The 144179-nt window shown below is 47.8% G+C and overlaps 2 protein-coding genes across 3 annotated transcripts; both read left to right on the plus strand.

Annotated features, from left to right (window-relative positions):
• Positions 1–27395: 27395 nt before the first annotated feature.
• On the plus strand, positions 27396–62579 carry LOC140384453 (phosphatidylinositol N-acetylglucosaminyltransferase subunit Y). Of its 2 annotated transcripts, none has more exons than XM_072466168.1 (2): positions 27396–27509; positions 60904–62579. In XM_072466168.1, exon 2 carries the CDS (start codon positions 61168–61170, stop codon positions 61381–61383), a length of 216 nt encoding a protein of 71 aa, XP_072322269.1. In that variant the 5' UTR covers positions 27396–27509; positions 60904–61167; the 3' UTR covers positions 61384–62579. The 2 variants fall into 2 exon arrangements, with proteins under 2 accessions (XP_072322269.1, XP_072322270.1); XM_072466169.1 differs by lacking the exon at positions 27396–27509 and adding an exon at positions 57430–57449.
• pyurf (PIGY upstream open reading frame) lies at positions 57426–61211 on the plus strand. The gene is made up of 2 exons (XM_072466167.1): positions 57426–57643; positions 60904–61211. The coding sequence occupies exons 1-2, from the start codon at positions 57426–57428 to the stop codon at positions 61052–61054; spliced, it is 369 nt and encodes a 122-aa protein (XP_072322268.1). The 3' UTR covers positions 61055–61211.
• Positions 62580–144179: the final 81600 nt, after the last annotated feature.

Below are 144179 nucleotides of genomic sequence, written 5' to 3' on the forward strand. Positions count from 1 at the left end.
TGGGAGTGAGGGGATTAGAGTGATAAGAGTGATGGTCTGAGAGTAATGGGAGTGAGGGTCTGAGGGTGTTGGGAGTGAGGGTCTGAGAGTAATGGGAGTGAGTGTCTGAGAGTGATGGGAATGAGGGTCTGAGTGTGATGGGAGTGAGGGTCTGAGGGTGTTGGGAGTGAGGGTCTGAGAGTGATGGGAGTGAGAGGCTGACTGTGAAGGGAGGGAGGGTCTGAGTGTGATGGGAGTGATGGTCTGAGAGTGATGGGAGTGAGGGTCTGAGAGTGATGGGAGTGAGCGTCTGAGGGTGTTGAGAGTGAGGGTCTGAGAGTGATGGGAGTGAGAGTCTGAGAGTGATGGGAGTGAGGTTCTGAGTGTGATGGGAGTGATGGTCTGAGAGTGATGGGAGTGAGGGTCTGAGATGATGGGAGTGAGGGGATTAGAGTGATGGGAGTGAGAGTCTGAGGGTGATGGGAGTGAGGGTCTGAGGGTGATTGGAGTGAGGGTCTGAGAGTGATGGGAGTGAGGCTCTGAGAGTAATGGGGGTGAGGGGATTAGAGTAATGGGAGTGAGGGGATGCGAGTGATGGGAGTGAGGGGATTAGAGTGATGGGTGTGAGGGACTGAGAGTGATGGGAGTGAGGGATTAGAGTGATGTGAGTGAGGGTCTGAGAGAGATGGGAGTGAGGGGATTAGAGTGATGGGAGTGAGGGGAATAGACTAGTGGGAGTGAGGGGATTAGAGTGATGGGAGTGAGAGTCTGAGAGAGATGGGAGTGAGGGTCTGAGAGTGATGGGAGTGAAGGTCTGAGAGTGATGGGAGTGAGGGTCTGAGAGTGATGGGAGTGAGTGTCTGAGAGTGATGGGAGTGAGAGTCTGTGAGTGCTGGGAGTGAGGGTCTGAGAGTGATGGGAGTGAGGTCTGCGAGTGATGGGAGTGAGGGTCTGAGAGTGATGGGATTGAGAGCCTGAGGATGATGGGAGTAATGGTCTGAGGGTGATGCAAGTGAGACGATTAGAGTTATGGGAGTGAGCGTCTGAGAGTGATGGGAGTGAGGGTCTGAGAGTGATGGGAGTGAGGGGATTAGAGTGATGGGAGTGAGCGTCTGAGAGTGATGGGAGTGAGGGTCTGAGTGTGATGTGAGTGAGGTCTGAGAGTAATGGGAGTGAGGGTGTGAGAGTGATGGGAGTGAGGGGATTAGAGTGATGGGAGTGAGGGGATTAAAGTGATGTTAGTGAGAGAATTAGAGTGATGGGAGTGAGGGGTTTAACTGATGGGAGTGAGGGTCTGAGAGTGATGGGAGTGAGGAGATTAGAGTGATGGGCTGAGGGTCTGAGAATGATGGGAGTGAGGGGATTAGAGTGATGGCAGTGAGGGTCTGAGAGTGATGGGAGTGAGGGTCTGAGTGTGATGGGAGTGATGGTCTGACAGTGATGGGAGTGAGGGTCTGAGAGTGATGGGAGTGAGGGGTTTACCTGATGGGAGTGAGGGTCTGAGAGTGATGGGAGTGAGGGGATTAGAGTGCTGGGAGTGAGGGTCTGAGAGTGATGGGACTGAGGGGATTAGAGTGATGGGAGTGATGGTCTGACAGTGATGCGAGTGAGGGTCTGAGAGTGATGGGAGTGAGGGGATTAGAGTGATGGGAGTGAGGGGATTAGAGTGATGGGAGTGAGGGGTTTAGCTGATTGGAGTGAGGGTCTGAGAGTGATGGGAGTGAGGAGATTAGAGTGCTGGGAGTGAGGGTCTGGGAGTGATGGGAATGAGGGGCTTAGAGTGATGGGAGTGATGGTCTGACATTGATGGGAGTGAGGGGATTAGAGTGATGGGAGTGAGGGTCTGAGGGTGTTGGGAGTGAGTGTCTGAGAGTGATGGGAGTGAGGTCTGCGAGTGATGGGAGTGAGGGTCTGAGAGTGATGGGAGTGAGAGCCTGAGGGTGATGGGAGTAAGGGTCTGAGGGTGATGGGAGTGAGGGGATTAGAGTGATGGGAGTGAGTGTCTGAGAGTGATGGGAGTGAGGGTCTGAGAGTGATGGGAGTGAGGGGATTAGAGTAATGGGAGTGAGCGTCTGAGAGTGATGGGAGTGAGGGTCTGAGTGTGATGGGAGTGAGGGTCTGAGAGTGATGGGAGTGAGGGGATTAGAGTGATGAGAGTGATGGTCTGAGAGTGATGGGAGTGAGGGGATTTGAGTGATGAGAGTGATGGTCTGAGAGTAATGGAGGGAGGGTCTGAGTGTGATGGGAGTGATGGTCTGAGAGTGATGGGAGTGAGGGTCTGAGAGTGATGGGAGTAAGGGTCTGATTGTGATGGGAGTGTGGGTCTGAGAGTAATGGGAGTGAGGGTCTGAGGGTGTTGGGAGTGAGTGTCTGAGAGTGATGGGAGTGAGAGTCTGAGAGTGATGGTAGTGTGGGTCTGAGAGTGATTGGAGTGAGGTCTGCAAGTGATGGGAGTGAGGGTCTGAGAGTGATGGGAGTGAGAGCCTGAGGGTGATGGGAGTAAGGGTCTGAGGGTGATGGGAGTGAGGGGATTAGAGTTATGGGAGTGAGCGTCTGAGAGTGATGGGAGTGAGGGTCTGAGAGTGATGGGAGTGAGGGGATTAGAGTGATGGGAGTGAGCGTCTGAGAGTGATGGGAGTGAGGGTCTGAGTGTGATGGGAGTGAGGTCTGAGAGTGACGGGAGTGAGGGTCTGAGAGTGATGGGAGTGAGGGGATTAGAGTGATGGGAGTGAGGGGATTAAAGTGATGTGAGTGAGAGGATTAGAGTGATGGGAGTGAGGGGTTTAACTGATGGGAGTGAGGGTCTGAGAGTGATGGGAGTGAGGAGATTAGAGTGATGGGCTGAGGGTCTGAGAATGATGGGAGTGAGGGGATTAGAGTGATGGCAGTGAGGGTCTGAGAGTGATGGGAGTGAGGGTCTGAGTGTGATGGGAGTGATGGTCTGACAGTGATGGGAGTGAGGGTCTGAAAGTGATGGGAATGAGGGGTTTACCTGATGGGAGTGAGGGTCTGAGAGTGATGGGAGTGAGGGGATTAGAGTGCTGGGAGTGAGGGGATTAGAGTGCTGGGAGTGAGGGTCTGAGAGTGATGGGAGTGAGGGGATTAGAGTGATGGGAGTTATGGTCTGACAGTGATGCGAATGAGGGTCTGAGAGTGATGGGAGTGAGGGGATTAGAGTGATGGGAGTGAGGGGATTAGAGTGATGGGAGTGAGGGGTTTAGCTGATGGGAGTGAGGGTCTGAGAGTGATGGGAGTGAGGGGGTTAGAGTGATGGGAGTGAGGGGATTAGAGTGATGGGAGTGAGGGGTTTAGCTGATGGGAGTGAGGGGTTTAGCTGATTGGAGTGAGGGTCTGAGAGTGATGGGAGTGAGGAGATTAGAGTGCTGGGAGTGAGGGTCTGGGAGTGATGGGAATGAGGGGATTAGAGTGATGGGAGTGATGATCTGACATTGATGGGAGAGAGGGGATTAGAGTGATGGGAGTGAGGGTCTGAGGGTGTTGGGAGTGAGTGTCTGAGAGTGATGTGGGTGAGGTCTGCGAGTGATGGGAGTGAGGGTCTGAGAGTGATGGGAGTGAGAGCCTGAGGGTGATGGGAGTAAGGGTCTGAAGGTGATGGGAGTGAGGGGATTAGAGTGATGGGAGTGAGCGTCTGAGAGTGATGGGAGTGAGGGTCTGAGAGTGATGGGAGTGAGGGGTTAAGAGTAATGGGAGTGAGCGTCTGAGAGTGATGGGAGTGAGGGTCTGAGTGTGATGGGAGTGAGGGTCTGAGAGTGATGGGAGTGAGGGGATTAGAGTGATGAGAGTGATGGTCTGAGAGTGATGGGAGTGAGGGGATTTGAGTGATGAGAGTGATGGTCTGAGAGTGATGGGAGTGATGGTCTGAGCGTGATGGGAGTGAGGGTCTGAGTGTGATGGGAGTGAGGGTCTGAGAGTGATGGGAGTGAGAGTCTGAGAGTGATGGGAGTGAGGGTCTGAGTGTGATGGGAGTGAGGGTCTGAGAGTGATGGGAGTGAGAGTCTGAGAGTGATGTGAGTGAGGGGATTAGAGTGATGGGAGCGAGGGTCTGAGAGTGATGGGAGTGAGGGTCTGAGAGTGATGGGAGTGCGGGGATTAGAGTGGTGGGAGTGATGATCTGAGAGTAATGGAGGGAGGGTCTGAGTGTGATGGGAGTGATGGTCTGAGAGTGATGGGAGTGAGGGTCTGAGAGTGATGGGAGTAAGGGTCTGATTGTGATGGGAGTGTGGGTCTGAGAGTAATGGGAGTGAGAGTCTGAGGGTGTTGGGAGTGAGTGTGTGAGAGTGATGGGAGTGAGAGTCTGAGAGTGATGGTAGTGTGGGTCTGAGAGTGATGGGAGTGAGGTCTGCAAGTGATGGGAGTGAGGGTCTGAGAGTGATGGGAGTGAGAGCCTGAGGGTGATCGGAGTAAGGGTCTGAGGGTGATGGGAGTGAGGGGATTAGAGTTATGGGAGTGAGCGTCTGAGAGTGATGGGAGTGAGGGTCTGAGAGTGATGGGAGTGAGGGGATTAGAGTGATGGGAGTGAGCGTCTGAGAGTGATGGGAGTGAGGGTCTGAGTGTGATGGGAGTGAGGTCTGAGAGTGACGGGAGTGAGGGTCTGAGAGTGATGGGAGTGAGGGGATTAGAGTGATGGGAGTGAGGGGATTAAAGTGATGTGAGTGAGAGGATTAGAGTGATGGGAGTGAGGGGTTTAACTGATGGGAGTGAGGGTCTGAGAGTGATGGGAGTGAGGAGATTAGAGTGATGGGCTGAGGGTCTGAGAATGATGGGAGTGAGGGGATTAGAGTGATGGCAGTGAGGGTCTGAGAGTGATGGGAGTGAGGGTCTGAGTGTGATGGGAGTGATGGTCTGACAGTGATGGGAGTGAGTGTCTGAGAGTGATGGGAATGAGGGGTTTACCTGATGGGAGTGAGGGTCTGAGAGTGATGGGAGTGAGGGGATTAGAGTGCTGGGAGTGAGGGTCTGAGAGTGATGGGAGTGAGGGGATTAGAGTGATGGGATTGATGGTCTGACAGTGATGCGAGTGAGGGTCTGAGAGTGATGGGAGTGAGGGGATTAGAGTGATGGGAGTGAGGGGATTAGAGTGATGGGAGTGAGGGGTTTAGCTGATGGGAGTGAGGGTCTGAGAGTGATGGGAGTGAGGGGATTAGAGTGAGGGGATTAGAGTGATGGGAGTGAGGGGTTTAGCTGATGGGAGTGAGGGTCTGAGAGTGATGGGAGTGAGGGGATTAGAGTGATGGGAGTGAGGGGATTAGAGTGATGTGAGTGAGGGAATTAGAGTGATGGGAGTGAGTGGGTTAGAGTGATGGGAGTGAGGGGATTAGAGTGATGGGAGTGAGGGTCTGAGAGTGATGGGAGTGAGGGGATTAGAGTGATGGGAGCGAGGGGATTAGAGTGATGGGAGTGAAGGAATTAGAATGATGGGAGTGAGGGGATCAGAATGATGGGAGTGAGGGGATTAGAGTGATGGGAGTGAGGGGGTTAGAGTGATGCGAGTGAGGGTCTGAGAGTGATGGGAGTGTGGGTCTGAGAGTGATGGGAGTGAGGGGATTAGAGTGATGGGCTGAGGGTCTGAGAGTGATGGGAGTGAGGGGATTAGAGTGATGGGCTGAGGTTCTGAGAGTGATGGGAGTGAGGGGATTAGAGTGATGAGAGTGATGGTCTGAGAGTAATGGGAGTGAGGGTCTGAGGGTGTTGGTAGTGAGGGTCTTAGAGTAATGGGAGTGAGTGTCTGAGAGTGATGGGAGTGATGGTCTGAGTGTGATGGGAGTGAGGGTCTGAGTGTGATGGGAGTCAGGGTCTGAGAGTGATGGGAGTGAGAGTCTGAGGGTGATGGGAGTGAGGGTCTGAGGGTGATGGGAGTGAGGGGATTAGAGTGATGGGAGTGAGGGTCTGAGAGTGATGGGAGTGAGGGTCTGAGAGTGATGGGAGTGAGGGGATTAGAGTGATGGGAGTGAGGGTCTCAGAGTGATGGGAGTGATGGCCTGAGAGTGATGGGTGTGAGGGGATTAGAGTGATGGGAGTGAGGGTCTCAGAGTGATGGGAGTGTGGGTCTGAGACTGATGGGCGTGAGGGTCTGAGAGGGATGGGAGTGAGGGGATTAGAGTGATGGGAGTGAGGGTCTCAGAGTGATGGCAGTGAGGGTCTGAGAGTGATGGGCGTGAGGGTCTGAGAGTGATGGGAGTGAGGGGATTAGTGTGGTGGGAGTGAGGGTCTGGGAGTGATGGGAGTTAGGGGATTAGAGTGATGGGAGTGAGGGTCTGAGAGTGATGGGAGTGAGGGTCTGAGAGTGATGGGAGTGAGGGGATTAAAGTGATGGGAGTGAGGGTCTGAGAGTGATGGGAGTGAGGGTCTGGGAGTGACGGTCTGAGAGTGATGGGAGTGAGGGGAATAGGGTGATGGGAGTGAGGGTCGAAGAGTGATGGGAGTGAGGGGATTAGAGTGATGGGAGTGAGGGTCTGAGAGTGATGGGAGTGAGGGTATGAGAGTGATGGGAGTGAGGGTCTGAGAGTGATGGGAGTGACGGTCTGAGAGTGATGGGAGTGAGGGTCTGAGAGTGATGGGAGTGAGGTCTGAGAGTGATGGGAGTGAGGGGATTAGAGTGATGGGAGTGAGGGTCTGAGAGTGATGGGAGTGAGGGTCTGAGTGTGATGGGAGTGAGGGTCTGAGACTGATGGGCGTGGGGGTCTGAGAGTGATGGCAGTGAGGGCCTGAGAGTGATGGGAGTGAGAGTCTGAGAGTGATGGGAGTGAGGGGATGAGAGTGATGGCAGTGAGGGTCTGAGAGTGCTGGGAGTAAGGGTCTGAGAGTGATGGGAGTGAGGGGATTAGATTGATGGGAGTGAGTGGATTAGAGTGCTGGGAGTGAGGGTCTGAGAGTGATGGGAGTGAGGGTCCAAGAATGATGGGAGTGCGGGGATTAGAGTGATGGGAGTGAGGGGATAGGAGTGATGGGATTGAGGGGGTTAGAGTGATGGGAGTGAGGAGATTAGAGTGATGGGCTGAGGGTCTGAGAATGATGAGAGTGAGGGTCTGAGAGTGATGGGAGTGAGGGTCTGAGTCTGATGGGAGTGATGGTCTGACAGTGATGGGAGTGAGGATCTGAGAGTGATGGGAGTGAGGGGTTTACCTGATGGGAGTGAGGGTCTGAGAGTGATGGGAGTGAGGGGTTTACCTGATGGGAGTGAGGGTCTGAGAATGATGGGAGTGAGGGTCTGAGAGTGATGGGAGTGAGGGTCTGAGAGTGATGGGAGTGAGGGTCTGAGTGTGATGGGAGTGATGGTCTGACAGTGATGAGAGTGAGGGTCTGAGAGTGATGGGAGTGAGGGGTTTACCTGATGGGAGTGAGGGTCTGAGAGTGATGGGAGTGAGGGTCTGAGAGTGATGGGAGTGAGGGGATTAGAGTGCTGGGAGTGAGGGTCTGAGAGTGATGGGAGTGAGGGTCTGGAAGTGATGGGAGTGAGGGGATTAGAGTGATGGGAGTGATGGTCTGACAGTGATGCGAGTGAGGGTCTGAGAGTGATGGAGTGAGGGGATTAGAGTGATGGGAGTGAGGGGTTTAGCTGATGGGAGTGAGGGTCTGAGAGTGATGGGAGTGAGGAGATTAGAGTGCTGGGAGTGAGGGTCTGAGAGTGACGGGAGTGAAGGGATTAGAGTGATGGGAGTGATGGTCTGACAGTGATGGGAGTGAGGGTCTGAGAGTGATGGGAGTGAGGGGATTAGAATGATGGGAGTGAGGGGATTAGAGTGATGGGGGTGAGGGGATTAGAGTGATGGGAGTGAGGGTCTGAGAGTGATGGGAGTGAGGGGATTAGAGTGATGGGAGCGAGGGAATTAGAGTGATGGGAGTGAGGGAATTAGAATGATGGGAGTGAGGGGATCAGAATGATGGGAGTGAGGGGATTAGAGTGATGGGAGTGAGCGGGTTAGAGTGATGCGAGTGAGGGTCTGAGAGTGATGGGAGTGTGGGTCTGAGAGTGATGGGAGTGAGGGGATTAGAGTGATGGGCTGAGGGTCTGAGAGTGATGGGAGTGAGGGGATTAGAGTGATGGGCTGAGGGTCTGAGAGTGATGGGAGTGAGGGGATTAGAGTGATGAGAGTGATGGTCTGAGAGTAATGGGAGTGAGGGTCTGAGGGTGTTGGGAGTGAGGGTCAGAGAGTAATGGGAGTGAGTGTCTTAGAGTGATGGGAGTGAGGGTCTGAGTGTGATGGGAGTGAGGGTCTGAGTGTGATGGGAGTGAGGGTCTGAGAGTGATGGGAGTGAGAGTCTGAGGGTGATGGGAGTGAGGGTCTGAGGGTGTTGGGAGTGAGGGTCTGAGAGTGATGGGAGTGAGAGTCTGACTGTGATGGGAGGGAGGGTCTGAGTGTGATGGGAGTGATGGTCTGAGTGTGATGGGAGTCAGGGTCTGAGAGTGATGGGAGTGAGCGTCTGAGGGTGTTGAGAGTGAGGGTCTGAGAGTGATGGGAGTGAGAGTCTGAGAGTGATGGGAGTGATGGTCTGAGAGTGATGGGAGTGAGGGTCTGAGATGATGGGAGTGAGGGGATTAGAGTGATGGGAGTGAGAGTCTGAGGGTGATGGGAGTGAGGGTCTGAGGGTGATTGGAGTGAGGTTCTGATGGTGATGGGAGTGAGGCTCTGAGAGTAATGGGGGTGAGGGGATTAGAGTAATGGGAGTGAGGGGATGCGAGTGATGGGAGTGAGGGGATTAGAGTGATGGGTGTGAGGGTCTGAGAGTGATGGGAGTGAGGGATTAGAGTGATGTGAGTGAGGGTCTGAGAGAGATGGGAGTGAGGGGATTAGAGTGATGGGAGTGTGGGGAATAGACTAGTGGGAGTGAGGGGATTAGAGTGATGGGAGTGAGAGTCTGAGAGAGATGGGAGTGAGGGTAAGAGAGTGATGGGAGTGAAGGTCTGAGAGTGATGGGAGTGAGGGTCTGAGAGTGATGGGAGTGAGGGTCTGAGAGTGATGGGAGTGAAGGTCTGAGGGTGATGGGAGTGAGAGGATTAGAGTTATGGGAGTGAGCGTCTGAGAGTGATGGGAGTGAGGGTCTGCGAGTGATGGGAGTGAGGGGATTAGAGTGATGGGAGTGAGTGTCTGAGAGTGATGGGAGTGGGGGTCTGACAGTGATGCGAGTGAGGGTCTGAGAGTGATGGGAGTGAGGGGATTAGAGTGATGGGAGTGAGGGGATTAGAGTGATGGGAGTGAGGGGTTTAGCTGATTGGAGTGAGGGTCTGTGAGTGATGGGAGTGAGGAGATTAGAGTGCTGGGAGTGAGGGTCTGGGAGTGATGGGAGTGAGGGGATTAGAGTGATGGGAGTGATGTTCTGACATTGATGGGAGTGAGGGGATTAGAGTGATGGGAGTGAGGGTCTGAGGGTGTTGGGAGTGAGTGTCTGAGAGTGATGGGAGTGAGGTCTGCGAGTGCTGGGAGTGAGGGTCTGAGAGTGATGTGAGTGAGAGCCTGAGGGTGATGGGAGTAAGGGTCTGAGGGTGATGGGAGTGATGGGATTAGAGTGATGGGAGTGAGAGTCTGAGAGTGATGGGAGTGAGGGTCTGAGAGTGATGGGAGTGAGGGGATTAGAGTGATGGGAGTGAGCGTCTGAGAGTGATGGGAGTGAGGGTCTGAGTGTGATGGGAGTGAGGGTCTGAGAGTGATGGGAGTGAGGGGATTAGAGTGATGAGAGTGATGGTCTCAGAGTGATGGGAGTGAGGGGATTTGAGTGATGAGAGTGATGGTCTGAGAGTGATGGGAGTGAGGGTCTGAGAGTGATGGGAGTGAGGGTCTGAGTGTGATGGGAGTGATGGTCTGACAGTGATGGGAGTGAGGGTCTGAGAGTGATGGGAGTGAGGGGTTTACCTGATGGGAGTGAGGGTCTGAGAGTGATGGGAGTGAGGGGATTAGAGTGCTTGGAGTGAGGGTCTGAGAGTGATGGGAGTGAGGGTCTGGGAGTGATGGGAGTGAGGGGATTAGAGTGATGGGAGTGATGGTCTGACAGTGATGCGAGTGAGGGTCTGAGAGTGATGGGAGTGAGGGGGTTAGAGTCATGGGAGTGAGGGATTTAGCTGATGGGAGTGAGGGTCTGAGAGTGATGGGAGTGAGGAGATTAGAGTGCTGGGAGTGAGGGTCTGAGAGTGATGGGTGTGAAGGGATTAGAGTGATGGGAGTGATGGTCTGACAGTGATGGGAGTGAGGGTGTGAGAGTGATGGGAGTGAGGGGATTAGAGTGATGGGAGTGATGGTCTGAGAGTGATGGGAGTGAGGGGATTAGAGTGATGGGAGTGAGGGTCTGAGGGTGTTGGGAGTGAGTGTCTGAGAGTGATGGGAGTGAGGTCTGCGAGTGATGGGAGTGAGGGTCTGAGAGTGATGTGAGTGAGAGCCTGAGGGTGATGGGAGTAAGGGTCTGAGGGTGATGGGAGTGATGGGATTAGAGTGATGGGAGTGAGCGTCTGAGAGTGATGGGAGTGAGGGTCTGAGAGTGATGGGAGTGAGGGGATTAGAGTGATGGGAGTGAGCGTCTGAGAGTGATGGGAGTGAGGGTCTGAGTGTGATGGGAGTGAGGGTCTAAGAGTGATGGGAGTGAGGGGATTAGAGTGATGAGAGTGATGGTCTGAGAGTGATGGGAGTGAGGGTCTGAGAGTGATGGGAGTGAGGGTCTGAGTGTGATGGGAGTGATGGTCTGACAGTGATGGGAGTGAGGGTCTGAGAGTGATGGGAGTGAGGGGTTTACCTGATGGGAGTGAGGGTCTGAGAGTGATGGGAGTGAGGGGATTAGAGTGCTGGGAGTGAGGGTCTGAGAGTGATGGGAGTGAGGGTCTGGGAGTGATGGGAGTGAGGGGATTAGAGTGATGGGAGTGATGGTCTGACAGTGATGCGAGTGAGGGTCTGAGAGTGATGGGAGTGAGGGGGTTAGAGTCATGGGAGTGAGGGATTTAGCTGATGGGAGAGAGGGTCTGAGAGTGATGGGAGTGAGGAGATTAGAGTGCGGGGAGTGAGGGTCTGAGAGTGATGGGTGTGAAGGGATTAGAGTGATGGGAGTGATGGTCTGACAGTGATGGGAGTGAGGGTGTGAGAGTGATGGGAGTGAGGGGATTAGAGTGATGGGAGTGAGGGGATTAGAGTGATGGGGGTGAGGGGATTAGAGTGATGGGAGTGAGGGTCTGAGAGTGATGGGAGTGAGGGGATTAGAGTGATGGGAGCGAGGGAATTAGAGTGATGGGAGTGAGGGATTTAGAATGATGGGAGTGAGGGGATCAGAATGATGGGAGTGAGGGGATTAGAGTGATGGGAGTGAGGGGGTTAGAGTGATGCGAGTGAGGGTCTGAGAGTGATGGGAGTGTGGGTCTGAGAGTGATGGGAGTGAGGGGATTAGAGTGATGGGCTGAGGGTCTGAGAGTGATGGGAGTGAGGGGATTAGAGTGATGGGCTGAGGGTCTGAGAGTGATGGGAGTGAGGGGATTAGAGTGATGAGAGTGATGGTCTGAGAGTAATGGGAGTGAGGGTCTGAGGGTGTTGGGAGTGAGAGTCAGAGAGTAATGGGAGTGAGTGTCTGAGAGTGATGGGAGTGAGGGTCTGAGTGTGATGGGAGTGAGGGTCTGAGTGTGATGGGAGTGAGGGTCTGAGAGTGATGGGAGTGAGAGTCTGAGGGTGATGGCAGTGAGGGTGTGAGGGTGTTGGGAGTGAGGGTCTGAGAGTGATGGGAGTGAGAGTCTGACTGTGATGGGAGGGAGGGTCTGAGTGTAATGGGAGTGATGGTCTGAGAGTGATGGGAGTGAAGGTCTGAGAGTGATGGGTGTGAGGGTCTGAGAGTGATGGGAGTGAGGGTCTGAGAGTGATGGGAGTGAAGGTCTGAGGGTGATGGGAGTGAGAGGATTAGAGTTATGGGAGTGAGCGTCTGAGAGTGATGGGAGTGAGGGTGTGCGAGTGATGGGAGTGAGGGGATCAGAGTGATGGGAGTGAGTGTCTGAGAGTGATGGGAGTGGGGGTCTGACAGTGATGCGAGTGAGGGTCTGAGAGTGATGGGAGTGAGGGGATTAGAGTGATGGGAGTGAGGGGATTAGAGTGATGGGAGTGAGGGGTTTAGCTGATTGGAGTGAGGGTCTGAGAGTGATGGGAGTGAGGAGATTAGAGTGCTGGGAGTGAGGGTCTGGGAGTGATGGGAGTGAGGGGATTAGAGTGATGGGAGTGATGGTCTGACATTGATGGGCGTGAGGGGATTAGAGTGATGGGAGTGAGGGTCTGAGGGTGTTGGCAGTGAGTGTCTGAGAGTGATGGAAGTGAGGTCTGCGAGTGATGGGAGTGAGGGTCTGAGAGTGATGTGAGTGAGAGCCTGAGGGTGATGGGAGTAAGGGTCTGAGGGTGATGGGAGTGAGGGGATTAGAGTGATGGGAGTGAGCGTCTGAGAGTGATGGGAGTGAGGGTCTGAGAGTGATGGGAGTGAGGGGATTGGAGTGATGGGAGTCAGCGTCTGAGAGTGATGGGAGTGAGGGTCTGAGTGTGATGGGAGTGAGGGTCTGAGAGTGATGGGAGTGAGGGGATTAGAGTGATGAGAGTGATGGTCTGAGAGTGATGGGAGTGAGGGGATTTGAGTGATGAGAGTGATGGTCTGAGAGTGATGGGAGTGAGGGTCTGAGAGTGATGGGAGTGAGGGTCTGAGTGTGATGGGAGTGATGGTCTGACAGTGATGGGAGTGAGGGTCTGAGAGTGATGGGAGTGAGGGGTTTACCTGATGGGAGTGAGGGTCTGAGAGTGATGGGAGTGAGGGGATTAGAGTGCTGGGAGTGAGGGTCTGAGAGTGATGGGAGTGAGGGTCTGGGAGTGATGGGAGTGAGGGGATCAGAGTGATGGGAGTGATGGTCTGACAGTGATGCGAGTGAGGGTCTGAGAGTGATGGGAGTGAGGGGATTAGAGTGATGGGAGTGAGGGATTTAGCTGATGGGAGTGAGGGTCTGAGAGTGATGGGAGTGAGGAGATTAGAGTGCTGGGAGTGAGGGTCTGAGAGTGATGGGAGTGAAGGGATTAGAGTGATGGGAGTGATGGTCTGACAGTGATGGGAGTGAGGGTGTGAGAGTGATGGGAGTGAGGGGATTAGAGTGATGGGAGTGAGGGGATTAGAGTGATGGGGGTGAGGGGATTAGAGTGATGGGAGTGAGGGTCTGAGAGTGATGGGAGTGAGGGGATTAGAGTGATGGGAGCGAGGGAATTAGAGTGATGGGAGTGAGGGATTTAGAATGATGGGAGTGAGGGGATCAGAATGATGGGAGTGAGGGGATTAGAGTGATGGGAGTGAGGGGGTTAGAGTGATGCGAGTGAGGGTCTGAGAGTGATGGGAGTGTGGGTCTGAGAGTGATGGGAGTGAGGGGATTAGAGTGATGGGCTGAGGGTCTGAGAGTGATGGGAGTGAGGGGATTAGAGTGATGGGCTGAGGGTCTGAGAGTGATGGGAGTGAGGGGATTAGAGTGATGAGAGTGATGGTCTGAGAGTAATGGGAGTGAGGGTCTGAGGGTGTTGGGAGTGAGGGTCAGAGAGTAATGGGAGTGAGTGTCTGAGAGTGATGGGAGTGAGGGTCTGAGTGTGATGGGAGTGAGGGTCTGAGTGTGATGGGAGTGAGGGTCTGAGAGTGATGGGAGTGAGAGTCTGAGGGTGATGGCAGTGAGGGTCTGAGGGTGTTGGGAGTGAGGGTCTGAGAGTGATGGGAGTGAGAGTCTGACTGTGATGGGAGGGAGGGTCTGAGTGTAATGGGAGTGATGGTCTGAGAGTGATGGGAGTGAGGGTCTGAGAGTGATGGGAGTGAGCGTCTGAGGGTGTTGAGAGTGAGGGTCTGAGAGTGAGAGTCTGAGAGTGATGGGAGTGAAGGTCTGAGTGTGATGGGAGTGATGGTCTGAGAGTGATGGGAGTGAGGGTCTGAGATGATGGGAGTGAGGGGATTAGAGTGATGGGAGTGAGAGTCTGAGGGTGATGGGAGTGAGGGTCTGAGGGTGATTGGAGTGAGGGTCAGAGAGTGATGGGAGTGAGGGGATTAGAGTGATGGGAGTGATCGTCTGACAGTGATGCGAGTGAGGGTCTGAGAGTGATGGGAGTGAGGGGATTAGAGTGATGGGAGTGAGGGGATTAGAGTGATGGGAGTGAGGGGTTTAGCTGATTGGAGTGAGGGTCTGAGAGTGATGGGAGTGAGGAGATTAGAGTGCTGGGAGTGAGGGTCTGGGAGTGATGGGAGTGAGGGGATTAGAGTGATGGGAGTGAGGGTCTGAGGGTGTTGGGAGTGAGTGTCTGAGAGTGATGGGAGTGAGGTCTGCGAGTGATGGGAGTGAGGGTCTGAGAGTGATGGGAGTGAGAGCCTGAGGATGATGGGAGTAAGGGTCTGAGTGTGATGGGAGTGAGAGGATTAGAGTTATGGGAGTGAGCGTCTGAGAGTGATGGGAGTGAGGGTCTGAGAGTGATGGGAGTGAGGGGATTAGAGTGATGGGAGTGAGCGTCTGAGAGTGATGGGAGTGAGGGTCTGAGTGTGATGTGAGTGAGGTCTGAGAGTGATGGGAGTGAGTGTCTGAGAGTGATGGGAGTGAGGGGATTAAAGTGATGTGAGTGAGAGGATTAGAGTGATGGGAGTGAGGGGTTTAACTGATGGGAGTGAGGGTCTGAGAGTGATGGGAGTGAGGAGATTAGAGTGATGGGCTGAGGGTCTGAGAATGATGGGAGTGAGGGGATTAGAGTGATGGCAGTGAGGGTCTGAGAGTGATGGGAGTGAGGGTCTGAGTGTGATGGGAGTGATGGTCTGACAGTGATGGGAGTGAGGGTCTGAGAGTGATGGGAGTGAGGGGTTTACCTGATGGGAGTGAGGGTCTGAGAGTGATGGGAGTGAGGGGATTAGAGTGCTGGGAGTGAGGGTCTGAGAGTGATGGGAGTGAGGGGATTAGAGTGATGGGAGTGATGGTCTGACAGTGATGCGAGTGAGGGTCTGAGAGTGATGGGAGTGAGGGGATTAGAGTGATGGGAGTGAGGGGATTAGAGTGATGGGAGTGAGGGGTTTAGCTGATTGGAGTGAGGGTCTGAGAGTGATGGGAGTGAGGAGATTAGAGTGCTGGGAGTGAGGGTCTGGGAGTGATGGGAGTGAGGGGATTAGAGTGATGGGAGTGATGGTCTGACATTGATGGGAGTGAGGGGATTAGAGTGATGGGAGTGAGGGACTGAGGGTGTTGGGAGTGAGTGTCTGAGAGTGATGGGAGTGAGGTCTGCGAGTGATGGGAGTGAGGGTCTGAGAGTGATGGGAGTGAGAGCCTGAGGGTGATGGGAGTAAGGGTCTGAGGGTGATGGGAGTGAGGGGATTAGAATGATGGGAGTGAGCGTCTGAGAGTGATGGGAGTGAGGGTCTGAGAGTGATGGGAGTGAGGGGATTAGAGTGATGGGAGTGAGCGTCTGAGAGTGATGGGAGTGAGGGTCTGAGTGTGATGGGAGTGAGGGTCTGAGAGTGATGGGAGTGAGGGGATTAGAGTGATGAGAGTGATGGTCTGAGAGTGATGGGAGTGAGGGGATTTGAGTGATGAGAGTGATGGTCTGAGAGTGATGGGAGCGAGGGGATTAGAGTGATGGGAGTGAAGGAATTAGAATGATGGGAGTGAGGGGATCAGAATGATGGGAGTGAGGGGATTAGAGCGATGGGAGTGTGGGGGTTAGAGTGATGGGAGTGAGGGTCTGAGAGTGATGGGAGTGTGGGTCTGAGAGTGATGGGAGTGAGGGGATTAGAGTGATGGGCTGAGGGTCTGAGAGTGATGGGAGTGAGGGGATTAGCGTGATGGGCTAAGGGTCTGAGAGTGATGGGAGTGAGGGGATTAGAATGATGAGAGTGATGGTCTGAGAGTAATGGGAGTGAGGGTCTGAGGGTGTTGGGAGTGAGGGTCTGAGAGTAATGGGAGTGAGTGTCTGAGAGTGATGGGAGTGAGGGTCTGAGTGTGATGGGAGTGAGGGTCTGAGTGTGATGGGAGTGAGGGTCTGAGAGTGATGGGAGTGAGAGTCTGAGGGTGATGGGAGTGAGGGTCTGAGGGTGTTGAGAGTGAGGGTCTGAGAGTGATGGGAGTGAGGGTCTGAGTGTGATGGGAGTGATAGTCTGAGAGTGATGGGAGTGAGGGTCTGAGATGATGGGAGTGAGGGGATTAGAGTGATGGGAGTGAGAGTCTGAGGGTGATGGGAGTGAGGGTCTGAGGGTGATTGGAGTGAGGGTCTGAGAGTGATGGGAGTGAGGCTCTGAGAGTAATGGGGGTGAGGGGATTAGAGTAATGGGAGTGAGGGGATGCGAGTGATGGGAGTGAGGTGATTAGAGTGATGGGTGTGAGGGTCTGAGAGTGATGGGAGTGAGGGGATTAGAGTGATGGAAGTGAGAGATTAGAGTGATGTGAGTGAGGGTCTGAGAGAGATGGGAGTGAGGGGATTAGAGTGATGGGTGTGAGGGGAATAGACTAGTGAGAGTGAGGGGATTAGAGTGATGGGAGTGAGAGTCTGAGAGAGATGGGAGTGAGGGTCTGAGAGTGATCGGAGTGAGGGTATTTGACTGATGGGAGTGCGGGTTTGAGTGTGATGGGAGTGAGGGTCTCAGTGTGATGGGAGTGAGGGTGTGAGAGGGTTGGGAGTGAGGGTTTCAGAGTCATGGGAGTGAGGGTCTGAGAGTGATGGGAGTGAGGGTCTGAGAGAGATGGGAGTAAGGATATGAGTGTGATGGGAGTGTGGGTCTGAGAGTAATGGGAGTGAGGGTCTGAGGGTGTTGGGAGTGAGTGTCTGAGAGTGATGGGAGTGAGAGTCTGTGAGTGATGGGAGTGAGGGTCTGAGAGTGATGGGAGTGAGGTCTGCGAGTGATGGGAGTGAGGGTCTGAGAGTGATGGGAGTGAGAGCCTGAGGATGATGGGAGTAAGGGTCTGAGGGTGATGGGGGTGAGGGGATTAGAGTTATGGGAGTGAGCGTCTGAGAGTGATGGGAGTGAGGGTCTGAGAGTGATGGGAGTGAGGGGATTAGAGTGATGGGAGTGAGCGTCTGAGAGTGTTGGGAGTGAGGGTCTGAGTGTGATGGCAGTGAGGTCTGAGAGTGATGCGAGTGACAGTCTGAGAGTGATGGGAATGAGGGGATTAGAGTGATGGGAGTGAGGGGATTAAAGTGATGTGAGTGAGAGGATTAGAGTGATGGGAGTGAGGGGTTTAACTGATGGGAGTGAGGGTCTGAGAGTGATGGGAGTGAGGAGATTACAGTGATGGGCTGAGGGTCTGAGAATGATGGGAGTGAGGGGATTAGAGTGATGGCAGTGAGGGTCTGAGAGTGATGGGAGTGAGGGTCTGAGTATGATGGGAGCGATGGTCTGACAGTGATGGGAGTGAGGGTCTGAGAGTGATGGGAGTGAGGGGTTTACCTGATGGGAGTGAGGGTCTGAGAGTGATGGGAGTGAGGGGATTAGAGTGCTGGGACTGAGGGTCTGAGAGTGATGGGAGTGAGGGGATTAGAGTGATGGGTGTGATGGTCTGACAGTGATGCGAGTGAGGGTCTGAGAGTGATGGGAGTGAGGGGATTAGAGTGATGGGAGTGAGGGGATTAGAGTGATGGGAGTGAGGGGTTTAGCTGATGGGAGTGAGGGGATTAGAGTAATGGGAGTGAGGGTCTGAGAGTGATGGGAGTGAGGGGATTAGAGTGATGGGAGAGAGGGGATTAGAGTGATGGGATTGAGGAATTAGAATGATGGGAGTGAGGGGATCAGAATTATGGGAGTGAGGGGATTAGAGTGATGGGAGTGAGGGGGTTAGAGTGATGCGAGGGTGTTGGGAGTGAGGGTCTGAGAGTGATGGGAGTGAGAGTCTGACTGTGATGGGAGGGAGGGTCTGAGTGTGATGGGAGTGATGGTCTGAGAGTGATGGGAGTGAGGGTCTGAGATGATGGGAGTGAGGGTCTGAGGGTGATTGGAGTGAGGGTCTGAGAGTGATGGGAGTGAGGGTCTGAGAGAGATGGGAGTGAGGGTCTGAGAGTGATGGGAGTAAGGATATGAGTGTGATGGGAGTGTGGGTCTGAGAGTAATGGGAGTGAGGGTCTGAGGGTGTTGGGAGTGAGTGTCTGAGAGTGATGGGAGTGAGAGTCTGTGAGTGATGGGAGTGAGGGTCTGAGAGTGATGGGAGTGAGGTCTGCGAGTGATGGGAGTGAGGGTCTGAGAGTGATGGGAGTGAGAGCCTGAGGATGATGGGAGTAAGGGCCTGAGGGTGATGGGAGTGAGGGGATTAGAGTTATGGGAGTGAGCGTCTGAGAGTGATGGGAGTGAGGGTCTGAGAGTGATGGGAGTGAGGGGATTAGAGTGATGGGAGTGAGCGTCTGAGAGTGATGGGAGTGAGGGTCTGAGTGTGATGGCAGTGAGGTCTGAGAGTGATGCGAGTGAGAGTCTGAGAGTGATGGGAATGAGGGGATTAGAGTGATGGGAGTGAGGGGATTATAGTGATGTGAGTGAGAGGATTAGAGTGATGGGAGTGAGGGGTTTAACTGATGGGAGTGAGGGTCTGAGAGTGATGGGAGTGAGGAGATTAGAGTGATGGGCTGAGGGTCTGAGAATGATGGGAGTGAGGGGATTAGAGTGATGGCAGTGAGGGTCTGAGAGTGATGGGAGTGAGGGTCTGAGTGTGATGGGAGCGATGGTCTGACAGTGATGGGAGTGAGGGTCTGAGAGTGATGGGAGTGAGGGGTTTACCTGATGGGAGTGAGGGTCTGAGAGTGATGGGAGTGAGGGGATTAGAGTGCTGGGAGTGAGGGTCTGAGAGTGATGGGAGTGAGGGGATTAGAGTGATGGGTGTGATGGTCTGACAGTGATGCGAGTGAGGGTCTGAGAGTGATGGGAGTGAGGGGATTAGAGTGATGGGAGTGAGGGGATTAGAGTGATGGGAGTGAGGGGTTTAGCTGATGGGAGTGAGGGGATTAGAGTAATGGGAGTGAGGGTCTGAGAGTGATGGTAGTGAGGGGATTAGAGTGATGGGAGTGAGGGGATTAGAGTGATGGGAGTGAGGAATTAGAATGATGGGAGTGAGGGGATCAGAATTATGGGAGTGAGGGGATTAGAGTGATGGGAGTGAGGGGGTTAGAGTGATGCGAGTGAGGGTCTGAGAGTGATGGGAGTGTGGGTCTGAGAGTGATGGGAGTGAGGGGATTAGAGTGATGGGCTGAGGGTCTGAGAGTGATGGGAGTGAGGGGATTAGTGTGATGGGAGTGAGGGGATTAGAGTGATGGGCTGAGGGTCTGAGAGTGATGGGCGTGAGGGGATTAGAGTGATGAGAGTGATGGTCTGAGAGTAATGGGAGTGAGGGTCTGAGGGTGTTGGGAGTGAGGGTCTGAGAGTAATGGGAGTGAGTGTCTGAGAGTGATGGGAGTGAGGGTCTGAGTGTGATGGGAGTGAGGGTCTGAGTGTGATGGGAGTGAGGGTCTGAGAGTGATAGGAGTGAGAGTCTGAGGGTGATGGGATTGAGGGTCTGAGGGTGATGGGAGTGATGGTCTGAGAGTGATGGGAGTGAGGGTCTGAGAGTGATGGGAGTGAGCGTCTGAGGGTGTTGAGAGTGAGGGTCTGAGAGTGATGGGAGTGAGAGTCTGAGAGTGATGGGAGTGAGGGTCTGAGTGTGATGGGAGTGAGGGTCTGAGATGATGGGAGTGAGGGGATTAGATTGATGGGAGTGAGAGTCTGAGGGTGATGGGGGTGAGGGTCTGAGGGTGATTGGAGTGAGGGTCTGAGAGTGATGGGAGTGAGGCTCTGAGAGTAATGGGAGTGGGGGGATTAGAGTAATGGGAGTTAGGGGATGCGAGTGATGGGAGTGAGGGGATTAGAGTGATGGGTGTGAGGGTCTGAGAGTGATGGGAGTGAGGGATTAGAGTGATGTGAGTGAGGGTCTGGGAGAGATGGGAGTGAGGGGATTAGAGTGATGGGAGTGAGGGGAATAGACTGGTGGGAGTGAGGGGATTAGAGTGATGGGGGTGAGGGTCTGAGAGTGATCGGAGTGAGGGTATTTGACTGATGGGAGTGAGGGTTTGAGTGTGATGGGAGTGAGGGTCTCAGTGTGATGGGAGTGAGGGTGTGAGAGGGTTGGGAGTGAGGGTGTCAGAGTCATGGGAGTGAGGGTCTGAGAGTGATGGGAGTGATGGTCTGAGAGTGTTGAGAGTGAGGGTCTGAGAGTGATGGGAGTGAGGGGATTAGAGTGATGGGAGTGAGGGGATTGGAGTGATGGGAGTGAGGGTCTGAGAGTGATGGGAGTGAGGGGATTAGAGTGATGGGAGTGAGGGGATTGGAGTGATGGGAGTAAGGATCTGAGAGTGATGGGAGTGAGTGTCTGAGAGTGTTGAGAGTGAGGGTCTGAGAGTGATGGGAGTGAGGGGATTAGAGTGATGGGAGTGAGGGGATTGGAGTGATGGGAGTAAGGATCTGAGAGTGATGGGAGTGAGTGTCTGAGAGTGATGTGAGTGAGGGTCTCAGATTGATGGGAGCGAGGGGATTAGAGTGGTGGGAGTGAGGGGATTAGAGTGGTGGGAGTGAGGGTCTGAGAGTGATGGGAGTGAGGGGATTATAGTGGTGGGAGTGAGGGGATTTTAATGGTGGGAGTGAGGGGATTAGCGTGGTGGGAGTGAGGGGATTAGAGTGATGTGAGTGAGAGGATTAGAGTGATGGGAGTGAGGGGTTTAACTGATGGGAGTGAGGGTCTGAGAGTGATGGGAGTGAGGAGATTAGAGTGATGGGCTGAGGGTCTGAGAATGATGGGAGTGAGGGGATTAGAGTGATGGCAGTGAGGGTCTGAGAGTGATGGGAGTGAGGGTCTGAGTGTGATGGGAGCGATGGTCTGACAGTGATGGGAGTGAGGGTCTGAGAGTGATGGGAGTGAGGGGTTTACCTGATGGGAGTGAGGGTCTGAGAGTGATGGGAGTGAGGGGATTAGAGTGCTGGGAGTGAGGGTCTGAGAGTGATGGGAGTGAGGGGATTAGAGTGATGGGTGTGATGGTCTGACAGTGATGCGAGTGAGGGTCTGAGAGTGATGGGAGTGAGGGGATTAGAGTGATGGGAGTGAGGGGATTAGAGTGATGGGAGTGAGGGGTTTAGCTGATGGGAGTGAGGGGATTAGAGTAATGGGAGTGAGGGTCTGAGAGTGATGGTAGTGAGGGGATTAGAGTGATGGGAGTGAGGGGATTAGAGTGATGGGAGTGAGGAATTAGAATGATGGGAGTGAGGGGATCAGAATTATGGGAGTGAGGGGATTAGAGTGATGGGAGTGAGGGGGTTAGAGTGATGCGAGTGAGGGTCTGAGAGTGATGGGAGTGTGGGTCTGAGAGTGATGGGAGTGAGGGGATTAGAGTGATGGGCTGAGGGTCTGAGAGTGATGGGAGTGAGGGGATTAGTGTGATGGGAGTGAGGGGATTAGAGTGATGGGCTGAGGGTCTGAGAGTGATGGGCGTGAGGGGATTAGAGTGATGAGAGTGATGGTCTGAGAGTAATGGGAGTGAGGGTCTGAGGGTGTTGGGAGTGAGGGTCTGAGAGTAATGGGAGTGAGTGTCTGAGAGTGATGGGAGTGAGGGTCTGAGTGTGATGGGAGTGAGGGTCTGAGTGTGATGGGAGTGAGGGTCTGAGAGTGATAGGAGTGAGAGTCTGAGGGTGATGGGATTGAGGGTCTGAGGGTGATGGGAGTGATGGTCTGAGAGTGATGGGAGTGAGGGTCTGAGAGTGATGGGAGTGAGCGTCTGAGGGTGTTGAGAGTGAGGGTCTGAGAGTGATGGGAGTGAGAGTCTGAGAGTGATGGGAGTGAGGGTCTGAGTGTGATGGGAGTGAGGGTCTGAGATGATGGGAGTGAGGGGATTAGATTGATGGGAGTGAGAGTCTGAGGGTGATGGGGGTGAGGGTCTGAGGGTGATTGGAGTGAGGGTCTGAGAGTGATGGGAGTGAGGCTCTGAGAGTAATGGGAGTGGGGGGATTAGAGTAATGGGAGTTAGGGGATGCGAGTGATGGGAGTGAGGGGATTAGAGTGATGGGTGTGAGGGTCTGAGAGTGATGGGAGTGAGGGATTAGAGTGATGTGAGTGAGGGTCTGGGAGAGATGGGAGTGAGGGGATTAGAGTGATGGGAGTGAGGGGAATAGACTGGTGGGAGTGAGGGGATTAGAGTGATGGGGGTGAGGGTCTGAGAGTGATCGGAGTGAGGGTATTTGACTGATGGGAGTGAGGGTTTGAGTGTGATGGGAGTGAGGGTCTCAGTGTGATGGGAGTGAGGGTGTGAGAGGGTTGGGAGTGAGGGTGTCAGAGTCATGGGAGTGAGGGTCTGAGAGTGATGGGAGTGATGGTCTGAGAGTGTTGAGAGTGAGGGTCTGAGAGTGATGGGAGTGAGGGGATTAGAGTGATGGGAGTGAGGGGATTGGAGTGATGGGAGTGAGGGTCTGAGAGTGATGGGAGTGAGGGGATTAGAGTGATGGGAGTGAGGGGATTGGAGTGATGGGAGTAAGGATCTGAGAGTGATGGGAGTGAGTGTCTGAGAGTGTTGAGAGTGAGGGTCTGAGAGTGATGGGAGTGAGGGGATTAGAGTGATGGGAGTGAGGGGATTGGAGTGATGGGAGTAAGGATCTGAGAGTGATGGGAGTGAGTGTCTGAGAGTGATGTGAGTGAGGGTCTCAGATTGATGGGAGCGAGGGGATTAGAGTGGTGGGAGTGAGGGGATTAGAGTGGTGGGAGTGAGGGTCTGAGAGTGATGGGAGTGAGGGGATTATAGTGGTGGGAGTGAGGGGATTTTAATGGTGGGAGTGAGGGGATTAGCGTGGTGGGAGTGAGGGGATTAGAGTGATGGTAGTGAGGGTCTCAGATCGACGGCTCTGATGGGATTTGAGTGACGGACCCCACCATCCCCACCATACCCATCAACCAAAGCCTAGCCCAGGCACCCCCCCCACCCCACTTCAACTAAAACCTAGTCCAAGGCCCCCCCCCCGCCCCCCCCCCGCTTCAACCAAAACCTAGCCCCCCCCCCCATGAGCCATTGTAGTACAGCTCCATCACCACGAGGAGAAGGAGTTCACTCTACAGTGGGTCAAGGAACATCGCAATGTCACTTACCGAGGTCACCCAATCAGGTTTCACCCAATGAGTGCAGATCTGGCAAGGAGATGAGCTGCATTTAAAAGTGTCAAGTTCATGCTGTACAAGAAAGGAGTAAGCTTCGGGTTGATTCATCCTGCCCATCTTTTGGGGTACACTTCACCTAACAGCACGTCTTTCAGCACTTTGTGGGAGGAAACTGGAGCAACCGGAGGAAACCCACGTACCCGCACAGACAGTGACCCAAGCCAGGAATCGAACCTGGAACCCTAGAGCTGTGAATATTCATAGAATTTACAGTATAGAACATAGAACATTCAGTGCAGAAGGAGTCCATTCAGCCCATCGAGTCTGCACCGACCCACGTAAGCCCTCACCTCCACCCTATCCCCGTAACCCAATAACCCCTCCTAACCTTTTTGGTCACTAATGGCAATTTATCATAGCCAATGCACCTAAGCTGCATGTCTTTGGACTGTGGGAGGAAACCGGAGCACCCGGAGGAAACCCACGCAGACACGAGGAGGCCACTCGACCCATTGAGTCTGCACCGGTTCTTGGAAAGAGCATTCTACCCAAGCCCACATCTCCACCCTATTATCGTAACCCCCACCTAACCCTTTTTGGACGCTAAGGGCAATTTTGCATAGCCAATTCACCTTACCTGCACATCTTTGGACTGTGGGAGGAAACCGGAGCACCCGGAGGAAACCTATGGAGACCACCGTGAGAACGTGCAGACCCCACACAGACAGTGACCCAGCGGGGAATCGAACCTGGGACCCAGGAGCTATGAAACAACTGTGCTCAACACTGAGCTACCCTGCTGCCCACAAAGCAACAATACTACCCACTGCGATACCGTGCTGCCCCGGTGGATTCTATGGGAGCAATATCTGGAAATAATGCTTTTTTAATACCTGGACTTTGTTGTTTACACTCGGTCATTAAAGACGGACCTGTTGAATGTGGATTTGTGGATCAGTTTTTCATCTTGGACCGTTTTCCAGTTTTGGGAAGCAACAGCACCGGACTTTTAAGATTTATATTTTCATGGCAATTTAATGCTGTACACCCCCATTCCTTTGAGGTAATTTTGAACTGATACTGTCAGTGATGGACAGAATATTAGGCCAGTCTGTATTAAGCTGAAAGGCTAAACATAGCCAGGTTCATTTACTGAGCTAACCAAGAGGTTGTTCAGTTTTCTTGTCATTGTTCTACATTATCTTGCACTTGAATGCCTGTATTGATCATTTGCTATTGTCCAAAACTTAGGACGTGTTTGACAGCATTGAGTTCTTACTATGTGACTATAACAAGCAACTTTGAAATGATGTATTACAGTAATGTAGTTCATTTGGCGGGAGCATGGATGCTCTGTAAGATTGAATACCTGCTGCTCGTCTTGTCCATCATGGTGCGCTTAGGATTTAATTTACGATTTTATGTAGTTGAAGGTTTATCATCACTCCGCTTGGTTTAAGTTCTAGCGGTTTGGGACTGTGGTGCTTGTTCCAGGGATGGAGGGTAGAGGGAGGTTTTTTTAATGGTTGACAGTAACCATTTTGTATTTGGCCATTGTCATTTTGTAATGGATCCTCTCAAACTTTATTTTTTTCCTCTCATTTTACTGATCCCTTTGTCAAGTCTTTTTATACACAGGACTAGCTCAGGTGGTCAGGTTGGTACATGGCTCTTAATCAGACTAGTCACATGGAAAGTCGGGCATTTGAATGGCCCCAGTTAAACGTTCCAAAGTTTGACAGATCAAGAGCCTTAAAAGTGATATTGCATTCCTTCAGTAGGCTCACCTTAGTGTTAATGATCACACCAGATTACATAAAGCATGGGTTGGCCAGGTGATTCATTCCAAGTTTAACAGCAGGGCTAAGGGAGACAAAAGTTTTGATTAACAAAAGAATGCAGTTCTCCCCCTTAAACATATTCTCAGATCCTGGAGGTTGTTATCTAATAGTTAGTGGCACACATTTTAAACCCCCGTAGCGTTGGTGAATGTCTCTGCCACTAACTGGGATGATACAAGATTTATTACATCACTTCTATCCTCCCTTCCCAATCTTGGAAGGGATCTGAACTGTATTATGGATCCAGGGCTAGACCACTTAAGTCTAAAGTCTTTTCACCCCTTCCAACGTGTCCAGGATTCTTTCCACATTTGTGACTGAAATGGGTTGTATTGATCCATGACGTTTCCTCCAGATATCTACAAGGGACTTCTCTTACTTCTCTCATGTCCGCTATGCTTTCTCAAGTATTGACTAATTCATTTTAGATAGAGCTCTCCTTCGCACGGTTAAAACAGTTGAGTATTCGGCCATAGTTATATCAGACGATGAGCACCACTCCCTTGGCCTGGTTCTCACTCCCAAATCTAAAGGCCAGTCTTCATGGAGATTTAACACAATCTTACTATCTGACAAAGATTTTTGTAAATTTATATCCACCAATATAGATGTTTTTATCCACCACTCCATCAGTACTATAGGAGACCCTCAAAGCAGTTCTCCGGGGGAACATAATTTCTTACAATGCATATATTATCAAACAAAGAAAATTAATACAACAAGAATTGGTGGATTCAAATTTAGAAACTGACCATCAATATTCCATTACCACCACTCCTGAGCTGTGTGCAGACAGGCTAAAGCTTCAAATTCAATTTGACTTACTTTCCACAAGTCAAGCTGAGTACATGGTACAACGGTCAAGGGAGGCATTTTATGAATATGGGGGCAAAGCTGGTCACCTTCTGGCCCACCAACACAGGCACCAGTCTGCTTCTCGGTTTATCTCCCAGGTCTACAACTCCTCCCATATTACTGACCCCTCTGATATTAATTCAACCTTCTCTTCTTTTTACTGTACCCTTTATAAATTGGAACCCCCGGCAAATGCCATCGCAATGGCTGACTTTCTAAATAATTTGGACATTCCACCTGTGGATGCAGGCATGAGCAGAGACTTGGACGATCCTTTGCGTCTGGATGAGATAACAAACTGTATTAAGGTAATGCAAAGTGGCAAGGCCCTAGGCCCTGATGGATTTCCTATTGACTTTTATAAAAAGTTCTCCACGTTGCTTGCTCCCTTATCATTAGAAATGTTTAATGATTCATTGGCTCACGATTCTCTGCCCCCAACACTGACTCACACTTCCATTTCACTTATACTCAAAAAAGACAGGAACCCTGCAGAATGTGGCTCATAACACAGTGGTTAGCACTGTTGCTTCACAGCACCAGGGTCCCAGGTTCGATTCCCAGTTTGAGGCACTGTCTGTGCGGAGTCTGTCCATTGCCTTAAAGTCATCAGCACTGTTAAAAGGTATCCATCGAGCTGTTTGTGGAGCACCGTGTGTCCTTATATGCTGATGACCTCCTATTATATATTACTGATCCTGTTGCATGTGTTGACGACATAATGAATATTCTGAGCACATTTGGCTCATTTTCTGGCTTTAAGTTATACATCAACAAAAGTGGATGTTTTCTGGTCAGCTCTATTGCCAAGCAAATCCCACCAAGAGCTTTGCCGTTCCGTATATCTGTTGCCGGTTTTCGCTACTTAGGTGTGAATATAACACATTTTCTTGCTTCAGTTCATGAAACAAACCTGGACACCAAAATGAAAGTAGATTTAAACACTGGGATAGTTTGTCTCTTCCTTAGCTGGCAGAATTCAATCTATAAAAATGAACATCCTGCCCAGGTTCTTATATATTTTCAATGTCTCCCTATCTTTTTACCGAAATCATTTTTGGGTATAGTAAACAAGCTGATTTCAACATTTACCTGGGCAGGTAAGACACCTAGAACCCATAGAACGATACTTCAGCGATGGAGATGGGATGGTGGGCTAACACTACCTAACTTACTGTACTATTATTGGCCAGCCGATATTTAAAATATTTTAACATGGTGTCACGATCCAAGTATAAACTGGTGTCTTATGGAAGCACATTCCTGTGGCTTCTCCTCCTCTCTTCCTGCCTTGATTTGAGCCCTGCCATCTCCTTCAAAATACACGGCAAACACCATTGTAATTTCTATTTTAAAAATAGGTAAACGATTTCGACAACATTTAAAATTTGCCACTCCTTCTTTATTGGGCTCTATTTGTAAGAACCACTTATTCTTGTATTCCATGCTTGCCGTTTGTCTTGGGGAGGGAGAGGGGACTTGAACGCTTTACTGATCTGTTTGTAGTTGGGACCTTTGCCAGTTTCAACGAGCTTGTTGTCAAATTTAATTGGCCTCAATCTAGTCTTTACTGTTATTTTCCAACCTGTGAGTTTATTCACTCTCATTGCTTATCCTTTCCTCAGCTACCTCCAGACACACTATTGGAAGAGATTTTGTCACTTCCCCTCACTCGCGGAGGTCTTATCTCAAGATTGTATAATATCACGCTATCTTCTGGGCCCTCTTCTGTTCGCAAGGTAAGAGATGACTGGGAGCGGAACTTGGACTTGACCCTGCGGACGATTGGTTGGAGGAAGCCCTTCTTAGGGTCAACTCCACGTCCTCCTGTGCTCAATTATGCTTAATTCAGTTTAACGTTTTGCAAAGAATTCACTTCACTAAGGCCGGAATTAGCAAGTTTTTTTCAAACACAAACAAATGTGACAGGTGTTCACTTGCCCTTGCAGACCATACCCACATGTTCTAGTGTGACGAGTGGAAGACTTTAGGTATATTGGATTGTAAATATTGGGCAATTTAATGCTTAAAAGCTTTGGGTTAGAGTGTGTTTGACTGTCTTTTTAAAAAATAATCCTGTTTTGCAAGACCTGGGTGCTTTTAGCAGCCAGCAAGTGAAATTGACAAAGGAATGTGTTTTTCAGTCTGGACTAATGGGCTGTGATTTGACTAGGAAAGTCCCTGGGGAGTTAATGGTGCTTTGCAGCCTGCAGAGATCATTGTTTTTCAGCTTGGGGAGATGAGGTCATTGTTGGGTGGAGCCAAGGGATGCAGGGAGACATTTTGAAAAGCTTTAGAGAGGCAGTTTTTGGAGACGCTTTGGAGAGAGGAGTTGAAGTCTGATCTGCCTGACGCTGAGTCCACAGTAAGATAGATTGAGAGCTGTATGTTTCTTTTCTTGTTGCTTAATGGGAAATTAGGCAGTAGTGTTTTAGGGGTAATTGTAAGCTGTTCTTTTTGGGTGTGGAGTTATAAAGTTCAATATTGTATTCATAATGAAGTTTTGTTTTAAAAATACCCAAGCCTTATTTCTTCATGCAATCACTCCTGGAACAAATCATTCTTTCCGCACAGTCTTACAAATAAGCTCAAATATTGGGGTTTCAGTCCAGTATTCTAGCCACCGTTGAGGTCTGGTCTGGGATCGTAATACTGCTCGTGCACGAAGATGGCTGATTTTTGGTCATCCTTTTTTAACACTCTCTCCAAAGCCCTAGATATTGACTTGCAGACTTATTCTTTGAAATCCATATTTGGATCAGACCTGAACTGGCATGTCTTACTAAGATTAAGGCTGACATCATTGCATTTGCTTCACTTATAGCCCGCAGACAGAATCTATTAGCTTGCAAGTCCCCCAAGCCACCCACTGTTTTCTCCTGGTTAGAAGATTTGATGTCTTTTCTTTATTTGTAGAAAATTAAATATACTATAAGAGGATCTACTGAGAAATGTTATCATAGATGGCAGCCTTTTGTTTCTTTCTTTAAACTGTGAATAACCGTCAACCTTTAAACTATTCTTTTTTTTCATAGTTTCTGTGTGTGTGTGTTTACTGGCAGAGAGCTACTTCATTGTATTGTATTGTACTTTGTCTGTCTGCTCCTTATCGCCCTTTGAAAATCAATAAAATTAGATATTTTTTAAAAGTGTACGATGAATGATTTAAGGTAAGTAATTAGCCATAGTCCACAAAGAGCCATAGGTGGCTGGCTGCATTAGAGAAAGACAATTCGTTGTGTGATAGCGCTGCCCCTTTAAGGGCAGGCCTTTGTGGTCCACATGACTGGCTCAGCGCCTATCGCGCAGGAACACGTGAACCCCGACCAATGGGGGAAAAGCCCAGGGCCCTGGGAGCGGGGTCCTGGCCAGAATGGACCTTGGAGCCAGATTGTGAAGACCTGTTTAGTGACTCTGTACCTGTATATGGTTTACTGTTACTTGTAACCAATAAACCCTTGTTCCGTTATACTGGAAGTCTCCCTAGTGTGGCTCGAGCCACCACATTGGCGCCGAGTGTAAACTGATTGACTGCAAGTCCACAGTAGTTCAGAATTCGAGGGGGGAAGGGAAAATTCTCCAAAACAAACAGAGAAGTCGAAAAGCATCAATGGCATCATAAAACAGTGGGCACAATTCTCTGGAAAGATTTCTAAGTGTGGCGGCGAGCGGAAACTGCCGCGTGTTTCCCGACATTTGGCCCGGCGAGGCTGGCAATGCAATACAACGTTAATTAGTTCACTGAACGAGGTCCCATGGGCTTCACGCCACAAATGAAGGCTCGCCAGCCGATTTGTCGGGCCAGCCCTCTGCTAACAAAGTCAAGAAACACTTAAACAGCACTTCCACAGCCAACCCCACTCATCTCGCAGTCATGGCGCTGAGACGCCCAGCCCCAGGGTTTCGAGACACGAGCCTGGAGTGGCTCCTAGATGCTCTCAAGACCAGGAAGGATGACCTGCTCCCCCGAGGGTCCCAGAGGGTGAGCCACAGGGCAGCCACTGCTGCCTGGGACGAAGTGGCAGCGAACGTCAGCTCGGGAAGCGTGACCAGGAGGACCGGCCTCTTGTGCAGGAAGGAGGTCGCAGGGGTGAGTTAACACCCCCCCCCCCCCAGATCTTCCCACCCCCACATGAGCAGCCCCCCCCCCCAATCCTCCATGTGCTCCAACTCTCCCCAACATTTCCTTCACCCCCCAACCCCCATCCCCACACCATGTGGCAAACAATGCCTTCTCTGTGTCGCTGCAGGACAAGCTCTCCCACAATCATCGGGAGAAAGCCCAGACTAGCGGAGGGGTGCCGGACATAAGGATCCTCATGACCTTTGAGGAACGTGCCCTGGAGGTTACGGGGGTGGCCGAGGACAGAGCGGTCACCAATGTGAAGGTCGCCACTTTCCGTATAGGTGAGGAACCATTGAACCCCACCCGGAGGACGTGTCACACGCGAGTTGTTGATGACATACAGCCTGACCTACCCTCCCACTGACCACATGTCCATTCTCCCGCTGGTCCTCCAGCTGACGGCGCCGGCCCATCCGGGGTGGCCCCTTCCCTGCCCCCCTTGAGACCACCTCAAAGTTCTCCAAGGATGCCACAATCGATGCGTCACAGCTGTCAACCCCACTCTCCACCAGCGCAGAGACAAACACTTCGGTGGGCAACGTTAGTGGTCAGGCTTCTGGGTCACAATCTGATGAGCACCACACAGTCGTTGATGCACATCAGGTGGAGGCAGTCACGCCCAGGAGAGACAGCAGTCGGAGGTCTGCTGGATTCCAGATCCCAGCTGGGTGCCAGCCAGATGCTGAGCCTATGGACCAGGTTATCCTGAAGCTGATGGAGATATTAGGGAGTGGCCACAACATTCAGAGGTAGATGTCAGCGATAGTCGAGCAGGCCCATAACCAATCAAAGGAGTCCCAGTGGCAACGGGCGCTGGAGATGGCTCAATGCTTGGCACCAAGGCCAACACTGCCAGGGTGGCAACCGCAGTGGAGAGCCTGGTGCACAACGTCAGCAGCAGTCGGTGACGGCCATGTCTGAGGGCCTCAGCAGAATGTCCGACTCGCTGGGAGACGTGACCCAGTACCAGGCTGACCTTGATGAGGCGCTGTGGAACATGTCCCGGTCTCAGGTGGGAATGGCCTCGGCGTTGCGGAGCTTGTCCCAGTCACAGGTGGGCATTGCTGAAACACTGCAGAGCACGGCCCAAGCACTGAGGAGCATCACCAAGGGGCCGACACCATGGTGCAGACATTGGGAGCCACCAGGGCTGGCAGGGCCAGATGACACAGTGGCAGCCAGGGCTCGAACCAGCTGCCCCTCCATCACGAGATGAACCCTGGGGCCCTATGGCCACAGGAAGAGGGGGTGGGTGCCAACCTGGACCTGTCTCATGGAGTGGCGATGGTGGCCACCAGCACTCCTGAGTTCCAATCCTCTGGCAACACCACGTCTCACAGTCAACACACGGGACAGGGCAACACAGCTGTGCATGTGTCGCTGACAAGTGAGCCGGGGCCCTCCGGCCACAGAGCCCCCAGAGGACACCTGCCAGGCGCATCGAAGGCCATGGGACATGATAAGCAGCTGGCTGCCTCCACCTCTGATGGGCATCCCGGGGACACACCTAGATGGAGCTAGCGACAGAGCAAGGAAGGCTAAGCATGTCGAGAATCAGTGAGGGCACTGTGGGGCGGTGGCGAGGGTGGGGCGGGTGGTAGGTAGGGGGTAAGGGGGCGAGGGGGTGGTGAGGAGAGTGGGACTGCACCATCAGGAGAGTGGGGCATTGTTAGACACCAGTGACACAGTAAAAAGCCTTCAGCATAACCAGTATGATGCCTCTGTAACTTTCTTCTGCAATGCAGGCTGACCTCAGCCCTTGGCCCATATCTCCAGGCATGACACCCCCCCCCCCCCCCCCCCCCCGGGGCCTGGGCACACTGCATGCAGGTGATGGGTGTGAGTGAGCACTCAGCAGACAGGCTGGGTCGACTATGGCATGGATTGAGGAGAACCAGTGCTCAGTTTTCTGTGGGTTATCATCACCCCCTGCCCTGGAAGAGGCTAGGGATATCTGATGCCCCAAGGTGTAGCTGTCATGCACACTCTCTGGGAAGCGTACGCACACGTGCATGATCTGCGTGTGGTGGTCCACATGAGTTGGATATTCAAGGAGTGGAACTCCGTCCTGTTAATGTAGGGGACTCGCAGTTGGCCTGGTGTGCACAAGGCAACATATATGCAGTCTATCAGCCCCTGGACTGGGGCATCCTGGTGATGCTGGAGAATACTGCTGCCCGGGCATCTGGTTGGGCTTGGCCATGTTAAAGTTCATCTCGTTTTCTGCCAAGCCAAGCAAAGCATCCGTGACCTGTTGGATGCACCTGTGGGCTGTAGCCTGAGAGTTCCACATCGGTCCCCGCTCGAGCCCTGGAAGAATCCCGAGGTGTAAAAGTTCAGGGCTGCAGTGACCTTGACGGCCACTGAGAGCGGGTGTCCTCCTTCTTCACGTGGTGCCAAGTTCACGAGGACATGACAGGGGTGTTGCACTGTCTCCTTGTTGAAGCGGAGCCTCCTGCGGCATGTGCTATCTATCCTCTGCACGAACAACCAGCGACGTTTGTACACCCTGGGCCATCACCGGCCTCCTCATCTAGGTCTCTCCCTGGCCTGATGGTCAGCGGATCCTCAGGATGAGGGCTGGGGTCTGGCACATAGGCTACCACCTCGAGCCTCTGTAGACGCCGCTGCCGCCATCTCTATTGCCTGGCCACCCGGCCTACAGCAGCATCACTAGGGCTTGTTCTGTGTGGTCCAAAATACTGTCCATACCGTTCAAGGTCTGTAAGGAATTGGGAGAAGGTGTTAGACCCACCCGGGACCCTCCATTCCCCCATTGAGTTCCCCTTCCCCTGCCCCACATCTTGAACACCCTGCCCTAAGCACCCCCAGCCGCAGTGTCCCTCCCCCGCTCAGCGGACCCCAGACCCTGTACCTCTGACAGCCGCACATGACGTTATCTGGACTGGGCGCCAGTCTCCTCCCCGTTGCACTCGCCCACCCTCCAGCCATGGATAGTGTTCAGGCACAGTGTCCAGGCATCACAGTCTGATTGGGATGCTGGGCAATGGCTCCCACATGCCACATGCTACCCACGAGAATCCACTTGGGATGTGTAAAGTGCTCAGCTAACCATGATAGCCATCAGCAATGGTACTCAGCCACTCAGAAGCCATTCCACAGTTTCACATTTGTAACAGGGAGTACTAATTGGCGCCAACGTGACCAGGGGAGGCCAATGAATCATGGGAGGCCGTTGGATATGGGGTGGCTACCTTTAATTGTATGGAAATAGGACTTTTATGGTGATTATTGGTTTCTCGCCATGCTACGGAGGGATCCTGGTTTTGCCTACAGGAGCGGGCCGGTTGCATCGCAAACGGTTTGGCACCCGGCGCGGTTCTCGGTTTTGGCCTCTCCGCTATTCTCCAGCCTCGCTGTGCTCTCGCTCGAGCGGAACGGGGCCAGAGAATCGCACCCATCGAGTGAAAAATACCCATGATGAGGAAGTTAGGCCCATTCGACCAGGGGGCTGAAGACTGGAGCCAGTATATTGAACAGCTCCATTACTTCTTTACAGCAAACAAAATGACGGGTGTTGGATAAACTGGAGGTTATCCAATTCCCGGTTTGTGAGCCCCAACCTACAACAATATAAGAAATTTGATGTCCTCGGAGGCCTCATTCAACCAGTTGGTGATGTTGGCCGGGGAGCATTTCAACCCCAGACCCTCAATCATACTACCATGTTACAAGTTTAATTCAGCTGTCAGAGACCCAGGAGTGATGATCTCTGCTTTAGTTGCCAGAATCCGCCAAATGAACTAGCATTATGAGTTCGGCACAGCGCTCGCTGACATTCTGCGCAACTGTTTAGTTTGCAGAATTAGCACCATAAGTGCGCAAAAGAAGCTTCTGACTAGACCAAAGATTGCCCTAGACAGGATGATCAAAATTGCTCCAAGTGTCCCAGAGCGGCGTGTCAGATCTTCAAGGCTTACAAGAGGGCGAGGTGAACCAGCTGTGGGGCGGTGTGGCTGCAAGGCACAGAGGAAGTTCAGCCATGATTCTAGGAACAGGATCATAGACAGTGGTCAGGAAAGAAAATGGATCAAAGCCCAAACGTCAAGATGGTCGCTGCCGATGTGTGGGAGACCACCCCCAAGAAGCATGCCACTGCAGAGAGTTTGTTTGTTTTCAGTGCATTAGGGCCATATCCAGGCAGAATACACCAAATTAAAAAACAGTCATGACTCCAGTGAACAAAGGGAAGAGGACTTCAGATGAAGAACCTGAAACATACAAACAAAACTTTATGAAAGTGAGCAAAACAGCCCCAACTGAGATAGCCCTCACAACAAATGGAAGACCACTAAAGATGGAGGTCGACACCGTGGCACCGGCTACAGTGCTAGGCAAACAAACATTTAGATATCTTCAAGGAAGAGTTCAGTCTTTGAACCTAAGTAACACAACGGCCAAGTTAGGGACATGTACAGGGGAACCCTGAACATTTTGGGGACAACCACATTGCCAGTGTTATATCAGCAGCAGGATGCCCAGCTACCTATGGTCATTGTTGAGGGGCATCGGCCAAGTAACATGGGACGAGAATGGCTGAGCCAAATCAAATTTAATTAGTTGGACATCTTAAAAAATTCGGGATAGTGTCTTCCAGGAAGTCTTATGTAAATATAAAGATGTTTTCCAGAACGCGTTGGGTCGAATAAAGGGAGTAAAGACCAAGATTTACATCAACCCTAATTCCACACCAAAGTTTTTCAGGTCGAGACTGGTCCCTTACACCAAAAATTGGAAGCTGAACACAAACACCTCGAAGACCTGGCTGAATGGGTGACTTCCACCGTCCCTGTGTTAAAACTGGACCGCTCAGTTAGAATATGCGGGGATTACAAGTTAAACAATAAACCAGACAGTCCAAGCAAATAAATATCCAATTGCATGAATCGAAGACCATTATGCGAAGTTGGTGGGGAACCTGGCGTACACCAAACTCCACCTCAGCCATGCCTATTTGCAGTTAGACCCAGATGAAGATGCCTGGAAGGTTGCGACAATTAACATGCATAAAGGCCTGTTTCAATACACCATGTTACCCTTTGGCATCTCCTCAGCCTGTGCAATATTCCAGGGGACAATGGAGAATCTGCTCCAGGGCAGTCCGAAGGTGGTGGTCTACCTGGATGATGTTGTAGTAATATGAACATCACATGAAGAGTACTTAGCAAGCCTAGAAGATGTGCTGAGAAGATTTACAAATGCGGGAATCTGACTAAAGTGCATGAAGTGCACTTTTCAAGCTAGTGAGGTCACTTACCTCGGATTCAATCTGAACTCTAAAGGCCTGCACCCACTCGAAGACAAGGTGAGAGCCCCAAGAGAAGTCCTGGCACCTAAGAACATGGCAGAATTAAAGTCCTTCCTGGGGATGGGAATGACCTGGTCGTCCATGGACGAAGGTACATGGGGCCTTTGTAGGCCCTTTCTTATGCAAAATGTTCCTTATCATGGTTGACGCCCACTCAAAATGATATGGTCAACAATCTCAATGGTCACAATAGAGGTCCTGCGGTGGATTTTTGCAACCCACAGCCACCTCGAAGTAATAGTGTCTGACAACAGCACTCCGTTCAATGGATAAGAGTTTCAGCACTTTGTCTGGACAAATGGCATCCACCATATGAGAACAGCCCCCCTATCACTCTACCTCCAATGAATTAGCGATGAGAGCTGTGCAAACAGTCAAGGCAGCCATGAAGAAGCAGTCCAGCCGACCACTACACCTTAGGTTGGCCAAGGACTTGACGAACCTTGTCAGCTCATCCAGAGTTAGCGCTTTCTCCAGGCTCTCCCGCTCGCTGCTGTCTAAGACCTCTGTGATAGAGGGCAGGAAGGACTGGGAGGCGTGCTGTCTCTTGGCTTCAGGTCATACAATCTGGCATAAAAGGATTTGCTGATCCTCAGAATGTCAGACTGCTATGACTTTACTCAGCCATCTTCTTCCTTCAGGCTGTTGATTGCAGAGCTCTGCCTATGTACCTTTTGAAAGAAGAAACATGAGCACATCTCATCCTGCATCACGGGATGGACTCTAGGCTCAAGGTTACCTTGAAGGTCTCCAAGGCAAAAAATGAAGCTTGCTGGATCATCACCTCCTGGAGATCCTCCTTGACATCAACCTCCATTGACTGCAGCCAGAGCACATTCAGCATGTCTTTCTGGTTTTGGGACATCTCCCCCAGTTCTCTGTCGCCTTTTAACACCTTTAAGGAAGAAAACCCTTGTGCTGTTCACCCTAATTGCTTCCCTCCAGTGTGACAGTGACTCAAAGAGAGGTTTCACGGTTCTCCAGCTTTGTAATCCCTTTAGAGTTCCTCGAGGGCCTCTGCAATTAACAGTTTCACATTAAGTTTCCATGACCCCCTGCCACCCCTCCTGGTCTTCCTGCAAGTGACTGTCGGCCAATATGAGGCAGAGAAGAACATCGGCTTGAGGTTGGTGGATGTGACCGCGAAAGCCCGGGACACAAACAGGAAGTCTATCCTGAAGGGGACGGACCAACCGTGACCAGGTATATCTACGATGAGCTTTTGCCTATAGAGTTGCTGAAGATGTCGTGTAGCATCTTTTACCTTTCCCATCAGGACGGGGCGTCCAGTCTGCTATCAGTGCTGCCAGATCACCCAACGGCACCCATGATGCAGTTGGAGTCACCGCCCAGCATGACTGACCTGGAATTTATCAACCGATCTCTGTCAATCACAGTCTACAGAAACTAACAATGGGCTTTGAATGAAATCTCAGAATCCCTTTATACTAAGACTAGACAGGTCAGATACAGGTATTGGCCTCTGTCCTGCAGTGCCATCTACTGTTCCTTTTGGCTTTCCGACTCTTAACCAGGCAGAGTATAAAGAGGCATGTTTGAGGTAGGACTGCTTCCCAGTGAATTTTTTAAAATAAATTTAGAGTACCCAATGATTTTTTTCCCAATTAAGGGACAATTTAGCCTGGCCAATCTACCTGACCTGCACATCTTTGGGTTGTGGGGGTGAAACCCACGCAGACATGGGGAGAACGTGCAAACTCCACACGGACAGTGACCCAGGGCCGGGATTCGAACCCAGATCCTCAGCGCCGCAGTGCCAGTGCTATCCACTGCGTCACATGCCGCCCATGCTTCCCAGTGAATTGATTGGTAACACACACCCACCTACATGGGATTGGATGTTTTTCCTACTTCTCTGCCTGTTACAAAGCGTTTGATTTACCAAACACTGCAGTCTCTGCCAGCCCCAGCCCACGATTCTCCTAATATATTTCCAGTACAATAACAGTGAGCACAGTGTAAAAACACTTTGCTGCCTGTTAAGTGGTTTGGCTTGACTTGAGGTATTGAAATGAAAATGCTTTGTTTAAAAAATTAACTTCTGGGGCCCCCTCTTTCATTTCATTTCATCAACACATCCCTCCATGGCCTAGTCCTTCCCAACATAGAATCATAGAATTTTACAGCAAAGACGTGATTGGATGGAGAGTCAGTTCTGATGCCGAAATGGTGACCGACACCGGTTTCACGCCAAACCGTAATTCTCCGTCGCCTCGACCGCAGCGTCAATGTGTTCCAGAACGTAAATGCTGTTGGCCTATCTTAGCGGGCCTGCCCCGGTTTTCTCCAGGGCCTCCGCGATTCTCCATCTCCAATAGGCCAAATTCACGATGGCGCGGTTCACTTGTGCTTTTAAAAATCGTGAAACTGGCATTGTGGCTGCTGAGGGAGAGAGAGGGGGTACGGAAAGTGTCCAACATCGCCATAGTTTGCTGACAGTTGTGCCACTGGCCAGGGGACTTCTGCCAGGGCTGGGGGTAGTAGCGGGAGTTGCCAGGAGGTGGGCTGTGGTGTTGCAGTGGACGGGCACAGAACACCATTGCCGCAGTCTGCAAGGCAGCCATGCAGCTGCACACGCTGCTGACTGCCCACTGTGAACTTAGGGTCATGGGTCATATGGGTGTCTCTCCAGGCCACCCCACTTGCTGCCCTCTGGCCCCAGCCGACCCATCAGCTATATGGGTGTGCTCCAGCACAACCAGTGCCATCTTGTTGGCTGGGATGGTGTGTGTGGAGTACAGTGGGTATATGCACCTGCAGCTCGTCAGCCTCCTGAGTGTCAATCGCGATTTCTTGTTGGAATCAATTGCGTTCCACGTGGCGCCGGTGCTAGCACCTTAATAGTCGCTGAATCGATCCAGGTGCAGCGCCAATTTTGCTGTCGTGGAAGTCCACGAATCCTGCACTTATTGTCAGGAATGGAGAATTTAGCCCCATCTAATTGAATCCTTGGACTGTGTTCGCCAAACTAGAAGGGAAAATACAACGAAGAATTTGGACTTTGCCCATTCGAGTCAGAAATGTTGGAGAGTCCGATGCCACCTCGGAGCTGCTCAGTGACCATTTAAGGCCAAGTCACCTATCTGTAAATGCCAATTGGGTAGCGAGCCGTCTTGGGAAAAAATAGAAAAAATAGTGAAGAAGCAAATCCAGAGCAAGTAGAGATCCTTTCATAAGCAGCACAACTCTGGATTTGAACCCTTCACCATCCTGGAGTTGAACAGAGTTGGACAAACGATCAAGTTGGGCACTGCTGCTGGTTCCTAAAACATCTTGGCTCCTGGTTGGCCCAATTCTTGACAATGGTCATATGCGAGGGAAGAATCCCAAAATCCTGACCTGTGTCGAAAGTCATCGGCCTCCCAAAGACCCAAAATTGCCATTAACCTACTGGCCAATATCCTTGCCATCAGTTTGCTTCAACATAAAGCACAATGGATCAGGCCAGAAGTGGAGAACATACGGAGTACCGACTGAGCAGGCTTTCAACAAGGAAGGAGCAAATGTGATCAAGTCCTTGAATTTACCTTTTGCGTTGAAAACAGCTTAAAACAGGGGTGCGGTAATTGTCCCTTTAAGGGCAACACAGCAGAGACAGGATCACATGGCCTGTGTGGAATCAACCAGGGTGAGAGAGACTACTAGGCAGAGACATTTTGAGGAGCTGGCCACAGCCTTGAGGCTGTTGTACAATTCCTATTAATAAATGCCTTTTGTGTTCACTAATGAGGTCCGTGAAAATCCATCTTTACATCTGGCGATTAGGATAAATGACCCCGATACTGCCTCTGGCCCGATATCTGTGAGTATCCTCTTTTAATCGAAGTCTGAGGAAAAGAAGTACTCACCCCAATGCTTCTCTTTGAGTGAGTTGACACATTTGACTTCTCCACGGAGGACTGGACACAATATATCAAGCGCCTTGGGTATTTTTCCCAGCAAATTAAATAGGGTAGAAGCAATTTTTCTAAGTGTTTGTGGAACTCAGACCTATAACCTGATGCGCAGTCTTACAGCTCCAAGCATGCCCGACTCCAAATCATTTAGTGAGCTCATGGATTTAGTGAAGGCTCAATTGCAACTTTCGTATCAGTCATACAAAAGAAATTCAAATTTAATTCAAGGGTGAGAGCCCCAGGTATATCGATAGCGACTTGTCAGTGGCGAAACTGAAGCAATTATCAGAGTATTATGATTTTGGAGCAACCCTAAGACAACATGTTGTGGGATAGGTTAGTCAGTAGCATGAAGAACAGCACTATTCTTTTTTTAAAATATATTTAGAGTACCCAATTCACTTTTTCCAATTAAGGGGCAATTTAGCATGGCCAATCCACCTACCCTGCATAGCTTTGGGTTGTATGGGCAAAACCCACGCAAACACAGGGAGAATGTGCAAACTCCACACGGACAGTGACCCAGAGCCTGGATCGAGCCTGGGACCCTCGACGTCGTGAGGCAGCAATGCTAATCAATGCGCCACCGTACTGCCCTAGAACAACACTAATCAAAACAGATTGCTTGCAGAGGTTGACGTAAATTTTAAACGAGCAATGGAGATAGTGCTGGCCATGGAAAGCATTGAAGAAAGCGCACAAGAGCTGCAGAGCACACAAAATGGTACCATTCACCAGTTGAGCAGAAACCTGTAGTCAGCCACTGGGGCCAAAACAGCCAAAGTAGCCACACAGCTGGAAACAATTTTAGCCACTAACAAAACAAAAAGATACAGAATATGCAATCAGTCAGTACTTTTTAAAGTGCAATGTTACCGATGTGGAGGTATGCTCATGCTCATGAATCGTGTCAGTTTAAGGAGGCTGAGTGTTCTTATTGGCACAAAAGAGGACATTTGATAAAGCAGCACAGAGCTAAGTGAAGATTGCTGAGTAATCAATCAACCAAGATGGTATAAGTATCTACTGTGGAAGAACCTCGCACCAGTGATTCTGGTATTGACTCTCTGTTTAATCTAAAAACAGGCAAGATAGACCCTATTAGTGTAATGCTCTGGGTAAATGACAAGGCTTTTAAGTTGAAGTGGATACAAGAGCATCAACCACTGTAATGGGTGAGCATACGTTTCAGTAACTAAGAGAGGGAGTCCAACCATTGAACTTGAAGAGTATTTTTGCCAAGTTGAAGACTTATACGAGAGAAGTAATAAAAATAAAAGACATCACAATGGTACATGTAAGCTATGGACAATAGTCTATCCAGCTCCCATTGATAATAGTGACGCGTCAAGGACCAATCCTTCTCGGTTGTGTGGCTTAAAGAAATCAAGTTGAATTTAGCCAAAAATCTTTAAATGTGGGAAAGGAGACCACTCGAGCTGATCAGAAAATACGAGAGCGACTTCTGTGATGAATTAGGCAAAATGAAAGTGCTACAAGCTAATATTCATGTGGATCCAGAGGCGATTTCCTGATTCTTTAGGGCAAGACTGATACCACATGCCTTACGAGAGAAAGTGGATACTGAGTTAAGTGGGTTGGAAGAACTAGGCATTACCCAGCCAATTTAGTTATCGGAATGGGCAGCACCTATTGATGACATGTATGCAAAGCTGGCAGGAGATCAATCTTACACAAAGCTGGATATGAGTCACGTGTACCAGCAACTCAAATTAAATGACGATTCCTGGGGGTATGTCACGATCAATGTGCACAAAGGCCTATTCCATTACACGCGCCTGCCTTTTGCCGTGTCTTCGGCATGTGTAATATTCTAAAGGACAATGGAGAGTCTGCTACAGGGGCTTCCGCAGGTTGTAGTATACCTTGATGAAATCCTCTGAACTGGATCGACAGAGGCTGAGCATCTAGCAACTCAAAAGAGGTGTTAAAGAGATTTCAATAGGCCAGAGTTCATCTCAAGAAAGAGAAGTGCACATTCAAGCCACTGTGGTGACTTAACTGGGGCACGGTGTAGATGCACAAAGAATACATCCAATGGAAGACAAGGTCAAAGCAATAAAGGAGGTGCCTGCCCCCTCAAGCACAACTGAACTCAAAATCATTTTTGGGGATGGTAAACTACCATGGATTTTTTTTCACCAAATGTATCAACGGTGAATGTATTGGCCCCCTTACATATTCTGCTAGAGAAACACCATTGTTGATCCTGGACACCTCTCCATAGTGTTAGTGCAGTGTTGTCCCATGAGTAGGATGACAGCTCTGGAAGGCAGATAGGATTTGTGTCAAGAACCCTCTCAGAGACCGAAAAAGGCTGCTCACAAATCGACAAGGAAGGACTATCAATAGTTTCCGGCATCAAGAAATTATTTTTCTTTTTTTTAATAGATTTAGAGTACCCAATGCATTTTTTCCACTTAAGGGGCAATTTAGCGTGGCCAATCCACCTACCCTGCACAGCTTTGGGTTATGGGGGCAAAACCCACGCAAACACGGGGAGAACGTGCAAACTCCACACAGACAGTGGCCCAGAGCTGGGATCGAACCTGGGACCTCTGCGCTGTGAGACAGCAGTGCTAACCACTGCACCATCGTGCTGCCCTTACATCAAGAAATTCTATCAGTTCTTACACGGAAGACACTTTACCATGTAGGCCCCAAATTGGGATGATGTGGGTTTTATGAGGGGGTCGCTGGCAGCGACCCCGGATTGGCCACGCACCAATTGATCATGGGAGAAGATTTTAACTGTGTCCTGGAGCCGAGAGTGGATAGTTGGAGCCCCAGGTCGATGGGTAGGGTACGAATAGCGAGAGAGCTGGGGGGAGTTTATGGAGAGGTTGGGTATGGTGGACCATTGGCGTTTTCAGAACCCAGGGGGAAGGGCGTATGCCTTCTTTTCACACAGCTATAAGGTATATTCGAGGATTGACTACTTTGTAGTGAGTCGGGAGATTTTGGTTGGGATGGAGGGGGCAGAGTATGCGGGGATAGTTATCTCGGACCATGCATCCCACTGGCTGGAGATTCGATTTAGATCGGGACGAGAGCAGAGGCCAGGGTGGAGGTTTGACTCGGGATTGTTGGCGGATGGAGGTTTTTGTGATAAGGTGCGGTTGGTGATTAGGGATTATGTGGCGTTGAATCAGAATGGGGAGGTGTCGGCGGGCATTTTTTAGGAAGCACTGAAGGCAATGGCCCGGGAGAAATTATTTCATTTACGGTTTGTGCAGAAAAGGAAAGGAGGGCGGAACATAATCGTCTAGTGAGTGAGATATTGGAGGTGGACAGGGAATATTCGAGGGTGCCCACCGTGGAGGGATTGGCGAGGAGGAAAAAGTTCCACGGTGAAGATATGGGGCGTCATTCTCCGCCGGCGGGAGTCTCCGTTCTGCCGGCGCTCGGGGGTTTCCCGACGGCGTGGGGGTGCCCCACAATGGGAAACCCCATTGACCGGCCGGTGTTACGGAGACTCCCGCCGGCCGGTCGGCGCAGAAATGTGGCGGGGCGGGTAGGAGAATTTCGCCCATGGAATCAGCTGAGGAGATATTTTAGGGTGGAAGGGATGTCGGTGCTAACGCCGCTGTGCGAGAATCATGGGTTTGAGCCGGGGTGGGATGGATAGTGTATATAGGAGGTGGAGGGAAGTGAGGCTGGTCAAGGTGAGGGATTTGTATTTGGAGGAAGGGTTGGCAGTCTGGAGGAGCTTAGGGAGATGGTAGAGCTGCTGAGGGGTAGTGATTTCAGGTGTCAGCAGGTTAGGGACTTTGCACGAAAAGCCTGGAGGGAGTTCCCTAGATTGCCGGGATACGCCCTGCTGAAGCGACTGCTGCTTCCGGATGTGGAAGGGGAGGGAAAATTGGGGACATATATAAGTGGCTGGGGGAGCAGAGAGGTGAGCGGCTGGTGAAGATCAAGGAGAAATGGGAAGCGGAGTTGGGAGAGGAGATTAATTGGGGTGTATGGAGTGAGGCACTGCGTAGGGTAAACGGGACCTCCTCTTGTGCAAGGATGAGCCTGATACAGTTTAAGGTGGTGCACAGGATGATGACAGGGTGAAAAAGGGGAAGAATTTGTACAGACTGTATAGTTAATTGTTGGGAAGATGTTTCCTGGGGTGTTTATTTGCTGTAACCTGCTTTGATACATGTTTGTCATAAAATACGTTTTTTTTTAAAAAGGAAGACACTTTACCATCATTTCTGAGCACAAACCGCTCTTGGGTCTCTTCAAAGAGGACAAGGCTATCCCACCAATCGCCACGGCAAGAATTCAACGATGGGCATTAATTCTGTCTGCCTATGAATACTTTCAAGCACCGACTGTAATGATATGCATAAGGCAAGTTTGTACATAATGTTATGCATGACCTCCGACCACGAGGTGGCATTGTAAATCCATCATGTGGCCCTGTGATCTGGCGAGTTGGGAGTAAGTCGTGCATGGAGATAGACGTATTTGTAGTAGTTCCACAATAGTTGTTTAGTGTTAGTTGTTTTTTTATTTTATTTATGCTAATTATCTTACCACGCAGTTGTTCTACAATAAATTATTTTAAACTGCATGTTCTGCAGTTCATCATTCACTTCAGCCAGTCTACAGAACGTGGCACCGACGTGGAACACATATAATGAATGTGGATGCTCTTAGCCGCCTGCCCTTGCAAGAGACTATCACATTTACTCCAGTACCACAAGAAATTATCATGGCATTAAATTCTTTGGACACATTTCCAGTCTCAGCGAGGCAGATCAGGAACTGGACCAATCGAGATCCACTTCTGTCCAAAGTGAGAGACAAAATACTTATAGGATGGGCAAATGAGCTAGCTTCCAAGGAAATTAAACCATTCTTTATCTGCAAGAATGAATTGAGTTGTTAGGATGGCATCATACTCTGGGGAGCAAGAGTAGTCGTTCCTGTACCAGGCAGAAAGCTACTCCTAGCTGAATTACATCGCACTCACCCTGGCATCTCTAAGTTGAAGATGTGTGTTGTGTGTGTTGACCTGGTAATGATGCCGATATTGAAATTTGAGTCTGCAACAAAGGTTTCCTGCTACAGCCCCACCCCACCCTTGGGAATGGCCTGACCGGCCAAGGGTACGAATCCATATTGATTACGTTGGTCCATTCTTGGGCACAATGTTTTCGTGATGAATGCACACTCTAAATGGATGGGCATTTTTGAGGTGATGTCACCTACATCGCATGCTACCATCAAAAAATTATGCCAGTGCTTTTCAACTCATGGATTGCCTGAAGTCATGGTATCAGACAATTCACAAGTGCTGAGTTTCAAACCTTCACCACTCTCAATGATATTAAACACATTAAAATTGTGTCTTACCACCCAGCATCAAACAAACTAGCTAAGCGAGCTGTCCAAACTTTCAAGTCTGGCCCAAACTAACCATCAGGACGAACCCTGGAGTCTAAAGTCTCACGTTTCCTCCTTAGCTCTCATACCACTCCACATACGACAACAGGCATTCCACCAGCACTGCTAATGAAGCAGCTTCTCAGACGAGACTGAGACTCACGTTTCCAAATTTGCCAGGGAGGGTAGAAGCCAGCCAAAGTAATCAGAAAGCAAGCCATGATTCATATAGTTCAGCGGGATTATTTATGGTAAATGAAGCCATATCCGTGAGAAACTTCAGTAGTGGATCAAGTTGGATCCCCGGAATTATTGTCTCTAAGACCAGGCCCCTTTCATACCAAGTGGATGTGGAATGACAGATCATTCGTAAACACATGGACCACTTGAGGAGTAGAGAGATGCTCCAGCAGTCAGTGTTTTCGAATCCGTAAGCATCAAACTACATGATCGACATAACTGATGTCTCCGTGGAAGCAAATAGTGTTGAATGGCCTGTGCCAGAAGGGGTACCCATTATTGCAGCTCTGGTTGACGCCGGTCCTGTGGAAACATCTCAGCCAACAGAATTACGCCGCTCTACAAGTAACAGAAAATTTCCTCACAGACACGACTTATAATTGTCCAACTCATCTCCATAAAGTTTAGTTCGTATTTAGGACTAAGTGAATTAGTTATTCACGATTGTATAAAGGAGGTAAAGGGGGAAGGATGTGGTGATTGTCTCTTCAAGAGCAACACAGCAGAGTAAGGATCACATGGCCTTTGCGACCAATCGGGATGAGTGTGGAATCACCCCATGGTGAAAAAGGCTCATGGGCAGAGACATTTTGAGAACTAGCTACAACTCATGTAGCTGCTGTGCAATTATTATTGATAAATATCTAATAAAGTCTGTGAACGTGCATCTTTACATACAAAGATAAATAGATACATAGAAGATTGGAGCAGGAAGAGGCCTTTTGGCCCTTCAAGCCTGCTCCGCCATTCATCACGATCATGGCTGATCATCCAACTCAATAGCCTAATCCTGCTTTCTCCCCATAGCCTTTGATCCCATTCTCCCCAAGTGCTATATCCAGCTGCCTCTGGAATATATTCAAAGTTTTAGCATCAACTACCTCCTGTGGTAATGAATTCCACAGGCTCACCACTCTTTGTGTGAAGAAATGTCTCCTTATCTCTGTCCGAAATGGTTTACCCTGAATTCTAAGGCTGTGACCCCTGATTCTGGACACACCCATCATTGGTAACATCTTCCCTACATCTACCCTGTCTAGTTCTGTTAGAATTTTATGTCTCTATGAGATCCCCCCTCATTCTTCTAGATCCCCCCCTCATTCTTCTTACAAGGGGCAATTTTTCTTAACCTCGTTGCAGTGTTAAAAGCATCAAGGAAATTGGGGAAAGAGTGGGACTATGGCGTTGAGATAGAGGATCAGTCATGATCACATTGAATAGAAGAGCAGGCTCGATGGGCTGAATGGCCTACTCCTGCTCCTAGTTTCTCTGTTTGTATTAGTGGGGTCTGAAAGATCATCCAAGTGCAGCTCTGGTATGGTCTAAGCAATGACTCACATTGCCAAGGAGGGTTTACTTACTAAACTTAAATCTGGGCTAAAAATAACTCCTTCTAGCCACTGACAAGTCTATTACTTGGTTCCATGAATATGCCCACGCTTAATAAATAAAGTTACAGCAAAGTGAGAGGCCATTCAGCCCCTCGTGTCTGTGCTGACCCTTTGGAGGAGCTATCCAGTTAGTCCCACTCGCCCTGCTGTTTCCCCAAAAGCCCTACAAATTTACCTCCTTCAAGTATTTACCCAATTCCCTTTTGAAAATTACACTTGACTCTGCTTCCATCGCCCTTTCAGGAAGTGCATTCTGGATCAGAATAACCCACAGCTCCCCCCTCCCCTGTAGATCAATAGCATTCTTGGGAAAGAAAGTTGCAGATTGTTCCGCTACCCTTTTGAGAGGAAAAAAAACTTAGAAAATGCTGGAAACACTGAACAGGTCAGGCTGCGTCTGTGGAGAGAGAGAAACAGAGTTAGCATTTCTGTCGATGACTGAATCATGAGCATCATCCTCGATTTTCAACCCTTCACCATTGGCAGCCGTGCCTTCAGCTGCCTGCGACTTCAAACTCTAGAATTTCCTCCCTAAACATCTCCAGGCCTCGACCTGTCATCCCTATTTCAAGACATTCCTTAGCCATCAACATGTCGGTGTCATATTTTGATTGGTAACACTCCTGTGAAGGAGAGATATGTTTTACTGTGTTAAAGGCACGCGCAGGAGAATATTCAGCAACCGTGAGCTCTAGGCTCTGCTTATCCTGAAGAGCTTTTACGGCATCAATTTCTAAGTTGTTGGCACCACCATATGGTGAGTTAGTGTTATTAGTCTGACATGTCTGTGCAACAATCTGATTGGAAGGCAGCATTCCAAACTTATCAGCGCCATGGCTTATCCCATTCACAGCAATTACCCTGATCTTAGGAAAGTGATGCCGTGTTCTGTCTATTCCCTATTTTAGGAACATACAAAATTGACAGGCAGAAACAGGCCAGCTAGTTCATCCAGCCGGTCCGGCACCATGATGGCTGGAAACTGATCATTACTGGAGACATCCTACCCTCCCCCTCTCCCCCCCAACCACTCCCACCACCATCAATAATCATATACTTTCCCGGGAGAGGTGATAAACAAAGATCAGCCCTGTGAGTTCAAGAAGGAAAAATCCTCTTCCACTCTTTGGATTGGATTTTGTTTATTGTCACGAGAACCAAGGTACAGTGAAAAGTATTTTTCAGGCAATCAAAACCAAATCCAGACATCACATGGACAAAATGTTAGCTAAAATGCACCGACCTTCTCTGCAAATGGATCCCTGCTGTAGTCAGAAATCAGACCCGCTCCCTCTTGATGTTGTGTAGAAGGTCAGCAGCAGCCATTGTTATGATTCCAGTTGATGTTACAATTGGATGGGAAGATCCCAGAATGGAACCCTGGCTCAAAGGACCTTAACTTTTGCTTTTTTTGTAATCAAATGCAGAGGAACAGAGTCACAGGGGTTTTCACACCAAAAAATATATAATAAACATAGAAAAATTGGATTAGAATACAAGACTTCCCCCTCCCCTTAGCTTAATAATTACGCACAGATTTTAAGGTTAACACAGGTTGTAAAATACATTTGAAGCTACAATGGTCTCAGTGACACACAAAGCCCCTTTTTAAAAGCACACCATTAGCTTTGGTCAAATACACACTCCGCTCTGAAACCAAGGTAGTGTTTATGGATTTCTTTCTTAGAATCCCCCAAAATGGTTGTCATATTTGAGTTTCCATACTCCACCCCCAACATATGCTTTAAACCCTTCTCTCATAATCATGCTTTCCATTAGCGGTTTGCATTCCAAAATACACTACACATTTTCCAAAGGACTCTTTTGAACAGAGCTTCCGCTCCACTTCTAAAAGCGAATCCACTTCAGATTTTACACTAACCCCTTTTAGGATTTCTGTGTCGTGACTGCTTTTACACACACAAATTCCGATATCCAGCCACTGATTTCTCCACAATTATTTCAATTAACATCTCACAAACTGTAGTTCAATATCACAAACCTCAGAATCAATTCAGACATTTTTCTGACTAGTCAGCTGTTTTACAGTCATGCAACTTAAAATGAACAGTTCCACTTTGTTCCTTTAACTTCAGGCTCCCTAGAAACTCCTCTTCATTTCTCTAGTTTCTTTAAGTAGCTATCCTTTAGATTTCTGGCACTAGCTTTCTTAACCATTACTCCATCATTTGGCTTTTCTTCTAGGAACGCTGAGAGAGATATTCCCAGTCTAGCTGCCTGTCACCAACTGTTGTAGCTTCCAGCTAAAACTAAAGGACAAAGGAAAGCTTTTTTTTTTCTTACAAGGGTATCTGGTTGCTAAGTAACTATATTTATTCTTCATGCCATAGCTCAATTTAATAAAATCCCAGTTGGAATTGAAACAAGCGCCCACACAAACAAACACCGTTGTCCAGCCTGGATTTAATTATAGGTCACTTCCAGGCACAGAAACATTAAACTTAAAACTATATCTTATTTCTAATGTTTACCACTATAAAAATAAATCCCTTAGAACTACCTTTGTTTTGCTAACACCATCAACACGATCCAGGGACTTCGTACTCTGTGGGAAAAGATTAACCACCCAACATCCAGTCTATTTCAGCTTTGGTACAATGAGCATAGAACATTACAGCGCAGTACAGACCCTTCGGCTCTCGATGTTGCGCCGACCTGTGAAACTACTCTAAAGCCCATCTACACTATTCCCTTATCGTCCATATGTCTATCTAATGACCATTTGAATGCCCTTAGTGTTGGCGAGTCCACTACTGTTGCAGGCAGGGCATTCCACGCCCTTACTACTCTCTGAGTAAAGAACCTACCAATAAGAGCTAACACACCGTACCCCTTCTTAACAACTCTCTCAACCTGGGTGGCAACTTTCAGGGATCTATGTACATGGACACCGAGATCTCTCTGCTCATCCACACTATCAAGAATCTTACTATTAGCCCAGTACTCTGTCTTCCTGTTATTCCTTCCAAAATGAATCATCTCACACTTTTCTGCAATAAACTCCACTTGCCACCTCTCAGCCCAGCGCTGCAGCTTATCTATGTCCCTCTGTAACTTGTAACATCCGTCCGCACTGTCCACAACTCCACCGACTTTGTGTCATCTGCAAATTTACTCACCCATCCTTCTACGCCCTCCTCCAGGTCATTTATAAAAATGACAAACAGCAGTGGCCCCAAACAGATCCTTGTGGTACACCACTAGTAACTGGACTCCAGTCTGAACATTTCCCATCAACCACCACCCTCTGTCTTCTTCCAGCTAGCCAATTTCTGTTCCAAACTGCTAAATCACCCTGAATCCCATGCCTCTGTATTTTCTACAGTAGCCTACTGTGGGGAACCTTATCAAACGCTTTACTGAAATCCATATACAGCACATCAACTGCTTTACCCTCATCCATGTGTTTGGTCACCTTCTCAAAGAACTCAATAAGGTTTGTGAGGCACGACCTACCTTTCTCAAAACCGTGTTGACTATCTCTAATCAAATTATTCCTTTCCAGATGATTATACATCCTATTTTTTATAAACCTTTCCAAGATTTTGCCCACAACAGAAGTAAGGCTCACTGGTCTATAGTTACCGGGGTTAGTCTCTACTCCCCTTCTTGAACAAGGGGACAACATTTGCTGTCCTCCAGTCTTCTGGCACTATTCCTGTCGACAAAGATGACTTAAAGATCAAAGCCAAAGGCTCAGCAATCTCCTCCCTAGCTTCCCAGAGAATCCTAGGATAAATCCCATCCGGCCCAGGGGACTTATCTATTTTCACACTTTCCAGAATTGCTAACACCTCCTCCTTATGAACCTCAATCCCTTCTAGTCTAGTAGCCTGAATCTCAGTATTCTCCTTGACAACATTGTCTTTTTCCTGTGTGAATACTGACGGAAAATATTCATTTAGCACCTCTACGATCTCCTTGGACTCGAAGCACAACTTCCCACTACTGTCCTTGACTGGCCCTACTCTTACCCTAGTCATTCTTTTATTCCTGACATATCTATAGAAAGCTTTAGGGTTATCCTTGATCCTACCTGCCAAAGACTTCTCATGTCCCCTCCTGTCTCTTCTTAGCTCTCTCTTTAGGTCCTTCCTAGCTAACTTGTAACTCTCGAGCGCCCTAACTGAACCTTCATGTCTCATTTTTACATAAGCCTCCTTCTTCCTCTTGACAAGTGTTTCGACTGCTTTAGTAAACCACGGTTCCCTTGCTCGACCACTTCCTCCCTGCCTGACAGGTACATACTTAGCAGTAGCTGTTTGCACATTTCACACAGGCTCATCTGCATATTGCAGCAGACCCCACTACTCCTGCACCCACCTTCGATCTCCCACGGTGACAGTGAGCTCTTTTAAATGTGTGTCAGACCCACGATAGCTACCACCTTGCGGAGCAAGAGCAGCTGACACATGGGAACATTGCTATTTGCAAATTCCCTTCCAGCTCACTCACCATCCTAACTTAGAAATATATCGCCATTCCTACACTGTCGCTGGAACATAATTCTAGAACTGCATTCCTAACAACACTTGGTGTATCTACAGCACAGTGATTCAAGAACACAGCTGAGCATCACCGTCTCAAGGGCAATTAGGGATGGGCAACAAATGCTGACCTAGCCAGAGACACACATCCCATGAGTGACTAAAAATAAATGAATGGGTGCATTTCTGGAGCAGGTTTTTATTCAGCACAAATAGTAAACCCACGTATACCTGGTTTCTCTTTAAAGGAGGGATTATATTCAAAATGCCCTGACCGCCCAGTTAGAGAAAGGTGGGGTGCAGTGATCTGCCAGAGTCATAGAAACAAATGAAGAGAAGAAAGTTCATGTGAAAAAGACAGTCCCTTTAAGGTGAGATCAGAATGTGGGACATGGCAGCCTCATAATGTCCTGATAGCAGCACACCGACAGTACAGCAGTCCCTCAGTACTGTCCTCCAACAGTGCAGGGGTCTCTCAGTACTGTCCTCTGACAGTGCAGCACTCCCTCACTATTGTCCTTCGACAGTGCAGCATTCTCTCAGTACTGTCCTCTGACAGTGCAGCACTCCCTCAGTATTGTCCTGCGACAGTGCAGCACTCCCTCAGTACTAACCCCTGACAGCACTCCCTCAGTACTGTCCTTCTGACAGTACAGCACTCCCTTAGTACTGACCCTCGTATGTTGTGGCGCTCGCTCAGTACTGGCCTTTGGACGGTGCATCATTCCCTCAGTAGTCTCTCTGACAGTACAGCACTCCCCCCAGTACTGTCCCTCTGACAGTACTGCACTCCCTCAGTACTGTCCCTCTGACAGTGCAGCACTCTCCCAGTACTGACCCTCGGTTGATGTGACTCTCACTCAGTAATGACGGTGCATCAGTCCCTCAGTACTGACCCTCGAACAGTGCAGTGTCCCTCAGTACTGACCCTCGGAAGGTGCAGCGCTCCCTCAGTACTGACCCTCAGATGGTGCAGTACTCATTTTGTGCTGACCCTCGGACAGTGCAGTGTCCCTCAGTACTGACCCTCGGAAGGTGCAGTGCTCCCTCAGTACTGACCCTCAGATGGTGCAGTACTCATTTTGTGCTGACCCTCGGACAGTGCAGTGCTTCCGCAGCATTGACCCTCAAATGGTGCAGAGCTCCCTTTACACTGACCCTTGGACAATGTAGTGCTTCCTCAGACTGTTCAGCGCTCCCTAACTGCTGACCCTCGAATGGTGCAGCGCTCCCTCAGTTCTGACCTTCTGACTGTGCAGTACTCCCTCAGTGCTGACACTCAGAGGGGCAGTGCTCCTTCAGTGCTGACCCTCAGGCAGTGCAGTGCTCCCTTAGTACTGACCCTCATGTTTGCAATGCTCCCTCAGTGCTGATCTGAGTCAGACAGTGCAGTGCTCCTTCAGTAGTAGGAGTACTGAATCCATGGCTGTGAGTGTCGGCCTGGATGATGTGCTCAAATCTCTAAAGTGGGGACTTCAATTGATCAGAATCAGTTTGACAGGACCCTCCCCCACAGTCTCCAGCTGTTTTAGATAATCTTCCAGCCCGCACTTGTTCAATCTGCTCCCACTCGCTCTGTCTGCAGCTGCTCAGTGTGACTGCCAGGTCCTGGGGCAGAGGGAGACGCAGCATGTCAGAGCAGCTGAATCCAATTTAAATTACAGGCTCCGTCCTCCCACAGCACCACATTCACAAGAGGTTCTTACCATGGAACAGAGCAATTATGACAGCTCACATACCAGTCACAGCTCAGCAGGTAGCTCTCTCACCTTTGAGGTAGCAGTTGTGGAACAAAAGAACAAGAGGAGGCCATTCTGCCCATTGAGCCTGTTCCACCATTTAATAAGATCATGGCTGATCTGTGACCTACCTCCACATGCCTGCCTTACTCCCTCAAAACCTTTGGTTAACAAAAATCTGTCAACCGCCAATTTAAAATCAACAATGGATCTGGAATCAGTTGCTGTTGCAGAAGTGAATATCAAATTTCTTTCACCCTTTGTGTGTAGAAATGTTTCCTAATTTCACTCCCGAGAGATATGGCTCTAACTGAGATACTCTTCCTCCCTCATCATGAATGTCAGTGCATTAGCAGAGCGTACTGTGACAATTACAAAGAACAAAGAAAAGTACAGCACAGGAGCAGGCCCTTCGGCCCTCCAAGCCTGCGCCGACCATGCTGCCCGTCTAAACAAAAATCTTCTACACTTCAGGGATCCGTATCCCTCTACTCCCATGCTATTCATGTATTTGTCAAGATGCAAGATGCCCCTTAAACGTCACTATCGTCCCTGCTTCCACCACCTCCTCCGGCAGAGAGTTCCAGGCACCCACTACCCTCTGTGTAAAAAACTTGCCTTGTACATCTCCTCTAAACCTTGCCCCTCGCACCTTAAACCTATGCCCCCTAGTAATTGACCCCTCTACCCTGGGAAAAAGTCTCTGACTATCCACTCTGTCTATGTCCCTCAGAATTTTGTAGACCTCTATCAGGTCACCCCTCAACCTCCGTCGTTCCAGTGAGAACAAACCGAGTTTATTCAACCTCTCCTTATGGTCCTTGAAAATGGAACCCAAGGAAAAGTTTATTGCAGCAGAATCAGCTCTAGCCATCATTTCTATCCAACAGTCGCAAAGGTCCTCAGTCAATAACGTTTAGAATAAGCAATGTGGTTCCCTGGCAAAAGCGCTGGAGTAATAGCCTCTGGTTACCGAAGAACCACCATACGTTTTCCGAATATCATCTTGAGTAATCACTGTGAAGTTCCACAAGGATCAGTACTAGGAGCAAAGTTGGGCTAAAAATTCCTGCTTAAGGAATCAAAAATGCGATTTCTAAATTTGCAGACAACACCAATTACAGAAGTGGGTGTGAAGTCAATTCTGAGGGGGACTGCAACAACTGACAAGAAGATATTCATTAAACTTGCAGAATGGGCCTCTAATTGCCAAATTTATTTCAACATGGATAAACCTGAGGTATTACATTTTGGCAAGAAAAATGAGAAGGACTGCATAATACTTCGAAAATAAGAAGCTAAATGGGGCAGAGAAGCAAACGGATCTGGAAACAAAGTACAAATTCAACAATCACTAAACACAGGTTAACGTGGTCATGAAACAGGCACTGTGGTTTATCCCTAACAGGCTGGAATTGAAAAGTAGGGAAACTATGCTAAACCTATACCAAATGTTGGTAAGACTGAGAGTTCTGCATGAAGTTCAGGTTGCTATTTTATTAATAGGAGGCACTGGAGAGGATGCAGAAACATGGGCCTGGATTATTCCCCCCCCCCCCCCCCCCCCCCAAGATGTGTTTTGCAGTGGCAGAGGTGGCTTGCCATTGGCCACTAACCAATGTGTCTCCCCCGCCCTGCCGCCGGGAACCCCCTGTGGGAGGGTCACCTTCGGCGGGACCAAACAATCCCTCCAGGTAGAGGACCGGAAAATACTGCCCATGATTAAGGAAAACAAAGGGATTCATTTGTATTGGTAAACATTAGAAATGAGGTATTGTTTAAAGTGGAATTAATTTAATGTTCCTTTGCCTGAAAGGGTAAAACCTATAGTTAGATTCATGCTGGATAAAGGTGTTTGTATGTGTAGGGGTTGGTTGCAGATGAATCTGTGCTTCTATTGTGTTTGTAGAGGGTTGCAGCATGAAGTGTAAATAAAAGCCGAGAGAAGGATAACTCGTAGCTTTGAGTGAACATCTCTCAACTCTGCCAGAAGAAAGGCTTCATAGGACGGGAGATTCCAAAAGGCATGTTTTCCAAAGAACCAGTTACTGTCCAGATAACCAAGGAATTGGGACAGAATGAATGTCTTGAGATGACTGAAGTTAAGAGAACAGAGACCAAGATATTGTTCAGAAAAAATCCAAGGAAGAATAATGTCGTAACCCGGCCAAGTTCGCTGGTCACCTACAGTGGAAATGAGTTTGAAACAGTTGGGGAATGTGTCCTAGAAGCTTGGGTGCACAATAAAAGGCATATTGTGCCGTTCTCCATTGTGAACACAAAATGTGAGTCTATCCTAGGAGCAGCTGCGTGTGAGACCCTGAACTTAGTTGAGCGACTGTGTTTCCCAGAGGATGGCTGCCCAGCTGAATACTACAGATCCCTACAAGGTATTAGAGTGTGGATGCAGAAGAAATCCAGGCAGAGGACCACAAATCAGACAAAGAGACGGAACAGTCAGCGAGCATTCCGCAATTCTGGTTAACAGTCTTCAAGAACGTGCATGTGCTCAGTGGCATGATACAGGCGCATGGCAAGCCTGTATTAAAACATCTGCAAGACGTGAATGTTAAATGGACAGAGCATGAGAAGCTGTGGAGCTTCACTCTGGAGTTTAAGTTCGAGTCCAATGAGTATTTCACAAACGAGGTGATCATAGAATCATAGAATCGTAGAATCATAGAATTTACAGTGCAGAAGGAGGCCATTCGGCCCATCAACTCTACACCTGCTCTTGGAAAGCCCACACCTCTACCCTGTCCCCGTAACCCCACCTAACCTGAGGGCAATTTAGCATGGCCAATCCACCTAACTCGCACATCTTTTGGGACTTGTGGGAGGAAACCCACGCAGACATGGGGAGAACATGCAAACTCTGCACATACAGTGATCCAAGCCAGGAATCGAACCTGGGACCCTGGAGCTGTGAAGCAACTGTGCTAACCACTGTCCTACCGTGTCACCATGATAACTTGCTCTGTGACAGATCACGATCTTACCATGTGTAATTTAATAAAGATTCTGCTTTTTGGATAAGTACCAAGTCATTTGGTAGATTCCATGCTGGACATTGAACACTGAACACAACAGAAAACAGAGCCATTGGATTTTTTGCATTGACCTGAGTGGGCTGATAGAGCCTCGGTTTGATGCCTCATCCAAAAGGAGGCACTGTTGATAGTGCAGCACTCCCTCAGCACTGCACTGGAGTGTTCAGTCTAGATTGTTGCACTCAAGTCCTAGGATGTGAGTTGAACCCACAGCTTTACAACTCATGAGATGAGAGTGCTCCCCCTGGGGCCAGGGCTGACACACTTCTTATTAAACAGATGATCAAAGGTTTGGTCAAAGAGATAGATTTCAAGAACCATCTTATAGGAGGAAGGAGTGGCAGAGAGGTCAAGAGAGAAAATTCCAGAGCTTAGGGTGATGGCAGCTGAAGGCAGAGTTGCCAATGATGCTCAAGAGGTCAGGATGGGAGTTTAGAAAGGCATGGGAAGTCCACACCAAGTAAAAGTAAAAGATATTTATTTAAACAAGTATATGCATGAGCCTCGGTTAAACCTCAGCGGGTACTTTCTCTCTGTCAGTCGGTTCCACACTGGCTGACCTTTTATAGATGTATGGGTAACTCCTCAAGGAGCATGGGGAAAACAATCATCCCCACACCGTATGTCCCGTTCAGGTTATTACACGGAGAAGCGCTGCGATCTTGGAAGGTTTCAGGGCTGGAGCAGAGGGGGGAGATGGGGAGGAAATGGAGGGATTTGATAACAAGGATGGGAATTGCAAATGAGCGGTATTGCTGGACTGTGAATCAATGTAGGTCAGTGAGCACAAAGCTGGGGGAATGGGAATTGATGTGAATTAGAGTACGGGCAGCAGAGCTTTGAACACTGAGCTCAGGTTTATGGGTGGTGCAAGATGTAAGGCCCGGCAGGAGTGTGTGGAACAGTGAAATCCAGAGGTTAAAATGGCATTGATCAGCGATTCAGTATTAGATGAGCTGAGGCAGGGACAGAGACATTACGGAGCTGGGCATAGGAGGCTAATTCTCGAGTCAAAAATGGTACTGAGGGCAGCACGGTGGCACAATGGTTAGCACTGCTGCCTCACAGCACCAGGGACCAGGGTTTGATTCTGAAACCAAAAAGAAAGTGCTGGAATCTAGGGTTCGATTCTGTCCTTGGGTGACTGTGTGGAGTTTGCACCTTCTCCCAGTGTCTGCTCCGATTTCCTCCGGGTGCTCCCCTTTCCACCCACAGTCTAAAGATCTCCAAGTTAGTTGGATTGTCCATATCTTTTTATTAAAACAGTAAAAAATATATACAAGGCCAAACGGTACAAACACTACTTTTGTGTCCATAACTTTTTATTAAAACAGTAAAAAATATATACAAGGATAAACGGTACGAACACTAATTTTGTGTTGGAGAAACAGTGTACCCTCCCCTCAATACCAATGTACGGGGAGGGGGTTGGATACTCTGATTATTAAAACAGTTCACATTTCTACAAAAAAAAACGGTACAAGCACTAAACTTTGCGCTGGAGAGACCAGATGCCCTCGCCTCTGCACCAACAGAGGCTAAATTGCCCCTTAGTGTCCAAAGATGTGTAAGTTAGGTGAGGTTATGGGTATAGGGCAGGGGAGTGGGTCGAGGTATGATGCTCTTTCAAAGGGTCAGTGGAGACTTGAATTACCTCCTTTTGCATGACAGGGATTCTAGGGTTCTATGAGTTTGGGAACACTCGGGTTAGCCTTGGAGTAGCCAGGAAGAGGGATGGAGTCAGAAAACATAGTTTGACAGGGATTGAACACAATTCTTTCCAATACTCAGATTTTTCTGCAGCTTGGCATTTTCTCTTAGTTCGGCTCGGCGAACGTTTAATTTCCAGTGTCGGGTTAGTTTCTGATGGTAAATGTGTATTCGATGTGATGTGCCTATCCCTTTAAGCGGGAGTTAACGGGAGAGTGGGCGGGGCTGGCGCTCTAGCCCGGATGCGGAAGCGGAAGTGTCAGAGGGTGAGTTGGGAGCCTCAGGCCGGAATGATTCGGGCTGTTTGTGAGACCGGGATCCGGGGAGTTGCCTGGCGCCGCCTGCTGCATTCCAGCCGGGCCAGACTGACTGGAGAGCAGGGGACCGGGGGTAGGGAGGCCGCTCTGGACCCCAGTCTCCTCCCATACCTGGTGTGTCCCCTATCCCGGAAACAGCTCAGGTTCGTCCTCGGGGGAAGGTCAGACACCGGAGGGGAGGGAATCTGGGGCTAGGAGAGATTGTGGTGATGGGAAACTGGGAGAAGATTGCTGCAAGTAACTACAATTGCTGTTCAAAACAGCCAGTACAGACTCGATGGTCTGAATGCTGAATGTCCTCTTCAGTACTATAATTTTTTTGAGGGGGGAGGATGTTGCAGTTAAAGTGATTGGGGACTGAGGGGTTTGATAAATGGCACTGAAGAGGTCTCGGTATGGGGTTTGAACTAGTCTCAGGGCAGGATTTGGAAAGTGGCTCAGATGGTCATTGAGAGAATCTATGCCAATGTGCAGTAGAAGGAAGGTGGATAGGTTCGGAGTAAGTAAAGTCGCCATAGTGGAAAATAGAAGCAGGAGGAAGATATTTGGCCCTATGAACCTGCTCTGCCATTCATTATGATCATGGCTGACCATCCAGTTCAATACCCTGATCCCACATTCTCGCCTGTCCACCCCCCCCCCCCCCCCATATCGCCTGATTCCTTTAGCCCGAAGAGCTATATCTAATTCCTTCTTGAAATTACACAATGTTTTGCCCTCAATTACTTTCTGTAGTAGTGGATTACACAGGTTCACCACTCTCTGGGTGAAGACATTTCTCCCCACCTCACTCCTAAATTACCCCTTATCCTCAAATTATGACCCCTAGTTCTGGACTGCCCCACCATCGGGAATATTCTTTTGGAATCCACCCTGTCTAACCCTGTTTGAATGTTATAAATTTCCATGAGATCCCCTCTAACTCTTCTAAACTCCAATGAATATAATCCTAACCAATTTAGTCTCTCATATGACACTCCTGCCATCCCAGGAATCAGCCTGGTAAACTGTCACTGCAAGATCATCCTTCCTCAGATAAGGACACCAAAACTGCACACAATACTCCAGCTGTGGCCTCACCAATGTCCTATATAATTGCTGTAAAACATCCTTATTCCTATACTCCAGTCCTCTCGCTATCAAGGCCAATATATCATTTGCCTTCTTTACTGCCTGCTGTGCCTGCAGTTACTTTCAGTGGCTTATGCATGAGAACACCAAGGTCTCTCTTGAGTATCCACCTCTCAATTTACACCCATTCAAATAATAATCTGCCTTCCTATATTTGCTACCTCAGCGGCTAACCTCACATTTAGCCACATTATACTGCACCTGCCATGCAAATGTCCATTCACTCAACCTGCCCAAATCCCACTGAAGAATCTCTGCACCCTCCTCACAGTTCACCCTCCCACCCAACTTTGTATCATCTGCAAATTTGGAGATAATACATTTAGTTCCCTCCTCAAAATCATTAATGTGCAATGTGAACAGTTGGGATCCTAACACAGATCCAAGCCGTACCCCAATAGTCATTGCCTGCCAATCGGAAAAAGTCCCACTTATTCCAACTTTTTGCTTCTTGTCTGCTAACCAGCTTTCTATCCATCTAGAGACACTACCCGTAATCCCATATGCTTTAACTTTACACAATAATCTGCTATTTGAGACCTTGTCGAAAGCCTTCTGAAAGTCTAAGTCACATCCACCAGTTCTCCCTGGTCAACTCGACTAGTTACATCGTCAAAGAATTCTAGTAGATTTGTCAAGCATGATTTCCCTTTCGTAAATCCATGCTGACTTTGTCTCATTATACCACCCGCCCCTCTGGCGGCGGGGCCATCCCTCTGTTCTGCAGTGGCCGTGTCAGGTTGGATTATTGGCTCAAATATCAGGTATCAGACTCAAACACGCGGCTTTTTGATTCTGATGTGAGAGTGCTATGCAACCAAAGGTTAGGATCAGGCTCGACTGAAGGCCCAAGTCAGAGGCTTCTGTTTAGCCGTTATGAGACTGGAGGAAATGTCTTGTTTTTGTTCTTGCTGTTGAGCAGAGGATTCAGATCAAAGGGCGGCACAATGGTTAGCACTGCTGCCTCACCGCACCAGGGACATGGGTTTGATTCTGCCCTGGGTGACTGTGTGGAATTTGTACGTTCTTCCTGTTTCTGTGTGGAATTTCTCCTGGTGTTCCAGTTTCCTCCCACAGTCTAAAGATGTGCCGGTTCAGTGCATTTGCCATGCTAAATTGCACCTTAGTGTCCAAAAATGTGCAGGTTAGGGGGGGTACGGGAATAGGGCAGGGGAGTGCGCCAAGGTAGGGTGCTCATTTGGAGGGTCAATGCAGACTCGATGGGCCGAATGGCCTCCTCCTGCACTGTAGATTCTATGGATGGGGGAGGTGGGAAGGAATAGGACTCTGCCTTCTGCCTGCTGACAGTATTGCCATAATGTGCATGCAGATAGTGTAGGCAGAGGCCAGAAAGGCTTCTGGTTCGATTGCCATTCTATGTTGATCTTACCTCAACACTTGGGAATGTTATCCAATTGGCCTCTGTGTCCTCTAGTTACAGAAGGAATATGGCAAAAATCTAATCCTGTTCCTCAAGTAAGAGATGCCTTGATTGTGATGCCTCCTCTTACCATTTGCTATCAAGGCAAGCACATAAATAAAAGTTTCCTGGGTGAAGTGTCTAAGCCCAAGTGATGACCATGGAGCTCTGCCTCATTCAAGGGAAGTATGGAAATACACATCAGGTCAATCGGCATCTGAAACAGAAGATGGGTTACTTACAGCCAATGAGCCAATCAACTCTTCCAACACCTTTATGCATGATAGGTGGATGAAGCTAACAATAAAACTGGTATTTTAAAAAAATAATTAGTTTCCTCCAATATTTGTTTTGCCTCTGAATCAGAAGGTTGTGGATTCAAGCTCCACTCCATTGGCTAGAACCCATAATTCAGTCTGACATTCCCAGTGCTGCAGTATTGGAGGTGCTTTTCTGTTCGGTGAGACATTAAACCGAGGCCATCTCAAATGGACAGAAAATATCCCAGGACCACTATTATGAAGAAGGACAGGCTAGTTCTCCCTAATGTCCTAGCAATATATGACCCTCAACTAATGTCACTTTGAAATTTATACATAATTTGCTCAATATCATGTTACACCTTGAAGCTCCTTGAGCTTGTGAAAGCCACTGTGTAAATGCACATTTGTTCTCCCTTTTTGAAATTTGAAATAGTTTGAGAATCATAGGCTGGTCACTTGAAACGCACTGCTGATCCATTTTTATTTTCAGCTCTTCATAATTTTCATCTGGACTTAAGGGGCAGAGTCCAGGTCTTTCCAAATGAGCTCACATTTTCTTTTAAAACTCTCCCATCTTTTGCCTCTGTAGGTACGAAGAATCCTCCAATCAGCTGATCAATGACGAGTTGGGAATAGCCTATCCTGTCATCGATGGAATTCCCAATATGATCCCTCAGGATGCAAAGTTAATTCGGAAGAGTGAAGACAGTCCCAAGGAAGAAGAAAGTAGGCAGCAGTGAAAGGGTCACATTGCTCCTGGCATAGCTGATGGAAGCAGTGGAGGGTGGGATCTGGGAGATTGTGATTTAATTTTTGTTAGGAGAGGGAGTTTATTTAGCAAACCCGTGTGACCATGACTATCCATCTGTCAACACTCACGGTGCTGGTTCCCCTGTTCTCTTTAGCTGGGCTGCTATACTCTGCTACATTTGATGAGAATTTTCCACAGGGCTGTACCAGTATGGCCAGCTTGTGTTTCTACAGCCTGCTGCTTCCCATCACCATCCCAGTGTACGTATTCTTTCACTTGTGGAACTGGGTGGGGATTAAACTTTTCAGGCATAACTAGTTTGCGTTTGAAAGCTATCAGGTGTGTCATTGTCAGTGAACTGATAGCATCAGCCTCTCGAGTGAAGTTCTGTTTTATTAACAAGTTTTTATTTCCATTGGCTTTGAAGCGTTTAGCACCCGAGTGCATATTTTCGGTGGGAATCTTTACGATGTGGGAAATTGATGTCACTTTATTTAACTCGGTTGTTCAACACCCATTGTTGGAGATTTACCTTGGCCTCATCACGTTTCACCCACTGCCCAATATTCAATTCCATTGGCTTCAATGAAAAGTGAGTGCTGTGCGAGGAGTGTAACAGGCAGTCTAGTTCACACCACCCAACGACGTGTCAATCAAGGTCACTTCGAACTCTGTCGCCACAATGTCAGGCGCAACTTAGCCATGGAAATTAATTTCCATCAATGGTATATCTTTGGGGCTTCTGACATTTTAAACAGCAAGTGTTGTAGAATGGTTGTGTATATGGCTTCACTCGGGTTTGCATTTGAACATTGATTTGCTCTATATTCAATTACTACCCAACCATGGCTCAGTGGGTAGCACAATCACCTGAGTCAGGCGGTTGTAGGTTCAAGTCCCATAATGTTAGCTGACACTTCAGCACTGTGCTGGGGGAAATGCTAAATTGTCGGAGGTATTGCCCTTGGGCATTAAACGAAGGCCTTGCGTGCCCCCTGGGTGGATATAAAGTATCCCATGGCACTGTTTGGAAAAACAGCAAAGGATTTCTCCACAGGTGTCCTAGCCAATAGCCAATATTTATTCCTCGACTAACATCATTAAATTATCTGTTCATTATCAATTGATGCATGTGGGATCTTGCTGTGCATACATTACTGCCACATTTCCAACTTTCCAACAAGGACTGCACTTCAAAAAGTACTTAATTATAATGCACGTTGGGACATCCTGGAATGCCTTATGAATGCAAGTACTTATTGGCTTCCAAATTTAGCACAGTCAATTGTGGTTCCCAGTGAATCGGAACTGAAACAGATAAGAAAGGAATAGTTTTTTCTGTTTCAAGAAAGTTGATTAACAGCTTTTGTTATAACCTTGCAGTAAACCTTCATTATAACTAACTGTTATGTTACTGGTAAGGAACAATTCCTTGTACCTGTACAGTTCAAAGCAGACAATTGATCCTGTTTCATGCAGTTTGATTTATTTTAATAAAATTAGTTGGAAGTAAATGTCTCTTGTCTCCATTGCCAGATTGTCTGTAGGGTTGAATATTTTTATCCTTTTTTTTCTCCAATTAAGATGACAAGGGATTGCAGATTCTACTTAAGTAAGATTTGTGTAAAATGCACCTGATGTGAAAAGAATGTCTAGTAATATGAGACAAAGGCAGGTAAATGGAGTTGAGATACAGATCAGCCATGACACAGTCATTGACAGCACAGAAGGAGGCCACTTGGCCCATCAAATCTATGCTGGCTCTCCATGGAGCAATCTAGTTAGTCCCATTGCCCTGCTCTCTAAATAGAAAACGTGGTCTCTCATTCCCTTGAGTCCATTATTCAATTAGAAGATTTGAGGATCTGTATCTTAACTCCATTTACCTGTCTTTGTGCTATGACTTATTACTCTTGCTCAAAAATAATCTTCAATCTCTGGGTTAGCCCTGCTGCCTCACGGCGCCGAGGTCCCAGTTTCGATCCCGGCTCTGGGTCACTGTCCGTGTGGAGTTTGTACATTCTCCCCGTGTTTGCGTGGATTTCACCCCCACAACCCAAAGATGTGCAGGGTAGGTGGATTGGCCATGCTAAATTGCCCCTTAACTGGAAAAAATGAATCGGGTACTCTAACTTTTAAAAAAAAATCATCAATCTCTGTTGTGGAACTGGTTAGTGATGTTGAACACGGTCTGTCTTCACAGCCGAAAACACAAATTACATACAAAAAGTAGAGGATAACCACAGGGCTTATGAGATTGAGAAAATTAAGGTGATTTATATCAGCAGAAAAAATATTGGCGAAATTTAAGGGATTAAAAGCTGACATCCCCAGGACTTGATGGCTTACACGTTAGGTTCTAAAAAAGGTAGCTGCTCAGAGGGTGGATGTGCTGATTATGATTTTCAAAACTTTCGTAGACTCCAGAACAGTCCCAGCGGACAGGAAGTTCGCAAATGTAACACTGCTATTCAAGGCAGGAGAGAAAGCAGGGCACTGCAAGCCAGTTAGCCTGATAATCTTTTGTTAAGAAAGCGTTAACAATGGACCTAGAAAATCATAGTAGGATCAGACAAAGTCAATATAGTTTTATGGGGAGGGAAATTGTGTTTCAAACACATTGGGAATTTTTTTGAGGATCTAACTAGTAGGGTAGATAAAGGGGACACCATCTTGTCCTGGACACACCAAAGGAAACAATGTTTAATATCTATTCATCCCAAACACTTCAATTAAACCATTACGTCATCTACACCTGACAAACCAGCCTGGCCAATCAACCTGTCATGATTTAACTTTCTGTATCGTTCTCGGGTATCATTCGGGTGATTCGGTGGTGCTTCCATTCTGAGGCCAGCGTACCCTTACCGAAGAGGGATGTTCAGGCAGGAAACAGTTACTACAGCTGGGAGTATCAAGGATTTTTTTTCCCTTTTAAAGTCAAACTCTGCTGGGCAATATCATTATTTCCAATTTATTTTTAAAACATGAGTACCATTTCTGAGTGGATGGGGGCTCAGTTATTCTGTACAATCATACGGGGAGAATTGACCCCTTTAAATCCTGAATGGGTCTGTGGCTATCCAAGAAGGAGTTGTCCCAAGTATTCTGTCCAATATTTATCTCCCAGAAACAGATCATCTGGTGGTTATTACATTACTGTTTGTGGGAGAGTGCACTGAACAAATTGGCTGCTATATTTCCGACACTGCAACAGTGACTAAATTGTAAATGTATTTAATTGACTCCAAAGCATATTGGGACATTGAGGTACTGCAAGATGTTAAATAGATGCAATTTTATTTAAAAGTGCAGAAAGTACGGCAGCACAGTGGCGCAGTGGTTAGCATTGCTGCCTGACGGCGCCGAGGTCCCAGGTTCGATCCCGGCTCTGGGTTACTGTCCGTGCAGTTTGCACATTCTCTCCATGTTTGCCCCCACAACCCAAAGATGTGCAAGGTAGGTGGATTGGCTGCACTAAATTGCCCTTTAATTGGAAAAATGAATTGGGTACTCTAAATTTTTTTTTAAAGTGCAGAAATTAAGTACTAGTTCATGTTACAGAAAATAATTTGGGCATTTTTGCTATGGGATACAAATTCCATCAAGTTGATATATTTGGAAGAACAAGGAGAGGTGATATCAATTATATAACTAATTAGGGTTCAGGAAGAGAGATACTTGGGGATATATGTGCAGAAATTGTTGCAGGTGATAGAACGGATCGAGAAAGCTGTTAAAAGGAATACAGGATCCTGGGCTTTATCAATAGAAGCAGAAAACAAAAAGCAAGGAAGTTTCCCTGATTACCTGTAGCGATGGTGATAGGCTAGGTCACTTTATAGATGCATTCAAGATCCTGAGGGTATGGACAGGTTAAATAGTTAAAAAAAACTTCCCTCTCAGAGGAACATCAAGAACTGGACGGCACGTTCAAAAAATGCGCAAAAGGAGTACAAATGACGTGAGGAAAATATTTTTCACCCAGAGGGTGGTTGGAATCTGGAACAAACTTCCTGAGAGGTGATGGAGACAGGCTCAATTGAGGTATTCGAAAGGGAATTGAATTACTATCAGAAAGTAAAGAATGCCCAAGGTTCCGGGGATAAGGCAGGGGAGTGGGACTAGGTAAAATTCTTTTACAGCAAGCCAGTGCAGACTCAATGGGCCGAACGGCCTCCTTCTGCACTGTAAAGATTCTGTTGATAATTTTTGATAAAACACCAGTTTGGCCTCAGATGGAGTCTTGCGCCCAATTCTGGGAACAACATGTTCGGAAGAATGTGATGGCACTAGAGAAGGGTGAAGATTTACGAGAATAGGTCCATGGATGGGGGAATTATATAGGATGTACAGCTCAGATCAGGCCATTCGGTTTAACCAGGGCATGACTTAGTTTATGCTTCCCTCGAGTCTCCTCCCATTTTTCCTGATCCAAATATATCTTCATAACCCTCTCTTCCCAGCTCCGTAATATGTTTACTTAGCTTCCCCTTAAATGCATCAAAAGAATACGGTTCTTTTTCATGTAGTCGCAAATACCACATTCTCACAACTTTGGGTAAAGAAGTTTCTCCTCAATTCCCTATCGAATTTCTAGGTAACTATTATATTGACTGCCACCAGCTATGTTCTTCCCCAGCAAGAGGAATTATTCTCTCTCTATCCACTCTGTCAAAACCTTTCACAATTTTAAATACCTCCATTATGTCCCCCGAATACATAGATAGATCAGAGAAGATGGGGTTGTTTTTCTGAGAGATAAGAACGTTGAGAGGAGATTCCAGAGAGATGGTCAGAATCATGAGGGCTCGGACAGAGTTGATAGAGGGCAATTGTTCCCATTGGTGGAAGGGTCGAGAACCAAAGGGCACAGATTTAAGGTGATTGGCAAAGTAACAAAAGGCAATATGAAGAAAAAGCTTTGTACACAGTGAGTGGTTAGGATCTTGAATGCACTTCCTGAGAGTGTGGCGAAGGCAAATTCAATTGTGACTTTCAAAAGAAAATTGGATAAGCGCCTGAAGAGAAAACAAATTGCAGGGCTATGGGTAATGGGCAGGCGAGTGAGAGTAGCTACAATGCTCTTGTGGAGAACTGCCATGGACATTGTGGCCCAAATAGCTTCCTTCTGTGTTATAACCATTCTCTAATTTCAATGATCCAGAGACACGAGTTCAAAGCCCATCAGAGCAGCTGGAATTTAAATTCAGTTAATGAAATGAACCGAGAATTGAACGCTACCCTCAGTGATGGTAACCATGAAACTATTGGATTGTCATAAAAACACAACTAATGTCCTTTCGGGAGGGAAAAATGGCTTCTTTCCCCGGTCTGGCAGAGATGTGGGTCGAGACCCACACCAATGTGGTTGACTCTTAACTGGCCTGGGAAATGGCCTAGCAAGCCACTCAGTTGCATTTCAGAAAGTGGTGAGCCGCCACCTTCTCAAGGGCAATTAGGGATGGGGAATAAATTCTGGCCTTGCTAGCGATGCCCATATTCTGTGAATGAATTTTTTAAAATGCTCATATCAATAGCCTGGGGGATTTTACAATTAAAATACTCCATCACATTTCTGCTCTGAAGGTATTTTTATCTTTAGGCCAGTAAAGTAATAGCTTGATAATTGGGAATTTAATTAATTTTTGAATTAATTAACCTGTTCTTCTTTGACATTGATTAAATACTTTAAATCTACAATATTTGAGTTGTTTCTCTCTTGCAACCAAATCCACCAAGAGGGTGCTAATTATCTGCAAAGGATAAAAAGCCCTGACCGGATCCAATTAGTTGGAGGAGGAGGTGAATAATCAAGGATAACAAGTAGTTGTCTTGTGTTTTTGCTCACAGATAATCTGGAATATGGTTGTGATGTTCAGATGTTAACCTTTAATCTTGTCCCTTTAAAGATCACAGCTGGAGCATTCCCTCAGACCAAATCCAATTGCAGCTGTCCGTAACTAGCTGGGAACAATTAGAGAGCAATTGTAACTATCTATACATTTCAGGCTCCAGGTCAGAAGAACCTAGCTGTAAAAATAATTATTTTGCATCTGTAACAAAAATACATAACGTGGAATGTTGCACTTGCCACAAGACCTGCATATTTTCAATATTGTGACACTTTCATTCTGCACAACTGGAGAATTTAGATGCTACATAAATACATGTTGTTACTACTTCCTAGAGAGATCAAGAATTGGCTCGTGTACTTTTCTTCAGAAGAAGGGAAGACTGAACTGGCAACCTGATAGAGGCCCTTAAAAGTATAAAAGGGATTTGTACGTTTTTTAAAAAAATCATTTTTACGGGTTGTGGGCTTCACTGTTTTTTGTTGCCCCTGCCCAATTGGCCTTGAGAAGGTGGTGGTATACTTGCCTTTTGAACCGCTGCAGTCCATGTGGTGTAGGTACACCCACATTACAGTTAGGGAGGGAGTTTCAGGCTTTTGATCCATGGACAGTGAAGGAACGGCAATATACTTCCAAGTCAGGATGGTGAGTGATTTGGAGGGGAACCTCCAGATGGTAGTGTTCCCAGGTATCTGCTCCCCTTATCCTTCTAGATGGTATTGATCACGAGTTTGGGAGGTGCTGTCTAAGGAGCCGTAGTGAGTTCCTGCCATGCATCTTGTAGATGGTACACACTGCTGCTACTGTGCATCGGTGGTGGAGGGAGTGAATGTTCGTGGAAGGGGTGCAAATTAAATGGGCACCATTGTCATGGATGGCGTTGAGATTGAGTGTTGTTGGAGCTGCACTCATCCAGGCAAGTGAAGAGTTTTCTATTACACCGCCGACTCTTGCCTTTTAGGTGGTGGACTTTGGGGAACCCAAACTGAGCGTCAGTGAACAGATTATTGCTAAGTAAACGCTGCTTGATAGCATACCTGAGCAATGTTCCATATTAATGGGTAGATGCCAGTGTTGTAGCTGTACTGGAACAGCTTGGCTAGGGGCATGGCAAATTCTAGAGCACAAGTCTTCAGTTGTATTGTTGGAAAATTGTCAGGGCCCATAGCCTTTGCAGTATCCAGTGCCTTCTGGCGTTTCTTAATATCAAGTGGGGTGAATTGAGTTGTCTGAAGACTGACATCTGTAATGTTGGGGACCTCTGGAGGAGACTGAGATGCATCATCCACTCGGCACTTCTGGCTGAAGATTATTGCTAATGCTTGAGCCTTGTCCTTTGCGCTGATCGGCTAGACTCCTTCATCACTGAGGATGGGGATATTTGTGGGGCCTCCTCCTCCAGTGAGTTGCTTAATTGTCCCCACCATTCACGATTGGAAGTCGCTGGACTGAAGAGCTTTGGCCTGATCCATTGGTTGTGGGATCACTTAACTCTGTCGATCACTTGCTGCTTATGTTGTTTGGCATGCAAGTAGCCCTGTGTTGTAGCTGCACCAGGTTGACACCTAATTTTCAGTATGTCAAGTGCTGCTCCTGGAATGCCCTCCTGCACCCTTCATTGAACCAGGGTTGATCCCCTTTTTTGGTGGTAAAGGTAGAGTGGGGGATATGCCAGGCAATGATATTACAGATTGTGGTGGAGTAAAATTCTGCTGCTGCTGATGGCCGACATCACCTCATGGATGCCCAGTCTTGAGAGTTGCTAGATCTGGGGGGGTTTAAACTAATGCAGCAGAGGCATGGGAACCTGGATTGTAGTTTTAGGGTGCGGGAGAATGAGAGTATAGAGGTCAGGAGCACAGATTTGACGTCGCAGGAGGGGGCCAGTGTTCAGGTAGGTGGTTTGAAGTGTGTCTACTTCAATGCCAGGAGTATACGAAATAAGGTAGGGGAACTGGCAGCATGGGTTGGTACCTGGGACTTCGATGTTGTGGCCATTTCGGGGACATGGATAGAGCAGGGACAGGAATGGATGTTGCAGGTTTCGGGTTTAGGTGTTTTAGTAAGCTCAGAGAAGGAGGCAAAAGAGGGGGAGGTGTGGCGCTGCTAGTCAAGAGCAGTATTACGGTGGCGGAGAGGATGCTAGATGGGGACTCATCTTCCAAGGTAGTATGGGCTGAGGTTAGAAACAGGAAAGGAGAGGTCACCCTGTTGGGAGTTTTCTATAGGCCTCCAAATAGTTCTAGGGATGTAGAGGAAAGGATGGCGAGGATGATCCTGGATAAGAGCGAAAGTAACAGGGTAGTTATTATGGGAGACTTTAACTTTCCAAATATTGACTGGAAAAGATATAGTTTGAGTACATTAGATGGGTCGTTTTTTTGTACAATGTGTGCAGGAGGGTTTCCTGACACAATATGTTGACAGGCCAACAAGAGGCGAGGCCACGTTGGATTTGGTTTTGGGTAATGAACCAGGCCAGCTGTTGGATTTGGAGGTAGTAGGGCACTTTGGGGACAGTGACCACAATTCGGTGACGTTTACGTTAGTGATGGAAAGGGATAAGTATACACCGCAGGGCAAGAGTTATAGCTGGGGGAAGGGCAATTATGATGCCATTAGACGTGACTTGGGGGGGATAGGTTGGAGAAGTAGGCTGCAAGTGTTGGGCACACTGGATAAGCGGAGCTTGTTCAAGGAACAGCTACTGTGTGTTCTTGATAAGTACGTACCGGTCAGGCAGGGAGGAAGGCGTAGAGCGAGGGAACCGTTGTTTACCAAAGAAGTGGAATCTCTTGTTAAGAGGAAGAAGGAGGCCTATGTGAAGATGAGGTGTGAAGTTTCAGTTGGGGCGATGGATAGTTACAAGGTAGCGAGGAAGGATCTAAAGAGACAGCTAAGACGAGCAAGGAGGGGACATGAGAAGTATTTGGCAGGTAGGACCAAGGAAAACCCAAAAGCTTTCTATAGGTATGTCAGGAATAAGCGAATGACTAGGGTAAGAGTAGGGCCAGTCAAGGACAGGGATGGGAAGTTGTGTGTGGAGTCTGAAGAGATAGGCGAGATACTAAATGAATATTTTTCGTCAGTAAGTATTCACTCAGGAAAAAGATAATGTTGTGGAGGAGAATGCTGAGACCCAGGCTATTAGAATAGATGGCATTGAGGTATGTAGGGAAGAGGTGTTGGCAATTCTGGACAGGCTGAAAATAGATAAGTCCCCGGGGCCTGATGGGATTTATCCTAGGATTCTCTGGGAGGCCAGGGAAGAGATTGCTGGGCCTTTGGCTTTCCTCATAAGATCTTCCCTCCATACCAGGCAACATCCTGGTAAATCTCCTCTGCAACCTTTCCAATACTTCCACATTCTTCCTATAATGCGGCAACCAGAACTGCACGCAATACTCCAAATGCGGCCGCACCAGAGTTTTGTACAGCTGCAACATGACCTCATGGCTCCGAAACGCAATCCCTCTACCAATAAAAGCTAACACACCGTACGCCTTCTTAACAACCCTATCAACCTGGATGGCAATTTACAGGGATCTATGTACATGAACACCGAGATCTCTATGCTCATCCACACTACCAAGAATCTTACCATTTGCCCAGTACTCTGTATTCCTGTTACTCCTTCCAAAATGAATCACCTCATACTTTTCTGCATTAAACTCCATTTGCCACTTCTCAGCCCAGCTCTGCAGCTTAGCTTTGTCCCTCTGTAACCTGCAACATCCTTCCGCACTGTCCACAACTCCACCGACTTTAGTGTAATCTGCAAATTTACTCACCCATCCTTCTACGCCCTCCTCCAGGTCATTTATAAAAATAACAAACAGCAGTGGCCCCAAAACAGATCCTTGTGGTACACCACTAGTAACTGAACTCCAAGTTGAACATTTCCCATCAACCGCCACCCTCTGTCTTCTTACAGCTAGCCAATTTCTGATCTAAACCACTAAATCACCCTGAATCCCATGCCTCTGTATTTTCTGCAATAGCCTACTGTGGGGAACCTTAGCAAACGCTTTACTGAAATCCATATACACATCAACTGCTTTACCCTCGTCCACCTGTTTGGTCACCTTCTCAAAGAACTCAATAAAGTTTGTGAGGCACGACCTGCCCTTCACAAAACCGTGCTGACTATCCCTAATCCCATTATTCCTTTCTAGATTATTATACATCCTATCTCTTATAATCCTTTCCAAGACTTTGCCCACAACAGAAGTAAGGCTCACTGGTCTATAGTTACCGGGGTTGTCCCTACTCCCCTTCTTGAACAAGGGGACATTTGCTATCCTCCAGTCTTCTGGCACTATTCCTGTGGACAATGACGACTTAAAGATCAAAGCCAAAGGCTCTGCAATCTCCTCCAACTCTCAAGCGCCCTAACTGAACCTTCATGTCTCATCTTTACATAAGCCTCCTTCTTCCTCTTGACAAGTGATTCAACTACTTTAGTAAACCACGGTTCCCTCGCTCGACCACTTCTTCCCTGCCTGACAGGTACATACTTATCAAGGACACGCAGTAGCTGTTCCTTGAACAAGCTCCACATTTCAATTGTGCCCATCCCCTGCAGTTTCCTTCCCCATCCTATGCATCCTAAGTCTTGCCTAATCGCATCATAATTGCCTTTCCCCCAGCTATAACTCTTGCCCTGTGGTATATACCTATCCCTTTCCATCGCTAATGTAAATGTAACCAAATTGTGGTCACTATCACCAAAGTTCTCACCTACCTCCAAATCTAACACCTGGCCTGGTTCATTACCCAGTACCAAATCCAATGTGGCCTTGCCTCTTGTTGACCTATCCACATACCGTGTCAGGAAACCCTCCTGCACACATTGGACAAAAACTGACCCATCTAAAGTACTCGAACTATAGCGTTTCCTGTCAATATTTGGAAAGTTAAAGTCCCCCATAACAACTACCCTGTTACTTTCGCTCCTATCCAGAATCATCTTTGCAATCCTTTAGGACTCGGCCAGCTTGGTGAATAGTAGTGCAACCGAGACACTCTTGGTGATGAGCATTGAAATCCTCCATCCAGAGTACATTTGGTGCCCTTGCCACCCTCAGTGCTTCACCCAAGTGGTGTTCAACATGGAGGAGTACTGATTCATCTGCAGACAGTGGACGGTATGTTGTAATCAGCAGAAGGTTTCCTTGCCCATGTTTGAAGCCCATACCTGAAGCCATGAGACTTCATGTGGGTTGGAGTCGATCTTGAGGGCTTCTAGGGCAACTCCCTCCCAACTGTATACCAATGTGTCACCACCTCAAGGATGGTGATAGTAGTGTCTGGGATATTATCTGTAAGGTATGCTTCCATGATGATGACTATGTCAGGCTGTTGCTCGATTTGTCTGTGAGACAGCTCTCCCAATTTTGGCACAAGTCCCAGAGGTTGTAAAGAGAGTTTTACACAATCGACAGGGCAGGGTTTACCTTAGTCGTTTCCAGTGCCTAGGCCAATGACAAATGGTTGGTTCAGTTTCTTTCCTTTTTATTGATTTGTAGTGGTTTGATACAACTGAGTGGCTTGCTGAGCCATTTCAGAGGGCATTTAAGAGTAAACCACATTGATGTTGATCTGGAGTTACATGAAGACCAGACCAGGGAAGGATTGCAGGTTTCCTTCTCTAAAGGACATTAGTGAACCAGCTGAGTTTTTTATGTCAATCCATATATTTATTGGATTCAATTTGAACCCGGATCCTCAGAGTATCACCCTGGTTCTCTGGATCACCAGTCCAGTGACAATACCACTATGCCATCGCCTCCTTTCAACTTGTGGGAGAGACCAGAACCAGCAGCCATAAACAAATAAATAAAGGTAGTCAGTCATAAATCCAATAGGGAATTCAACAGAAGCACCTTTACCCAATGTGGATGAGAATCACTACCAGAGAGAGTAGAGTTGATACAAATAGTACAGATATATTTAAGGGGAAATGGGATTAACATGAGGGAGAGGGAAAAGGTTGATAGGGTGAGATGAAGATTGATGGGAGGAACTTGTGTGGAACATAAACACCAGCTTAGAAGCTGGTCAGAAAGTGTTATAAATTCTGTGTAATCATAATTAAATGAATATTGTCAAAAACACATTTTGCCATCCTAATATCAGTTTCGGAATTAGCCTGATTTTTTTTTTATTCAAAGCGTTCGAAGATATAAAATCACCTTATACAGCATTTATAAATTGAACTGATCAGAAAATCATATGTCGAATACGATAACATTTAAACACTACCCAGATGTTAATAGTGAATATATATTGTATTATTTTACAGTTTTAGGCAAGATAAAACATTTTGAAAAAGCTATCAGTTTCATAAAATCTGGTCATTTAGAAGTTAAATCTAACTGTGGAATATAAACACGTGCACTATAGGCCATAATACCACAACATCTGCACAACATTATTCAAAAAATATACTAAAGTTGGGGAGGGGGGGGGGGGGGGACTTTGTTCATCAACATCTCCTGCAAAATAAACCCATCTCAAAGGTATGGCAAAATGTTACCTGACACACACCAACAATACAGCCGAATATCTTGAAAGTGCAGAGAAACGAAACAAAGATCTAAATGGATGCTCGATCAATAATTATCAGCACATCAGTAAAACAAGAGAAATAAAGGATGGGAGGAAATGAGAGAGAGAGAGAGACCAGACAGCATATGAAGCAAGGGCCAAGAGATAGCTACCGAACCAAAGTGTGTCTATCTATATACTCTGCAGTTGAGAATGATGAGCGGTGATCTCATTAAAACGTGTAACATGTTCAGAGGGATTGATGAGATTGAGGCCAAGTGGCGTTTCTCCTGGTTGGAGTAAAAAAACTGGGAGCATTTTCCTAGGATGAGGGATCCATCATTTCAGATGAGATGAGGAACAATTTCTTTAGTCAGAGGCCTGTGAATCTTTGAAATCCTCAGAGAAGTGGAGCAGGCTCGTGGTATATTGTCTATTCCTGCTCCTATTACTTTTGTTAAAGGCCCTTTGGAGAATCACATTGTTATAAATTGGCTCATGTCAAGATGAAGGAATTGCTACAATGATCTGATTGACTTTGTGTCATCTTATTGATTGGTGAATGGTAAGTTTGATATAACTAGGTATCCTCATTGTTACTTTGGATTCCTTCACATTGAATCAATTGGATACATTACAGATATATTTAAGTGGTTAGAAAATGTTTTGCCACATGCAATTATTTGTAATCCTAAAAGATGTGGCACTACAGTTTGAACTGGATGTGATTTTTAATTGATAGATCAGTTGGATGAAAAATTAATACTTTCGTGCAACTCACATTTCTGGATGTAATTTTTAAAATTGCATTGCTGTTGCTTTGCATTTTTATTGAAAATGTTCACCTTCTAGCTTTATGCATATGTGTGCTCTCACATGTAAATCAGATGGTTGTGTGTTCAAGTCACACTCCAGAGGGTCCTAGACAGAGCTGCTTTGATTCAAAGAAAATAAATTATTCGAATGGAATTAAATTTATCTAAAAGTGGTACACAAATAACTTAGAAATTACAAAAGGCACCACTTCGACCTCAGCCGCCTGAATAATTAATAAGACAGAAAAACATCCAAAGATGTGCGGGTTAGGTGGATTGGCCGTGGTAAATTGCCCCTTAATGTCCAGTGATGTGTAGGTTAGGTTATGGGGTAATGGGGATAGGGCGGAGTGGAAATGGGTAAAGCGCCCTTTCGATGCGTCGGTGCAGAATTGAAAGGCTGATTGGCTTCCTTCTGTATTATAGGGATTCTATGATTCTATATAACATCATTCACAGCCTCAAAATATCCCAAAGCACTTTACAGCCATTAAAGTATTTGGAAATGCAGTCACCATTGCAATGTTGAAAGCAAAATAGCCAATTTAGCTACAGCAAGCTCTCACAAACTGCAATGAGATAAATTAATAAATCATCTGTTTTAGTGATTTTGGCTGCGGAATAAATATTAACCCAGGACAGCAGGGAGAATTCCCTGAACTATATTGAAATTGTGCTTTTACACACCCATTTAGAGGGCAGACAGGGTCTCCATTTAAATATACATTTGAAAGACAGCACCTCCAACATTGCAACACTCCCTTCAGTAAAGCGCGGGAGGGTCAGCCTTGCTTTGGTGTTCAAGTCTCTGGAGTGGGGCTTGAACTCATGACCTCTAACTCAGAGGGGAAAGTGTGACCCAGTGAGCACTGCCTCCCCCAATCATGCTGCTACTTCCTTGAAAACAAAATGCAGCCAACACATTTAACTTTCACTAAATTTTAACAACGGGCACCAGCTAGCTACTGTACAATTGGAATACCAATGTGAGCCGTCTTATAACATCCGAACAATATGTGGATCTGACAGTCCATATCACTATCAGTATATCACATTGACCCACCATGGCCGACAATCAGTATAATATCCAGAATACTTTCAAAAACAGTGAAAGAAAATACTGGAACATTCAAATGCATTTAACTGTGGAAATTCCACACTCTATGTAAACAAGTGTCAGAAAATTAATTAAAGGCCGTTACTTTAGTTGACGATTAAAAGATGAAGTCTCATTGTTGCAGTTAATTTCATATGAATCTGATTGCAGCCTTCTGACATCCCTGCGTAAATGTAAATTGGTGCACAACTGCGAGTCAATGTCCGGCAGATTAGTTTCCTATATGTATTGTCATCATGGATAGATACCTGTTGTCAGCTCAGGGCTTGTAATCCAGGTGATGCCACCAGGCTCTACCGGCCAGCTCTAAAGGTGAGACTGAAAGTAACCTGCACCAAATCTCCCTGCACTGTGGGTGTTCCTACAACACACGACTGGAGCAGTTCCCGAAGGCAGCTCACCACCATCTTCTCAAGGGTAATTCGGGATGGGCAATAAATGTTCACTTAGCCAGCGAAACCCCCATCCCATGAATGAACAAAGAAAAGCTCCAAGAGTTGCAGAGCCTGATTCTGACTGTATGAAGTCAAAGGAGTAAAGGAAACGTTCAGACTCTTTGTGACAAAGCAGATCATATATTTGTCAAATATGGATGACCCTGTGGATTCCGGCTATGACCAATCACATTGTTTTTCAGTTCTCTTGTCTCTTCTTTTTTTCAGCAGTGGCATCCTGGGGTCTTTGGGTTTCCCCTGCCCTTTGACCTTAAAAAAATAAGACTCATTTAGAATTGTCTGCACAAATTTCCCATCATCATATCTTCTGCTGTGTTTCTTCCCATCGGAATATGCAAATAGTGGCAGCAGTTGGGAAGTATTCCGACCTTCAGGGGTAGAGAGATGCAACGGAGTATGTTGATAAGATGGAGTGATGCTATTTCTTCGAGCATGTGGCGAGTCTGGTCTATTTTTTAAATGAATGCTGTTCTTGGCTCTTACTCTGGTAGGAAGACTAAGGTCAACTGGCTCTTCAGAGCACAGCTCCTCTTTCACCTTTTGACAGAAGCGAAGAGATGTAGCGAATGCTGGCGAGCTGAAGAAGTCAGATGTTTGTGTTCCTTTCTCAGAAGATCTGCTTTTGGGTGACTTTAATCCAGAGCGGCATAAATCAGACATGTCTGTGGGAGGTGGTGAGCTGAATCGCAAGTGCTTTGCATCTGGGGATCTCAGCTGCTTGTCGCAATGTTCATCAACTATCTCCTCCACTGAGTAACCACTGTTATTGTTAGATTGTGCAAAGGGCAAGAACTTCTTTTGTGTAATAAAGAGGTCTTGGCTATTGCCATCATCCTCAGTGAATTCAGGACTTATTTTCATCACCTGAGCATCTTTGCTGGTCTTGAGACAAGCGAGTCCTCTATTTCCATAGACTTCAGCCGGATGGCTATGAGGGGATGTCAAACACCTCAGGTGTCTGAGCAATGATATATCAAATGATGCCTTTGGTCTGGAAGTAGTAGCACAGGATTGGCGAAAGGGATTAAGAATTCCACAGTGAAGACTGTCAGCTGGCCTCCCCTTCCTCAAAGTGTCCTGGGCTATAATCTCTGTACATGAAGTTTCTTCCCAATCTGTACATGTTGCTTCACCCTGCTGCATTTCTTTTTCACCTGCGGGACTGCAAAGGCTTTTCTGACAAGTTGGGAGGCACAAGTATTTGTAGACCATTTTACTTTTAACCTGGAGTTTGTTGACTGCTTTAAGAGCTTTGTCTTCCTGTCTCTGTTCCTTGTGCTTTATTTCGATAAGATTTTCATCACTAACTTTGACTGAAGAACTGTCCCTCAGAAGGCATTTTTTCCTTTTAGCTTTCGCTGAGGCAATCGATACAGGTAGAGGCTGGGGAGCACACTGCTCCCAAAGCTTCTCTGACTTTTGCAATTCTTTCCTGCATTTCTCTTTATTTTTATACTTTTTATTCTTTTTGTTTTTCTTGTGCTTCTTCTTTGATAAGCTTTCTCTGTTGCCGACAGTGACCTCTTCAATTGGAAGATTCACGAGCCTCTCGAAAGGTTCATTCTTTTCATTGGGAGGTGTAATTTGAACTTTGTTTGAGTTTCTGCTTCTTTTGCAACGATTGGATTTTCTGTTCTTCTTTTCTGTGCTTTGGTGCAGGACAAGCTCCTCAGATTCCAGGGGTTTTGGTACCTTGTGTGCAATTTGTTCCAAGGATTCAAAATTTGGATTCTGTGAAAGAAATGAAAGAGCATGGCTTGCAAGGATTGCTTTGTTGGATGTAGAGGAGTTAGCAAGACATAATTAATAACTGCACATATCTTCAACTCTACACCATGTGCATATGTACATATAATTCCACAATGCTTCAACCTTCTCGTTTTAATGTACACCTGGGATGGGATTCTCTGAGCTTGCGCCGGGGTCGGAGAATCGCCAGGGATGCGGGAAATTCCCGCCACGCCGCTCAGACGCCGGGCCGCGATTCTCCTGCGCCCGGAGAATCGGCGCCAGTCCCGCCCACCGGTCGCGGGCCGCTGAAAGAGGCCCATGCGGCGATTCTCTGCGGGCGACCGGCCTCACTCCCCCGGCGTGGTTCCAACCTGGTACCACCCGGCGGGAGGTCGGACCCATGTCCACGGTGGAGATTCTGGTGAGGGGGCGGGGGATCTGACTCCAGGGGGGATCCTCCACGGGGTCCAGGCCCGCGACCTGGGGTTCCGATTGGGGGATGGCCGTGATCTGGAGGGGCCTACCTCCTTCCGCGTGGGCCCGCAGTTACGTCTCCGACATGTTGCTCCGCGCCGGTGCGGAGACCGCTGTCGCCCACATGCGCGGATTTGCGTGGCCCGTCTTTCGGTGCCAGAGCAGGGCACAGCATTCCGGTGCCAATCTGGCCCCCTGAAGACAGGTGGATTGCTGGGCCAGCAGGCCCGTTGACGCCGGTGTCAACACTTGGCCCGGCCCTGATTTTTATCCTTTGTAACAGCCATATCCCAGAAATTACTTTTGGTATTAAAGGATCTCATGTCCACAGTACCTTTCCATAATTTTCATCTGTGAATAGCACATCCTTTGAAGCAGCGGGGGATCACTAATGGTAACTTTTAGGTTTCGGCATTTAACTGAGTATGCGCAGACTCAGGGGCCGGGCGTTCGGAGAAATGTTGACGCCGGTGTAAACACCGGAGTGGTGTACACCGGAGTGGTACACCGGAGTGGTGTACACCGCTGTCAACGGGCCTCCTGGCCCAGCAATCCATCGGTCTTCAGGGGGCTAGCACGGCGCTGGAGTGCTGCTCCGATGCCGAAGGGCGGCCCTGCTCAGCTGGCGCGGGTCCGGGCATACGTGTGACGGCCGTCCTCGCGCCGGCAAGGAGCAACGTGTCGGGGAAATTACAGTGGGTCGCACGGAAGGAGGTAGGCCTCCTCCGGATCATGGCCACCCACCGATCGGAAGCCCCCGATCGTGGGCCTGAACCCCATGGAGGTCCTCCCAAAACCTCCCCCACCCCCCTCCCGGAGTCAGATCCCCCCGCCGGGATGTCCACCGCAGCCGCTGGTCCGAACTCCCGCCGGGTGGTACCAGGATGGAACCACGCCGGCGGGACTCGGCGGGAGTTCGGCCTGCGCCCCCGCCGATTCTCCGACTCGGCGCGGGCACAGAGGATCCTGCCCCGGAAGTTACTGTCAGATTCAGAGAGTAATGAGACCAAACACTGGCAGTTTCATTGCCGTTGCAACTGCACAATCCAGGCCACTGTCTTTTAAAAATTGCTTGATATTTAACATTAGGGTTTCCCATTTTTTAAAATTTGTCCTTTCACGAGATGTGGGTGTCACTGGCAAGGCCAGCATATCTTGCCCACCCTTAATGGCCCTTGAACTCAGTGGTTTGCTAGGCCATTTCGGAGGGCAGTTAAGAATCACCACATTCCTGTGGTTCTGGAGTCACAAGGCCAGACCAGGTAAGGATGGCAGATTCCTTTCCCTGAAGCACATTAGTGAACCAGATAGCTTTTTTAAATTCAACTGACGACAAATTTTCAGTTCCAGATTTTTAATAATTGAATTTAACTGTCATGGTGGCACGGATTTGAACCCATGTACCAGAGTATAAGCCTGGGTCTCTGGATTATTAATCCAATGACATTATGACTGCGGCACCATCTCTCCTCTGCTAATAGCTGCAGGTTCTTACGTTCAGTATTAACCTGATGCAGGAGCAATGATCATCGGTCACTGAAGCATGTTTCTAACCATTCAACAAAAGAACAAACACAGCTCACCAAATGTTCCTCAGCTTCCTCTTTGATCCATGATAATGATGTCACCTGGGAAGTGCAATGAGATTTTTGCTTTTTCTTCAATTGCTTTGGATTCATTCTACTGGAAGATTAACAAAGACTATTATTTCCAGTCTTCCAGAAAGTCCCAAAGCATTTTAACGACAATTTAGTACGTTTGAAGCACAAGTACTGCTGTAATGTAGGAAATGTAGCAGCCAATTTGTACACAGCAAGCTCCCACAAACAGCAAAATGGAAATAAGCAGATATTGTTTTAGCCCACTTGATTGGCTCATGTGGCATCTATGCTTCTGTTAGGGTTTGGAATGCACTGCCTGATAGTTTGTTGGAGGCAGGTTCAACTGAAGCACTCAAGATGGAATTTAACTGCAAAAGAAGAATGTGCAGAGTTATGGGGATAAGGCGGGAGAATGGCAATAGGCGAGTTGCTCATTCAGGAAGCCAGTGCAGACACGATGGATCAAATGGCCTCCTTCTGTGCCGGAACAGTTCGATGATACAGTAGAGCAAAAACTGGGGAAATAATTACCTAAATAGATGATTCCCCCCCCCCCCCCCCCCCCCCCCCCCCCCATTAAAAACAAACCTGTCGCTACCCAAATAATGTCATTCTAAACACTTCGCAGAGGGGACCCTGGGGCTGCGGTGCTTTATCTACCTACCCCCATAATCACATTTTGCTTTGACTGTTGTCAAGTTTCCATCCTGATTGTCTTTGGTTGCAATTTCCCTATATGGGTTACCCCTTTAATTTGACCCTTTGTTGTTAATTGATTTATTTGAAAAACTATAAAACCAATGCTACAGTTCAAAATTGAACCTTTCGGGCCATTGAGCTAGTGTCACTGCTGATTGTCTAGCAGAATTATCTACTCTAATCTTATTTCCATGGCCTTTCAATGTGCCTTCTCCATTATTCATTTGAATACGACTGCCAAAGCCTCTCCTGCCCTCTCTGGTGGATACAATAGACTCCATGGCACTATTCAGAGGAGAGTTCACCCAGTCTTCTGGCCAATATTTATAGTTCTTGAACAAAATCAGATTGTTTTGGATTCACCTCGCTGCTGTTATTGGAACTAGCTGTGCACAAATTATACAGAATGTACAGCAATGAAATAGCCCATTCAGCCTAACTAGTCCATACCACAGTTAAGACTGCACACGAGCCTTCTCCCACCCCTCTTCATGTCGCCTCCTTCAGCATAACCTTTCATTCCTTTCTCCCTCATGTGTTTATTGACATCCCCCTCAATGCTATTCATCTCAACTACACCTCGTAGATTCACATTCTCACCATCTTCTGGGTAAAGATGTTTCTTTATTGAGTTTATTATCTTGCATTTATGGGCCTTGGTTCTGGTCTCAAGCACAAGTGAAAATGTCTCCTCTACATCCACCCTATCAAACCATTTCATAATTTTAAAGACCTCCATCAGGTAACCCCCCAGCTTCTCTTTTCTGATAGTTGTAACCTCTCAGTTCTGGTATCATTCTAGCAAATCTTTTCTGCATCTTTCTAAAGTGCTTCTATATTTATTTTACTAGCTTGGCTTGATATTTTATGGCCTTATAAACCTGTGCTGTACTTTTAGTGATCTGTGTATCAGTACACTCAGGTTCCTTTATTCCTCTAGTCCATTTAAACACATGTTTTCTAAGGTGTTTGTGCCTTCCTTATTTTTTCCTCCCAAGAACTACCATCTCATACTTGTCAATATTCATAGAATTTAGTGCAGAAGGAGGCCACCCAGCCCATCGAGTCTGTACCAGCCCCTGGAAAGAGCACCCCACCCAACTTATATTGAAGTTCATTTGCCAATTACATGTCCATTCTGCTGGTTTGTCTTCTTGTCCCAGTCCTCCTCCATGATAACTACGCCACATAATCTGGTGAAGTCAGCTTTCCAGGGGCTGGTTTAGCACAGGGCTAAATCGCTGGCTTTTAAAGCAGACCAAGGCAGGCCAGCAGCACGGTTCAATTCCCGTACCAGCCTCCCTGAACAAGCACCGGAATGTGGCAACTAGGGGCTTTTCACAGTAACTTCATTTGAAGCCTACTTGTGACAGTAAGCAATTTTCATTTCATTTTTCACTTGGCAAATATACTTGATTGCCAAATCATTTTGTAAATTGAGAACAGCAGGGGTCCCAGCACTGGTGCTTATGGAACATCAGTTCTCATCACTTTTTCATCTAACCAATGTGTTTACAATTATAACTGGATTAGATAAGGGACATACAGAGAAACGATTTCCTCTGGTGGGAGTGTCTAGAACACAAGCAGAATTTTAAAATTAGAACCAGGCCATTTGGGGATGATGTCAGGATGTACTTCTCCACACAAAAAGTAGAAGAAATCTGGAACTCTATTCCCTCCAAAGGGTGCCGATGCAGGGGATCAATTTAAAATCTCAGATTGATAGGTTGTTGCTGGATAAGAGTACTAAGGGTTTGGGAACCAACGAGGGTAGATGAAGTTAGGATATAGATCATTCATGATTTCACTGAAAGATGGAGCGGGGCTTAAAGGGTTGAATGACCTCCTCCTATGCAATGTTCCTCAGACATTGTAGAAGGCAGTAACACATAAAAAGGTAGCAGTTCAAACAAATATATATAAATATATTTAATACGTACAAACTCCTGCATTAAACTTTTTGTGTTTAAACCAGGAATGAGATATAATCTAAGAAACTATCCCATCCAGACAGTCCTGTGAATGTGATCAAAATGATTAGTTTGCAACATTTGACAGGAATGATCTATTTTGTGAAATAGTTTCAACCTACAGCCGGGCTGCTCTTGGAGGTAGTAGCCGAACCCAAGCTAGACATAAACTTTACAGCACACGGTTAGAAACAGGAACTATACAAGTCATTTTTTAAAGAAGTCAGGATGTTATATAAAACAGGAAAGGAGAGAATAACTTTTCACCGCTACAATTTGTCCTGTTAGCTACCACTATTGTTTGATACCTGCTCCAAATCTCCAACCTGCCACTCCCCAAGTCACTGTATCTAATGCAATCCGACACAATGTCGTCCTCGAAAATCCCGCCAAAACCTCCGCCCTGCCCATTTGAGCATGCGTACACCGACAGCCGGCACTGCGCATGCCTACGGGAGTAGACAGGGCGGGGATTCAGCTCAATCTTTGCCCTCTCACGTTGTTGTTACGGTGGGCATCGTAAAGGTGTAAGTCGTTCTAGTTGCAGGAGACAATTTATAGGTGAAAGTTGTAATAGTGCGGCACCATTGATAAGTGCAAGTTGCTGCTATTACTGGGGACTATAAGTGCATGTTGCTGCTAATACTGGGAACTATAAGTGCAGTTTCTGCTACTACTGGGGACCATCTATAAGTGCAGTTGCTGCTATTACTGGGGACTATGTAAGTACAGTTACTGCAATTGCTGGGGACCATCTATACGTGCAGTTACTGCTATTACTGGGGACCATCTCTAAGTGCAGTTACTGGGGACCATCTCTGAGTGCAAGTTGGTGCTTTTACTGGGGATATCTGTAAATGCAAGTTGCTGCTAATACTGGGGATTATAAGTGCAGTTTCTGCTACTACTGGGGACCATATATAAGTGCGGTTGCTGCTATTACTAGGGACTATCTATAAGTGCAGTTACTGCAATTACTGGGGACCATCTAGAAGTGCAGTTTCTGCTACTGGGGACCATCTATAAGTGCAGTTGCTGCTATTACTGGGGACTATATAAGTGCAGTTACTGCAATTACTGGGGACCATCTATAAGTGCAGTTGCTGCTATTACAGGGGACCATCTCTGAATGCAAGTTGGTACTTTTACTGGGTATACCTAAAAGTACAAGTTGCTGCTAATACCGGGGACCATCTCTAACTGCAGGTACTGCAATTACTGGGGACCATCTTGAGTGCAAGTTGGTGCTATTACTGGGGAATATCTATAAGTGCAAGTTGCTGCTAATACTGGGAACCATCTATAAGTGCAAATTGCAGCTGATACTAGGGACCACCCATAAGTGCAAGTTGCTGCTAATATTGGGAACCATCTTTTATAATAATAAACTTTAATGTCACACGTAGGCTTACATTAACACTGCAATGAAGTTACTGTGAAAAACCCCTAGTTGCCACATTCCAGCGCCTGTTTGGGTACACAGGGAGAATTCAGAATGTCCAATTCACCTAACAGCATGTCTTTCGGGACTTGTGGGAGGAAACCGGAGCACCCGGAGGAAACCCAAGCAGACACAGGGAAAACATGCAGACTCCGAACAGACAGTGACCCAAGCCAGGAATCGAACCTGGGACCCTGGTGCTGTAAAGCAGCAGTGCTACCGTGATGCCTTATAAGTGCAAGTTGCTTCAAATACTGGGGACCGCCAATAAGCACAAGTTACTGCTAATACTGGGGACCACCTATAAGTGCATGTTGCTGCTAATACTAGGGACTATCTATAAGTGCATGTTTCTGCTAATATTGGGAACCATCTAGCAGAATGGTCCCCAGTAGCAGTTTATGCTGATAGATGGTCCCCAGTAATAACAACTTGTGTGGATATTCAGTCCCCGGTAATAACAGAAACAGTGCAAGTATGACCATCTATCAGCATAAACTGCTACTGGGGATGCTTCTAGGTGCAAGTTGTTGCTGGGGACCATCTAGCAGCACAAAGTTGTTTCTTTATTTTTATAAATTTAGAGCGCCCAATTATTTTTTTCCAATTAAGGGGCAATTTAGTGTGGCCAATCCACCTACCCTGCACATCTTTGGGTTTTGGGGACAAAACCCACGCAAGCACGGTGGGAATGTGCATATTCCACACAGACAGTGACCCTGAGCCGGGATCGAACCTGGGACCTCGGCGCCGTGAGGCAGCAGTGTTAACCACTGTGCCACTGTGCTGCCCGCACAAAGTTGTTGTTACTGTGAACACCCAATAGTTGCCGATTATTGTTAAAACTAGAAACACTAGGTGCAAGTTGTTGCTGTTACTGAGTGCACACTATTTGTGCAAGATGTTACTGTGTGCCCACTATTTGTGCAAGTTGTTGCTTTTACTGGGTGCACACTATTTGTGCAAGATTTACTGGGTGCACACTATTTGTCCAAGTTATTGCTGTTACTGGGTGCCCACTATTTGTGCAAGTTGTTGCTTTTACTTGGTGCACACTATTTGTGCAAGATTTACTGGGTGCACATTATTTGTCCAAGTTATTGCTGTTACTGGGTGCACACTATTTGTGCAAGTTGTTGCTGTTACTGGGTGCACACTATTTGTGCAAGTGGTTACGATAGGTGCAAGTTATTGGTTTTACTGGGTGCACACTACAGGTGCAAGGTGTTAATGTTACTGGGTGTTCACTTTTGGGCAAGTTGTTGCTTTTACTGGGTGCACACTATTTGTGCAAGATTTACCGGGTGCACACTATTTGTCCAAGTTGTTGCTGTTACTGGGTGCACACTATTTGTGCAAGTGGTTACGATAGGTGCAAGTTATTGGTTTTACTGGGTGCACACTACAGGTACAAGGTGTTAATGTTACTGGGTGCTCACTATTTGGGCAAGATGTTGCTAGGTTCACACTAATTGTGCAAGTTGTTACTGGGTGCATACTATAGGTGCAAGGTGTTACTGGGTGCACACTATAGGTGCAAGGTGTTACTTGGTGCATACTATTGGGGCAAGGTGTTATTGTGTGAACAGTATAGGGGCAAGGTGTTATTGTGTGCACAGTATAGGTGCAACGTGTTACTGTGTACACATTATAGATGCAAGGTGTTACTGGGTGCACACTATCGGTGTAAGATGTGACTGGGTGCACACTATGTGCAAGTTGTTGTTACTGGGTGCATACAAGGTGCTGCTGTTACTGGGTGGATACAATGGATGCACAATGTTATTGCTGTTACTGGGTGCACACTATGGGTGCACGATATTGCTATTACTGGGTACACCCTATGGGTTGATGATATTGTTGCAGTTACTGGGTACACACTATTAGTGCACGATGTTGTTGCTATTACTGGGTACACCCTATGGATGCATTAAATTGTTGCAGTTACTGGGTACATACTATTGGTGCATGATGTTGTTAGTATTACTGGGTACACCCTATGGGTACACAATGGTGTTGCAGTTACTGGATACACACTATTGGTGCACAATGTTGCAGTTATTGGGTACACACTATGGGTGGACGTTGTTTCTGTTACTGGTACACATTATGGGTGCACAATGTTGCTGTTACTGGGTACACACAATGGGTGCGCAGTGTTGTTGCAGTTACTGGATACACACGATTGGTGCACACTGTTGCTGTTACTGTGTACACATTTTGGGTGCACAATGTTGCTGTTCCTAGATACACATGTGTGCACAATGTTGTAGTTACTGGTGTTATGGGCCAGGGTTTAGAGAACCCCAAAGTGTATCGTGGAGTTCACCTGATCTACAACTTTTAATAGATTGTGGTATGGGGAGCACACGGCACAATCTACAGGTGTGGTACAGCAGAAATGGAAAATTATTTTTTAAAGCAAAGCAATGTTTATTCTATGAACTCAAGTTAACCTTTTTAAAACACACAGTGAACATCTTAGCAACCATTAATTCAAATACATCCCACAAAGAATACAACACTAAGTAATCCTTAAGCTGTCCTTTTAACATCCATAAGACTTAAAAAGAACTTTTAACAGAAGCACATCAGGTTAAAGTCAGGTTGAGAGCAGTTATTACTTTTAAATTACCAAAGGATCGATTTACAGTCTTTAGATTACAGAGAGAGAGACTAATACCCCTTCTGGCTGTGAGTGCAGCTATCCAGCTCTGAAAACGAAACTAAACCACACACTGCAGCAAACAGCCTAAAACGAAAGTAAAAATCTGACAGACAGCCCAGCTCCACCCACACTCTGACATCACTGATAAACACCCATTTCTTAAAGGTACATTTCTTAAACCCCCATTTCTTAAAGGTACTCTCACATGACACCTCCCCCCAAGAAAAAAAACAAAAACCATCAACTTCAAGATGGTTTCATTTTTCACCTTTTCACTATCCTTTCAGGAATGCACATAGTAAATATACTTTTTTGTTTCAAAAAAACAACACACGCAAACAGGTATAATAATATAGTCCATTTTTTTTTTTTGTTCTTCTTCCTCCAACTGAAATCCTTCTCGATTGACAGTCTCTTTGAACAAGAAGGTCTTTGAACGATTCATCAATTTCTCTAATCCTCGGCATTTCTCTTTAAAGTCAGATACTTTAGTTCAATCTGATCACAGTGACCCTTGTAATTCTCCAACACAGGAGCATTGGTTATCACAGCTTTCAGGCAGTCAAATGCTTGTTGAAAGTCTGCTGTACACTGAAATTTTCGACGTTTCTTCAGCAAGTCCATCAGTGGAGCGACCATGCTGAAAACAGTTTTCACAAATGTTCGATCAAATCCACTCATGCCAAGAAATCGCATTATTTCCCTTTGTGTTGAGGGTATCGGAAACTCCTCAAGGAAAGTGACTTGGGCTTTTCCAAATTCACTTTTGGCTAGGTTTATCACCAGACCCGTGTCCTGAAGTCGATCGAATAACTCCATCAGATGTTTCAAATGTTCTTTCCATTTCTGGCTGAAAATTACAAGATCGTCGATGTATACCGCAGAATTGGGTAATCCTGAAACAACTTTGTTAGTTAACCGTTGAAATGTGGCTGGGGCGTTTTTCATGCCAAATGGCATAACTTTGAATTGGTATATACAACCTGGAGTCACCAAAACTGAAATCTCCTTCACCCTTTCGGATAAAGGTACCTGCCAGTAACCTTTAAGTAAATCCAATTTGGAAACAAAAGCGGATTGTCCCACTTTCTCAATGCAATCCTCCAAACGTGGGATAGGATAAGAGTCCGTTCTTGTAACTGCATTAACCTTTCTATAGTCCACAACCGTTGGGTACCATCCGGTTTTGGTACCATCACTATGGGTGAGCTCCATTGGCTGCAAACCACTTCAATTATGCCATTTTTAAGCATACTCTCAATCCCTTTGTTAACCTGTGCCAATTTTAAAGGGTTAAGTCTGTCTGGATGTTGTTTGATTGGAACAGCCTTTCCCACATCTACATCATGTATAGCCATTTTAGTATTTCCCAATTTATCTCCACAAACTTGCCCATGTGATATCAATAACTCTTTCAGGTCAGTTTGGTTTTCCTCTGGAAGGTAACTCAACAATTTATCCCAATTTTTAAGAACATCCTCGTTTTCCAATTTAATTTGAGGTATGTTAAATTCACAGTCATCTGGATTTGGTTTGTCACTCTGAGTGAGAATCATTCAGACAAGAAATCCAAAGTTCGTAGTTTTGCCATTGGAGATAAAGTTTTCGATGTTTCATCACATTTTGTGTAACTTTTAAATGTTGTCTAGCCAATTCACCTGCTCTATTTAATCATTCCCTAAAATTTGACACGTAATCCAATAATGTCATTTCCGATTTCCCACTCACCAATTTTTCCTTAATCAATTTAAGTGGTCCTCTTACCTCATGACCAAAAATTAGTTCAAAAGGAATGAATTTGGTTGACTCATTGGGGGCGATTCTCTGAGCCCCGCGCCGGGCCGGAGAATCGCCGCAGCTGCGCCACGACGCCGGCGCGCAATTCTCCGAGGTGCGGAGAATCGGCGACATATGCACCGGCGCGTTTGGCACGCCGCAGGCCGCTGGAATCAGCGTGACCGCCGATTCATCGGCCCGGATGGGTGCGAACACTTGGGCTCCATTTGGGAGAATCGCCCCCATTAGGTGGATCCCTAATTGCAAATAGTATGAATGGAATTCCTTTATCCCAATCCTCTGGATAATCTTTACAATAAGCCCTCAACATTGTCTTTAATGTCTGATGCCACCTTTCTAACCCTCCCTGCGATTCTGGATGGTACGCAGTTGATTTAAATTGTTTTATTCCAAAGCTATCCATAACTTCTTTGAATAACTTTGAGGTAAAATTTGATCCTTGATCCGATTGAATTTCTGTGGGTCGTTCATATCTAGTAAAGAATTTAAGTAACTCCTCCACAATCTTTTTAGCTGTAATATTACGTACTGGAATGGCCTCTGGAAATCGAGTAGACACATCCATTATCGTCAAAAGATATTGATTCCCACTTTATGTTTTAGGAAGCGGTCCTACGCGATCAATTAGGACCCTTGTAAAAGGTTCCTTCAATGCTGGAGTGGGTATTTAGGGCACTGGTTTTATCACTGCTTGGGGTTTCCCTATCACTTGACATGTGTGACATGTTATGCGTCCGGGTTTACAGAACCCCAAAATGTTTCATGGAGTTCAACTGACCCACAACTTTTAATAGATTGTGGTGTGGGAAGCACACGGCATACTCTCCAGGTGTGATACAGCAGAAATGGACAAGTGGTTTTTAAAACAAAACAATGTTTATTCTATGAACTCAGATTAACCTTTTAAAACAAACATTGAACATCTTAACACCCATTACTTCAAAGATAACCCCAAAAGACTACAACACTAAATAATCCTTCAAACTGTTCCTTTAAACATCCAAAAGACTTCAACCCTTCAAAAATAGGAGCACATTAGGTTACATTAAATATATTTATAGTCTTTCGATTGCAGAAATCAACAGACCAGCTCTGTGTTTCTTCATGCAGCTCACAGCAAAACACACAGACACTCCCAGCTGCGTTCTCAAACTGAAACTCAAAAAGCAGAAGTGAGCTCAGCTCCCCCCACCCTCTGACATCACTTCAGTAATATGATCAGCTCCATTTCTGAAAGGTACATTGCTTAAACATCCATTTCGTAAAGGTATTCTCACATGACACCTCCCCCAAGAAAAAAAAAATCATTAACTTCAAGATGGTTTCATTTTTCACCTTTGCACCATCAATTAAGAAATGCACACAGTAAAAACACTTTACCGGTTCAAAAAAAAACACACGCAAACAGGTATAATAATAATGTCTATTTTTTTTCGTTCATCTTCCTCCAACCGAAATCCTTCTCGATTGACAGTCTCTTTGAATAAGAAAGTCTCTGCACGATCCATCCATTCCTCTACGTCTCGGCATTTCTCTTTAAAGTTAGATACTTCAGTTCAATCTGATCACAGAGTTAAATTTGCAATTCTCCAATACAGGAGCATCGGTTACCACAGCTTTCAGGCAGTCAAATGCATGTTGAAACTCCACTGTTCATTGAAATTTTTTTACGTTTCTTCAGCAAGTCCATCCGTGGAGCAATCACGCTACAAAACTCGTGCACAAATGTTCGATCAAATCCACTCACGCCAAGAAATCGAATTATTTCCCGTCGTGTCGAGGGTATCGGAAACTCCCCAATAACTTTCGTTTTCACATCCTGTGGGACTCTGTCCGATTGTATGGCCAAGGAAAGTGACTTGGGCTTTTCCAAATTCACTTATGGCTAGGCTTATCACCAAACCCGCCTCCTGAAGTCGATCGAATAACTCCATAAGATGTTTTAAATGTTCTTTCCATGTCTGGCTGAAAACTACCAGATCGTCGATACATACCGCACAATTGGGTAATCCTGAAACAACTGTATTAGTTAACCGTTGAAATGTGGCTGGGGCGTTTTTCATGCCAAATGGCATAACGTTGAATTGGTATATACCATCTGGAGTCACAGAAGCTGAAATCTCCTTTGCCCTTTCGGATAAAGGTGCCTGCCAGTAACCTTTAAGTAAATCCAATTTGGAAACAAAAGCGGATTGTCCCACTTTCTCAATGCAATCCTCCAAATGTGGGATAGGATAAGAGTCCGTTCTTGTAACTGCATTCACCTTTCTATAGTCCACACACAACCGTTGGGTACTGTCTGGTTTAGGTACCATGACTATGGGTGAGCTCCATTGGCTGCAACCCACTTCAATTATGCCATTTTTAAGCATACTCTCAATCTCTTTGTTAACCTGTGCCAATTTTAAAGGATTACGTCTATATGGATGTTGTTTGACAGGAACAGCATTTACCACATCTACATCCCGTATAGCCATTTTAGTACTTCCCAACTTATCTCTACAAACTTGCCCATGTGATATCAATAACTCTTTCAGGTCAGTTCGTATTTCCTTGGAAGCTAACTCAACAATTTATCCCAATTTTTAAGAACATCCTCATTTTCCAATTTAATTTGAGGTATATCAAATTCACAGGCATCTGGATTTGGTTTGTCACTTTGAGTTAGAATCATTAAAACCTCCTTTTTCCCTTCTTCCCTTTCAAAGTACCTTTTAAGCATATTCACATGACACACTCGGTGAGTCTTCCTTCTATCTGGTGTTTTTACCACATAATTCACCTCACTTAATTTCCTTTCAATCTGATAAGGTCCACAAAACCTAGCTTTTAAAGGCTCTCCTTCCACTGGTAACAACAGTAACACTTTATCTCCACAGGCAAAACTACGAACTTTGGATTGCTTGTCCGCTACCCGTTTCATCACATTTTGTGCAACTTCAAAATGTTGTCTAGGCAATTCATCTGCTCTATTTAATCGGTCCCTAAAATTTGGCACGTAATCCAATCGTGTAATTTCCGATTTGTCACCCACCAATTTTTCCTTAATCAATTTAAGTGGTCCTCTTACCACATGACCAAAAATTAGTTCAAAAGGACTAAATTTGGTTGACTCATTAGATGCATCCCTAATTGCAAACAGTACAAATGGAATTCCTTTATCCCAATCCTCTGGATAATCTTGACAATAAGCCCTCAACATTGTCTTTAATGTCTGATGCCACCTTTCTAACGCTCCCTGCGATTCTGGATGGTACGCAGTTGATTTAAATTGTTTTATTCCTAAGCGATCCATAACTTCTTTGAATAACTTTGAGGTAAAATTTGATCCTTGATCCGATTGAATTTCTATGGGTAGTCCATATCTAGCAACGAATTTAAGTAACTCCTCCACAATCTTTTTAGATATAATATTACGTACTGGAATGGCCTCTGGAAACCTAGTAGACACATCCATTATAGTCAAAAGATATTGATTCCCACTTTTTGTTTTAGGAAGCGGTCCGACACAATCAATTAGGACCCTTGTAAAAGGTTCCTCAAATGCTGGAATGGGTATTTAGGGCACAGGTTTTATCACTGCTTGAGGTTTCCCTATCACTTGACATGTGTGACATGATTGACAAAATTTAACTACATCTTTATGTAGTCCAGGCCAATAAAAATGTTTCTGGATTTTAGCTTGAGTTTTCCTTATCCCCAAATGACCTCCCACTGGTACCTCATGTGCAACTCGCAACACCTCCTTTCTATACCCTACCGGCAACACTACTTGATGAACTTCTGCCCACTTTTCATCCGCCTGCATATGTTCAGGTCTCCATTTTCTCATCAAGACGTCACTTTTACGGTAATAACACTCTGGTATACTCTCAGATTCCTCTTCCTTATATGCTTTCTGATATATCCGCTTTATTTCTACATCTTTCTGTTGTAACTCCGCCAATTTTCCTGAACTAAAAATATCCGCTTCATCCTCCACCTGTTCTTGTTCTTTTTCAACCATCTGATCAAAAATCGTTTCTGATAATTGCACTTCAACTTCATCTTCACTCTTTGATTTCTCCTCTTGTCTTAACCTGTGACTTTGCGACCTTGTTACTACACAATCCGGAAAAATCCCAGGATATTCGTCCTTCAACACTTCAGTTGTCCGATTTTCCACTGGCTTATCAACCACAGTCGGCATCACTCCCACCTGCGATCCAGCTATATCATTACCCAAGATAAACTGTATTCCTGGACAAGATAGTTTCTCTATTACTTCTACTACCACTTCACCACTCTTCACTGGACTTTCCAACCTTCCCTTATATAATGGAACGCTACTCCTCTCACCCTCAATTCCACATATTACCACCTTTTCTGGCAACATTCATAAGAACTAGGAACAGGAGTAGGCCGTCTGGCCCCTCGAGCCTGCTCCGCCATTCAATGAGATCATGGCTGATCTTTGTGGACTCAGCTCCACTCTCCGGCCCGTACACCATATCCCCGAATCCCTTTATTCTTTAGAAAGGTATCTATCTTTTTCTTTAAAACGTTTAAAGAAGGAGCCTCAACTGCTTCACTGGGCAAGGAATCCCAGAGATTCACAACCCTTTGGGTGAAGAAGTTCCCCCTACACTCCGTCCTAAATCTACTTCCCCTTATTTTGAGGCTATGCCCCCTAGTTCTGCTTTCCCCGACCAGTGGAAACAACATGCCCGCATCTATCCTATCTATTCCCTTCATAATTTTATATGTTTCAATAAGATCCCCCCGCATCTTTCTAAACTCCAATGAGTACAGTCCCAGTCTACTCAACCTCTCGTCATAATCTAATCCTCTCAACTCTGGGATCAACCTAGTGAATCTCCTCTGCACTCCCTCAAGTGCCAGTACGTCCTTTCTCAGGTAAGGAGACCAAAACTGGACACAATACTCCAGATGTGGCCTCACCAACACCTTATACAATTGCAGCATAATCTCCCTAGTCTTGAACTCCATCCCCCTAGCAATAAAAGACAAAACTCGATTAGCCTTCTTAATCACCTGTTGCACCTGAACACCAACTTTTTGCGACTTGTTCATCAGCACACCCAGGTCCCTCTGCACAGCAGCATGTTTTAACATCTTACCGTTTAAATAATAATCCATTCTGCTGTTATTCCTCCCAAAATGGACAGCCTCACACTTGGTAACATTAAATTCCATCTGCCAGACCCTAGCCCATTCACCTAACCTCTCCAAATCCTTCTGCAGACTTCCGGTATCCTCTGCACTTTTTGCTTTACCACTCATCTTAGTGCCGTCTGCAAACTTTGCCACATTGCACTTGGTCCCCAACTCCAAATCATCGATGTAAATTGTGAACAACTGCGGGCCCAACACTGATCCTTGAGGGACCCCACTAGTTACAGGTTGCCAATCAGAGAAACACTCATTTATCCCCACTCTCTGCTTTCTGTTAGTTAACCAATCCTCTACCCATGCTACCACTTTACCCTCAATGCCATGCATCTTTAGTTTATGCAGCAACCTTTTGTGTGGCACCTTGTCAAAAGCTTTCTGGAAATCCAGATATACCACATCCATTGGCTCCCCGTTATCTACTGCACTGGTAACGTCCTCAAAAAATTCTACCAAATTAGTCAGACACGACCTACCCTGTATGAACCCATGCTGCGTCTGCCCAATGGGACAATTTCCCTCCAGGTGCCCCGCTATTTCCTCCTTAATGATAGATTCCAGCATTTTCCCTACAACCGAAGTTAAGCCTACCGGCCTATAATTACCCGCTTTCTGCCGACCTCCTTTTTTAAACAGTGGTGTCACGTTTGCTACTTTGCAATCCTCTGGGACCACCCCAGAGTCTAGTGAATTTTGATAAATTATCACTAGTGCGTTTACAATGTCCCGAGCCATCTCTTTTAACACTCTGGGATGCATCCCATCAGGGCCAGGGGACTTGTCTACCTTTAGCCCCATTAGCTTGCCCAATACTGCCTCCTTAGTGATTACAATCATCTCAAGGTCCTCACCTATCATATCTTTATTTCCATCAGTCACTGGCATGTTATTTGTGTCTTCCACTGTGAAGACTGACCCAAAAAACCTGTTCAGCTCCTCAGCCATTTCCCCGTCTCCTATTATTAAATCTCCCTTCTCATCTTCCAAAGTATCAATATTTACCTTAGCCACTCTTTTTTGTCTTATATATTTGTAGAAGCTTTTACTATCTGCTTTTATGTTCTGAGCAAGTTTACTTTCATAGTCTACCTTACTCTTCTTTATAGCTTTTTTAGTAGCTTTCTGTTGTCCCCTAATGACTTCCCAGTCCTCTAGTCTCCCACTAATTTTTGCCACTTTGTATGTTTTTTCCTTCAATTTGATACTCTCCCTCACCCCCTTAGATATCCACGGTTGATTTTTCCCCTTTCTACCGTCTTTCTTTTTTGTCGGTATGAACCTTTCCTGAACACTGTGAAAGATCGCTCCGAAGGTTCTCCACTGTTCCTCAACTGCTTCACCATGAAGTCTTTGCTCCCAGTCTACCTTAGCTAGTTCTTCTCTCATCCCATTGTAATCGCCTTTGTTTAAGCACAAAACACTAGTGTTTGATTTTACCTTGTCATCCTCCAACTGTATTTTAAATTCCACCATATTGTGGTCGCTCCTTCCAAGAGGATCCCGAACTATGAGATCATTAATCAATCCTGCGTCATTACACAGGACCAGATCTAGGACCGCTTGTTCCCTTGTAGGTTCCATTACATACTGTTCCAGGAAATTATCCCGGACACATTCTATAAACTCCTCCTCAAGGCTGCCTTTAACAACCTGGTTAAACCAATCGACATGCAGATTAAAATCTCCCATGATAACCGCTGTACCATTTCTACATGCATCCGTTATTTCTTTGCTTACTGCCTGCCCTACCATCCTGTTACTATTGGGTGGCCTATAGACTACTCCTATCAGTGACCTTTTCGCCTTACTATTCCTGATTTCCACCCAAATTGATTCAACCTTGTCCTCCATAGCACCAATATCATCCCTTACTATTGCCCGGATGCCATCCTTAAACAACAAAGCTACACCACCGCCCTTACCGTCCATTCTATCCTTTCGTATATTCTGATACCCTTGGATATTTAACTCCCAGTCGTGACCATCTTTTAACCATGTTTCAGTAATGGCCACTAAATCATAGTCATTCACGATGATTTGCGCCATCAACTCATTCACCTTATTCCGTATACTACGAGCATTCAGGTAAAGTACACTTATGCTGTTTTTTATGTCTTTGTTATGAATCCTAACACCTTGATCAGTAACTTTTCGCAAATTATTTTTCCTTTTACCCTTTCTCCTAATTTTCCTTGTCTTTGAACCCATATCTCTACATAATAACCTGTCACGTAACCTGCTGCTTTGCCCTCCATTAACCATTATACTGTCCATAGCTTCACCCTTCCCTTCCCCCCAACTTGCTAGTTTAAAGTCCTTGTGACCAACCTATTTATCGTATTCGCTAGAACACTGGTCCCAGAATGGTTCAGGTGAAGACCGTCCAACGGTACAGGTCCCTCCTGCCCCAGTACTGATGCCAATGCCCCATGAAATGGAATCCCTCTTTCCCGCACCACTTCTTCCCAAACTACATAATTCCTCATCTCTTAACACTAAAGATTGACTAGCTCCTGTATCTCTTAAAATTGTGACTTCTTTACCTGCTCCTCCTGATACACATGAGTAAACGTTACCCACAAAAGTATTCTTTAAATACATCTGGCACCTTCTTATCAATTACTTCTTGAACAGGCTGTACAATCGTTTGCACCTCCTTCGCTTCCCTTAGGCTTTCCTTTACCACTCGTAACAAACCCCACTGTCTGATCCTGTTTTACCACATCAGCCTTCCCAGTGCTTTTCTTCAACCACCAACACTGACTTTACATGGCCTAGTTTATTACAGGGAAAACATCTGAAACTTTTCATTTCTTTTCCACCCTCCTGGATTTCTTTTTTAATCTGAGGTACACTCTCTTTATTGTCTCCCATCAGATCATCTTTACCTTTACCACTTGAGTATTTCTCATGTCCCCAGTTTCCATCCCTCACAGGCTGAAACTAATGTCAGAAACCAAGCTTTGATTTATGAATTAATTCATAATCATCTGCCAAACTCACTAATCTCGCAGTTTTAACCTTCTGCTCTTCCACATGAGTTCTCACTACATCAGGAATTGAATTTTTAAGCTCCTCCAAAAGTATAATTTCTCTGAGAGCTTCATACATTTGGTCTATTTTCAAAGCCCTTATCCACCTATCAAAATTATGTTCCAGATACGTCCTCCGGTTGTGATGCAAACACTTCACTAGCTCTACCTACCAGCTTTGTTTGAATCAGTAATGCCCACATGTCCTGCGGCCATTTCATTTGTTTAGCTACCTTCTCAAATGAAATGAAAAAGCCTTCTACCTCCTCGTCAAATCTTGGCAATGCTTGGACATATTTAAATAGATTCCCACCAAGCCTTCGACTATGACGCTCTGTCTCACTATCCTCATCACTATCATCCAACTGTATGTTTCCCTTTACGACTGCCAATTTTAACTGATTGTCATGTTTCATGGCCATTTTCTGAAGTTCAAACTCCCTCTCTTTATCTTTTTCCCTGATCTGTATCTCCCTTTCTTTTTCTCTTTGTTCTGCTAGGGCTATTCTTTCTTTTCTCAATTCTTCTCTCTCCTTTTCTTTTTCCTCTCTCTCTCTTTCTCTTTCTTTTTCCTCTCTCTCTTTCTCTTTCTTTTTCCTCTCTCTCACTCTTGTAGGCCAGCCGCTTTAATTCTTTTTCATGTTCCATTTGTTTAATTTTCAACTGGACTTTTGCCATTTCCAATGAGTCAAACTCTATCTCAGGCAACTTTAAATGCTTAACCACCGCCATAATTACCTCATCTTTTCGCATTTTGTCAGGTAATGTTAACTGCAATGTTCTTGCCAAATCTAACAGTCTGCTTTTCATTTCTGTCCGTAAAGTACTACGTGTGACATTCTCTACCCCCAAAAACTCCTGACCTCTGAAAGAGCCATTGTTCACAGCACTCTCCCCACTTAAACTAAAATACCACACCGGAAAACAACAACCCTTCACTGTCTTTAAGTTCACAAAAGCCAATCCAATAGATAGACTTTTACCCCCCTCGAGCCCCCAATTGTTATGGGCGAGGAGTTTTCAGAACCCCAAAATGTAGTTCAACCAACCTCTCCATTTAATAGATTTGTTGCTTTTCCTAGCACACGGCTTTTTCCCTAGGTGTGATATTACAATTATGGACACGTGGGTTTTTAAACACAAAACACTGTTTATTCCATGAACTCAACTTAACATCTCAAATAAACATTGGATCTCTTAACACCCCTTACTTCAAAGATAACTCAGAAAATACTGCAACAGTAAATAATTCCTTAAAATGTTCCTTCAAACTTCCAAGAGACTTAACACCTTTAAACAGTAACACGTCAGGTTAAAGGATATATATATTTTCTGTAGAACGGCAGAGATATATTAGCTTGGGTGACTTCAGCTCCAGCACCTTGCTTTCTTCATGCAGCTCCCTGGAAACCCACAGACACACCCATGATGCTTTCTCAAACCTGGTTTTCTCCCTTCTAAGCAGATCACAGCAAATCAGAACTTCTCAAGCTGCTGTCTGAAACTGGCTTTCTACTTTTAAACTGCTCTCAGCAAATCCAGCCAGGCACTTTTTAAACTAACTGCAAAACCAAACTTTGGCTAGTCAGAGGCTTTTCCCCAGGGTAGAGGGGTCAGAAGGTAGAGGGTTTAAGGTGCGAGGGGCAAGGTTTAGAGTAAATGTACGAGGCAAGTTTTTTACACAGAGGGTAGTGGGTGCCTGGAACTCGGTGCCGGATGATGTGGTGGAAGCAGGGACGATAGTGACATTTAAGGGGCATCTTGACAAATACATGAATAGCATGGGAATAGAGGGACCTAGGAAGTGTAGACGATTGTAGTTTAGTTGGGCAGCATGGTCGGCACGGCGTGGAGGGCCGAAGGGCCTGTTCCTGTGCTGTATTTTTCTTTGTTCTTTGTTCAAACTGCAAAATGGCTGACCTGAGCTGAGCTCCACCCACTCTATGACATCACTGTTTTCTTAAAGGTACATTGCTTAAACATCCAGTTCTTCAAGGTACTCTCACATGACACTAGGATCCGCCCAGCTATCGAGGTATCCGTCCCCTAATTGGCTGAGATCGATGAGGGTGATTGAAAACCCTATCGATCCATTGGACCTGGAGTAAGGACTGCCCAAAAGGGCGCGAAAGGGACTTCCGGTTGCGGCGATGCGGAGCTAAGCCGCGCGTTTCGGCAGCCCCCGCGACTACGGACTTTCGGGCTCTCCAGAGGAGCCCCAACGGAGCTGGTTTGATTTAATCCCGTGTGGGAAAGTGCAGTGAGGTCCCCCCTCACAATATATGGCAGAGATCAGCGGTGGAGCGACGAGGAAAGAGGCCCTGGAGCAGAGACCAAAACCAGGGGAAAAAGACAAGATGGCGGAGAGCGAGCAGCGTGGGGGCCAGACCAGCAGGAGTTCCTCAAGCGATGTGTGGAGGAGCTGAAAAAGGAGGTGCTGGCACCGATGCTGTTGGCGATCGAGGGGCTGAAGGAGATCCAGAAGACCCAGGCGGTGGAGCTTCGTGTGGTGAATGAGAAAGTGAATACCAACGAGGACGAGATCCTGGGCCTGGCGGTAAAAATGGAGGCGCACAAGGCGGTGCACAGGAGGTGGGCCGAGAGAATTGAGATCCTGGAGAACAGGTCGAGAAGGAACAACCTCCGGATTCTGGGTCTTCCCGAAGGAGTGGAGGGAGCTGATGCCGGGGCGTATGTGAGTACGATGCTCCATTCGCTAATGGGTGCGGAGGCCTCTCCGACCCCCCTGGAGCTGGAAGGAGCTCATCGGGTCCTGGCGAGGAGACCCAAGGCAGATGAGCCGCCAAGGACGATAGTGGCAAGGTTCCATCGCTTCGCAGACAAAGAAAGTGTGCTGCGATGGGCCAAGAAGGTGCGGAGCAGTAGATGGGAGAACGCAGTGATCCGAGTATACCAGGATTGGAGCACGGAGGTGGCAAAGAGGAGAGCTGGCTTCAACTGGGCCAAGGCGGTGCTGCATAAAAAAAGAGTCAGGTTCGGCATGGTGCAGCCTGCGTGACTGTGCGTTACTTATCAGGACTGACACCATTATTTTGAAACGCCAGAAGAGGCTTGGTCCTTTATTCAGATGGAAAAACTGGACTCGAACTGAGGAGATGTGGTTGTATATGGGGTTGTAAATATGGGTAAAGAATATTGCACGGGTGGGATGATGGATGGGGATGTGGGTCGAGTCCTGGTTAAAATTCCTAAAATTTCCTTTTTTCTTTTCTGCAGACAAGATGATGATGATGGGGAATGTGGGCGTCGGTGCTGGAGGGATGTGAGACTTGGGGATGAGGGAACTGGGATAATGGCCGCAACAGGAGCTGCGCCATAGGGGGTGGAGCTGGCTCAGGAAAGCGCGGGCTTTTTCCCGTGCCAAAAAAGGGAGGGGATGGAGGAAGGTAAGGAGGAGGAGAGACTCCCACACGGGGAGATCAACGGGAAGGCGGGGGAAGCCGGGGTCAGCAGAAGTCAGCTGACTCACGGAAGTAATATGGGGGGAGCAAAAGAGCTAGATGTGGATCTAGCGGGGAGGGGGGGGTGTTTTGGGTTGCTGCTGCACTGTCCGAGGGGGAACTGAAAATTGAAGAGGTGGTCGGGGCGGGGGTCCCCCGCCTGGGGGACTGGAAGGTGCGGGAGGCGCGAGCACGGGACTGGCCGAAGATAGGGGATGGCTAGTCGGCCGGGGGGGGGGGGGAGTGGGGGGGGGTAGGTAACCCCCCAATCCGGCTGATCACGTGGAATGTGAGAGGCATAAATGGGCCGGTTAAGAGGGCCCGTGTGTTTGTGCACCTAAAGGGACTGAAGGCAGACGTGGTCATGCTTCAGGAGACACATCTGAAGGTGGCAGATCAGGTCAGTTTAAGGAAGGGATGGGTGGGACAGGTGTTCCATTCGGGGCTGGATGCGAAGAATAGAGGGGTGGCAATACTGGTGGGAAAGGGGGTGTCGTTTGTGGCCAAGAACATAGTAGCGGACAAGGGAGGTTGATACGTGATGGTGAGTGGTAGGTTTCAGGGGACGGAGGTGGTACTGGTGAATGTATATGCCCCAAACTGGGACAATGCTGGATTCATGAAACAGATGTTGGGGCGTATTCCGGACCTGGAGGTAGGGAGTTCGATAATGGGTGGGGATTTTAGCACGGTGCTGAACCCAGCATTAGATCATTCCAGATCTAGGACGGGGAAGAGGCCGGCTGCGGCCAAGGTGCTTAGGGGGTTTATGGATCAGATGGGGGGAGTAGATCTGTGGAGATTTGCCAGGCCTTTGGCCAGAGAATTTTCTTTTTTCTCCCACGTTCATAAGGCCTACTCCCGGATAGATTTTTTTGTTCTGGGCAGGGCATTGATCCCGAAGGTGGAGGGAACGGAGTATTCGGCCATAGCCATTTCAGACCATGCCCCGCACTGGGTGGAGCTGGAGTTAGGGGAGGAGAGGGACCAACGCCCGTTGTGGAGGTTGGATGTGGAACTGCTGGCAGACGAGGAAGTGTGCGGGAGGGTGCGGGAGTGTATTGAAAGGTATCTGTAGGCTAACGACAACGGGAAGGTGCAGGTGGGAGTAGTATGGGAGGCGTTGAAGGCGGTGGTCAGGGGAGAGTTTACCTCCATCAGGGCTCACAGGGTGAAGAGAGAGGGTAGGGAAAGGGAGAGGTTAGTGGGGGAGATTTTAAGGGTGGACAGGAGTTATGCAGAGGCTCCGGATGAGCGAGTACTCAGGGAGAGACAAAGTCTCCAAACGGAGTTCGACCTGTTGACTACAGGGAAGGCAGAGGCACAGTGGAGGAAGGCACAGGAAGCGATATACGAATATGGGGAGAAGGCGAGCCGGATGCTGGCACACCAGCTCCGCAAAAGGATGGCAGCGAGGGAAATAGGTGGATTCCAAGATGGCAGGGGAACTACGGTGCGGAGGGCAGGGAAAGTGAACGAGGCTTTTAAGGCCTTTTATGAGGAACTGTATAGGTCGCAGCCCCCAGGGGGAAAAGAGGGGATGCGGCGATTCTTGGATCAGTTCAGGTTCCCAAGGGTGGAGGTGCAGGAGGTGGCTGGTTTGGGGGCGCCAATTGGGGTGGAGGAGCTGGTTAAAGGGCTGGGGAGCATGCAGGCAGGGAAGGCCCCGGGGCCGGATGGGTTCCCGGTGGAGTTCTACAGGAAATATGTAGACATGCTAGCCCCGTTGCTGGTAAGAACCTTCAATGAAACAAGGGAGGGGGGACCCTGCCCCCGACAATGTCGGAGGCGACGATCTCTTTGATCTTGAAGCGGGATAAGGACCCACTGCAATGTGGGTCGTATAGACCGAACTCGTTCCTTAATGTAGACGCTAAAGTTGCTGGCAAAAATGTTGGCCATGAGGATTGAGGACTGTGTCCCGGGGGTGATTCATGAGGACCAGATGGAATTCGTAAAGGGTAGGCAGTTAAATACTAATGTGCGAAGGCTCCTGAATGTGATAATGATGCCATCGGTGGAGGGAGAAGTGGAGATAGTGACAGCCATGGACGTGGAGAAGGCCTTTGATCGGGTAGAGTGGGAGTATCTCTGGGAAGTGTTGAGGAGGTTTGGGTTCGGGGGAGGGTTTATCAGTTGGGTTCAGCTCCTGTATAAAGCCCCGGTGGCGAGTGTGGTCATGAACCAGCGGAGGTCGGAGTATTTCCGGCTGTATCGAGGGACGAGGCAGGGGTGCCCCCTGTCCCCTCTGCTGTTCGCATTAGCAATTGAACATTTGGCCATGGCGTTAAGGGAGTCGGGGAAATGGAAGGGTGTGGTTCGAGGGGGAGAGGAACATCGAGTGTCGCTGTACGCAGGCGACCTGTTGCTGTATGTGACGGATCCAGTGGAGGGGATGGTTGAGGTTATGCAGATCCTACGGGAGTTTGGAGACTTTTCGGGCTATAAGCTCAATGTGGGAAAGAGTGAGCTCTTTGTGATCCATCCGGGGGACCAGGGAAGATGGATAGACGACCTACCATTGAGGAGGGCGGAAGTAGCTTTCGATACTTGGGGATTCAGGTAGCTAGGAGCTGGGGGGCACTGCACAAACTTAATTTGTCGCGGTTGGTGGAACAGATGGAGGAGGATTTTAAAAGGTGGGACATGTTGCCACTCTCGCTGGCGGGTAGGGTACAGTCGGTTAAAATGGTGGTCCTCGCGAGATTTCTTTTTGTATTCCAATGCCTCCCAATTATGATCACTAAGGCCTTTTTTAAGAGGGTAAGCAGGAGCATTACGGGATTTGTATGGGCGAGCAAGACCCCGCGGGTAAGGAGGGGGTTCTTGGAGCGTAGCAGAGACAGAGGAGGGTTGGCGTTGCCGAATTTGGATGGTTACTGTTGGGCAGCCAACGTGGCAATGATCCGTAAGTGGGTGATGGAGGGCGAGGGGGCGGCGTGGAAGAGGTTGGAGATTGTGTCCTGCAAAGGAACAAGCCTGGGGGTGCTGGTGATGGCACCGCTGCCGCTCTCGCCGACAAGGTATACCACAAACCCGGTGGTGGCGGCAACGCTAAGGATCTGGGGGCAGTGGAGACGGCATAGGGGTGCGACGGGAGCCTCGGTGTGGTCCCCGATTAGAGACAACCATCGGTTTGTCCCAATAAGGATGGACGGGGGATTTCAGAGCTGGCATCGGGTAGGGATTAGACGAATGGGGGACCTGTTCATTGACGGGACGTTTGCGAGCTTAGGGGCGCTGGAGGAGAAGTTTGGGCTACCCCCGGGAAACGCCTTCAGGTACATGCAAGTGAGGGCGTTTGTGAGGTGGCAGGTGAGGGAATTTCCGCTACTCCCGGCACAGGGGATTCAAGATAGGCTGATTTTGGGCGTATGGGTCGGGGAGGGCAAGGTGTCGGCGATATACCAGGAGATGAAAGAGGCTTTGGTAGAGGAGCTGAAGGGTAAATGGGAGGAGGAGTTGGGGGAGGAGATTGAGGAGGGGCTATGGGCTGATGCCCTAAGTAGGGTTAATTCCTCTTCCTCGTGTGCCAGGCTTAGCCTGATACAATTTAAGGTGGTTCATAGAGCGCATATGACGGGGGCGAGGCTGAGCAGGTTCTTTGGGGTGGAGGACAGATGTGGGAGGTGCTCAGGAAGTCCGGCAACCATGTCCATATGTTTTGGTCATGTCCGGCACTGGAGGGGTTCTGGAGGGGAGTGGCGGGAACAGTATCTAAGGTGGTGAAAGCCCGGGTCAAGCCAAGCTGGGGGCTAGCACTATTTGGAGTAGTGGACGAGCCGGGAGTGCAGGAGGCGAAAGAGGCCGGCATTCTGGCCTTTGCGTCCCTAGTAGCCCGGCGAAGGATCTTGCTAATGTGGAAGGAGGCGAAGCCCCCCAGCATGGAGGCCTGGATAAATGAAAAGGCTGGGTTTATTAAGTTGGAAAGGATAAAGTTTGCCTTGAGAGGGTCTGCGCAGGGGTTCTACAGGCGGGGGCAACCGTTCCTAGACCATCTCCCGGAGCGTTAGAGGAAGGTCGGATAACAGCAACAGCAACCGGGTTGGGGGTGGGGACAGCAGTTGAGGCGAGGGGGGGAGGTTTTTTTTTCTGTGGGGGCATTTGAGCAAGAAAACACATGGTAGGATCTGGAAACTGACATGTACGGGAGGAATCCACTGTACAAAGTTTTGTATCTTATTGACTTGCCATGTTTATGTCTTGCCACGCAAATTCTTTTTTCTTTTTTTTTGTTACGGGGGGTGGGGGTGTTTGTTTGGAAGGGAGAAAATATTGTTATTGAAAAATTCTTAATAAAAACTTTTTTTTTTTAAAAAGGCACGAAAGAGACGAAGGATAAAAAGCTCTGCGCACTAGAGATCTGCCTCTTTTGGGACCGGCCTGTGGGCGACCAACTGCAGCAGAACAACCAAGTTCAAGGACCGGGACCATTCCTGAAGGACGAGCCCAGCTGAGACGAACCCAACAACTTCCAAACCAACAGTTCTGTGCTGTATTTTCTAACTACGTGGACCCGGATAAAGGCCTTATCTCACACAGTGCCGGTCGCTCGAAGTTACGTAACGGTCATCTTAGTCGTTAGGTGTAGTTTAGTACGGAGACGCGTGTGTTATTGTATAGAGATACAAGTCTTGTGTTATTAATAAACTGTTTTTGAGCTAACATATTGGTTGTGTGGTGTTTGGTAGATATAAGAAACAGCTTGTGGTTCACCCCAAAGTAAAGAAGGCAACAGTACTCTACGCCTCTAGTAGAGTGCGGAAAAGAACGAGACTGAGAGCAGAGGCTGGAGGATAAAAGAGCGCGAGTAAGACCGAGACTGAGAGCGAAGCTGGGGAGATAAAACAGTGCGAGAAACAGCGAGACTGAGAGAAGAGCCTGGAAGATAAAGCAACATGAGAAAGATGAAACTGAGAGCGGAACCTGGAGGATAGAAGAGAGCAAGAAAGCGAGACAGAGCACGGAGCCAGGAGGATAAAAAAAGCACCTGAAAGAGCAAGACTGAGAGCAGAGACGAGAGGATACAAGAGTGCAAAAGGACTGGTGGGGGTGAGGCAGACAGTTCTTGTATTGTGGTGGGGTGGTTGGCCCTCAGATGGAGTTTGCGGGCAACTCCCTTAAGGAATTACTTCCTTGGCCCACCGCGAGCTCCACCACGTCAGGGTCACACTTGTCCATAATTGTAATAATTCTCACCCACATGATTCCCAGCCCAGAGAACCGGAGAATCACACGAGCCCGGAAAATAATGTGCCCAGACCGCTATGCAAACCTCGATCCTGACATCAGCGGGAGGGGCCGGAGTATCTTGAACTGGGCGTCAATCCAGTTTTCTTCACTAACGCAGGATTCTATGCCTCACCAGCAACTCCTCTACCAGCAGCGGGAGGCGAAGAATTTTGTCCAGAGATATCCCATCTGTCACCATGTCCTGGGTAGCATCCACCTCCTTGGTAAAGATGGATTCAAAGTATTCATTCAATATCTCAGCCATGCCCCCAGGCTCCCTTTTAGGTTCTTAGTCTGCCCTACTACTCCTTTTAGCACCCTTTTATATTTTTGTGGTGACAGAACACTTTGGGCTCCCTCTATATGTTACCAGTCTGTTCTCATAATCCCTTTTTGCATCTCTAATTCACCTCCACTCTGAACCTTTCGTATTCCTCTTGGTTCCCACCTGACACCTGTCAAAAGCACATTTTTTTCTTCCTTATCTTAATTTCTATTCATTTTTTCATGCAGGGAGTTCTGGATTTGTTTCCCCTACCTTTCCCTTTTAAGGGATAATGCCATGACTGTGACTGGACCATTTCTGTTTAGGAGGCAGCCCGTTGTTCAGTTAGTTTTTTTCACCAACCTTTCATTTCAGTCTAACTGCCCAGCTCCATTCTTGTCCCATTGAAGTTGGCGCTCCCCCTAGTAATTACATTTACTCTGGATTGCCTATTATTCTTTTCTATCATCATCCTAAACCTTTACAGTGCAATGATAATTATCTCCTTCATGTTCCCTCACTGATACTTGATCTACTTGGCCCACCTCATTTCCAAGAACCAGGTCCAACAGTTCCTCTTTTCTTGTTGGACTAGACACATACTGTTGTAGAAAATTTCCTGAACTCAATCGAGGACCTTTTGCCCCTCTCTGCCCTTTACACTACCATTATCCCAGTCCAAATTTGGGTAATTAAGTCCCCCATTATAATTATTCTATACTCTATAATGTTTATATCTCTTTGTAAATTCACTAGAGATTGGTTCCACTACTTCCTTCTCACTGGTTGGTGGTCTAGAGACTACACTGAGCAATGTAATTGCACCCATTTTATTCTTAGCTCTAGCCAAATTGATCCTGTCCATGAACCCTGTAGGACATCCTCTTCCTCCAACATTGTAACGCTCTCCTTAATCAATACTGCCGGCCTTCCTGTTTTCCTTTCTTTTCTATCTTGTACCCAGGAATATTTAACAACAGTGTTGCCCTTCTTTGAGCTAGGTCTGTTATTGCCACATCGTATTTCCACAAGGCAATATGTGCCAGTAACTCTCCACTCTTAGCGGGGCTGGTTTAGCACAGGGCTAAATCACTGGCTTTGAAAGCAGACTGAGGCAGGCCAGCAGCACGGTTCAATTCCCGTACCAGCATCCCCGAACATGTGCCAGAATGTGGCGACTAGAAGCCTACTTGTGACAATAAGCGATTTTCATTTTCTATACTTTATGCATTCACATATATGCGCAGTAACCCAGATTTATTTGGCATTACTTTCTCCCTTACTCTGACTTCACTTATTAAGTTACTATTCTCTATACTCATACTTTCTGCCCCTTCCAGTCTTTTGTGCAGCACGCCCTAACATCACCTCAGCACTGCAACCACCAAGGTGCCACATTTAAAGGCCGCCCCAGCGCATACCAAGTCGCTGGGAAGTGATGGCTGCTAAGAATTCCCTCCACAAGTTTTTCAACGCCTCTCTGGAGGGACTGCTAGATGCATTGGAGACCTGCCTTGATGTACTATTCCCACACTCAGGAAGAAAATCAGCCAGCAAGGTGACAAACGCAGCCTGTGAGGCAGTGGCAGTACTGGTCAGCGCAGGATAGGACAGCCATTCAGTGTAGGAAAAGGATGAATGATCTCTCCTCTGTTCTGCCAGGGTAAGTCACTCTTCTCATCACTCTCAACCCACACACTCATCATGCATCCACAGGGATCTCACTCACTGCCAGTTCAAGGAACACCACCACTCCCACTCCCATAGACACCTTCATCTCCCCTATAGGTTGTGTCCTCATCACCTTACTGGTCCCACTCACCGTCCGCACATGCCAGGCATCCTTATCATCTGCCTTGGCACGAATCCTGCTTACACTGTCTCCATCTGTTTTCATGCAGGAAAAGTTGACGCACAAGAGGGAGAGATCCCAAACAGGTGGAGGGATGTCAGAGCTGAAGGTTCTTATGGACTTCGAGAACAGGGCTATTCAGCTGGCCAGGGAGGATGTCGACGGATCCTGTGCTGATGGTGAGGTCGACAGCAATAAGCCAAGTGAGGATTCTGCATTGCAACATCGGTCAGACAACAATGCTGTGAGTAATGTCTCTCGTTTCTCAGGCCCCTGTCATGCACAAATGAACTCTCCTTTCTTTCGCAGTCACATATGGGAAGCAGCTGAGGGAGTCTGCCAGCCAGGTCCTTGACTCCAGCTATGAACGTAGCACAGAGGAGGAATTCATGGACCTGGATTTGGAAGAACTATCGCAGCGCTCACCCCACACCCTTCTCCAGCGCAGAGACACAGCTCGGTGGGACCTAGTTCTAGAGTAGCCTCAGGATCTCAATCTGGTGAGACAATCCACCAGCAGGCGGAGGTAGGGACATTGCAGGGTGCCAGCACTCAGAGGATTGCTGGAGGCCAGTGTGGTGGACTGCCTATCGGCTATATCATAGATGGATGGTGTGTGACCTCCAACCAGCAGGTGGCGGTATGGACACACCATGCGGTGTCTAGACTAAGGTCATGTGACCAGTGACTTCCATATAAGGGGAAACACACCCTGTCATCTTCAGAAGAATGAGAGGGTAATAAGCCATACAAGTGAATGGTCAGCGCTACGTGCAGATTCCAGAGGAGTAATAAGCAGACTCCATGATAACATGCTCTGTAACAGATTGCTATCTTACTAAACAAGACTCAATAAAAGATTCTGGTCTGGACAAGTCAAAGTATTTGGTATAGGTATAAAGGACCAATCACAACAGCCAGCACCTGCTGAGTACCAGTCAGCTGATGAGCCTCTGGACTTGGTCATGTCTCAGTTGCTGGAGCTCCAAAGACAAACACGGGAAAACCAGGAAGGGATGTTGAAAGGTTGCATAGAGGAGTTCACCCGCCTAATGTCTGAGGTGATTGTGCCAACGCTCCAATGCAACAAAATCAAAACAGTTAGGGTGGCGGCTGCCATGGAGACCTCGGAGTAAGACCTTTGCCTTGCAATGCTGGAGAACATGCACTCCATAGAGCAGGCACTTGCTCGGATCCATGAGTGCCAATGCCAGAGAACATTGTAGTTCCTGGGCCTCACTCCAGCTGCCCTCTATCCCAAAGAGGAAGCCGGGGGCTTCAGGCACCCCTAGGGATGAGGATCATCTGGTGCGCACATTGGGGTAATCCACCCAGGTGGCAGAGGGAGTGTCCCCTCCCCCACTCCAAATCCTCTCTTCCCATAGACTCTTCAGCTCCAGCTCCACAGGCCGAGGTTGGCGCATCCACACAGCAGAACCCCAAATGCAGGCCAGGGACCTCCAGAGGACACTCGCCAAGGTCACCGCAGACAACAGAGTGTGGCAGATAGCAGGTTGCCTCTATCTCCACTGTGGATGTTGGGGATGCATCAAGATGTAGCGGGAGGGTTAGAAAGGTTAAGAAGTTGCAGAACGTGGGCAAGAATGTTCAGCATATAACATTCACCTCTATAAATAAACTCCCACTAATATCACCCTTTCAATGGCTCCTTGTCCTGTTGAGCTGTGTTCCTGTAATTGCAAACTGGAAACCTGATTCCTGCACAAGTCAAAGGCAGATGCTCAGTCCAGGGCTTCCTCCCAGTGCTTTGTGCAAGGTTTCCAGTATTGGCTCATAGAGCACCAGTGGAATATGTGAATGTGTGGATTTGGTTCCAGCACCGGTGCCACATGGATCACAATCGATTGCAATGAGAAACGGTGCCGGATTCGCCGGGTCCGTGATTGACACTCAGGAGGCTGACAAGCTACAACCACATATAATAATTTTAATTTTTTATAATCTTTATTAGTGTCACAAGTAGGCTTACATTAACACTGCTTATACACACTGCACTCCCCACAGACACCACCCCAGATAACCTGAGAGTGGTACCAAGGTTCACAGGCGCAGAGCTTGAGACGTTGCTGGATGTCGGGGAGGAGATGCGGGCGACCCTGTACCCTGGCCCGGGAAGGAGGCTGTCAGCGGCTGTTTGCCATGCCTGGGTGGAGGTGGCAGAGGATGGCATCGCCACATGTGGCCAGCTGTGCTGGAACGAACTGCCCAACCTCCTCAGGGCAGCCAGGATGAGTAGGCAGCACTGTGCCCTGGAACCAACCCCTAACCCACACACCCATAATCCTACACACCCCCCATCGGAGGGCATCCGAATCCCTGCGCCAAATGCCGGCACCCATATCAGCTGCCATGGCCGGGTGCCCTGGCCACTGAAGCCACCAGCTACCCACCCCCTGGGTTGCACGCGTCGGTCGGACTAGTGCATATTCCGTTCCTCCCCCCCCCCCAGCCCTCAGCAGAAAGTCGCCTATAATCTTTGGGAGCGGGAAAAGACTGGAGGGGGACCGCTGGACCTGCGGCCCCTCACCATGGCAGAGCAGAGGGCCCTGGGCATGGTTGGTGGGCCAGAGAAAAGGGCAGTCGCCAGGGTGGAGATCAGCATCAGGCAAGGGAGTGAGACCTCGCTGAGTTGAGGTTCCATGCGACACGTGTGTCAACCCCCCCCCAACACCACACCTACACCACCCTCACCTCCACCCCCACACCACCCTCACACCACCCTCACACCACCACCACACGCCGTTCCACACACCCCCATTCCCTCCCGGCCCGCTGTCCAATCACATGTCCTGTCTTGTGTCTTGCAGGAGCGGCTGGTGATGAGGCGGGTACCTCTGGTGTCCCCCACCCACGTCGCAGGTGCCGAGCAGCGATGAGGACACCAACATGGATGAGCCCATCAGCTCCAGACCAGGATGCCCCGGAGCTCGAGTCCGATGAAGAAACTGATTTCCCGTCAAAACTGTCTCCAACACCCTCCACCATCCCAGAGACGCTCACCTTGGTTGGGCACTTTAGTGAAGAGGCTCTGAAGGCACTACCCTGTGTGCACCACACACGTGCTTCGGTAAAGCAGGTGGAAGTAGGAACCCCCGAGGGGGCAGACGGTCAGAGGGCAGGCTGACCCCAGGGACTAGCTGCCGCCCAGATGGGTTTCAGGTTTCTGGAACGGACAGTCCCATTGATCGTGGAGATGCAGTTGTGACCATCCAGCACCTTCAAACGCAGGTGGAGGAGTCCAACTGCATGCAGGAGATGGTGGCGGCCATGTGTGCCACCCAGGCCAACACCGCATAGGTGGCGTCAACAGTGGAGGCCTTGGGGGGCGAAGGTTTGGGCTTTGGGTCAGCATGTCCAAGGCCTGGGGCAATCTGTGCAGGTGGTGGTCGAGGCCCAGGATAGGGCTGCTCTCGCAAAGTCAGTCATATGCCAGAGCTAACTGGAAATCGCAGCGGCCCAGTCACAGCGGGTGATGGCTGAGAGCTTTGGCGGCATTGCCCAGGTGCTGGCCGACATGGCACAGACTGAACAGTGAGGTGGCCAAGTCCCAGAGGGAGATGGTGCAGCCACTGGCTGATGTGGCACAGACCCAGAAGGTGGTTGCACAGTCAATGGGTGATGAGGCGCAGTCACAGATAGAAGTGGTCCACTCCCTGTGCTCCGTGGCCACGAGCATGCAAACCTTGGCCAAAACGAGAGCGGGCCTCCAGGACTGGCAGCGACAGGAGGTGGGGGAGCCTCAGGGGATAGCTGTGCTCGTACCCCCATCCCATGGAGTAGCCTGGGGGCCACCGGGCACCCCGAGCAAGGAGGAGGTGATGGGGCCTATACAGGTTACTCCCGCAGGGAGGTGACGGAACACCGCAGCACCTCGGACGTTCCCTTCCAACCCCTTCTGTCCCTGGCACATCTCAGTGGGCAGACCAGGGCGGCACCACACCACCCCAGCTTTAACCGTGCCCACCCAGGCCCAGGCGCCCCAGAAGACGCCTGCCAAAGGGGGCCCAGGTCACAGGGCGGGAAGCACAGCAAGCCGCCTGCACTCCTGATGTCCCGTCTGGGGGTCCACCTCGGTGTAGTGTTATGGCCCGCTTAAGTTGGCACAGGTACAGGGCACAGTTTAGAAATAGGGGCTAGGGCACAAATCTGTATAAATGTTTTCACCTTAAACACCTGTGCACAATGTTACAACCTACCTCGGTGCTCTTTCAGAAGAGTGTGAGGGCTGGGCTGGTCTGAGCTGGACTCAGAGGGAGTGGGTGGGGGAGTGGGTGGGTATGGGCAGACGTTGGGGTGGGCTTGGCTCAGTGAGTTCAGCCAGCGCTCACCGCCCCGGTGTCCCACCCTCAACCACCACCTTCCCCACCTCCACCACCCCAGGGGATTCGACGGGATCGTGTGATGGAACGGGCAGCACACATGCAGGTGTCACCCAGGTGGATGGTGGAAAGTGCGACTGTGGGCAGGAGTCAGAGGTTTTCAAACAATGTAGAGCCCCAGAGCTCATCGAAGAGCAGGTTATCATCATCCTCCATCTCATGGACCATACCAGCTGTTACTGCCAACACTGTCTTTACCCGTAGAGCGCCAGGTACGGAGCGGTTTGCAGGTTTGGGGGGGGGGGGGGTGCAGGTGGGATGTGGTGTCCATGCCCCTGGCCAGTTCTCCCCACCCCAATCGGTGGGAGGCCGATCAGAGTATCCCGTGTGCGTTGTTGCCCTGCCGCACACATTGCCCATCCTCGCCCTCCTCATTCTCCTTGTCGGACGAGGGCTGGCGTTCATCCTCCTCTTCCACCACGTCTCCCCTGTGCTGCGAGATGTTGTGGAGGACACAGCAGGCCGCCACAATGCGGGCAACCCTCCCAGCGCCATGCTGGAGGGCCCCTCCAGAGAGGACCAGGCACCTGAACCACATCTTTAGGAGATCGAAAAACTGCTGGATCTCGTTTCTGGTCGCTGCATGGCCATCACTGTAGTGGGTCTCCGCATCGGTCTGTGGACTCCAGATAGGCTCATCAGTCACGACCGCAGCGGATAACCCCTGTCGCCCAGGAACCAATCCCCCAACTGGGGATGCGCCTCGAAGAGGCCTGGAATTGTCGAGTGTGCCAGGATGAAAGCATTGTGGACATTGCCCAGGTATTGGGCACAGACATGCATGATGCGCATCTGATGGTCACACATTAGTTGCACGTTCATCGAGTGGAACACCTTTTGATTTGTGAAGAGCGGCCTGTCATCTGCAGGTGCTCGTAGGGTGACATGCATCCCGTCGATCACTCCCTGGATCCGGGGCATCTGGGTGAAGCGTCAAACCCCACTGCCCGGGCATCCTGGTGAGCTCGGTTAGCAGGGTCCCAGGTTCGATTCCCGGCTTGGCTCACTGTCTGTGCAGAGTCTGCACGTTATCACCGTGTGTGCGTGGGTTTCCTCCGGGTGCTCCGCTTCCCTCCCACAGTCCAAAGATGTGCACGTTTGGTGGATTGGCCATGATGAATTGCCCTTAGTGTCCAAAAAGGTTAGGTGGGGTTACTGGGTTACAGGGATAGGGTGGAGGCATGGGCTTAAGTAGGGTGCTTTTTTCAAGGGGCGGTGAAGACTCAATGGGCCCAATGGCCTCCTTCTGCGCTGTAAATTCAATGATTCTATGATTCATCAGCTCCTGTTTCTCAATTTTCATAAGTACAAATGAACCTCGCTATCGGGAATTCCCCCCCAGTGCAGGCGGAGAATATCGGGGCATGCCCGCTAATGATGTGCCAACGGCATTACGTGCAAAGTGGAACGCATTGGCGCTGCTATCCAGGCACCGGAGAATTGCGATTTGGCAGAACCCGGCGCCCGCCACAATTTCGGCATCAAAACCAATTCTCCTTACAATCGCATTTCAAGATTCAGGTCGACGGAAAATCCCATCCCGTATGTTAGGTTTGTTTTGTGAAAATGAGATGATAAAGCTTTGTATTGATGCCGATTTGGAATGGTGATGTTGCCCTGTTGATTGCTGGTTAGTGGGATATGTGGAATGTTACATGGTTCAATTTCAAACCTTTTTTAATGGTGACCGTTTTTGGCAATAAAATATTACTCAAGTGGCTTCTCGTGGGAACACGTGCCATGTCTCAAGCGATAATTATTGCATTGCACTTCAATCAAACTTTGAAGCCTGAACACTTTGCCTAAACTCCAGAAGTGTCAGCACCCATAGAGGCAGCAGTCAACAATCAGTCAAGAGCTGGGCTTCAGCACTGAGGATATCCTTGCCTCCACAGGGTAAATACGTGGATCAGGGGAGGGCACCTAAGCACCTAAAGTTCCCAGCAGTGGTCTGGGGTCTTGGAGCTCCTGCTGTGACCAGGGGTGAGTGTGCAGAGCAAGGTTTTCCAGCATAACTGGCTCAGTGGACGTCTGAGAGAAGGCAGGGTGGGGGAGGCTTGGAGGATTTAAGGGTCCCGGGGTGGAAGCCAAAATGATTGTCGGTTTATCTCCTCCAATTCCTTTCTACCAAAATGGGTGGTGGTATCAGTCGCGCAGAGGATGCCCTCATGCTGCTGGTGGCAGCCCAGGCAGCCAGGCGCCGGAGAAGGCAGCAGCGTTGATGCAGTCTGGAGGTGGCACCCCATGTGCAGGGGGTTACCGCACACCCTGAAGACCCTGCCGCCCGTAAGGCCGAGGAGAATCCAAGAGGGGGACGCCAGTGACAGCCCAAGGTGTAAGGCGTCATTGGTGTTTCAAGATGATGGACAACATTTGCCGCAAGAGACTCCATCTCAACAGAGAGACAGTGCGGCACCTGTGACATGTCCTGACGGACTTGATACCCCATGATGGAGGAGGACTCCTGCTCCCAGTGGCCGTGAAGGTCATCCCAGCCCTGAACCTTTAGCAACTGGTTCATTCCAGGGCTCGAGTGGGGACTTGTGCAGCTGTCTTGGATTACTCCAAGTGTTCTTTGTGATTCGGACACAATGTAATAAAGAGAACAATGACAGCAGTTCGTCTACTCTACTTTATGAGCAAAAAATAATACAAATAAGAATATAATATAAGAAGAATATAAAACAAGAATCTCATGCCCATCTGCTCGTTGGGGACCCAGGGGGTCGACGGTGACTTTGAGATTCGGTTCCTGGCACCAGTCACGACTCTGTTCCGAGGTGAAGTACAACAAATGAGCAAAAGGGCCTGATATTTATCCAGTGAGTAAATAAGTATAATAGATAAGCAGTTGGGAAAGTCAGCAAGTTGTTGCAAGTAGTTGGATAAATGATGTATTAAACAAGCATAGCGTGGTATGAGAACGCCTGAGTTTGAACATCTGCCGCTTTATGTTCCAGTAAACATCCTGGCCATAGAAGGCTGCCACGTATCCTTAAAAAAATTAACCCATTCTTTACAGCGGCACTTCACAAGCTACAGCCAACAAGGGCATCATGAGCTTATGGATGCTCTGTATTGCCTGGCAGCAGATTATATCAACTTTGAACTAGGCCAAGCCCACCAAGATGCCTGGGCTGCAGAATTCTCTTCCAAGACCGGGATTCTCCAGGTCCAGGCGATAATTGATGGCATGCATGTTGCCTTGCACGCACCTGGGCATCAGGGAGTGCCCTTCATTGACATGAAGGGGTTCCACTCATTTGCGACCACAACTTCCGGATCATGCACATGTGTGCACACTTCCCAGGGATCATGTATGACAGCTACATCCTGGGATACTTGGGAGATCCCCGACATCTTCGAGTACCACCCCAGGATGACGGGTTGGCTATTGGGGGCTAAGGGGTTTCCACTGAGATCCTGGCTGATGATGCCAGTGCGGAGGCCTGAGACCGTGGCAGAGATCCAATATCACAGAGATCCATGTTGCCACCTGTGCTGTCATTGAGAGGTGCATCAGACAGCTGAAAATGCGGTTCCGATGCCTGGACTGGTCTGGTGATGTACTATTGTACAGCCCCAGAGCGTCTCCCACTTTGTGGTGGTCTGCTGTACCCTTCACAACCTGGCACAGCAGCGGGGTGACGTGCTGGAGGAGGAGGAGGGCCATGCGTCGTCGTCTAATGAGTAGTAGACTGGATAGATGTTTGGACGGGGTATGGGCCCAATAGTGAGATGCAAATGTATCACAATGCTGTCGCCGGCAAATGTGGCCTGCCACTGACTGGAGGTGGTCGCAGCAAGCTTTCACACTGACGTAAAACGCAACTTTGCATTTCTTGTGATATTTTCTGCTCCTGTCGCCGAACACCTCGACACACACAGTAGAAAATCCCAACCGTTTAAGTCCCTGCTAAAGCTACATTCAATGTTGATATATTACAGTCTCATAAACCGCAAAGTTGATTCATAACCGTATAATCTGTTTTCACAACATTGGTGTCAAATTTAACCCTTAGATGAGGATCCAACTATACAGCCACACAGTCACTAAGGCCTGTGTGTTAATCTCTGCAGCGGGGCTGGTTTAGCACAGTGGGCTAAATGGCTGGCTTGTAAAGACCAAGGCCAGCAGCGCGGGTTCAATTCCCATACCAGCCTCCCCGAACAGGCGCCGGAATGTGGCGACTGGGGGCTTTTCGCAGTAACTTCATTGAAGCCTACTTGTAACAATAAGCGATTTTCATTTCACATTGCCTGACTCTGTCACTACCTCAATTGATCTTATGAAACTTTAATTCATGCCTGTCATCTCCACACTTGGCTGCACATGACTATTTAAACACATTTCTGGCTGGCTTCCCATGTTCTACCCTCCATAAACCTGAGGTATTTCAAAACTCTGCTGCCCGTGTCCTAACTAAAACCAAATCCAGATCACATATCAACCCTCTGCTCACTAACCTACAAGTACTTCTGGCCAAGCAATGCCTCAGTTTTAATATTCTCACCTTTATCTTCAAATCTTTCCATAGTGAAATGAAATGAAAATCACTTATTGTCACAAGTAGGCTTCAATTAAGTTACTGTGAAAAGCCCCTAGTCGCCACATTCCGGCGCCTGTTCGGGGAGGCTGTTACGGGAATTGAACCGTGCTGCTGGCCTGCCTTGGTCTGCTTTCAAAGCCAGCGATTTAGCCCTGTGCTAAACAGCCCCACTGTCTTCACTGTCTCAGTGTCTTCAAATCTTTCCATAGCCTCACTGCCTTTTTATCTCTAACCTTCTCTAGCACTGCATTTCACAGTAACTTCATTGCAGTGTTAATGTAAGCCTACGTGTGACACTAATGAAGATTATTATTATTATAACTCTCTGAAATCCCTGCACTTCTCTAATTCTGCTCTCTTGTGCATCCCCAATTTCTAGCACTCCCCCATTCGTGGCTGTATCTTCCTGCCAAAGGTCTAGCACCTGGAATTCCTTTCCTACATCTCTGCCTCTCTTCGCCCTTAAGATGCTTCTTAAAACTCCTTGACAAAGTTTTTGGTCACCTACCCTCATATCTCTTTGAATATCTTGGTGTCAACTTTTGTTTGAGAACCGCTCCCATAAAGTTCCTTGGGATGCTTTGTTATATTAATATGTCTTATTAATTCAAGTTCTTGTTATTCTTGCTTGTGTTAGTTGAGGGTGGGTTGTTGACCAACACAGTGGGAGAACCTCCTTGTCCTTCAAATACCACCATGAGATCTTGAAATCCACATGTTCGCTGAATCACCCATAAAACGGCATTGCCAACAATGCGGCACTCCCTCTCTACAGCACTGAAATTCCAGATCATCCCTGAAGTGTGCCTTCAAATCTGGACATTCTGATTTAAAGGTCCAGTCTACCAGCTCAACCACACTGACACTTAGATAGGCTTGAAAGAGCATTTTAATCACAGAGAGAGACGTAGCAAGATGACAGAAGTTTGTCACCGAGTTTCAAGACGGCAGAAGATTCTGATCATTTACTGGACACTCCCATTTTCCCCATCAGTTGGTCCCTCATGTTATTGCAGAAACAGTGGCAGGCTTATAGTTGGGAGAGATATAGAGAGAATCAAACTGCTTAATGGACAGTCTGGTACTTGCAGGTTGGAGATTTGTATTAATTGAGCAACAGAGGTAGAGCTAGTTGGCCTGGTTGGTTCGAGTATGGTGCTTAATAACGCTGATGGTACGGATTCAGCCCATATACAAGAGGAGGTAACGTACGAACGAGGAGCAGGGGTCGGCCCTCTGGCCCTTCGAGCCTGCTCCACCATTCAATGAGATCATGGCTGATCTTTTGTGGACTCAGCTCCACTTTCCCGCCCGAACACCATAACCCTTTATTCATTTATTCTTAAAAATACTGGGCGCGATTCTCCACTCCCACGCCGGTTGGGAGAATCGCCTGGGCCGCCAAAATTTCTGGGGACGCCGGTCCGACGCCCTCCCGTGATTCTCCCCAGCGGCAGGAACGGCCCGGTCAAGTTTTGCAGGCCGCAAGCCGGAGAATCTCCAGAGACACCGAAAATGGCGATTCTCCGGCACCCCCGCTATTCTGAGGCCCGGATGGGCCGAGCGGCCAGGCCAAAACGGCGGGTTCCCCCCGGCGCCGTCCTCACCTGGTTGCTGCAGTCGTGAGCGGTGCGTGAACGCTGGGGTGGCGGCCTGCGGGGGGGTGAGGGGGGATCCTGCACCGGGCTTTACCTGAAATGTGGGGTGGCCCGCGATCGGTGCCCACCGATCGTCGGGCAGTCCTCTCTGAAGGAGGACCTCCTTCCTTCCGCGGCCCCGCAAGATCCGTCCGCCATCTTCTTGCGGGGCGGACTTAGAGAGGACGGCAACCACGCATGCGCGGGTTAGCGCCGGCCAACCCGCGCATGCGGGGATGACGCCCGTTATGCGGCGCCGGCCACGTCATCTATGCGGCGCTGCCTTTACGCGGGCGACAAGGCCTGGCGCGTGTAGATGACGCGGCCCCGATCCTGGCCCATTGTCAGGGCCTGAATTGGTCGGGACCGGGGCCGTTTCGCGCCATCGTGAACCTCAACGGCGTTCACGACGGCGCGGCCACTTCGGCGCGGGAGTGGAGAATCCCGCCCACTATCTATATCTTGAAAACATTTAATGAAGGAGCCTCAACTGCTTCACTGGGCTGGGAATTCCATAGATTCACAACCCTTTGGGTGAAAACGTTCCTCCTAAACTCAGTCCTAAATCTACTTCCATTATTTTGAGATTATGCCCCTTAGTTCTGCTTTCACCCGCCAGTGGAAACAACCTGCCCGCATCTATCCTATCTATTCCCTTCATAATTTTATATGTTTCTATAAGATCCCCCGCATCCTTCTAAATTCCAACAAGTACAGTCCCAGTCTACTCAACCTCTCCTCGTAATCTAACCCCTCAACTCTGGGATTAACCTAGTGAATCTCCTATGCACACCCTCCAGCGCCAGTAAGTCCTTTCTCAGGTAAGGAGACCAAAACTGAACACAATACTCCAGGTATGGCCTCACTAACACCTTATACAGTTGCAGCATAACCTCCCTAGTCTTAAACTCCATCCCTCTGGCAATGAAGGACAAAACTCCATTTGCCTTCTTAATCACCGGTTGCACCTGTAAACCAACTTTTTGCAACTCATGAACTAGGACACCCAGGTCCCTCTGCACAGCAGCATGTTTTAATATTTTATAATTTAAATAATAATCCCTTTTGCTGTTATTACTACCAAAATGGATAACCTCACATTTGTCAACATTGTATTCCATCTGCCAGACCCTAGCCCATTCACTTAAACTATCCAAATCCCTCTGCACACTTCCAGTATCCTCTGCACTTTTTGCTTTACCACTCATCTTAATGTCGTCTGCAAACTTGGACACATTGCACTTGGTCCCCAACTCTAAATCATCTATGTAAATTGTGAACAATTGTGGGCCCAACACTGATCCTTGAGGGACACCACTAGCTACTAATTGCCAACCAGAGAAACACCCATTAATTCCCACTCTTTGCTTTCTATGAATTAACCAATCCTCTGTCCATGCTACTACTTTACCCTTAACGCCATGCATCTTTATCTTATGCAGCAACCTTTTGTGTGGCACCTTGTCAAAGGCTTTCTGGAAATCCAGATATACCACATCCATTGGCTCCCCATTGTCTACCGCACTGGTAATGTCCTCAAAGAATTCCACTAAATTAGTTAGACACGACCTGCCCTTTATGAACCCATGCTGCGTCTGTCCAATGGGACAATTTCCATCCAGATGCCTCGCTATTTCTTCCTTGATGATAGATTCCAGCATCTTCCCTACTACCGAAGTTAAGCTAACTGGCCTATAATTACCCGCTTTCTGCCTACTTCCTTTTTTAAACATTGGTGTTACATTTGCTAATTTCCAATCCACCAGGGCCACCCCAGAGTCTAGTGAAATTTGGTAAATTATCACTAGTACATTTGCAATTTCCCTAGCCATCTCTTTTAGCACTCTGGGATGCATTTCATCAGGGCCAGGATACTTGTCTACCATTAGCCCCATTAGCTTGCCCATCACTATCTCCTTAGTGATAACAATCGACTCAAGGTCCTCACCTGTCATAGCCTCATTTCCATCAGTCACTGGCATGTTATTTGTGTCTTCCACTGTGAAGACTGGCCCAAAAAACCTGTTCAGTTCCTCAGCCATTTCCTCATCTCCCATTATTAAATCTCCCTTCTCATCCTCGAAAGGACCAATATTTACCTTAGCCACTCTTTTTTGTTTTATATATTTGTAGAAACTTTTACCGTCAGTTTTTATATTCTGAGCAAGTTTACTCATAATTTATCTTACTCGTCTTTATATCATTTTTAGTAGCTTTCTGTTGCCCCTAAAGATTTCCCAATCCTCTCATCTCCCATTAATCTTTGCCACTTTGTATGCTTTTCCCTTTACAATTTGATACTCTCCTTTATTTCTTAGATATCCACTTCGATTTTCCCTCTTTCTACTGTTCTTCCTTTTTGTTGGTATAAACGTTTGTTGAACACTGTGAAAAATCGCGTGGCAGGTTCTCCACTGTTCCTCAACTGTTTCACCATAAATTCGTTGCTCTCAGTCTACTTTGACTCCTGCCTCTATTAATTGCTCTATTGTGATATCATGGAAAGGCTGCTGGTGTTAGAAATGTGTACAGAGCTATGTTTAGCAACCCTCAGACCAACTGAGGACACTACATGAAGAGAGAGAAAGACAGGTGGAGGATAATCATTTAGATATGATGGGACATGAATTTATCGTCTATGATACATTTTTTTTGTTGGTTAGTAATGGTTATGTTAATACTAACATCTCAAGCACTCATTTCTACCCTCCCCTATTGAAAACATTATTAATATCTGTTGCCCACATTAAAGGTATTTGTGTTTGAGTTGCTTGTTAATGAGTAATTAGCAAGAAATCTGCAGACGGCCTCAGGGCTAACTTAATTTGCACTTCAGGATAATTTCTCTCAATTAAATCTGGCGTTAAAAGTATAGACAACTGGCAGAGGTCCAAAAGCATTCAAAGCAGTGGGTATCTTCATGAAGAAATTGGGCAGGAGTCTTTTAAATTTGGCTTCTGAAAACTTTCTCCACCTTTACAACCCTCCAAAGTCTCTGCACTGCTAAAATTCAGTAGCGGAATTCTCCGCAAGGGGGATCCTCCAGTCCGCCGGCAACGCACCCACGCCCGCGGGTTTCCTGATGGCGTGGGGTGGCCACAATGGGAAACCCCATTGGCCAGCTGCGGGAACGGAGAATCCCACTGCCGGAAGACCAGAGAATCCTGCCCCTAATCTTTTATCCATCCGCCACCTCTTTTATTCCACCATTGGTGGCATTACCTTCATCTAATCTCCAAGCTCTGGAATTTCCTCCCTGAACCTCTACTGTCTACCTCGCTGCTGAAGTAAAGAACTGTGATGTCAAGAGGCACATTCTCAGCAACAACCTGCTCACTGATGCTCACAGTTTGAGTTCTGTCAGGGCCATCCAACTCGAGACCTCATTTTGGACTTGACTCAAACATGGACAAAAGAGCAAAATTCCAAAGGTGAGCTGAGCGTTACTGCCATTGACATAAAGGCAGAATTTGACCGAGTGCAGCACCAGGGAGCCCAGCAAATCTTTAAAAAAAAATTTTTTTTTAAGAGTACCCAATTAATTTTTCCAATTAAGAGGCAATTTAGCGTGGCTAATCCACCTAGCCTGCACATCTTTAGGTTGTGGGGGCGAAACCCACGCAAACACGGGGAGAATGTGCAAACTCCACACGGACAGTGACCCAGAGCCGGGATCGAACCTGGGTCCTCGGCGCCGTGAGGCAGCAGTGCTACCCACTGCGCCACTGTCCTGCCCCTGGAGCTCAGCAAAACTGAGGTTAATGGGAATCAGAGACAATTGTGCACCGGTTCGAGTCATTCCTAGCAAAAATTAAGATGATTGTTGGAGACCAATCATCTCATCCCAGAAAATGACTGCAGGGATACTGTTCCAGGCCCAACCATCATCAGATACTTCATCAATGGAGTTCTCTCCAACATAAGATCAGAAGTAGGGATGCTTGCTGATGGCTTCAAAGTGTTCAGCATCATTTGCAACTGCTCAGATAGTGAACTGTCTGTGCTTCACTCAAGCTAGGGCTGATAATTTGCAAGCAAAATTCTCATCACACAAGCACCAGCCAATGGCCATCTCCAACCAGAGAGAATCTGACCATTTCCCCATGACATTCAACAGCACTACCATCGGTCACAATCCCCGGCCTAGTGTGCAGTCAATTCCATCCCCACTTGAACCAGAGTCCCAACACAAGTGAAATTAGAAGTTATTTTAAAATACCTGAGGACCTTGGCTGAGCCCAATGAACTGCAGTCACCAGGTTTGTAATTAATAAATGTCAGAGCCGCAGACCGTCCACAGCGCTTGGTCCGACTTAAAAGCTACCATAATCAGCACCTGTGCGGAGACGCTCGAGCTCTCGTCTGGTTCGACGAGAACGATCAGGAGATCCAGGATCTCCTTGACCGCAAGCGCAAGGCATTTCTGAACTGACAGCTCCACCAAAACACAAAGTGAGAAGAAACAAGCCTACAGGAAACTGAAGGCTGAGGTGCAACAAAGAACCCGCAACCTAATGAATAGATGGTGGGTAGAAAGAGCGCAGGAAACTCATCTACTCGCCAACAACCAAGATGTGCACGGCTTCTTCAGCACAATCAAAACAATCTACGGTCCGAGTACCCAGGGGCTCACCCCACTGAGAGCCAAAAACGGAGAGGCACTCATCAAAGATAGAGAGGCAGTAATGCCCACTGGAGAGAGCACTTCGAGACCTCCTCAACCAAGTCATAGCCTTCGACGCAAACGTCCTCGACACTATCACGCTGCACGCCACCATTTCAGCGCAACCCCAGCTCGCCCCGAGGTCGAAAAGGCCATCCGACAGCTGAAGAAAAACATAGCTGGTGCAGATGGAATTCCCGTAGAAGTACTAAAATGTGGCAGAGAAGCACGCTTGGCAAGAATCCACAACTTCATCACCCTTTTGGGTGGCACAGTGGTTAGCACTGCTGCCTCACAGTGCCAGGGAACTGGGTTCAATTCCAGCCTTGGGTGACTGACTGTGGAGTTTGTACCCTCTCCCAGTGTCTGCTCTGGTTTCCTCCAGGTGCTCCAGTTTCCTCCCACAGTCCAAAGATGTGCGGGTTAACTGGATTGGCCATGCTAAATTGCCCCTTAATGTCCAGGGATGTGCAGGTTAGGTTATGGGATTATGGGGATAGGTAGGGGTGGACACTTGTAAATGGGCAGAGTGCTCATTCGAAGGGTCGGTGCAGACATCATCTTCTTTCAAGATCTAATCACTTTGCCCAACTCTCTCAGAAGCATAATGCAGAGACCAATCACTGACTGTTGTCAGACAGAACACTGTCCTTGGCCAACCCACAGATTGCCACCCAGCCAATTGAAACAATCTACTCAAAAGCTGGTTCTTAAGATTCACCCGGTGCCGGCAACTCTGTTCATTCCTGCTCTCAAAATCCAAGACCTCGAACACACTGTCCTGACTAGCAGGGTGCTTCAGCTTGAATCCACTGCTTAAAGGCACATTCTGATTATGGGGTCTACGGACCAAAAATAATAAAATAAAATAGAATAAAATAAAATACAGAAATGTGAACAAAGGAAAAGGAAGGTCTCTAACATATCACTGAATCCCCCACCATAAACATCCTGGGGGTTTAATATTGACTAGAAACTTAACTGGGCCAGCCATATAAATATAGAGTTAGAAGCTGGGAATTCTGTGGTAATTAACTCAGCTCCCGACTCCCCAAAGCATGTCCACCATCTGCAATGCACAAGTCAGGAGCATGAAAAAATACACTCCACTTGCCTGGATCAACAACACTCAAGAAGCTCAACAACATCCAGGCCCGGTTGATTGGCACCTGATCCACCATTGTAAAAAATTACTCTCTGTATCCTGGAGCATAAAGGCAGCTGCTATGTGCACAATTTACAAGATGCACTGCAGCAACTCACCAAGGCTCCATCAGACACACTTTCCAAACCCATGACCTCTACAATCTAGAGGTACAAGAGCAGAAGATGAATAGGAACATCACCACCTGCAAGTTTCCCTTCAAGTCACTCAACATCCTGTCTTCGAACTATTGCTGTTCCTTCCCTGTTGCTGGAATTCTTGGAACTCCTTCCCTAACTGTGGGCATATCTACATCAGATGAACTGTAATGGTTCATGACAGCAGCTCACCATCACCTTCTCAAGAGCTATTAAATAGAGGCAACAGTTGCTGGCCCTGCCATGTGCCACCCATAAGCCAAAAACAAACCAAAAAACATTTTAAACACCTCCACCTTTCTCCACTCTGTTGAGATTCTTCTTAAACACGATTTAATTGACAAAGGCTTTGGCCTGAATATCTCCTTTTGTTCTGCGTCAATTTTTCTATCTGATTGCAGTCCTGCAAAGCACCTTTAGACATTTCACTATCTTAAAGGATATAGAAATGTGACTTTAAAAAAATATTATTCAAATTACTAGCAATAAACAGGCCATTTGCCCTAACTGGTCCATGTTTATGTTCCACAGGAGCCTTCTCACACCCCTCTTCATCTGTCCTTCCACACCTTTCTCACGCATTTATCTAGTTTTTAAATGTATTTTATAAATTTAGAGTACCCAATTATTTTTTCCAATTAAGGGGCAATTTAGCATGGCCAATCTACTTTTACTCCACATCTTTTGGGTTGTGGGGGTGAAACCCACGCAGACACGGGAAGAATGTGCAAACTCCACACGGACAGTGGCCCAGGGCCGGAATTCGAACCTGGGTCCTCAGCGCCGTAGGCAGCAATGCTAACCACTAGTTTTTAAATATTAGTCTTCTGATAAAGTGCCTAAAGTAAAAAATAAGATGATCCCTTTGCTTGTCTTCTTTTAGACAAGCTCTATTACCTAGCGAGACAGAGGTTAATGTAACTTTCCATTTCTGACTCTAGAGTACAAAAGACTTGCGGCTGCAGTGAAAAGAGCATTGCAACAACATTGTGCACCCACAGTGTGTACCCAGTAACTGCAACAACATTGTGCACCCACAGTGTGTACACGGTAACTGCAGCAACATTGTGCACCCACAATGTGTACCCAGTAACTGCAATAACATTGTGCACCCACAGTGTGTACCCAGTAACTGCAACAACATTGTGCACTCAGTGTGTACCCTGTAACTGCAACAACATTGTGCACCCATAGTGTGTACCCAGTAACTGCAACAACATTGTGCACTCAGTGTGTACCCAGTAACTGCAACAACTTTGTGTACCCATTGTGTGTACCCTGTAACTGCAACAACATTGTGCACCCACAGTGTGTACCCAGTAAGTGCAACAACATTGTGCACTCATAGTGTGTACCCAGTAAGTGCAACAACATTGTGCACTCATAGTGTGTACCCAGTAACTGCAACAATATTGTGCACCCAATGTGTGTACCCAGTAACTGCAACAACATTGTGCACCCAATGTGTGTACCCAGTAACTGCAACAACATTGTGCACCCAATGTGTGTACCCAGTAACTGCAACAACTTTGTGCACTCATTGTGTGTACCCAGTAACTGCAACAACATTGCGCACTCACAGTGTGTACCCAGTAATTGCAACAAAATTGTGCACCCATTGTGTGTACCCAGTAACTGCAACAACATTGTGCACCCATTTTGTGTACGCAGTAACTGCAACAACATTGTGCACCACAGTGTGTACCCAGTAACTGTAACAACATTGTGCACCCAATGTGCGTACCCAGTAACTGCAACAACATTGTGCACCCAATGTATGTACCCAGTAACTGCAGCAACATTGTGCACTCATTGCGTGTACCCAGTAACTGCAACAACATTGAGGACTCATTGTGTGTACCCAGTAACTGCAACAACATTGTGCACCCATACTATGTACCCAGTAACTGCAACAACATTGTGCACCCATTGTGTGTACCCTGTAACTGCAACAACATTGTGCACCCATTGTGTGTACCCTGTGTAGCGGGATCCCCTTTTACCTCCACCCTCGTGGGCTTCTACCAGGCTTGGCACCCCGTCATCCAAGCCCCACTACTGCCCGGGTGATCCTCTCTCTCACCGGTGGATTCGCTACCACCTTCGCCTGCTTCACCTGAGCAGCGCCCCCAAGAGAGAGAGGAAAGGAAAACCTCTGCCCACCTGTACCTGGCAGCCTTTCCTGAGTGAGCGGGTTCGAAGCGCCCAGGGATTTCCCTCAGTCCGCGACACCGGATTTATGGTAAGGAGTATTTTAATAGAGTGACTTGGCTAGAGCTCGTTGGTGAGGGATTGAAGGAATTGAGACAGACTCCAATTCCAAAATCCAAACACATATATTTATTAATTGCCAAGATCAACCACCACCAAATACAGAAAACACACAATTATCTTATACTTTAATAACTATTACTATGGAAGGAATACTATCGCAGCACAACGTAAAACATACATACACAATTTTAGCAATCTTTTAAAAGGACAAAATAGGAGCATGCACCCCCTTTCCCCAAAGCCTCAACCACTATACTAGTCCCGGGAGCTTCGCAAGCTGCTGCGGGATACTTACAATCCAAGGCTGATGTTGTAGGAGCAGAGAGTTCAGCACGAGCAGAAAATCCCAAGAGATCGAATGGCCGTTTGACCACCCTTTTTGTAGTCCAAAATCCACGTTTTTTCGCTCCAGTCCAGCTTCTTTTGTGTGAGCATGTCAGTTAGCATTTCAAAGTTCCCTCAGGTCCCGCCCCTTCTCGTGATAGGTCCAGGTAGCCAGCTCCAGTCTCCGGGCAGTTTCCCTCCAGGGTAAACTGCTTCCTGCCTGCTCCATTGTCCTGGGAGATCGCAGTCTTCCATACCTCGTTAAGAAGATGGGATTTTCGAGTCTGCCATTCGCTCGAGATTGCTGCCATTATGACCTGATTATGCTGATGGGTTTTTCAGCTCTGATGGAGACAAGGTCATTATCATGTGTAAGGAGTTCTTACCAACACATTGTTTCTTGGCTGGGGGAATATCAGGGCTATTAGCATTTCCATTATGCCTTTTGCTGATCCAATTAGTGCTGTCTGTCTGCTGATGAGTTGTAAGTCCAGGGGGGGTTGCTGCAAACATTCCTTTTACGCTCACAGACAGCCCTGCAAGCCAAGCTTGCTGGGAAAAATTTGGCCAAGAAAGGTGTCCATTTTACAGTTTCTGAGGTTAAAGTCCGGTTTTGCAGTTCAAGGGGACCAGGGGGTGCCTGAGATTCTTACACCTGTAACTGCAACAACATGTGCACCCATTGTGTGTATCCGGTAACTGCAGCATCGTGCACCAATAGTGTGTACCCAGTAACTGCAACATCATGCACCCATTGTGTGTAACCAGTAACTGCAACAACATTGTGCTCCCATTGTGTGTACCCGGTAGCTGCAGCATTGTGCACCAATAGTGTGTACCCAGTAACCGCAGCATCATGCACCAATAGTGTGTACCCAGTGTCACGTGAGTACCTTTAAGAAATGGGTGTTTAAGAAATGTACCTTAAAGAAATGGGAGTTTATCAGTGATGTCAGAGTGTGGGTGGAGCTGGGCTGTCTGTCAGCTTTTTACTTTGGTTTTAGGCTGTTTGCTGCAGGGTGTGTTTTAATTTCGTTTTCAGAGCTGGATAGCTGCACTCACAGCCAGAAGGGGTATTAGTCTCTCTGTAATCTAAAAACTGTAAATCGATCCTTTGGTGATTTAAAACTATTAACTTCTCTCAGTAGTGACTTTAACCTGATATGCTTCTGTTAAAAGTTCTTTTTTTAAGTCTTATGGATGTTGAAAGGACAGCTTAAGGATTACTTAGTGTTGTATTCTTTTGGGGGTTGAATTTGAATTAATGGTTGCTAAGATGTTCACTGTATGTTTTAAAAAGGTTAACTTGAGTTCATAGAATAAACGTTGTTTTGCTTTAAAAAATACTTTTCCATTTCTGCTGTACCACCCCTGTAGAGTGGGCCGTGTGCTCCCCATACCACAATCTATTAAAAGTTATGGGCCAGGTGAACTCCATGTTATACTTTAGGGTTCTCTAAACCCAGGCCCATAACAAATTGGGGGCTTGAGGGGGATAAAAGTCTATCTATTGGATTGGCTTAACCAACTTAAAGACAGCGAGGGGTGAGCATATTGTGGTTGCTTTTCAGGTGTGGTATTGTAGTTTAAGTGGGGAGTGTGATGTGGACAATGGCTCTTTCAGAGGCTCAGGAGTTTTTTGTGGGTTCGACACGGTACCACGCAATACCTTACGGACAGAGACTAAAAGCAGACTGTTAGATTTGGCAAAAGCATTGCAGTTAACATTGCCTGGCAAAATCCGAAATGATGAGGTACTTACCGCAGTTGCTGAGCATTTATATTTGCCTGAGATACATTCTGACTCATTAGAAATGGAAAAGCTCCAGTTGCAGATTAAGCAATTTGAACATGAAAAAGAATTAAAGCAGTTTGAATATGCAATGAGAGAAAAAGGAGAGACAAGAAAGAAACAAAGAAAGAGATAGAGATAGAGAGGAAAAAGAAAAGGAGAGAGAAGAAAGAAACAAAGAGAGAGAGAGAGGAAAGGGAAATAGAGAGAGAGTTTGAACTTCATAAAATGGCCATGAAACATGACAATCAGTTAAAATTGGCAGACGCAAAGGGAAACATACAGTTGGATGAGATTGATGAGGATAGTGAGACAGAGCGTCATAGTCGAAGACGTGGTGGGGATCTATTTAAATATGTCCAAGCATTGCCAAGGTTGGACGAGGAGGTAGAAGCCTTTTTCATTTCATTTGAGAAGGTAGCTAAACAAATGAAATGGCCACAGGACATGTGGGTGTTACTGATTCAAACAAAGCTGGTAGGTAGAGCTAGTGAAGTGTTTGCATCACAACCGGAGGACGTATCTGGAACGTATGAGGAGGTGAAAAAATCCATCTTAGGTGCATATGAGCTAGTGCCTCAAGCTTACAGCCAAAGGTTTAAAAATTTAAGGAAAGAATTTGGTCAAACATGCATGGTGTTTGAAAGGCTCAAACAGAGTAATTATGATAGGTGGATAAGGGCTTTGAAAATAGACCAAACGTATGAAGCTCACAGAGAAATTATACTTTTGGAGGAGCTTAAAAATTCAATTCCTGATATAGTGAGAACTCATGTGGAAGAACAGAGGGTTAAAACTGCGAGATTAGCGAGTTTGGCAGATGATTACGAATTAGTTCATAAGTCAAAGCTTGGTTTCTGACATCAGTTTCAGCCTGTGAGGGATAGAAACTGGGGACATGAGAAATACTCAAGTGGTAAAGGTAAAGGTGATCTGATGGGAGACAATAAAGAGAGTGTACCTCAGATTAAAAAAGAAATCCAGGAGGGTGGAAAAGAAATGAAAAGTTTCAGATGTTTTCACTGTAATAAACTAGGCCATGTAAAGTCAGTGTTGGTGGTTGAAGAAAAGCACTGGGAAGGCTGATGTGGCAAAACAGGATAAGACAGTGGGGTTTGTTAGAGTGGTAAAGGAAAGCCCAAGGGAAGCGAAGGAGGTGCAAACAATTGTACAGCCTGTTCAAGAAATAATTGATAAGAAGGTGCCAGATGTCTTTAAAGAATACTTGTATGTGTAAAGTTTACTCATGTGTATCAGGAGGAGCAGGTAAAGAAGTCACAATTTTAAGAGATACAGGAGCTAGTCAATCTTTAGTGGTAAGAGATGAGGAATTATGTAGTTTGGGAAGAATGTTGCCAGAAAAGGTGGTAATATGTGGAATTGAGGGTGAAAGGAGTAGCGTTCCATTATATAAGGTAAGGTTGGAAAGTCCAGTGAAGAGTGGTGAAGTGCTAGTAGAAGTAATAGAGAAACTATCTTGTCCAGGAATACAGTTTATCTTGGATAATGATATAGCTGGATCGCAGGTGGGAGTGATGCCTACTGTGGTTGATAAGCCAGTGGAAAATCGGACAACTGAAGTGTTGAAGGACTAATATCCTGGGATTTTTCCGGATTGTGTAGTAACAAGGTCGCAAAGTCACAGGTTAAGACAAGAGAAATCAAAGAGTGAAGATGATGTTGAAGTGCAATTATCAGAAACGATTTTTGATCAGATGGTTGAAAAAGAACAAGAACAGGTGGAGGATGAAGCGGATATTTTTAGCTCAGGAAAATTGGCGGAGTTACAACAGAAAGATGTAGAAATAAAACGGATATATCAGAAAACATATACGGAAGAGGAATCTGAGAGTATACCAGAGTGTTATTACCGTAAAAGTGATGTCTTGATGAGAAAATGGAGACCTGTACATATGCAGGTGGATGAAAAGTGGGCAGAAGTTCATCAAGTAGTGTTGCCAGTAGGGTATAGAAAGGAGGTGTTGCGAGTGGCACATGAGGTACCAGTGGGAGGTCATTTGGGGATAAGGAAAACTCAAGCTAAAATCCAGAAACAATTTTATTGGCCTGGACTACATAAAGATGTAGTTAAATTTTGTCAATCATGTCACACATGTCAAGTGAAACGGAAACCTCAAGCAGTGATAAAACAAATGCCCTAAATACCCATTCCAGCATTTGAGGAACCTTTTACAAGGGTCCTAATCGATTGTGTAGGACCGCTTCCTAAAACAAAAAGTGGGAATCAATATCTTCTGACTATAATGGATGTGTCTACTTGGTTTCAAGAGGCCATTCCAGTACGTAATATTACAGCTAAAAGGATTGTGGAGGAGTTACTTAAATTATTTACTAGATATGGACTACCCACAGAAATTCAATCGGAGCAAGGATCAAATTTTACCTCAAAGTTATTCAAAGAAGTTATGGATAGCTTAGGAATAAAACAATTCTAAATCAACTGCGTACCATCCAGAATCGCAGGGAGCGTTAGAAAGGTGGCATCAGACATTAAAGACAATGTTGAGGGCTTATTGTCAAGATTATCCAGAGGATTGGGATAAAGGAATTCCATTCGTACTGTTTGCAATTAGGGATGCACCTAATGAGTCAACCAAATTTTGTCCTTTTGAACTAAGCTTTGGTCAAAAGTTCGTAGTTTTGCCAGTGGGGATAAAGTTTTAGTGTTGTTACCAGTGGTAGGGGAGCTTTTAAAAGCTAGGTTTTGTGGACCGTATCAGATTGAAAGGAAATTAAGTGAGGTGAATTATGTGGTAAAAACACCAGATAGGAGGAAGACTCACCGAGTGTGTCATGTGAATATGCTTACAAGGTACTTTGAAAGGGAAGGAGAGAAAAAGGAGGTTTTAATGATTCTAACTCAAAGTGACAAACCAAATCCAGATGACTGTGAATTTGACATACCTCAAATTAAATTGAAAAATGAGGATGTTCTTAAAAATTGGGATGAATTGTTAAGTCACCTTCCAGAGGAAAAACAAGCTGACGTGAAAGAGTTATTGATATCACATGGGCAAGTTTGTAGAGATAAATTGGGAAGTAGTAAAATGGCTATACATGATGTAGATGTGGGCAATGCTGTTCCTATCAAACAACATCCATACAGACTTAACCCTTTAAAATTGGCACAGGTTAACAGAGAGATTGGGAGTAGCTGAAGAATGGCATAATTGAAGTGGGTTGCAGCCAATGGAGCTCACCCATAGTGATGGTACCTGGACCAGATGGTACCCAACGGTTGTGTGTGGACTATCGAAAGGTGAATGCAGTTACAAGAACGGACTCTTATCCTTTCCCACGTTTGAAGGATTGCATTGAGAAAGTGGGACAACCTGCTTTTATTTCCAACTTCCAGACATGGAAAGAACATTTAAAAATCGTATGGAGTTCTTCGATCGACTTCAGGAGGCGGGTTTGGTGATGAACCTAGCCAAAGGTGAATTTGGAGAAGCCCGAATCACTTTCCTTGCGGAGTTTCCGATACTCTCAAGAGGAAGGGAAATAACGCGATCTCCTAGCATGAATGAATTTGATCGAACAGTTGAGCAAAAAGCTTTGTGGCGTAATTACTCCACTGATGGAATTGCTAAAGAAATCTAAAAAAATTCAATGGACAGCGGACTTTCAACAGGCATTTAACTGCCTGAAAGCTGGGGTAACCAATGTTCCTTGGTACTGGAGAATTGCAAGGGACTCTGTGGTCAGATTGAAATAAAGTATCTGATTCTAAAGAGAAATGCCGAGGAGTAGAGGAATGGATGGATCGTGCAGAGACTTTGTTCAAAGAGACTGTCAATCGAGAAGGTTTTCGGTTGGAGGAAGAAGAACAAAGAAAAATGGACTATATTATTATACCTGTTTGCGTGTGTTGTTTTCTTTAAATGAAAATGTATATTCACTGTGTGCTTTTCTTAGTGGATGGTGCAAAAGTGAAAAATGAAACCATCTTGAAGTTGATGGTTTATTTTTATTTCTTGGGGGGAGGTGTCATGTGTGAGTACCTTTAAGAACTGGATGTTTAAGCAATGTACCTTTAAGAAAACAGTGATGTCATAGAGTGGTCATTTTGCAGTTTTGTTTTGCAGTTTGGTTTTGCAGTTAGTTTAAAAAGTGCCTGGCTGGTTTTGCTGAGAGCAGTTTAAAAGTAGAAAGCCAGTTTGAGACAGCAGCTTGAGAAGTTCTGGTTTGCTGGGATCTGCTTAGAAGGGAGAAAGCCAGGTTTGAGAAAGCAGCATGGGTGTGTCTGTGGGTTTCCAGAGAGCTGCATGAAGAAAGCAAGGTGCTGGAGCTGAAGTCACCCAAGCTAATATATCTCTGCCATTCTACAGAAAATATATATATCCTTTAACCTGATGTGATACCGTTTAAAGGTGTTAAGTCTCTTGGAAGTTTGAAGGACCATTTTAAGGAATTATTTACTCTTGCAATATTTTCTGAGTTATCTTTGAAGTGTTAAGAGGTCCAATCTTTATTTAAGATGTTAAGTTGAGTTCATGGAATAAACAGTGTTTTATGTTTAAAAACCCACGTGTCCATAATTGTAATATCACACCTAGGGAAAAAGCCGTGTGCTAGGGAAAGCAACAAATCTATTAAAGGGAGAAGTTGGTTGAACTCCATGATACATTTTGGGGTTCTGAAAACGCCTCGCCCATAACACTAGCTATCATTGTCCCAAGCACGTAGGCATTTCCAAATAAGGGGGGGTGGCGCCGGTTAGTCTGCTACTGTTGCAACTCCTTGATTCAAACTCTATTGGCCTGGGGGAAATGGTGATCGACTCTTAATGGATACAAGTTTCAGCCAAGTCTGGTTTCTTTGCACAATACACCTGTCTGTGTCCCAAATTGACCACAATTCCATGGTCCTTTGCAGGTGGCCATTTTACTTGGCTACAGTACAAGAGCTGAACTTATATGAGATACTAGTTAGACATTAGCTGGAATATTGTGCACAGTTCTGGGTGCCACACTATAGCTAGAATGTAAACACATTGGAGAAAGTGCAGAAGAGGTTTATAAGGTTGTTTCCACAGAAGAGAAATTTCATTTCTAAGGTTGATTGGTTGGGACTGGTGGTGGGCAGCACGGTAGCATTGTGGATAGCACAATTGCTTCACAGCTCCAGGGTCCCAGGTTCGATTCCGGCTTGGGTCACTGTCTGTGCGGAGTCTGCACATCCTCCCCGTGTGTGCGTGGGTTTCCTCCGGGTGCTCCGGTTTCCTCCCACAGTCCAAAGATGTGCAGGTTAGGTGGATTGGCCATGCTAAATTGCCCTTTATGCCCTTATGGGGATATTGTGGAGGTGTTGACCTTGGGTAGGGTGCTCTTTCCAAGAGCCGGTGCAGACTCAATGGGCCAAATGGCCTCCTTCTGCACTGTAAATTCTATGAATTCTATGATTGTTCTCCTTGGAGAGAAGAGGCTAAGAGGAGATTTGATAGAGATGTTCAAAATCATGAGGGAGCTGGACAGAGTACATGGGGAGAAATGGATCCCACTCATAAAATGATTAAGAATGAGCGGGCACACAGATTTAAAATGATTTTCAAAAGTAGCAAATATGATGTGAGAAAAAACGTTTTCACACCACGAGTGGTTCGGGGCCTGGAAGTGTAGTGGAGGCTGGTTCAATTGAGGCATTCAAAGAAGGCATTCGATGATTGAACAGAAACAATGTGCAGGAGTGTAGGGCAAAGCAGGGGAATGGCACTAAATTATGATGCTCGTTTGAAGAGCTGCTGCAGACAGGATGGGCAGAATGGCCTCCTTCTACACCGTAACAATTCTGCGATTCTGTGTTCAAATCCCTCCAACGCCTCACCTCCTCCCTTTGTCGAAAATCTCCTCCAAGATCTCTGTGCTCCTCCAATTTTGACCACTTATACATCCTCCAATTTCCATGGGCTGTCATTGGCAGCTGTGCCTTCAGCTGTCTGGGCCCCAAGCTCTTGAATTCCTCCTCTTTGTGGTTCAGTATCTAATTGTGTCTGATATCTGCTCCTGTGAAGTCCCTCAGAACATTTTACTACGCTAATACTGCTCAATAAATAGTTCTGAAGAAGAATCATATTTGACTCAAAATGTTAGTTTAGGGATAAATGTTGTATAGAAAACTAGGATGATCGGGACAGATAGTACCATAGTTAAACCTCTAACAATGCAGCACTTGCTCAGGACTACTCCTACAACAGTACAGTATTCCATCAGTACTGAATCTCCGACAGTACAAGTCTCCATCAATACTATCCCTCCAATTGTGCATTACGCCCTCAGCACTGTCAGTTTGACAGTGTAGCATTCCTTCAGTTCTATCCCTCTAACAGTGCAATAATCTAATCAGTATTGTCCCTTCAACGTTGAAATCCTTTCTCAGTAAAGTCCCTCTAACAGTGCATCACTCCCTCAGTGTTCATTCCTGTGACAGTTCAGTGCTCCCTAGTACTGCCTCTCGACCAGCACAGTGCCCCCTCCATTCTGCACCACCGACAGTGCATTACTCCCTCAGTACTGCGCCTCCAACAAGACCCTCCAACAATAGTAATTGAGTTCAGCACTGTCAAATGGGCAGCACTGAGGAAGTGTTGCACTGTTGGCACAGTGGTTAGCACTGCTGCCTCACAGTGGCAGGGACCCAAGTTCAATTCTGTCCTTGAGTGACTGTCTGTGTGGAGTTTGCACTTTCCCACTGTTTCTGGGTGGGTTTCCTCCGGGTGCTCCGGATTCCACCCACAGCCCAAGATGACCATGATAAATTGCCCCATAGTGGCCACAGATGTGAAAGTTAGGTGGGGTTTGGGGTTACAGGGATAGGGTGGAGGAGTAGGCCTAGGTAGGGTACTCTTTCAGAGGGGTGGAGCAGATTCAATGGGCTGAATGGCCTCGTGTACTGTAGGAATTCTATGGTTGGTGGTGCAGTACTGAGGGAAGGCTTCTCTGTTGGAGGAGCAATACTGATGTGCCATCTTAGGATGAGATGTTAAACTGATGTCCCACAGATTCCACAGCCATACTTGAATGAGTTCATCCTTTTCCTGGCCACTATTTATCCACAACAGATAAGCTGGTCATGCTCAGACTGCTTTTTGTGGGAGCTTACTGTTTGCAAATTGGCTGTTGTGTTTCCTACATTACAATAGTGGCGATATTTCAAAAGTAATTAATTGGATGTGAAGCACTCGGGGGCGTGAAAGGTGCTATATAAATGTGAGGACTGTTTCTTCCTTGTAGAGTTACATAAAGCAAGCATTTGCCCAAAATGCTATGCAATCTAAAAATATGATGCTTTATTTGTGGTTGAACTATTTTTTTCTAAAAATGCGATTGATGGTAACAGTAGGCGAACAGGTCTGGCTGACCATTGAATTGTCAGGAGTACCGTCTTCTGGGTATATCAAACTGAGCTGCCCAGCCTGCCTGGTCTGGCGGAGTTCGAAGATCCCTTGGCATTGGTGCTTAAGAGCAAGGACAAATCTTGGTCGCAGTTCTATCTCAGTCAACACCATGAAAGATCCCCAGATCTGCTGGTCCTTATTTCAATTCTGCAAGAGCAACAAGGACAGCTTGCAATTACATTGCACCTTTTTGTGCAGTAAATTGTCCCACAATGCTTCATAGGATGGTTATGACCCGTGTCATGCTCCTCGTGTGCGATGTGGGAGCTCAGGGACACATCCACTGTCCCTGGCTCCTTCACGTGCAAGAAGTGTGTCCAGTTGCAGCTCCTGTTAGACCACTTGACGGCTCTGGAGCTGCGGATGGACTCTCTTTGGAGCATCCGTGATGCTGAGGACTTTGTGGATAGCACGTTTAGCGAGTTGGTCACACCGCAGGTGAAAGTTACTGAGGGAGATAGAAAATGGGTGATCAAAAGACAGCAAGAGTACGAAGGCAGTGCAGGTGTCCCCTGCGGCCATCTCCCTGCAAAACAGATACACCGCTTTGGATACTGTTGAGGGAGATGGCTCACCAGGGGAAGGCAGCAGCAGCCAGGTTCACGGCACCGTGGCTGGCTCTGCTGCGCAGGAGGGCAGGAAGAAGAATGGGAGGGCTGTAGTGATAGGGAACTCAATCGTAAGGGGAATAGACAAGCGGTTCTGCGGACGCAATCGAGACTCCAGGATGGTATGTTGCCTCCCTGGTGCAAGGGTCAAGGATGTCTCGGACCGGATGCAGGACATTCTGGGGGGGGGGGGGGGGGAGAATGAACAGCTAGCTGTCGTGGTGCGCATAGGCACCAACAATATAGATAAAAAACGGGATGAGGTCCTACAAGCTGAATTCAGGGAGTTAGGAATTAAACTAAAAAGTAGGATCTCAAAGGTAGTAATCTCAGGATTGCTACCAGTGCCATGAGCTAGTCAGAGTAGGAATGTCAGGATAGATAGGATGAATGCATGGCTCGAGAGATGGTGCAAGAGGGAGGGATTCAAGTTCCTGGGGTATTGGAACTGGTTCTGGGGGAGATGGGACCAGTACAAATCGGACAGACTGCACCTGGGCAGGACTGGAACTGATGTCACTAGTGTTTGCTAGTGCAGTTGGGGAGGGTTTAAACTAATGTGGCAGGGGGATGGGAACAGATGCAGGAAGTTGGAGGGAAGTAAAATGGGGCCAGAAACAAAAAGCAGTAAGGGGGAATGTGTAAGGCAGAGAAGCCATAGTCAAAAATCAAAAAGGGCCACAGTACAGGGTACAGTGACTGAGGAGAGTGTGAAAAGGGAGGTGGCGGCGACAGGTCAGGGAATTCCCGCTGCTCCCGACACAAGAAATTCAAGACAGGGTGATCTTGGGTGTATGGGTCGGGGAGGGCAAGGTTTCGGCAATACACCAAGAGATGAAAGAAGAGGGTGTGGTGGTATGTATTAGGGGTCATGTGGGACTGTGAAGCCGTGTTGCTATTGGCTGACAGATCCCGGGTCCTGGTTGGCTGTTGACTCCTGGCTCCGCCCTGAAGGCGGAGTATAAGAACCCGAGCTCCTCCCCGCCGCTTCATTCTGTTGCTGAACTGCTGGGGACAAGTCTCGCTTAATAAAGCCTCATCGACGTCATCACTACTCGTCTCTCTCGTAAGTCATTGTGTGCTACAATTTATTAAGCGAGCTTAAAGGACTATGGAGCTCCCGGAATGCCTGCGGATCAGCCCCCACGCAGCGAACTCGGCAGCAGTATTTAAACACTGGCAAGCATGTTTTGAAAGCTACCTCCGAACGGCCCCCGGCCGGATCACAGAAGACCAGAAAATGCAGGTCCTGCATTCGAGGGTAAGCCCGGAAATTTACCCTCTCATAGAAGATGCAGAGGATTTCCCGACGGCGCTCGCATTACTGAAGAACATCTACGTTCGCCCCGTGAACCAGGTCTACGCGCGCTACCAACTCGCAACGAGATGGCAAAGTCCCGGAGAATCGCCAGAAGAATTCTACGCCGCGCTGCTAATTTTGGGACGGGGCTGCAGCTGCCCGCCGGTGAACGCGATCGAACACACGGACATGCTAATTTGCGATGCTTTTGTGGCAGGTATGAACTCTCCCCAAATCCGCCAAAGACTTTTAGAAAGAGAGTCATTAGGACTCTCAGAGGCACGGGCCATTGCAGCTTCCCTAGATGTGGCCTCGCAAAATGCCCGCGCCTACGGCCCCGACCGCGCGGCAGCCCCTTGGGCTCCGTGGACCCCCGTCGCGACAAACCCCTCCTCACAGGCTTGCGCGGTTAAAGCGCCAGACCATCCCGGGGGGGCCCGCTGCTATTTCTGCGGGCAAGCGAAACACCCCTGGCAGCGCTGCCCGGCCCGCGCAGCTATTTGTAAAAGCTGCGGCAAGAAGGGCCATTACGCGGCTGTGTGCCGTTCCCGGGGGGTCGCCGCAATCTCCGGAGAAGAACGAGCCCAGCATAGCCCAAACGCTCCCCAACCCCCCCAGCGCCCCATAAGCGGGCGCCGCCATTTTGGGTCCCGGGCACCACGAGGGGAGGATGGGCGCCGCCATCTTGTGACCCCCCAGCCACGTGCGATTCATGGGGGCGGCCATTTTGTCCACCCCCGACAACGTGCGATCCATGGGGGCAGCCATTTTGTCCACCCCCGGCCGCGTGCGATTCATGGACGCCGCCATCTTGGATGACAACAAAGGACCCCAGCATCGACGGCTCCACGGGGTCCGAAGAAGACGCCGCGACACTACGACCACGACTGGCTTCGGTGACTCTGGATCAATCATGGCCCCGGATGCTCCAGACGACGACAACAACGGTGCTGATCAACGGACACGAGACATCATGCTTGATCGACTCCGGGAGCACCGAAAGTTTCATTCATCCAGACACGGTAAGACGCTGTTTTCTGACCACCTATCCAAGTACGCAAAAGATTTCCCTAGCTACAGGATCCCACTCCGTAGAGATCAAAGGGTTCTGCATCGCGAACCTAATGGTGCAAGGGAGGGAGTTTAAAAACTACAGGCTCTACGTCCTTCCCCAACTCTGCGCGCCCACATTACTGGGATTAGATTTCCAGTGTAACCTGCAGAGCCTAACATTTCAATTCGGCGGCCCAATACCCCCACTCACTATCTGCGGCCTCGCAACTCTCAAGGTTGAACCATCGTCCTTGTTTGCAAACCTCACCCCAGATTGCAAACCCGTCGCCACTAGGAGCAGACGGTACAGCGCCCAGGACCGGATATTTATTCGGTCTGAAGTCCAGCGGTTGCTGAAGGAAGGCATAATCCAGGCCAGCAATAGTCCCAGGAGAGCCCAGGTGGTAGTAGTAAAGACCGGGGAGAAGCAAAGGATGGTCATAGACTATAGCCAGACCATCAACAGGTACACACAGCTAAATGCGTACCCTCTCCCCCGCATATCTGGCATGGTAAATCGGATTGCCCAGTATAAGGTTTTCTCCACCGTGGACCTCAAGTCCGCCTACCACCAGCTCCCCATCCGCCCAGGTGACCGCAAGTACACAGCCTTCGAGGCAGACGGGCGTCTATACCACTTCCTAAGGGTCCCATTTGGTGTCACGAACGGGGTCTCGGTCTTCCAACGGGAGATGGACCGAATGGTTGACCAGCACGGGTTGCAGGCCATGTTCCCGTATCTCGACAACGTAACCATCTGCGGCCACGATCAGCAGGACCACGACGCCAACCTCCAAAAATTTCTCCAGACCGCTAACGCCCTGAACCTCACATACAACGAGGAAAAGTGCGTTTTTAGCACAAACCGGTTGGCCATCCTGGGATACGTAGTGCGCAATGGGATAATAGGCCCCGACCCCGAACGCATGCGCCCCCTTATGGAATTTCCCCTCCCCCACTGCTCCAAAGCCCTGAAACGTTGCCTGGGGTTCTTTTCATATTACGCCCAGTGGGTCCCCCAGTATGCAGACAAGGCCCGCCCACTAATACAGACCACTACCTTCCCCCTGTCGACAGAGGCTCGCCAGGCCTTCAGCCGCATCAAAGCGGATATCGCAAAGGCCACGATGCGCGCCATCGACGAGTCCCTCCCCTTCCAGGTCGAGAGCGACGCATCCGACGTAGCTCTGGCGGCCACCCTTAACCAAGCGGGCAGACCCGTGGCCTTTTTCTCCCGAACCCTCCACGCCTCAGAAATCCGCCACTCCTCAGTGGAAAAGGAAGCCCAAGCCATAGTGGACGCTGTGCGACATTGGAGGCATTACCTGGCCGGCAGGAGATTCACTCTCCTCACCGACCAACGGTCGGTAGCCTTCATGTTCGATAATGCACAGTGGGGCAAAATTAAAAATGGCAAGATCTTAAGGTGGAGGATCGAGCTCTCCACCTTCAACTACGAGATCTTGTACCGTCCCGGAAAGTTGAACGAGCCGTCCGATGCCCTATCCCGCGGCACATGTGCCAACGCACAAATAGACCGTCTCCAAGCCCTCCACGAGGACCTCTGCCACCCGGGGGTCACTCGGTTCTACCATTTCATAAAGTCCCGCAACCTCCCCTACTCTGTGGAGGAGGTCCGTACAGTCACCAGGAACTGCCACATCTGCGCGGAGTGCAAACCGCACTTTTTCAGGCCGGATAGAGCCCACCTGATCAAGGCTTCCCGCCCCTTTGCAAGTTTTAAGCAAGAAATAAATAATATATAAACAACATCAAGATTTAAAAAAAACTAAATGGCAACTGCCTTGTCCCAAATAAATACTCTCCAAAAATACAATTCAGCAGTCCAATATACAATTACCTATAACAACAACCTATACATATTATACATATACACTAACATCCCTGAGAGTCCTTCTGGTTCCTCCCCCCCCCCCCCCCCCCCTCCGGGTTGCTGCTGCTGTCTTCTTCTTTTCCATTCCCTCTATCTTTCTGTGAGGTATTCGACGAACGGTTGCCACCACCTGGTGAACCCTTGAGCCGATCCCCTCAGGACGAACTTAATCCGTTCCAACTTTATGAACCCTGCCATGTCATTTATCCAGGTCTCCACACCCGGGGGCTTGGCTTCCTTCCACATCAACAGTATCCTGCGCCGGGCTACTAGGGACGCAAAGGCCAAAACATCGGCCTCTTTCGCCTCCTGCACTCCCGGCTCCTCTGCAACCCCGAATATAGCCAACCCCCAGCTTGGTTCGACCTGGACCCCCACCACCTTCGAAAGCACCTTTGTCACCCCCACCCAAAACCCCTGTAGTGCCGGACATGACCAGAACATGTGGGTGTGACTCGCTGGGCTTCTCGAGCATCTCGCACACCTATCCTCTACTCCAAAAAATTTACTGAGCCGTGCTCCAGTCATATGCGCCCTGTGTAACACCTTAAATTGTATCAGGCTTAGCATGGCACACGAGGACGATGAGTTTACCCTACTTAGGGCATCAGCCCACAGCCCCTCCTCAATCTCCTCCCCCAGCTCCTCTTCCCATTTCCCTTTCAGCTCATCTACCATAATCTCCCCCTCGTCCCTCATTTCCCTATATATGTCTGATACCTTACTGTCCCCCACCCATGTCTTTGAGATCACTCTGTCCTGCACCTCCTGCGTCGGGAGCTGCGGGAATTCCCTCACCTGTTGCCTCGCAAAAGCCCTCAGTTGCATATACCGGAATGCATTCCCTTGGGGCAACCCATATTTTTCGGTCAGCGCTCCCAGACTTGCAAACGTCCCGTCTACAGACAGATCTCTCAATTGTGTTTCTCCTGCTCTTTGCCATGTTCCAAATCCCCCATCCATTCTCCCCGGAGCAAACCTATGGTTATTTCTTATCGGGGACCACACCGAGGCTCCCGTCTTGCCCCTATGCCATCTCCACTGCCCCCAGATTTTCAGAGTAGCCACCACCACCGGGCTTGTGGTGTATTTCTTCGGTGAGAACGGCAACGGCGCCGTCACCATAGCTTGTAGGCTAGTCTCCCTGCAGGACGCCCTCTCCAATCTCTTCCACGCCGCTCCCTCCTCTTCTCCCATCCACTTACATCCCATTGAAATATTGGCGGCCCAGTAGTACTCACTTAGGCTCGGTAGTGCCAACCCCCCCCTATCCCTACTAAGCTGCAAAAATCCCCTCCTCACTCTCGGGGTCTTCCCGGCCCACACAAAACTCATGATATTCTTCTCAATCCTTTTGAAAAAAGCCTTCGTGATCACCACCGGGAGGCACTGAAACACAAAAAGGAATCTCGGGAGGACCACCATTTTAACCGCCTGCACCCTCCCTGCCAGTGACAGGGATACCATGTCCCATCTCTTGAAGTCATCCTCCATCTGTTCCACCAACCGCGTTAAATTTAACCTATGCAATGTACCCCAATTCTTGGCTATCTGGATCCCCAAGTAGCGAAAGTCCCTTGTTACCTTCCTCAACGGTAAGTCCTCTATTTCTCTGCTCTGCCCCCCTGGATGCACCACAAACAACTCACTTTTCCCCATGTTCAGTTTATATCCTGAAAATTCTCCAAACTCCCCAAGTATCCGCATTATCTCTGGCATCCCCTCCGCCGGGTCCGCCACATACAACAACAAATCGTCCGCATACAGAGATACCCGGTGTTCTTCTCCTCCCCTGAGTACTCCCCTCCACTTCCTGGAACCCCTCAATGCTATTGCCAGGGGCTCAATCGCCAGTGCAAACAATAATGGGGACAGAGGACATCCCTGCCTCGTCCCTCTATGGAGCCGAAAATATGCAGACCCCCGTCCATTCGTGACCACGCTCGCCATCGGGGCCCTATACAGCAGCTGTACCCATCTAATATACTCATCTCCAAAGCCAAATCTCCTCAACACCTCCCACAAATAATCCCACTCCACTCTATCAAATGCTTTCTCGGCATCCATCGCCACCACTATCTCCGCTTCCCCCTCTGGTGGGGGCATCATCATTACCCCTAGCAGCCTCTGTATATTCGTATTCAGCTGTCTCCCCTTCACAAACCCAGTTTGGTCCTCATGGACCACCCCCGGGACACAATCCTCTATCCTCATTGCCATTACCTTGGCCAGAATCTTAGCGTCTACATTCAGGAGGGAAATAGGCCTATAGGACCCGCATTGCAGCGGGTCTTTTTCTTTCTTTAGGAGAAGCGATATCGTTGCCTCTGACATAGTCGGGGGCAGCTGTCCCCTTTCCCTCGCCTCATTAAAGGTTCTCATCAGTAGCGGGGTGAGCAAGTCCACATATTTCCTGTAAAATTCAACTGGGAATCCATCCGGTCCCGGAGCCTTCCCCGCCTGCATGCTCCTAATTCCTTTCACTACTTCCTCCATTTCGATCTGTGCTCCCAGTCCCACCCTCTCCTGCTCCTCCACCTTAGGAAATTCCAGCTGGTCCAGAAAACACATCATTCTCTCCTTCCCATCCGGGGGCTGAGCTTCATATAATCTTTCATAGAATGCTTTGAACACTCCATTCACTCTCTCCGCTCCCCGCTCCATCTCTCCCTCCTCATCCCTCACTCCCCCTATTTCCCTCGCTGCACCCCTTTTCCTCAATTGGTGGGCCAGCAACCTGCTCGCCTTCTCCCCATATTCGTATTGTACACCCTGTGCCTTCCTCCACTGTGCCTCTGCAGTACCCGTAGTCAGCAAATCAAATTCTACGTGTAGCCTTTGCCTTTCCCTGTACAGTCCCTCCTCCGGTGCCTCCGCATATTGCCTGTCCACCCTCAGAAGTTCTTGCAGCAACCGCTCCCGCTCCCTACTCTCCTGCTTTCCTTTATGTGCCCTGATTGATATCAGCTCCCCTCTAACCACTGCCTTCAGCACCTCCCAGACCACTCCCACCTGGACCTCCCCATTATCATTGAGTTCCAGGTACTTTTCAATACACCCCCTCACCCTTAGACACACACCCTCATCCGACATTAGTCCCATGTCCATTCTCCAGGGTGGACGCCGTTCTTTTTCCTCCCCTATCTCCAAGTCCACCCAATGTGGAGCGTGATCCGAAATAGCTATAGCCATATACTCCGTCCCCCTCACCTTCGGGATCAACACCCTTCCCAAAACAAAAAAGTCGATTCGCGAATAAACTTTGTGGACATAGGAGAAAAACGAAAACTCCTTACTCCTAGGTCTACTAAATCTCCATGGGTCTACTCCTCCCATCTGCTCCATAAAGTCTTTAAGCACCTTGGCTGCTGCCGGCCTCCTTCCAGTCCTGGACCTCGATCTGTCCAGCCCTGGTTCCAGCACCGTGTTAAAATCTCCACCCATTACCAACTTCCCCACCTCTAGGTCCGGGATACGTCCTAACATGCGCCTCATAAAGTTGGCATAATCCCAGTTCGGGGCATATACGTTCACTAAGACCACCGTCTCCCCCTGTAATTTGCCACTCACCATCACGTATCTGCCCCCACTATCCGCCACTATGGTCTTTGCCTCAAACATTACCCGCTTCCCCACTAATATAGCCACCCCCCTGTTTTTCGCATCTAGCCCCGAATGGAACACCTGCCCCACCCATCCTTTGCGTAGTCTAAC

Source organism: Scyliorhinus torazame, chromosome 10 (assembly GCF_047496885.1).
Source record: "Scyliorhinus torazame isolate Kashiwa2021f chromosome 10, sScyTor2.1, whole genome shotgun sequence".
NCBI lineage: Eukaryota > Metazoa > Chordata > Chondrichthyes > Carcharhiniformes > Scyliorhinidae > Scyliorhinus > Scyliorhinus torazame.

What these genes read in the sequence shown, in the direction of transcription:
- pyurf (XM_072466167.1), top strand. Translation starts at nt 57,426, where the DNA reads ATGCGGAAGCGGAAGTGTCAGAGGGTGAGTTGGGAGCCTCAGGCCGGA. An exon ending in CTATCCCGGAAACAGCTCAG is followed by an intron (nt 57,644 to 60,903) that starts GTTCGTCCTCGG and finishes TTGCCTCTGTAG; the next exon opens with GTACGAAGAATCCTCCAATC.
- LOC140384453 (XM_072466168.1), top strand. Translation starts at nt 61,168, where the DNA reads ATGACTATCCATCTGTCAACACTCACGGTGCTGGTTCCCCTGTTCTCT.